This window comes from Enoplosus armatus, chromosome 6 (genome assembly GCF_043641665.1).
Source record: "Enoplosus armatus isolate fEnoArm2 chromosome 6, fEnoArm2.hap1, whole genome shotgun sequence".
Lineage (NCBI taxonomy): Eukaryota > Metazoa > Chordata > Actinopteri > Centrarchiformes > Enoplosidae > Enoplosus > Enoplosus armatus.
The window spans coordinates 3,260,691-3,384,278 of record NC_092185.1 but is presented as its reverse complement, the minus strand read 5'-3'; the positions used below and the strand labels follow the sequence as shown (position 1 = coordinate 3,384,278).

The 123,588-nt window shown below is 40.3% G+C and overlaps 5 protein-coding genes and 1 non-coding gene across 6 annotated transcripts; 1 reads left to right on the top strand and 5 right to left on the bottom strand.

The window, feature by feature from the left end:
* Positions 1 to 25,571: 25,571 nt before the first annotated feature.
* Positions 25,572 to 44,431, bottom strand: tmtc3 (transmembrane O-mannosyltransferase targeting cadherins 3). The gene is made up of 15 exons (XM_070907822.1): positions 44,369 to 44,431; positions 43,546 to 43,759; positions 42,980 to 43,198; positions 40,321 to 40,420; positions 38,379 to 38,494; positions 37,985 to 38,157; positions 33,374 to 33,626; positions 31,435 to 31,583; positions 30,910 to 31,030; positions 30,619 to 30,730; positions 29,190 to 29,293; positions 28,648 to 28,817; positions 28,268 to 28,494; positions 25,776 to 26,449; positions 25,572 to 25,685 (listed from the first exon to the last, which is right to left on the bottom strand). The coding sequence occupies exons 2-15, from the start codon at positions 43,732 to 43,734 to the stop codon at positions 25,572 to 25,574; spliced, it is 2,721 nt and encodes a 906-aa protein (XP_070763923.1). The 5' UTR covers positions 43,735 to 43,759; positions 44,369 to 44,431.
* Positions 44,432 to 45,190: 759 nt separating this feature from the next.
* cep290 (centrosomal protein 290) lies at positions 45,191 to 77,601 on the top strand. Its single transcript, XM_070907128.1, has 54 exons — positions 45,191 to 45,304; positions 45,739 to 45,816; positions 46,049 to 46,118; positions 46,225 to 46,271; positions 46,800 to 46,934; positions 47,357 to 47,410; positions 47,593 to 47,613; positions 48,489 to 48,635; positions 48,944 to 49,126; positions 49,359 to 49,448; positions 50,181 to 50,303; positions 51,510 to 51,530; positions 51,770 to 51,893; positions 53,067 to 53,239; positions 53,570 to 53,732; positions 53,859 to 53,959; positions 54,051 to 54,117; positions 54,607 to 54,716; positions 55,009 to 55,084; positions 55,285 to 55,418; positions 56,643 to 56,804; positions 57,717 to 57,866; positions 57,954 to 58,069; positions 58,155 to 58,257; positions 58,645 to 58,875; positions 59,369 to 59,542; positions 59,657 to 59,768; positions 59,966 to 60,171; positions 60,493 to 60,644; positions 60,995 to 61,106; positions 61,582 to 62,037; positions 62,139 to 62,303; positions 62,439 to 62,546; positions 62,702 to 62,836; positions 62,928 to 63,197; positions 63,488 to 63,595; positions 63,854 to 64,053; positions 65,935 to 66,148; positions 66,484 to 66,621; positions 67,434 to 67,655; positions 68,823 to 68,945; positions 69,064 to 69,206; positions 69,850 to 70,005; positions 71,484 to 71,610; positions 71,881 to 72,630; positions 72,952 to 73,086; positions 73,729 to 73,815; positions 74,055 to 74,219; positions 74,332 to 74,454; positions 74,745 to 74,914; positions 75,225 to 75,366; positions 75,971 to 76,044; positions 76,615 to 76,709; positions 76,968 to 77,601. The coding sequence occupies exons 1-54, from the start codon at positions 45,191 to 45,193 to the stop codon at positions 77,210 to 77,212; spliced, it is 8,100 nt and encodes a 2,699-aa protein (XP_070763229.1). The 3' UTR covers positions 77,213 to 77,601.
* A 285-nt stretch (positions 77,602 to 77,886) lies between these two features.
* rlig1 (RNA 5'-phosphate and 3'-OH ligase 1) lies at positions 77,887 to 82,402 on the bottom strand. Its single transcript, XM_070907995.1, has 7 exons — positions 82,313 to 82,402; positions 80,629 to 80,746; positions 80,259 to 80,354; positions 79,975 to 80,091; positions 79,324 to 79,521; positions 78,284 to 78,453; positions 77,887 to 78,072 (listed from the first exon to the last, which is right to left on the bottom strand). The coding sequence occupies exons 1-7, from the start codon at positions 82,400 to 82,402 to the stop codon at positions 77,887 to 77,889; spliced, it is 975 nt and encodes a 324-aa protein (XP_070764096.1).
* A 748-nt stretch (positions 82,403 to 83,150) lies between these two features.
* lyve1b (lymphatic vessel endothelial hyaluronic receptor 1b) lies at positions 83,151 to 87,957 on the bottom strand. Its single transcript, XM_070908163.1, has 6 exons — positions 87,873 to 87,957; positions 87,178 to 87,343; positions 85,033 to 85,172; positions 84,363 to 84,767; positions 83,573 to 83,651; positions 83,151 to 83,338 (listed from the first exon to the last, which is right to left on the bottom strand). The coding sequence occupies exons 1-6, from the start codon at positions 87,955 to 87,957 to the stop codon at positions 83,164 to 83,166; spliced, it is 1,050 nt and encodes a 349-aa protein (XP_070764264.1). The 3' UTR covers positions 83,151 to 83,163.
* An 11,917-nt stretch (positions 87,958 to 99,874) lies between these two features.
* eif4g2b (eukaryotic translation initiation factor 4, gamma 2b) lies at positions 99,875 to 112,592 on the bottom strand. Its single transcript, XM_070907629.1, has 20 exons — positions 112,492 to 112,592; positions 110,714 to 110,779; positions 109,904 to 110,029; positions 108,306 to 108,408; positions 108,018 to 108,149; positions 107,640 to 107,706; positions 107,388 to 107,539; positions 107,138 to 107,248; positions 106,582 to 106,764; positions 106,094 to 106,235; positions 105,634 to 105,797; positions 105,388 to 105,501; positions 104,818 to 104,946; positions 104,474 to 104,569; positions 103,858 to 104,073; positions 103,334 to 103,592; positions 103,028 to 103,232; positions 102,137 to 102,345; positions 101,670 to 101,791; positions 99,875 to 101,504 (listed from the first exon to the last, which is right to left on the bottom strand). The coding sequence occupies exons 7-20, from the start codon at positions 107,469 to 107,471 to the stop codon at positions 101,439 to 101,441; spliced, it is 2,100 nt and encodes a 699-aa protein (XP_070763730.1). The 5' UTR covers positions 107,472 to 107,539; positions 107,640 to 107,706; positions 108,018 to 108,149; positions 108,306 to 108,408; positions 109,904 to 110,029; positions 110,714 to 110,779; positions 112,492 to 112,592; the 3' UTR covers positions 99,875 to 101,438.
* LOC139287205 (small nucleolar RNA SNORD97) lies at positions 105,041 to 105,217 on the bottom strand. The gene has a single exon (XR_011597410.1). It is a non-coding gene; the product is annotated as a small nucleolar RNA SNORD97 (small nucleolar RNA).
* Positions 112,593 to 123,588: the final 10,996 nt, after the last annotated feature.

Sequence of the window (123,588 nt, the reverse complement as noted above, 5' to 3'; positions counted from 1 at the left end):
TTTAGGAACTCGTCCCGAAAGCAGAGGGAGACCACTGGAAAAAAACAACCTGTGACAGTGGCTACATGTTTCATATGGTTGGTTAAGTTATTGCTGAGAAACGATGGCTATTGGTGGTCAACATTGGATGGCTGAGATGGTTGAGAATGCGCGAGAACATTGTGCAAGCAAACCTCAAATGGCGCATTTGTGTTATGTGTGGAACCAAAATTCAACAGTCATTGCATGTGAATGTAAACAAATGACAAATCAATATTCAGTCTTTGGTAAAACTTAGAAACAGGACTTAAAAGACAAAAACGTCAACTGAGAAAATCTGCTCATTTTAACACAGTTCAGATGTTACATCCTCTCATTAGTCATTGGAAGATGAAACAACATTCATCAGTCATTCATCCCAGATTTTAGATGCAATGAAAATCAAACATGTGCTCCACTTTAAAATAATCTTGCTTTTGTTTTGTGTTATGAGACACGAAGAAAAAAAAAGTTTGGGATTGAGAAAGAGCCGTACTATCTTGTGCATCTTTTAAATCTTATCTGGGATTACGGGTAAATATCTATCCAGCAGATTACATGCCCTCGCCACCTGGACTATTTTTTTTTTCTTTTACTATTTTACTAACCATCCCAGTCTTCATCTGCTTATGCAAAGTAGAACTGAGTAGAAATTTAGGACATGCACAGTTACTGGCTGAAGGTTTCTCTGGCTTTAATAAAAACAGACCGAACATGTTGTTCCAGGCTTGTGATCATAAAATCATGATAATTTTATTTGTAAAGGTTTGTTCTATTTCCTTCCTCCCCAGGGCAGAGGGAGTTATAGTCACAGCTCAAAAATGAACAAATAAGTTTGATTTCTAAAATTCCAGAGACGATGGCGTACTTATACGTGTATCTGTAGACAGTTCAATCAGGAGAGACTTAAATGAATGAACAACTATTTATTGACACATGAATAATAAATTAGACCCCGATTAGACCCTATCGTGACGGCATCATACTTTAAGGGGGTAGTGAAGTTTTAGTATAGGAACAACCCCCCGATGGAGTCTTAACACTGGTGGTGGTGAAAGGATGCTGAAGATCTGGACGTGATGAGAAGTGGTCTTCTGATGAGACTCCAATAAATTGATCAAATGTGCTTCCATGTCTGGTAACAGTTGTAATAACTGCTTAACATGCAATGTACACTACGGACAAAACTATGTGGAAACCCCTCCACACATACTGTTTTTATAGTGTGGCCTTGGGCCCCCTTGTTCCAGTCAAGGAAAATCTTAATGCTACAATTATAATCTAGAAATAAAATGGGTTTCAAATTGTGTGCTAGTAGTTTGGATAAGGCCCTTTCCTGTCAGAAAATGGCAAGACCAGGTCCGTGAAGAAAAACATTTCCCAGTGTTCAAGTATCCTCGAAATTACTGTCACATTGGATGAATCAGCACTTCAAGATGTACGCCCAGTGCTAACAGTCAGTGCCAATGCAGGAAGCAGAGCGCCCGTCAGGTAGTTTGTGTCCTCTCAGAGATCTGCAATTAACGTTTTTTTTATTGCAGCCACGACATTACCCTGACCTTAACCAAGTGTTTTCTGAACCCTAACCACACCCTAACCATAGTTTGCTTGCCATAACCACAACATGTAATCCGATATTGGTAGTCTTGCCTGGCAAAAGAGTTGGTAAAAACTTGACTGGCCCGACCTCCACCCCATCCAGCATCTTTGGGATGATTCGTAATGCCGACACACCTTATCACCCAACATCATTGGCTGACCTCGTTGACTAAATGGTTCCAAACTCCTTTAGAAGACCCCCCTAGAAGGGTCTAGACCGTTAAAGCAGCAGATTTATGTTCATGGTTTGGGAATGAGATGTTAACAGTCACATATGGGTGTAATGTAGTGTGCGTTAACGCTAACAGTGGTCACAAATTTCTTTACGAGATGCTATTTATTACATTACTATGCCAAATAATTAATTTACTACTTTTCTAATTGGGGAATACAATTTATATAGTCCATAATTTGAGTTAATAATAAACCCCATTATTGACAGACTTCCCCTCTTGTTCCCACATTACTCTTCCATGTCACTGTTACAGCTGCCAACTCTCCTTAAGAACAAACGCAGTCTTAAATCGGCAGGTGGTGTTCACTTTGTGACCTGATTCTTAAAATAAAACTTTAGAATACGATTATTGTGTTTGGAGATGTATTTCTCCTCTCCAACAATATTAAGCTGTTTGCACCATCAGTATTAAAATACCCTGTGCCGTAGATGCCATGGAAATTTAGCCTAGAACGATCCCACTGCAGTCATGGTGTCCTGTTTGAAATTCCCACATGCCACAACACTGAAAATTCAAAAAACTGTTTGAATCTTGGATCCATCTTATTTTGACCCTTCATGCATTTTCAAAGCAACCACAGCTATGTGTGCTGTAAACCACTGGCATGGGGCCATTTTTCTGTTCCCTGAGGTCAGGTTTTAAGATTTTTACTTTCTGCCATATTTAATGAATACTAAATAATGCTTTGATGTTTTTTTTTTTACTCTGAATCAGCAACACAAGCAGCATTTTCGTGATGGAGATTCATCACCGTGCCAGCATCCTACCTCACACTGAATGCAGCACTTGATTCTTGTCATGTGAAATGACTTCAATGAATATTTTATCAAAGCTTAATGGAGTTAAGTCATGTGTCTCTGGAAAGGAACTGTTTTCATAATAATTGGATTAAATGTTCAGTTGATGGTTTACAAAACAACATAACTTCCCAATGAGAGGAATGAAATGATTGTCTGCGGTTGTCGGTCTTTAACTGGTTCACATCCTGCGAGGAGATATAGGAAAGGCCCACACATGCACACATACAGTGGGCTGAATGAATCTGTAAGAATGTTGAGGGTTCTGCACTTTGACTTTGAACTGTACTTGAGGTTCTTGTCCTACATTTGACCGCGTTACTATATTGTTTATAGATGAGGCCCCAAATCCCATAAAGACAAATTCCTGGATGATGGTCAATGAAGTGATTGTGATTATATGGTAATGAAGACAGGGTATAAATCAATCCGGTGACTGGGGAACAAACTTTGCTCTTTTCTTCTATTATCAGTATGTATTTACTCAAGTCGTGTGCTGAAGTACTCTTTTGAGGTACTTTACTTGACTATTTCTATTTTATGCTATTTTATATTTCCACTTCACTACATTTCATAGGAAAGTAATTACATTTCAGATTAAGAGTTTACATAAAAATCTTATGAAATATAATAAAATATCTACTCATAATGGAGTATTTTTACACTGTCGTATTCTTAACTGATGTTTTGGCAACACAGCATGACATATTATCACCTTGTTGATATGGAGAACTTATTGACACATCCAGCAGACATGGAGGAGCAACATTCGCGTCCATTTGGAGTCTTGTCTGTGCAGTTGGTTGGTGCTGAGTAAGTTGTGTACTGTGGATTTATTTGTTTGTTTTTTTCTTTTGAAAAGAGCTTCCTGCTGCTGCTGGAAACAAGGTGGATGAGAGAAGCTGAGGGGGGGGGGGGGTCTGATCATTCCCTCTGTGTTCATCATGAGTGACCCCATTTCACATAATATGTAGTCATTAGACCTATTGTTAAAATATGAATATTCATTGGAGCAGCTTTAAGTAAAAAAAATACTTTTACCATCTCTGTCTATTGTAATATCAAAAATTACATTCTGACATGAATCAATACTTTTTATATTACTTTATAAGTAGAACATTTTGCTTTGTCTTTCAATAGCACCAAGAGCATCCCAGCGGTACGCTGATGATAGTAAGGAATTTAATTGAATTTTGTATTAACTACATTTTAAATTGCATGAATAATTAAAGTCAGCCACACCAAATTGTATTTAGTTGGGAGTATACTGGCAGCCTGAGAACCCTCCATTACATGCAAACAGCTGTGTAGCGTTTGCTGCACCAACTATTCACACTCCTTCAGCCACTCCTGTTTTCTTGCTCCTTGGCAGTCAATTTTTTTTGCGCTCTTAGCAAACACATTTATCTTCTCCAGAAGATGCAGTTTATTGTTAACAATTTCAAACACGACTTCCTTCAATAGAGGAGGCCATGCATGGCCAAATAATCAGTCGTCTTTGCTTGAGGTGTTCATAGTTGGGGTGTTTGTAGTTTTTTTTAAGATTTTAGATCACAAGACTGATATGAATCTTGATTCTCTGGTGAGGTGCCTGGTCCTCCCATCTGTTGTGCAGAGATTACCGAGATTGAGATCTTCCATGTGAAACCAATGTTACACATTCTGATGCATTTTAATGACTGCAGTGTCCAGCACATACAGAAAGAGGCAAGAATGGAAACCCCCTTGTGCTCTGTGAGAAAAGTTATATTTAGCAGCGTGGTCACTGGCCTAGTCAGATTTTTTTTTAAAAACAAAAAAAACCACTGAGAGTCCAGACCAGGAAATTGTGGGAATTTAGTAAATAGATGTTGGAGCAGACTGGCAGCCAGAGGTCAACATATTTCAATGAGTGCTCAGAGTTCTTTTTTACACAAGCAAATCTGCACTTCAGCTATAAGTCAGTGTATATACAAAAAACCTCCTCAGCTGCTTTACTACAGAGCCAAATGCACGACTGAAATGATTGGTCGATTAATTAATTAGTGCATCGACAGAAAATGATGCTTTATATATTGTAAATTCAATATTTTTGGGTTTTGAACTGTTGGTCAGACAATCAGAAGAAGAAGACGAAGCCGTCATCTTGGGCTCTGGAAATGTGTGAAGGGCATTGTTCACCATTATCTGACATTTTATTGATAAGCAATTAATTGACTTGTTAAGGAAATAATCAACAGATTAAATTATAGCGAAAACACTTGTAAGTTGCAGCCGTAGCTACATGTATTTACCAGGGCTGTATTTTCTTTTTGTTATTCATTCGGATGCTGCAGTACATAAACCCCCCGGCTCTTCACTCCATTGTTGGCCAAATGTGGCACAAATGCTACGGCCAGCGCTCAAAGTCATTTTGCCTGTCCTGCCTAATCCTGTGTTTCATTGTACTCAGGCTCACCACTCTGCTCTGATCTCCATTTTTTCCGTTCGCTGAGTGGTTACTGAAGCTCAGTCAAGCAGTAACATTTCAAGTTACAGCATTACAAATATGAGGTAAAGCAGGCTCCCGCAATGCGTAAACTGTCAGATTAGGAGTGAATTGGATGTGGGTCAAGAAAAGTCAAAAAGGAGTGTGGCTGAGGAGGCCAAGCATAAAAGGGAACTCCGTCTTATTTGATCACTTGGTCAAATGGACAGTAAAGTGCAGAACTCAGTGGCCTCCCTTTCTGGCTTCACATCATCCATCTCTTCTCTTCACTCCCTATTTCACCCAGTTTATATGCCACACATGTGTATCCCATACCAACCTCTACGCAGCCTTTCGCTTTCCCTCTTGAACTGTCTTCCATGTTTCCTCAGTGAATCATATGACTGCTTCACTTCCTTAATTGAGTAGAGCTGCACAGTGACTTTGCATTAGAGCAGGAATGGGAATCAGCAAAACTACTGGCTGTGGTAAAAAGGATTTATAATGTGCCCTCTCATCTTGCTGAAGACAGCTCCCGACCGGGCTGCTGTGTGTTGAATTAGCTTTGACCTAGAAACTCTTTTATACTTGGATGTCTCTAAATCATACTGAAACCACTCAAAGCAAGACAGTCAGCCTTTGCTCATTCCCGAAGCCCATTATTGTGACCTCTTTTTCACTGACCCTGCCATTGAAAACTAATACAATACAGTAATAATGCAGTCAACGGCAGTTTGTGCAGCCCAAGTGATGAACCTGACTTTAAACATTTAAACACAGTACATTCTGTATAGGCCATGTTTAAAAACGTCAACACAGTACTGAAACACCTGTGTTTATTTCCTTTTTGGGAATGTAAATCATAACAAGACTCAGAGTCTACAGCCGTGCTAGCAGCTCGGTGAGGCTAAGCTGCCAGTGATAATGCTAGCATGTTGATGTTTAGCAGGTATAATGTTTACCAAGTTCATCATGTTAGTTTAGCATGTCAGCATGCTAACATTTGCTAATTATTGATGAGAGGGATCAAAGTTATTATTATTTATCCCCCGGAAACCGTGAATGTGTGTACCAAAGTGGCACTAGGGGGAAAGTCGGGGGATCACCAAAGTCACCATGAATATGATGTAATGCAGTAAAAGTTTCATGGCAATCCATCAAACAGTTGTTGAGATATTTGAGAGACAGACCGACTTTGCCATCACTACTATGTGCTTGCTTTAAAAATCTTAGATGATGTTGTGTATGGTGTCATTATCGTTTTTGTTTTTTGAGAAAGTTTTATTTTCCTACAGTAAGTTTTTGTTTTATTCGCTAAAGGCATGAAGCTCGCTCTCGTCTCTATTCTGCACTTTAAAACAAATGTCTTGCTGGTTACTTGGTGTGTGATGAATGGTGTAACCATTTTTATTCATGTTTATATCCATGACTGTATTCAGCAACCTTTAATTGTCATATAGCCTGTCATTGATCTTTAATATTAGTTAGTAAAACTGGGACAGGGACCAAAGGTGGGCAGCTTGTCCACAGTCTGTTGTGCTGACCGAATCCAATTGGAAGCTTCCTCATCAGACTAATCCAGTCTAAGAATAGGAAATGACACTGCAGGGTCATTATGACAAGACCGTGGTGGCTAGACTATTGTTGGCCCTCAGAGAAAGAAACTACTACTGCAAAATGCTCGTTGTCACTCTATTCTGTGGAGAGCTGAAGCTGTGTCCCCGTTTAAACCAGCCTCTGTTCCACTAATTATTCTTGTGTTAACATTCAACAACGTTTTGATAGCATACCTGTCTGCAGTGGCCATGACGCCATCCCTAATGCGACTACAGTGCATGTTCATCCTCGTGGTCAAAGAGCAAAGAAACTCTGTTCATGGCAACACAAACAGGAAATACCGCACTAGAAAGACAGTAACTTTGAAAGATACTCACTAGATTTGTCCAACTCAGACGTAACTCAGCTGAAGCCTCACATTAGCTTCAGTCAAATTTTAGAATGCATTTTTACACAGAACAAGGACTGTGGCTTTTGTCCCCTATCTTTTACAGTGTAGTTGCACTACAGGGATCACTATTATCTATCCGACAAACTCTCAACCTACTTACAGGCATGAGAGTGTTGTATTAAGATGAACTTGAGCAAATACAAACCTATCCTTTAAAAGGAGAGAAAACTAAATGTTTGACCACAAATTTAACACTTTATTTAGTTCTTTTGAAGATATTCCACGGGTTTTTCTCACCACTGCTTACATTTTTTTCTCCCAGCTCCTCATTTCCTGTTTACTTTACACTACAAAATGCTTTAACAAAGGGTTCTTACAGAACGAAAATAAACACTGTTCTTACAAGACAGCATGTGACTTCTGTCCATGTTTGTCAGTTCTTTAACAAAATCTTAATGATATGTTAGATGTGTGAATGGCTTAGTTCCTTCCTATCAGGCAACTCTTTGTGTAATACACAAATGAGTCTTTTCATTCACAAAGGCGGTATAGAATATTTTGTATATATTTAGAACTTGCAAAAAAACTGTGGTTATGCATGGTGCATAGCGTGGAATTTCAAAGATGGAACACAGGGATACCTATTTTTTAATATGGTTTGACGTAAAGAGTTTTGCAATGAAAGGAGAGAGACTCTTTCATTTTTGCAGGAAGTGAAGTGAGAACACATGCTTGTCTGTCTGTGGCCTAATTCCCGGGTTACGGTTTAGTTGTTTTTAGAACTACAGTACATAAAAAAAGTGTTTCTCCACTGCAGCACAGTTCAAACAATCTGTAATCCTTGAAGGACAGGTATGGCCTTTTCTCATGATAAGAATATCATGAGTCAGATGTTGACTTTGTGTTTCAAAAGACTTAAAGAGAGTCAAATAGTTTTGAAGTGACCAGCACACCACCAGTGCCCTGATTCCCTCATCTTAACGCTCTGATCTTTCTTCTGCAGGTTCAAACATAACAGGGAAAAAAAGTAACACACACAACAGTGTTTCTGAGTGAATCAAGGTCAGTCATGAGAGCCTGCACATGGTAAAAATGCACATAGTTACAATGGAAAACCCCTTATTTAATTCCATATGTAGCTTCCCGTGAGCCAGCGGGATATCACCGCATTTTCCTTTTCATTCTTGGAGACGCAAAACGTTTTGGCTGCCTTATTTTAGTTGCTCATGACTGTAATGTCAACAGGTCAAAAACTTAAACTGTGCTGCACTGTAGAAAAAGTTTTTACACAGACCGTGTTCATGCACCAAGCATATCTTGTCAAGGACGGTAACAGCTGTTTGAAATAGCTATTTAATCTAAGTTTGAATTTTAACCAGTAACAGATGCATGCAGAAGTGCATGGGTGGGATAACATAATGGCCAGCAATACATTATCAGTGATTTCACTGTGCAGAGGAGTCTGTGTTTTATCATCCGTCCCTCACAGGACCACATTATGACAAAGCTTCAAGTAATGATACTACGTCTCTCCACTGTACTCCAGCAGTTTCAAAACTATAGCTGGCTCACAGGGCTGAATTTACTGTCAACCATCCACCATATATAATGGGCTAACACACCACTAACATCCTCACAGAAGCTGGATCGGTATAAACAAGCGACAAAGTAATGCAAACGACCATTAAGCACTTTTGATCAGATGTTCTTATACAGCTATCCCTATGGTGCCCACTCACCACAGGTGTCGACTTGTTGGTGACTGGTCTCTGGCTACAGCTTCTACCTACGTTTGTTTTAGGTGTTACTCAAAAATGATTGAACATTGAACATTTCTAGACACACTATCGCAATATAGCAGTACCTGAGGCTACTTATCAAGTAACATTATCCAGCTTCCTCATGAGAGACTTTTATTTCACTTTACAGAGTAACTGTCCGCTCAGGCCTCAACGCTGTTAACACTGTGTGTTGCAAAGTTCACTGAGGTTGAACTTGACAGGCAGCTTCGCTCAGATTTACAGTCTCTTTACTCTGCCTTGAGGAACGAGTCGTGACTACTCAGAACTCTCACAGGTATGCCTCTCCTGAACTTTGTAACCAGTTTTTAACCCATTTCAAGGACAAAGTTGATTTCATCAGATCAACATTCAACAGCAATCAACCTCACGTGGGAACCCCTAAATCTAGGAGATTAGCAGCACCCACCCGAAGCCCATCTATTGGCTACCTCTCCTTCAACCAAATTTCCCTTGAAACTCTGCTGAAAATAATAAGTGACATGAAATCCTCTACCTGTCCCTTGGATATTTTACCAACTTCATTTTTGAAGGATGTTCTCCCCATCATTGGCTCTCACATTTTGTTCATTGTTAACAGCCTCCTGAACTTTTCCTAGCTTTTTTAAAACTGCTTTGGTCTCTCCCCTCCCTAAAAAACCGAACCTAGACCCCACAGCTCTTAACAACGACAGACCCAGCTCCAATGTCGTTGAAAAAGCCGTATTCCACCAGCTGATCGCTTATCTCAGCAGTAACAATCTCTTTGAAAGAGTTCAATCACTGACACCATTGACCACACTGTACTCTTAAACTGTCTGGAGGACCGCATAGGTATCTCTGGTGTAGCCCTTAAGTAGTTTACCTCCTACTGGTAGACACTGCTCTGTCAGTATAGGTGATTCTGTGCCCTCCCTGGCTCTTACCCACTATGGCATCCCCCAGGCTTCCCTCTGGGTGACATCATACAAAACCATGCGTTCCATTTCTACGCTGACGACATGCAACTCTACCTGCTGATCAAATCCAACTCCAACTGACAACTTTCTCCAGCTAAATTACACCAAATCAGAGGTCATCCTCTTTGCCCCCGCCCATGTTAGGGCTCAGATTGATAATGACCTCCTTGGTCCACTGGCTTCCAATCTAAAGCCCGATGCCATAAATCTTGGTATAATATTCGACTCTGACCTTAAACAAGACCTCCGCGTACTTGTCTCCCCATGTCTTTAATTGCTTTGCTCTGGCATCTTTGATGAACAGAACCGGGCTGTGGGGTGAAATAGCTGTTGCGAAGTGCTGAGAGCTGTTGGAAGCAAAAATGGCAACCAACTTGGAGCTCCTGAATTAATTTTATTTTCAAGTGATTGGAGGCGGAGACATAAAAAACATAACAGATAACTCTAAACTAACACTGATCATCCACTTTTGTTGTCTTGTTCCATGTATCATAAATTCAGCAATATGCTGAGATTATTATTTAACCTGGTCACAGTGACTGCTCACAGTTTGTCTTCTTTTTGCTGTGCTTGTAGGTTAGAAAGCAACTGTTCAGATGTGCTGGCAGAGACGGCCCTCTCTTTTCCCCATGTGAAGTACGCCATCATTCAATTACGTGTTGTTTGGCTGCAGAAATATATACCTCCCAGGGAAAGTGTCACTTTACCTCCTCTGCTGGTGTTAAATTGCTCACTTCGTCCTTGTTGTATTATTTTTTCTCCTTTATTTAAATTACATAATTACCTTCAGTAACATAGTTTCAGACATTGACTCCACATGTCTTGACTTGTTCCACTGTGTCTTCATTTCCATCACTGATGTCTTGAAGGTATTGTAGCTCGTGCAGGAACAGTTGGAGTGGGAAGTTTCTGATCTATGTGATCTATGAATAGACAGTTTTACAAAAGAATTTTTGTTACTATATGATACATTAAAAAGAAAGTTGGGTAAAATCACAAGGTGTAAATACTGAATGACAGAAATATCATACGTTGATATAAGATATATGGTGATGTTTAAAATAGGTCAAATATGTTTAGCCCATTGTAAAGTCACTAAATCATATCATATACTTTCTACATGCTTGTAGGAAAATTACAGAAACTGTAAAAGGAGACTCCAAAGTTTATTTTTTATGTTATCTAAAGAATGGAAAATAATGGAAAAGCACAGCTTTGATGGTCAGAATAATTACATTCTTCATGCAGTCCTGCTGCATAAAGAACCTGTGACTAATCATGCGCTTAATTATTATTTCTTATGGCGAAATTGATGAAATGAGAACCAGTGTTTCACCTCTGGTTACTGTCCAACAGCTATCTGCACAATTAAGTGTAATATGTTGTAATATGTCCATAAGATAATTCTTCCTCAGTATCTGAAATAATATGTTCAATTTTTCATGAGGATCATGATATCAGTGCAGTGGTTCATATGGCTGGTATATGGATAACTCCTTATTTTTTTAATGAAACTCCGTTAAAATTGCTGATTTACAACAACAAAAACCCACCCATAAATTTTAGAGCTATGCCTTTCACACCAAGGGCACAAGTCTCTCAAGTGACAAACATCGAGTTCACACAGTTTTAAGAGGGTCTGAAAATATGAGTCATATCCCGTCTCCTGGAGGGTCGGAGAAAGGCTTTGTTTATTGGGTGCAGGTGTAATTCTCCAACATCAGAGTAACAGAAATCCAACCAGCTCCAATTACAGAAGGAACTCATTACAAGTTATTGTGTGTTTGTTTGTTTTGTCGTCAAGAAACTCACTGCAGCTTCTCTCCATATTCCCTTCCTCTCTAAAGAACGACAGGCCTTCTTAAATCAGACAAAGACAGTTCAAAGATTTGTTCCAATTCTACGCAGAATAACATGCACTCCTTTCACCTACACTGGGTGCCCCCCTATTGAATCTTTCTTTTACCCCTGTGATTTAGTTGAGCTGCCGATTAAATAATAATAATTTTCTTAATTAATTCAATTTTGTTTTACAGAAGGTACCACCCTAAAGAGTGGTTTAACTTTTGACACTTCTTTAGTGGATTTAGACATGACTAAATGACGACCAGGGGAGCTGCTCACTCATTATTATTCATTTTTATTGACATTCACATTGAAGGCTCAATGTGGTATGTGCATCAAAAGTGGGGGGTATTTTCACGTGAAGTGTGTAATTCTTTCAATATATTTAAGGTTCTCTCACAGGTTTGTCCCTTAATTTCATGTTTATCCATTTCTCCATCAAGTTTGTCTTTACTTTTACAAAAATCCATGCATACCAGTCTGTGAACACAAACTACATAGAAGAATCAGAATCAGAAATACTTTATTGATCCCGGGGGGGGGGGGGGGGGGGACTATTTATGCTACATCTCCCTTTCAAGTATCCCTGTTGCAAGTATTTTGCAATGCTCGTCTCCCAAGATCTGTGGATCTGCCTTTTATCTTATTTTGGAAGGTAAAAAAAGTTTAAAAAGCAAAATTGTCGTCAGTCAAACAAATTCTGGACTGTCCCTTTTTTAAGTAGAGTCATTCTGTGTGTTGGAAGCTAAAAAAATAATTTGAAAAAAGTGTAAATATCAGTTTATTAATTTAGACATGAACAGCAGTAATCACACACACGTCCTTTGCACTGTTGTTTTACTGTCTACAAATGCTATTCTTGTTTTTATATGTATTTATATCTGTACAGTTTACCTTGTCAAGCTTGTTGTCCTTATTTTAAGCTGCACGTGTGTCTATTTCTGCGTATGTACATTGAGAACAACGACAAACCGGAGTCAAACACATACTGTACCTGCCAATGAAGCTGACTCTGATTCTGATGTCTGCGATCATTTGTACGTACGCGGCATGTCAAAACCTAATGGGCAAATGAAGTTTAAATGGAGACCCAGATGTCTTACGTATTATTTCCAAATCTGGCACTTGGCTCCCATATGTTACTAATCTTCTGCTTTGATGTTTCTCCATCGTAATTCTGCATTCTACACTCTTCCATGACATGTGGCCTCTGAGAACAGACTGCTGTGATGGTTTTTCATCCTACAGTGCTAAATCAACATGTACCAAGTGAATCAGGCTTGTTAAAAAAATAAAATCCAATTTTAACATTTTAATGATTAATAAACCAAATTCAGAAATGCAGACAGACAAATACTTGTCTCAAGAATCACTCTTGATGTCAAAGGAGCTGTTATTGGAGGGGTTGGGAACTTGATTAACGATAATTTGTGGATGCCAGTTACAAAACACTGTCATCTGCCAGTCTTTGAACACATCATTTTCCCTGTTTAGTTCTAGACTTTCTAGTTCCTATTTTTAAAGGACTGTAGAGATTTTTGCATTTGTTGCATAATAAAAACACATCTATTTCTCTTTCCAATAAAAGAATGTCGTGCATTTATTTTTTACTGCATCCAAAACTTGTTTCATGCCGCACAAATAAAAAGCATCAGGGAACTATGTTTAGCTGACTGTTTAACTCTGTATAATCCCAAACAGACTTTGTTTTTGTTTTGCTGTCTTTTCCTCAAGGCTGGTTGACATGAAAAGCAATAGAGGAAGCACTACTTGGATATATGACCATATGAAACACAAAGCAGGTTCTCCTAATGCTTAAGTGACTAGTTTTCACAACAGAAGGAATGTATTTCCCGGGCAGCCTGTGTGCAGTCTATGTGATTTAAAGACTTTTATACTTTTTGTATTTTTATAAACCAGCGTCTTGAATGTTGTTTGAAATGACTTGTGCAAATTAAATCTGGTAATATTTTAGGCTGTGACAATATTGAGCTTTGCTTGGAGTGAGCTGAGCTGTGTTAAAGGTTGAAGGGTCGGTTCACCCTAATAATGAAAAAAATATTTTTCTCACTTAGCCATTAGTATCTACTCATGCAGACAGTTTTGACTGACAGGTTTCTCTAGGATATCCAACTCAGAGATTTCTGCTGCTGCACCAATACAATAGAGGATCATTTTGCTAAGCAATGAATAAGCAATGAATAAAGGCATTTGGAAAAACAGACAATAAATTATGTCCCACATAATTCATAATTCATAATTCACTGGAACTACTTACTTTTGAAGAAACAGTTCCAATAAAACTCTTCACAGAAATGTTTCTTTCCTTTGGAAACAAAGTTTATATCAATTCTTTTCACATATCTTGAGAAACAAAATGAGATTTTGAGGCTTTTGAGATTTTTTTACAGTATAGAATCAAGAATTTGTCAAATTTCAGTGTAGGAAACTACAGATATCAGATGACTGTGTTAAGGTTATGTTAAGTTTGATATTTTTGTAGAAAGTAGAAAGTAGTTGTCGAGTGTCAGTGTGTTTTCTGTGTCGGAGCTGTGTATCAACCGTTGTTCACTGGTCCCATCCTCCTCCTGGATCTGTTATAAAATCTGCCCGGGGAACACACGCACTTCCTCTGTCAGTATGCGCTGCCATGTGGGAGCTCACTTAAAGTGGTACGGCGTGGTGAGATGTCATTATCTAAACAGTCAGTCTCTCATTTTGCCCAGTTGTAAACAAACGGGAAAAAGCACAAACATTTCATCTTTTTTAATTTCATGAACTCAAATTCAATTTCAGTCTTTTCACCAAGTCGTTTTCTTTTGTTAGTTTAATCCTAAGTGAAACACAGAACATCTTTTAACTGACTTTTAATGTGGTTTCTGTGCACTTTCGTGCGCTCCATATGAAAGTAATGTACAGGAGACAGTCTGAAATTATGTTGCTGCAGACCTGCTTCTTCACTCCTCATTCCAGTGATTAAATTAGCTGAAATATTTTGGTAACTTAAAGCAGTTGTACAATGCACTGACTTCACAGCCAGATTCTGCCAGAACCCTAAACAAAGTTAACATGTTGGAGAGATGCAAGGTTTTCACCCTAGAGCAAAATTCTTTAGGTAATTCTCTAAAAGAATTCCTCTAAACCAAGCCACACATGTAGCACTCGTGACACACTACTGTATATGCAAATCTTCACAGAACAGGTGAACACATGCAACAGTTTACAGGTCAGCGTGTGTCTCCGTCTGTAGCATGTAACATGTAACAAAACAATGGACATAATGGAGGAAATCCAGACCAAGTCATGACTTGAGACTGTTTAAATTGTCGTCCTGTTGAGTGTGTTTGCCGTCTAAGTTCGACTTCTTTGTCAGGTCGTGTTTTTACATATTTAAAAAGCATCTTAAAGACCCATTTCTTTTCTTTGACTTTTCCTTTTTTGTGGGTTATAAACTTAATGCTCATATATATATATATATTGTTTTCTCCCTCATTTGCTCCCTCTTTCCTCTTTCTTTCTTCCCGTTAAGCACTTTGTAATTTCTGTTTTGAAAAGACATAAAGTTTGCTACTTACTTCACTGCCAAAATTGTTGCTGGCATATAAATAAAATAAGTTGCTTAATATTTTGTAGTGTGGATTTGCATGAATCCCCTGAGCTGTATCAGTTGGACCCCTAAAATGCAGTGGAATTTTCTGTCATTTCTCGGGTGGGAAAAAAAGCTATCATTGTTATTTAATAAGATGATTTAATAATAAATTCCATTATCGCAGTATTGTATTGCCTTGACATGTCACAGCTATCTATTCCACAGTTTTAACTGACAGCTGCTGAGCGTCACTTAATCTGTGTGAAGGACAAAGTAAAGAGAGGCCAGGTGATGTTACATCCTCTCATTAAATAAATACTAATTAATGCCACAAGAAGACTCCAGGACGTTTGGAGGCAAGCCAGAGTAATCCGGTCTGACCTCAACAAAGAAACTTTAGCATTGTCGTAGAATTAAAACAACCCTGAGTTAGCTAACGTTAGTGTTTAGTTATAGTGCTTTTGTGAATTAGCTTGCTTGCAGCCATGGCAGGTGGAGACAACAAGTGCCCTGGGAGATTATGTGACATGGATACACACCAGGTAAGAACAATGGCCCCTTCAAATAGCGTGACCCAAGTCTGTCCGTCTGTCCGTCCATCTGTCTGTCTCTCTGCGTGGCTCCTGAGGATTTCCTGACGCTAAACGCCAGCTGCGTCTGCGTCTATTTACTGGCTGTGCAGTTGTGGATGTTAAAGATGTCGACGTCGTGTCCCTGGCTTGTCTTGTCTGTGCGCTGAAGCTGCTGTTTAATTGCCTGCTGTCTTCACATGTACAGACAGTCGGCGGGGACAGAGCGCGCTGGGGCTGTGAATTCATTTGGAGTGTCATTGTGTGCTTTGTGGTCGTGCTGTCACAGTCTAAACTGGACTGTATACTGAGTGGTGACTTTTAATAAGTAGCTAAGAAATGTAGGCATTTTCTTTTTTCTGTGTGACATGAATGAGAGCAGTGTGTGTAAACAACGAAACAGCTTTAGAGTTGTGTTCAACTATGGTCATTTCGGTGGCTGTGGTTTCATCCACATCATTTACATCAATGAGGGTAGACCAGATATTAGAATAAACTGGCAATTTGTGTATTTTTGTATGGCAGGACGACAGATAAGAGATGCACAGTATCTGTGATACATAATAGATTCTCCTCCTGAGGTTTACTAATTGAATGATATTTGGGTTGTTGTATTACACCCCCATGCAAAGGTACTACAAGTCTGAATATCACAAGTCTGTTAACCTAGTTGGTAAAATGACTCCAGCAGTGTCTTTATACGTTATGTTGTTAGATGACCGGCCCTCTCACTTGGCTTCCTATTACAGTTTTCAGAGACAAACTACTTTTAAAATGAACACTAACTATCAGGGTTCATTAAGCTGGCCCCTCTTAAAGGATAGCTGTCCCCGGTGGTTTGTTGGCTGTGGTCTGGCCCCTGTGGTTTAAATGGGGCCGACAAGCCTTCTTGTTGGCCCCAGTATGGCCTCTGTGGTTTCAATGGCCCTGACCGGCCTCCCTGTTAGCGAACATGAAGGCTTGTGGTAAACTTTAGACGGGGCTCACAACTCGGAATATGAAACTTTACCACTTTGTTGTTCATGGTAATTATGTTACTGCAATGCAGACGATTCTGCAACACACGACAAGGTGTTTTGATATATTTTCGACATATATTTCCATATATCAGGCTGCTTGCGACGGAAAAGAAGTAGATTGTGTTCGTGCAGTCACTCATTCTTCAAAGTGTTTGTGTAGTCAGGTTAACCCCTGGTTCATTTAAGGCAATGTGTCGTCATGTTGCTATGGTTACATGTTGTTTAACTTTCAAAGACAGAAGTACAATAACAGACACATATTGCTGAATAATTTACAGCAGAACGGTGCAGTTTGGTCTGTAGTAGAGGATTGCTGCGTCCATAGTAAATCAAATGCAAATTCAAATGAGCTTCATTGGCATGACGGATCAGAAGTCTATATTGCCAAAGCAGTACAGAAAATGATTAAAGTCATAGGAGACGAACTTACTTACTACTAGGATACAGATGTAATCATTCAGAAACCTTTACTGCAGAGCTTGTTTCTCTCACTGTGCGGCAACAGTCAACGTATTGTGCAGCTAATACAGCACACTAACCTTTATCTCCACATAGATCGGGCCGTTTCTGAGGATCGGGGAGATGGATAAACTCAGGGTATATATGATTTATTTTTTTCAAAGAAAAACCTCTCTCACATCTTTTATATTTCTGACAGTAAAGGAAGAAGTGAGATCTGATGACAGAGGGAAAGGCAGCCCGTCCTGCCTGCGATGGCCAGTTTCTATGGCCCGGCTCTGCGTCCACTGAGTCTGTACATTGTCTTTCTAGCATCCTATCTGTTGGTGCAGACGGCCTTCCCGTGCCTTGTTGGCATTTGGGTAAAAATAAATCTGCCTGAAATAATGGTGTGTCTCAGTTATGTTGATAACCGTTTCATGTGATTCAGTGGGACAGACTATTGGGCACCATGTGTAATCACTGACATTCCACTGTGTGACAGTTTTCTTAAGGACTTCAGACAGAAAGAAAAATCACATAGACCGAGAATGTTGTTTCACAGCTTTTCCACAGCTGAAATACTGGAGACCATCTTCATAATGTGACTGAGGAGGTAGCATTAGCAGAAAAGTCATCATATGTAACGATGGAAAAGCGAGAGAAAAACTTGGCCGACTCGTGTGCTTTGTCTAAAATAGACGTCATTAATATCTTCCAAAAACTCGAAGTGTGGCATTCTGCGTGTTACAAATAAAGCATCGCTCAGTGGGTGGCTCTGTTATCTGACATCTTTAGGCAATGTTACTCAGTCGATATTCTTTGAAGTCTCTCCTGTGGGATTACACCACGTGGTTTTCTTTGAAGCTGAAGACAAATATCCACGTGACTGGACAATAAAGATGTCTATTTTATTCTGCTATCATCTTCAAAGTGAGGCTTGAGCATCTTTCTTTGATGGTCATCATGTAAATCATGAACTGATTTCTTTGACAAGTGGTTGTAAATAATAGAAACAAAATACATAATGCATTTACATAAATGAATAAAGAATAAATAGCACAACATTTAAAACAAAGTGATTTTTAGTTTTACCTCTGGGAGCACTACTTATTAATTATTTACTTTATTCATTGAGCCATTTAATTGGATTTGCAAACCTGAATTATGTGTTTGGTGTGCGCTCTCCTGCCCCACACAGCATGTTCACGGACCTTTGTCTTTGCATTGCAGTGTGAAGTTTACCACCTAGGGTCAGACGGAGCCGAGCACCCAGGTGGCAAACTCGGCTTTAAAGAGGATAAGGTGAGGAGTCACATTTGCTCAAGGACTTAAAAGTCCTTTTGGTTAACGGGCGTCACTGACACTTGAATGATGTATTGTCTGCCGTCCCAAAATAAGCTTATCTGCCTTGTTTGCGCGCCCCTCATCAATGAGCTACAAATGTACCGGGGTCAAAGGTACCAGGCCGAGTAAATAAATAGGGGTGACAACAGTGGCCTTTCACCATACAAGCAAAACTACTGTGTGATGGTTGCTGGGAAACTGGACACCAGACCTCCAGCAGACACCCTAACACCTACTTTTAGTTTGATCCTCTAACCTACAGTGAAAAAGCACAATGGCCTTCATCTTTGGGCCAGCAGTCCTTGAGGGATTGTAGGAGGCTGCTGGTGGTAAAGAGACTGCAGGCGGATGAAGGACGCTCCTGTCTTTGATTAGACAACTTTTCAACCCTCCTAGCGTTTCCAGCGGTACTGTTGGCGTCGCTGTAGCAAACACAACTGGATCGCTTCTCGTTTTCCTCAGAGCCGAGCAACTACCAACAACACAGGACTCACTGCGTTTGTTTCCAAATTTCCGTGGAGAAACAATCACAACTCATGAAGCTCATGGTTTTTGTTGACGAAAGTTACACTGGGTTACACACAACGTCATTGTCTCTTTAATTACACACATTTGCTGTGTAGTAATTCTACACATCACTGTTACTGTGGATCTGAGTAATCCATTGAATTCTTGATCAGGATGAATCTTAATGTTCCAGGTTCCTGCAGCACCACCAGCAGGCTTTCTTTAAAAGATCTTTTTTGTTTTGAAACAATCACATGCCATATATCAGCGATTATTTGATCATTTTCTCACACTGTACATGGTGTCATTTCATCATGCTAATTTCTGTGGCATGTCTGCAATCCTTTCTTAGCATTCACCTGTCAATCATACACTGTGGGTGCTACTGTGATATTTTCTTCCTCACACTCCTCGTTGGTAATCCTGTAGGCAGTGCATCTTTTTCTTTCTTTAACAAAACATATGAAAAAGCTTTGAATACTTGTAATAATAACAATAGCACTTCTACTAATAATAGTGTTTATTTGTATAACCTTTATTTATTCAAAACTAAGTTGAAACTGCTTAAAAAAATAAGACTGAACTCATGCCAGGACAATAAAGTAACTTATAATAATTTAGACACACACAGAGATGTGGTTTGATCTGTAAAGACCACTTACTGCAGTGAAGCAAGTTTATAAAAATGACTTTCTATTAGTAGAAAGTTGAAATTCAAAAACAAGGTGACTGCACAATCATCTTTAGTGTAGTATGAGGACACATTCTGGTCTGGGGCTGTTTTTTGTTGTTTGGGCTCGGCCTCTTAGTTCCAGCATACAGATATTTTAGACAACGTGCTTCCAAACTGTGTGCCAACAGTTTTGGGAAGGCCATTTCCTATCGCAACATGACAATGCCCCCGTGCACAAAGCCAGGTTGGTGTGGAAGAACTTGACTGGCCTGCAGAGCCCTGACCTCAACCCCATCCAAAAACTTTTGGGATGAACTGAAACGCTGACTGCATGCCAGACCTTATCACCCAACATCAGAGGCCAACCTCACTAATGCTCTTGTGGCTGAAATGGGAGCAAATCCCTGCAGCCAGGTTACAAAATCATGAGGAAAGCCTTCCCAGAAGAGAGGAGGATGTTATAGCAGCAGATTAATGCCCATGGTTTTGGACGAATTGTTCAGGTGTCCACATACTGTGCTTTTGTCTATGTAGTGTAAATCTAAATAGCGAGTTTTGTTACAGGAGGTAAGGTTGAGTGCATGTATTTCTGGGCATAAAAGCTCACAAATGTACAGTATACAACAGCCAGACCACAGAGTACCTTAAAAGTAATGAGTAGACTTTTGAAGTCCATCCTAGAATCAACTGGAAGCCCAAAATGAAAAACGGGCTAAAATGCAAGTTATGTGATCTCTCTCGTTTGTTCTGGTTCGTTCTTTATTCAGCTGAATTCAGAGAATTACAGTAATTAATCCTGGGAAAGATGAAAGAAAAAGACTCAGAAAATTCTATAAAAAAAGACCACATTTGTAATGAAATAAAGACTACTTACTTGACTTGCTTGGCATAACAGATTTATACTGAAACAGTGCTCGAGTCGGTCCAGTGTTCTCTTGTACAGAGCAATGTTTGGCAAAATGGACCCGTTTCCTGCTCAAACGAGCTGCGAGAGGAGGCAAAAATGTGCAGCAGTGAAGATACAATATGTGCTGTGGTTCAGTCCGAAAGCTGCTGGATAAGAGCTTAGATTTCTGCTAAGCCTCCAAATTCTTCTGTCCTTAAATAGTCTTTCAGGTATCGGAGGCAAATTTATATATATGTGCACATGAATTAATGTCAGTATTTTGTCTTATAAAGTAGTCATTTGTGCACAATGTATGCCCCCAAATGCCGAAAGTGCATGCCGCACAGGCTGCTGGTTTAGAGTACTGGCGCCTTTTTTAATCCAGTTGAAGCGCTGTACTGATTTTATTTACCAATACTCCAAAATGAGTCGGAAACCAGTAAAGTCGTGTCAGAATTCTGTTTTACCTCCGTCTTCCATTTTGAGGCAAAGCAGAGTCGGTGACTTTGGAAAGACGCCAGCAACTGTCGGTGTTTGTTGAATAGCTCAAGGCTCACCATCAGACAGGCACGTACTCCAAAGCCATACCACCACTTATTATAGATAAACATCTTAGACAAATATTTCCCCCCAGTTAATAAAAAGTAGATAAACTACGCATATTTATTGTTCTCAGTAAATTCTGCCATCCACTCACACATTGATATTTGAGAGCTGCGTGGCGCAACCTCAGATGTAATCTCGGCTGCGTTGCGTTCTTCATCAAGGGCACGCAGAAAGTAATTACTCAGAGGAGGGTCGAGTGATCCTGCATTTCACTTGCACAGCTTCACTTGTCACCTGAGGTCTCAATCCAGCCTCCTTTGACTCACATCTTGTGTTTCTTTTACCGTGAAGTTACTCGTGTCCTCCAGACCTCGGTCATTTAATTCCAACAATTAAATAAAAACCTATCGAAAGCATACAGCTGAATTTGGATCGTCGGTAACTTTGCACGGTTGTAATACATTTTAGGGTTCCCATGACAGTTTACAAACTCCTTCTCTTATGTGGGGGTGCCTGGAGCAGAGCCTGCCAAGAATGTCATGTGCCTTAAATTGAATGCAACATTTCACACACTATCTCCTGGCAAGAAAGCCTCAGATGATAACCGCACAGCAGGTATGTATGACAGCAAAAGCCCTTAAGGAAAGTGTTCCGGCCAACAGCAAATCGCGCTGCATTGCAAGACATTGTGACTGACAGCTCGACAGTTACACTCTGCTCCAGTCAAGCTGACAGATCAGGCTCTGGCTCGGCTCACAGTGTTGACAAGTCCTCCCTTTGATTTCCTGTGATGCTTCACTCCCACACTGTTCAAAAGTAATGAGTTTTTATGCATTGAAATTTTGATGGACATTAAGTCCCAGGCGCTGTATTCAGATCGGCTCCTCCATTGTTATTCTTTGTCCAAACACAGGAGATTCCCCCAGTCACCAACTACTCAATACTGCAAACTATTCCATGGCAAAAGACGAGTGACAGGTGAAATGCATTTCATTTGTGGTGCTCACAGCATTAGAAAAAGTACAAATGTGTCTTTCCATCTTATACTCTGGATAATCCACACAGCTCACTGTGGACAGCTTTCACAACTGCTTTCAACTGAGAGAACAGACCCTACAGTGAAAAAAATAAAAAAATAAAATAAATGTTGCTGTTACATTTTCTTAATGTAATTTTTCACTGTTGCAAAAGCACCACAGACCAAATTCCATTCACCTTTATTGTATTGGATTGGAAGCAGAAATCTTTTTTTTATGTAGGTGAACTGACCTTGTAAAAGTCTCTATCGTAGAGCAATACTTTACTCCTTCTACATCTCCAGCTTTCTGTAATGTTGTAAATAGAGCATAGTAAACACATTGTTACAAACACAACCCTTTAACTTTCCGTATATTTCCTCACAGACACCACATCACTGCAGGAAGTCAAATAATGCCGAGGGATAGATAGTTGCATTAGTTGCCGTGCATTTGTAAATGACATTACATCGAAAATGTAATTGATCAGAGAGACTAACGACGGCATATCTTTGGAACATTGGATTTCAATTTGGAACTCAATTTGGGATTTCAAATTGGATTGGCACTGTCCTTAACATCCTGTGAGGGATGGCACAATGTGCCTGTGGCATGAAATGCCCTACAGTACATGATGAGTACATGTGCCTCACCACATAGACCTCTGGAGCAGACCAACAGTTGCAAACAGACACAGTAGAACAAAAGCGATGAGTTGTCATCTCACTTTATTTAATAACCTAGACCCCCACCACCAAGGGCTATTGCATAAAAAAAAATCTTAAATCGTACAAAAATCAGTCACTCAGCAAAATGAGGTGAAACAGAAAATGTTGCAAATGGGATGCTTCCTCTTTCAAAGCTGTGCCTACGTTTGGGGGGGGGGGGGCAGACAGTTGATTGAATGTTTCATACATGTTTCACACATGGCATGGGCTCTGCTGTTTAAAAAGTGAAAAACAAAACAATGCACCATCAATTTAACGCATACTGTCAGTGGTAAACAAAAACATCTACAGCATTTGCAGTGCATATAAAAATAATAAATAACACTGGATACAAGTACACTGTAAATATATGTACATAGAATATCAGGGCTAAACAAGGTCAATGCATAGCAAGGCTCCTTAGTACCACCTCAGTGCACCTAACGTACAGTAATTCTTGCCTGTAATTTCACAATCAAGAACTGCACTGAGCAGAGTCATCGCACTGAAACAAATTATTGCACTTGAAGCAAAAACGGGAACATCGTGGGAGCTGTGAAGACATCTGCTTCCGAGAAAAAACGCTGCTGACTTGCCTCACAGCTACAATCACAGGTTTGCTCATGTTAAAGTGAAATTCTGGTATTTTTAAAGCTGGGTCCTATGTCTACATGCTTTGATGTCTGGATGAGTAACGGTTACAAAGGTTTTGGCCGGCAACAGGCTGCATCGTAATATTTAAGAGCAACTGCGACCGTCAAAAGTGCCTCCACTGGAAGTGCTTGTTTTTGCCACCAACAGGCTCAGATTGTTATTCTAATGTCTGACAACATTATGGAAAGGATCCCTTCAGAGAGAGACCTTTTGTTAAAGAGTAAGATCCAGAAAACCAGAAACACCGTTGTCTACCTGCAACTACTGTCCTCTCGTGAGATTTCAGAGCAAGACTTCTACTTGAGCGAGACTTTTGTTTCTGGTTAAACAAAAAGGACACTTTGAATAACAATCTGAGCCTGTCAATGGCAAAAACAAGCACTTTCTGTGGACGTACTTTGACGGGCGCAGTTTCCCCCCCAAGGTTGACGTTGCAGCCCGTTAGGCTGCTGCCAGTTGAGGCGATCTACTGTATCAATTCCAAAACTTTAGGTAACTATTAGTCATTTAGACATCAACATTTTAAAAATGTTGGTTTGAAAGTACCGGAATTTCCTTTTAAGTTCATGACCATCAGAGCTCCCGTTGAGGCTGTGCTGTTGACCATTTGTTCAGTAACAAAAGTGTTTTTTGATGATCAGTTATTGGCCTCTTATTTCGTCAAGCACTCTCAATCAGAGCAGAGAATTGTTTATTATTTATTATCTATTATCAGACCTCTTGGAAAGCAGCCAATCAAGCGCTGGTGTAGTGATAGAAGAGAAAGGCCTGAGGAAACAGGAGCGGAAGAGATTTGTACGTTTCAGATTTCTTTTCGGGATGTTATTTGTGTTCTTGCCCACAGCAGCTTTAAATGTTGGTAGTAACAACGGAGAGGTGCAGAGTTTATATCTGAAACAGACTGATCACAGCTGTAAATGCTGAGGAAAGTGAATACAAAGGCTACTACAAAAACTTAAACATGTGGAACATCCCGATGACATTTTAGTGCCAGGAAGCTAAAACAGCATCATCGCTGTGGAGCAGGATGAAGGAAAAGATCTGTTTTCTGTAAATGTGCCGTGAAAAAAACTTTGGAAAATGAGGACCACATGATGAAGCCTAACGCTGAGGATGAGTGCGAGTTATAAAACGGGTGTTGCTCAGGTCGAAGCGATGTGTATGGGGTAGTTTATCAGGAAAAGCACGAAAAACATTCACCTCTAATGTGGCTGTAGTGTGTGAAGGATGGGAGACGGGCGTTGAAATGCGAGGGGGTAATGTGACAAAGGGAGTGAGATAATAGTCTGTAGATGGGATCACAATGAAATTTTGAGTTGAAGGCAGCTGTGAGCACAAAGGCTGATGATGTAGTGGCAGGAAGTGCCGAGTGAGATCAATAAAGGTTAGAAGACGTTGCTGCAGTGGAACATAAGCCTGGTGTTCATGTAGTGTGAAGGGTTATTTTGCTCTGTGTGATTTGGGTTATTTTGAGGCGCAAACTCTGCAGTTATCATCCTGCCTTGAGGAAATCGGGGGAACACGTCATTTCCTTTAATTGTCCATGATACAATCATTCTGTTTTTAAAAACAATAACACACAGGAGTGAGTCACATCTTAGTGAGAAAGAAAAATCCAGTGATAAGCGATGAGTACACATGGAAAAACAAAACAAATATTTATAACTACTGCAGATCTACGATATGTGAAATCACATTCAGATGAAGCACACACATCGGCATCTACATCTGCCATAAGCTTTAAATAGATTATCCCAAATTGGCTTTGTGCTTATTATTACATGACTTTCATGTGCAGACCAACATTTCCCTTCTTTACATGATTAGTGTTAAAACAACAGGACCATGCAGAGCGGCCTGCAAACACGTGAATAAATCAAAGGAATAAGATGACAATTGATTAAGAATACACATGTCTAAGGGGGAAAACGCAGTCTTATCCTGGAGCATTAAAGAGCTCTATAAAAGTAGTCCAGCTATAAATTACAACAATGTCAATCGCCACTTAATATGCGCTCAATCTCCTCTAGTCTCTTCAAGGCAGCTGCCCTTTTTTTCTCTATATCTTTAATCTCTTTAGTGGACTTACCCTTAGTCCGCTTGTCAGACTGGCTGCCGTCCAAAGACTCTGATTGGTCCACACCCACATCTCCGAGGCTTTCTGCAGAGGATTTCCGCACATTCTTCTCATCCCCAGCCCCCTTTCCAACAGCACCAGCACCCCTCCCTTCCTCCTCATCCTCTGCAACCTCTTCCGCCCCCTCCTGAACGCTCTTCGGCATTTCCTCCTTAGCCGACATGGTGGCTCCCTCTGCTGAAGTAAGCAGTTGCCCTGCTGCGCTCATGGCAGCCATTTTACCTCGTACAATACTCAAGTGACGCCGCACATACTCCTCATTTGGTGCCAGGGCCAATGTTTCCTCCAGGCAGCGCTCTGCCCGCGGCAGGTCGCGCTCCTCAAAGTAGACCACGCACAAGTTGTGCTTGCCTTGCACATTGGTGGGGTCCATGCGCAAAATGCGCTCAAAGCAGGCTTTAGCGCCATGTGTGTCCTTCTTGTGGTTCATGAGGATGTCTCCCTTCAGGATTAGGCCCTTGATGTGCTCTGGGTGGTGGCGCAGCAGTTCGTCCAACACAGGCAGTGCATCCATCTCACGTTTGGACTGAGAGTAAAGCAAGGCCAGGTTAAACAGGGCGCTGCGGAAGCCGGCCTGCAAACCAATGGCTTTACGCATCCACCGCTCAGCTGCTGCATTTTCATTGGCATCCATGGCCAGCATGCCGAGGTTGAAGTAGCCGTTGGCGTCTTCGGGCTCTTCCTCCACATAGGTTAGGAAACGACGGTTGGCCTCAGGCCAGAACTTTGGCTCACCTGCCACAGACAGCAGAGACATGACATTGTTTTTATAATCCACTACTGATATTCAGTAACATAGTCTACAGATATTTAAGGTCTGGTTTAGGATTATTGAAAGGAATCGGTGTTACAATAAAGATCAGAGTCAGGGCCTAAACATGTTCTCTGAGAACAGGGTCTGAGGATGCGTCACTGAAAAAGCAACAACAACAAAAAAACTAACTGTACATACTAAATAACCTAAAAGGGAAAAAATAAACGCAGTATTCACACGTAGCACACACAGCCTCATTTCCTGTCTGTTAAATACCAGCTCCACAACTGCGATTCAAAAACACAGAGTGGAGGTTTTTAGAGTCTGTCTATCAATGCATATCTGCCCCGCCTGTTGTTCAGAGCCCGAATCTGTTTTCAGTTGAAAAACGCATACTTCTCCAAAAGCAGAGCGCTTCTGTAATAGCTAGACGCAGTTGGTATGATTCAGAAAAGTGAACATAGACAGTAGAGGAAGTTGGAATTTGAGGAATGTGATTCATTTTCATTTCTCTTCAGGGATTAATAAACTCATCTATGCATCTATCTGTCTATAACAATTTGTGGCATGCATGGAGCTCTGCCCACTTTCACACCTGACCAGAAAATCCAAAATCCGAACAGTTTGACACAGAGGCCAGCTCTCCAAACATTCAAAAAGGGCTTTCACACTGTCTGCAAAGCATTTCTGAGAGCCTGCACTGACTGTCAGTTACACCGTCTGTCATGCTGCAGCATACCGTCAAGTGACCCTTTGTTGAACTTTATTTGTCATCTGCGATATAGTATAAACAATGGACTATACAAATAAAGAGCTACTGGAAAATATGTGAAAATGCAAAATGAATAATAATATCACATGTATGTTTAGCGTTCTGTGTGAGTTTATCCACATTTAAAATCTTATATCCATATAACCTCATACATGAAAACGCTGTCATTTCAGGACTCAAAGAAAAGGAAACAAAAAAGTTTATAGGACTGAAATGAAGACAATAATTTAAAGAATGTGATGTTAAAAAAACAAACTGCAGAATGGAGGAAGCAGGCTAATATGAGTTTGGCAAACATGGAGCATGTTGCGTAATATTATCTGGAGAGAGTTGTTATTATTCTTGTTATAAATCATAACATGATTGATGGAATAGCAATGGAAAACCTTTACACCTGTGCTGACATATCAAAGGTTGACTGGTCACAGAGTCAAGCTGAGGTGAGTGTGATGGAAAAGGAAAACACACTATTCATGACAAGAAATATTGCTACCTTAAAGACCCACCTCTTTGAATTTGTTCGAACTGCACTACATTAAATTGTGAAAAATATACATGTCATCCGTGATGTTTACAGCCTTAACAAAGTACTCTTCATATATGCATTAACCTGCAGCAGGAATGTGCTGGTAGTAGAGTGAATGAACACTGTGGCATGATTTACAAAAGCAAAGAAACATGGGTGGAAAAGCTAACATAACGCCTAAACTCCAGTCAAACCTGTTGTAAATATAACTGCTTATTAAATGTTTCTATTGTCACGGAGTTGATGAAGCATGACCCAACAGAAACTTGGCCATGAACCGGGTGCCAGTGCACGTAGGGTTCATTGCAACATAAGGAACCTGGTTACACCCTAAAGGTAATATCAGGTTATATTCTTTGTTCATACAAGTTGGCGTGAAAAGGCCTCAAATAAATGTCAAGTAATGTGTTCTATTAGCAACGGGAGTCCTACTTTTACTCCAGCTGGAGACTGGATTAGATTTAAACTAGACTTGTTGCAGACCTGGCAGACCTCACTCACCCGACTCCTGCATGAGAAGTGCTGAGTTGAAGAGTGCCAGCTTGTGGCGTGGGTTAAGCTCCAGGGCGTGGTTGAAGTTTTTCAGGGCTTCTGATGGGTCCTTCATCTCGATGTTGACGATGGCCAGGTTGTACCACAGGTCAGCGTTGGTGCGGTCAAGCTCCAAGGCTCGGAGGTAGGCGTCCCGGGCTTCTGTGGGCTTGTTCATCTTCAGCAGCAGCTCCCCTCTGAGTCAAATACATAATATATATAAAAACATAAAATGTTAGAACAGAGTAGAACACGTTGAAGTTATTGTATTCCTGTGTACGTGTGGAAAGAACGAAGGCAAGTGACTCAAAGATTGGTATCTGATGGGTTGAAAAAGATAAAAATCTTGCCTGCTGATGTAGGCTTGTTTGAAGTCTGGTCTCATGCTGATTGCTTGTCGGTAGAGCTGGTCAGCCTCCTCCAGCCTTGATTCGTTGGTCCGGATCAGATTGGCCAGGTTTATGTAAACGTTCAGATGATTAGGGGCCACACGTGTTGCATACTTCTTACCAGGAATAACCTGATGAGTGGTCAACAGAAGTCACGTTAGACACATTTTTCTGAGCTGTGTTTTTCTGAGACTAGATTATAATGTAGATTATATTTTTGGGCACTGACTTCATCTTGGCTCAATGTCCCAATTATGGGTAATGTGCCTTGTAACTGTAAGCCTCAAGAATAACACCGCTCTCATTCTAAATGCTGTCTTGGTGGTGGCTGCCTCTTAGACTTTAAAAATTTAAATTCCAACAGGTGCAGGCCAAAACTCAGCTCTTGATATTCAATTGCGGTGTGCTGTGGCATGTTCCAGTTGACCTGCTTCAACTTGGTGGCCAAGACCAACGATGACACACACACACGCAAAATATGTGTGTGTGACATGATGAGATACCTGTGGCATGAGAGATTTGGCAACCAAGTAGGCATCTTCTGCCTCTTTGGACTTGTTCAAGTTCTTGTAGGTTCTTCCAACATTCATGTGAGCACCAATGTCATCTGTAGAAACATTGTATGGAATATAAGAAAGGTAACAGGTAAACATTCAGCTCCATACGGAAATATGTTAGTCTCTGTGTTTAATTCAATTCAAAGGGGCTTTATTGGCATGGGAAACAGGCATCTACATTGCCAAAGCAAGTGTGAAATAAAAACATGTACAAAAGCAGAAGAATTAGAAATATATCTACAGATAAGTGCCTGTTCTTTTTAAGTCCATTTTTACCTCAACTGACCCTGTTTATTTCCAATGTATTTGAACACGTTTCTACAACTTTGCTTTGTTTTAACATTCCACAAATAAGCAAAACCAATGTTAACTATAAATAATGAGAAATAAAACCTAAATGTGTATTTAAGAGAAAAATGAAACTTTGTTCTGAGGAACCAAGAAGCAAAATAAATGAAGCACAGCATGCTTGATGATTAGCAAAACAGGAAATCCTCATCGTGTTAATGTGTTTACATTGATAATCTCGGGGAAACACTCTTGGGTGGTGAACCGGCGAAAGTGACGACAAGCTTCCTGAAACTAAGCTATGAAGCAAAACAGAAACGCTGGGAGAAGCGCAACTTACTCTTAAAGTTAAAGTTCAGTAACTTTCACTGAATGAATCTATAGTTAATGGATTCATCAAATAATTGGCTGTCTGTTAACCACATTTGGAGAGAAGTTTCTGGAATGAAATAACCATATAAAACAAATCCATGAAAACAAAGCAGAGGATTTTTTGGACACGGTCAAGTGTTACTATATAAGCATTTAAGTTTATTTCCAACAGTCATCCCTTTCATCACTTTTGAGATCTCATATCACACTCTTTCATGTTCATGTCTATATTCAATTTGTATTTTATGTCTTCCTTGGATATTGTAATATTTTGTATTTGTATATATATATATATATTGTAATAATTATGTCTTATTTCCTCTTATTTCAGATGCATTTCACACCTTTCCTGTCCACTTCCTTTTTGTTTCACTGTGGAAAACTAGCAACTGCATAAACAGAAGCTATTATTGATCCTATGAACGATACACTATAGCCGTTTCAAGTAGTCACTTTATACACAGTAAGATTCACAAGGGATCAAAGCCTTAACCAAAGGCCAATTGACCTGAAGCCAATGCAGACTATATACACACATATATACATATATATATATATACACACACACACACACATATACATATATACATATACACATATACACACACACACACATATATATATATGTATATATATACATACACATACATATACATACATAAACATATACATACGATGATGATGATGATTTACGAACGCCTGATTTGTTTCTTACCTGGCTGGACGCGAGTGGCCTGGAGAAAATACTGTAGAGCCTTTGCATAATTGTTTTGGTTCTCTAGAGCGTGGCCAACATTATTCCACAGCTTGGCATTGTTCTTGTTGACCTGGAGTGGCAGACAATTGAGAAACATGACATAATTTTCCATCCATCATTAGCATTAAGAGTCATCTGTTAGACAGTTTAATCGGGCCTTTTATCGCACAGTGATTAAAGATTTGTTCTAACATTGTAAAACAGCCAAGATACACTGGCAAGGCTGCCTTAATTGTCTTTCCTGCTTACCTTCAGGGCAGAGGTGAATAGAGTATATTCTGACTCCCAGTCCCAATTCCTGTTGAAAGTTTTCACTGCATGTGTAGTTAAAAGCACTCCAATTATCAACCAGGATATCTTCTTCAAGTGTCTACAAAGGAAGATTTAAAGAGTTTCAAATTATATTGATTTGGTAATACAATAGACCAAAGACTTCAAATTGATCACATTTATAATTTCAGAGAAGCTGCTAATACTTCTGAGTAGTATCAGGGTACACTGTGTTCTTTAATTCAATAGCTATGCCTGTACTAAGGTCTGCAGCTCATTTTGGAAAATAAAGGGAAAAATTGTAGCCACTCAAAATTGAGTAACCCTTAACATTGTAGTAACACTTGCCTGTAGTGAAAAAATGTGCTAACAGCACCAAAAATTGTTTGTTCTGTTATTAATTTTTCCCTGAAGCACAGGAGTGTGAGTAATTTATTTTAATAATAGACAGGTTACAGTTTTATTACATTCAAGGCAGTAACATCATTTCAGAAAAGTACTCACCCTTTATGTGAGACAATCTTGAATCCATGTGCAACAAGAACACAGAAGCCCATACTGGGCACATAAAGTACCCTCTCTGCCACGACAAAACCCACAGGGAAGAAGAGGTTGGACGCAGGAATAAAAGGCAGGACAATCAAAGACAGGGCCTGAAGGAGAAAGACAAAGACTGACTTCAGTCCATGTGAGCCGTCTTATTTCATTGCACTAAACATGTCTAACAAACATTCAGAAAACATTAAAATGATGCCCCTGGGGCTGAAACAATTACTCAATTTACCAATTACTCAAACGACAGGAAACTTAATTGGTAACCATTTTGAAAATCTAAAACGTAATTTTTGTGACAATCAGAATTATTGATTAATTGAACCAATTATCCGTAGATGAATGAATAATAAACGATCTTTAGCTGCAGTCCTAGATTGAGCTTATAAAAAGGTTACCTACAATAAGCGCCTACATGCAAAATCAACTGATGTTGTTTCAGTGGTTAAATTCGATATGAGCAGGCGCTACAGGCAGGCTAAAATCTAATGATTAATCAAAACAATAATTAGCAGATGAATTGCTAATGAAAATAATCGTTAGATGTAGCCCTAATGCACAGCCAGCAGCCACCAGCAGGTCTCCTCAGTAAACAACGGTTCTCTAAAATAATTGTCTTGTGCTCCATTCGAGACAGCTGGCAGCCTTGCAATAAAGTTAAGTAGCTTGATGTGGTATGATATTGTTATGCAACATATTCCAAAATGCGCTTAGCAAAGCAGAATAAACACTACAAAGGTCATAATTTAGTTTATTTTGTGGTGATTTGTGGTCCCCTTTTCTCAACTGAAGCAAAGAACAATACTGTGAGGAAGTTTACTGACCTTCAAGTAAGAGAGACATGGGCCTGTTGCGCAACAGATACTAATATGTTTGTATGCAACCATGAACAATCACCAATCATTCATTACTTCAAAGCTCAAGTAAAAGCTTTATGTTTTAGCTCTCTTCATTTGCGCTGGCCAATATTGCCTGTTTGTTATGTTATTTACTTGGTTTGCTAAATCAAAAAATAAATCTTAATTGATGTTTCATTGATAAAGCTGGTAAGAATGTTCTGAAATCCTGATTTTGTCTCAGCTAGTGGTTCAACAATGTAATGTAGCATAAATCAAAAGACATAAAATTAGTTTCTAGCAAATGATGATGTCAAATTTAGTAGGATAAAGTTCCATTGACTGCAGTTTCTGTTCAACAATGGATGTGGCTGGTGAACATGAGGAACCACTTAAGCTGATGGCTTTGGTAAAGCCAGTTTCTGGCCCTTACATGGCAACACAAAAAAACACAAAAGGAGTCCTTTCATTTCTGAACTATTTACATCCAATGAAGCCATTCAACACAGTCTGGGTAGTTCAGAGTGATTATACCCATGTTAGTAATGGAGGGGAAAAAAAGTTGTGAAAGTTCCTCAGGGTATTCCACAATAAAAAATGATTGGAGGCTCTTTGTTCATTTAAGAGAGACACTTTAAAACGTGTTTTAATGAGCTTGTTTACGGGTATCTAAAACGGAAAAGCTAAGCTGCAAGTCCATTATGACATTTTTAAAGAACACCTCACTATCCTCAAAAAGGCAACTAGAAATGACAAGCTAATTTCTCAATGGCTGCTTTCTAACAATCATAATAATCCCAGAATGCTTTTCTCAACTATTGAAAAGCCACTCTATCACATCAACATTTCAGAGACAAGATAAACATCTGGTTGGATCTAAAATATGCTATACACAAAGTACGTGAGCACGTCTTTGGACACTCTGCCTAAGACTGCTGTGAATGACATACTGACCAATGCAGCAGTCTGACCTCTGAATTTAGTTGAATTGTGACACGTACATATTATGTGTGCATTTGAGTGCATTTGAATAAACGGACTAAACTTCCTCTCACCATGATGACAGTCTTGGCAGAGCTGTGTCTATAGCGCAGGCTGTGGTAAGCTAGCAGGCCCAGAAAAGTGTAGAACACCAGGGTGGCCAGGTTACGAAGGTCTAGAAGTGACTCCACCAGAGGGATGGTGCCCATAGTCCAGTCGCAGCAGAGCTCAGAAGGATATAGCAGAAGCCATGCATTCACAGGAAGTAGGTAGTTGAAAGTGAGTTGTCTAGTGGGAGTGGGGCTGACTGCTGCCGGGTTATCAAATCTACAAGAAAGGACACAGAGAAGAAACGTTAATATGACAAATAAAGCATGGGATGGATAAGGCAGGAGACGGTAAAAATGTGTGTAATATGGTATAGAAAGAAAATTATAAAGACCTTTTAATTAAACTTGAATGAAATAAAACTCTCTCAACCAATATAATAATAATCTTGTGTCACACTATAAAAGACTCCAGATATCCAGATGATTTGCCCTATTTGTTTAAAATGCAAAAACAATGCTACAGAAAAGTACAAATGCGGCCTGGTAAAAACTTGGTGGCCATGGTAGAACAGAAAATCATGTAGGAAAAGCGCTCAATGCAAACAAAATTTAATTCGCTCACTTTGTGCACACAGTCCTGCCACGACGTATTAGGGCCACTGTGTGTAAAACAAATGAGGGGTGCAACATTTTGGAAAACCCCCCCCACAAATAACTAACTTCTTAAAGACATAAATTTGTGAGAAAACAACTCTGTAAAATTGTGTTGCTAGAATTAACGTTTCCAATTATTCAACACCAGACACCCACCGAACGCACAGTTAGGAAATAGCGGGCTAGCTAGCTAGTCTCATTTGTGGTCTGATAAACAGTAAATGCATCACATTCAGTGCCCCAAGACGCTATATATGACAGCTCCTGTAGCGGTCATATCTTTTCTGGAGCCGCATGACAGCGGTTTCCATGGGAACATCGAGGCTTTCGTCATACGGAAGTAAATCCAACTTTGCAAAGTGAAGCGATGTGGTTCCAGCATCAATTAGCTGTGCAGCTAGCGGTTCTATTAGCTTAGCTGACTCTGTCCGGACTGGGAGAAGGAGGTTATCAGGCCTAGGCTAGCCAACAGTAGCTACAGTTAGCAGTAGTTAGTGATTACTTTAGCAACAAGTAAAGCATCTGTCCATCAAGAAACTAACTTTCCTTCGCAACTGAAAAAGCACTTTCTGTAAGACATACTGAACAACCTCCAAAAACTTGAAGAGTAGTCTTAAACAAAACTTAAACAGAGTGAGTGGGTTGATGAGTGTGTCCCTGTACTTTCTGTCACTTAATAATAATAATAATAATAATAATAAAGTAGGAAACCTAGCACTCAAAGCAGTCTGAGGTCTGAGCTTTTTGCTCATAGGAATTACTTTTACATACGCTTACGTCATTATTTGAAACTTTGGCCACGTTTAATATGAAAATCCAACATTGTAGCATCATATATATGATAGAAAATAAGGGAAAGCATAATAGGTCCCCTTTAATGTAAATCATGCATAGTCGACTCTCCTCGCCGTTTAGAATGGCTTTTTCCCAAGGCCATGGCATAGTTCATGCAACTGTGATGTGGTAAAAAGAACATCTGTTTAGAAAGGTAAAATACTTTGGTCTTAAAAATAAAAGAACCATTGCTAACATATGAAATAGTAAGTGTATTCCATTTACATGGAAGTGGAATGTGATGAGGTACCGAATTCGATTAAACATGACTCAGTGATTTATGATCTACATAAATAACATGAGGTTTGACAAGCACACAGGTGTACAATATATATATAATATAGTACAGCACATTATATTTTATGTTTTGATTGATATCTTTTGCACAACCTGAACTGCATCACACTCATCCATCCCTATAAAGAAATATCGTAACATACCGCGTTTCATGCATTTGTTGATACACATCTGTATCTATATATCTGAATACATCTGTATGTGTCCATTCTATATCTAATAAATCAGGAGTGCAACAATGAAGAAAGACAGCAAACCACACTGCATGTGATATGCAGTGTATATAATGTATTTATGGACGTTTACACTTAGTGCGACCGATTGTTGCATCTTACCGTCTACATTTTTTATATTTAATCTGGTATGGGATCACCCTATCATTACGGTGAGCCCCCAAATCTCCCCTTAACAACCATAATCCTGACATCACTGGCAACATTCTGCCCTAATTTTTTGCGACACTTTGTCAAGGACTAAATTGCTGGCCAAGGGGAAAGTCTGACCTCATGGTGGTGCTACATGAAAGGTTAGGTGGTCTTCAAAGTCATTATGAACCACTGACTCGGGAAAAATGAATATCTGTTCTAAAACTCTGTGGCTGTCACTCTATACCAGCGTCAGATGGACCAACATTGCCATCCCCTTTGACCCTGGGCAAAAAACACATTTGACTATAAAAGCAACTGTAATCATGTAAATATACATAGAAATATATAACCCATCTTATGAAAGCTTACAACAGAAACATTTGATTTTAGAAAAGAAAGACAGCGCTCTAAAATGTGAATGAAGACCAGGTTTATCCTGCAGTCACAATGAACATGTTTTGTCTATATAGCTGCCAGTGACATCCCCACATCCTTAACTCACAATCTGTCTCTCTTTGGTGTTTAAGGTAAGCACCTCCAGTCTGTATCTAAACTGCTCTGGTACAGCAGGTAGTCTGTTTTAGAGGACCACTTTGGAAACTAATCACAACTGGGATATCTAAATATACAAGATTGTTATGACTTGAGCAGAGGAATTCTCTCAGACAATCCGGAGACACCTTTAGGATTACGGCTAGGGGATTAGCATATCTAGGCTAATTGTCTGGAATTTTATCTTTGCGATCAAATGCCATTAGGTTGAGTCGGTGTGAAATCCTGAACAAATAGTGTTAATCTAAATACTGAATTTCTACTTTTCTACATTTCTGCTACAAAAGACAGATTGAGCACAAAATTGAAGTGAAGTAAAAAAGCAGGAGCTTATCTACCTAAAACAAAAAATTGTGAAGAATAAAAAATGTCCTCATAAAGACAAAGTGCAAATGTCTGAACACCATAAACTCAAATTTACACACCTTCATGCAAAGGATTTTAGACTTTTGGAACAGGACAAGGACTTGTTTTAATCTTGCCACCATTTGTTTTGGCAGAAGTTGAGACCTCTGACAGTTCAGTAAGTTAATGGATTAATTAATTTTAAATTTAGTCTTCCATCCATTCCGTCCATTAAATTATTACCTACAGTACAAGTATTTGACAATTAAATTATTCTCAAATAGTGCAAACATGAGGATCTTATAGAATATGATGCATTGCTGTAGAAACTACCCAACAGTATATAAATTAGTTCAACTTTAGTTAAACAGTGAAAACTATATGGTCATTTGCTATATTGCACATAAATTTATAATCGAACATAACAAATATATCTGATATATCGCCCAGCCCTAATTAGTATGAGTACTTCATTACTAAACAATAGGCCAATACGTAATGCATGCACTTTTCAAAGACCGCTAAACCTGGTCTTCAATGTGAAGCTAGACTCTCTCGTGAATGCAAAGGGTCTGCGTGTGGAGCTACAGAAGTCGCACTGAGCTCCATGCTAAGTTCAGCAAATACTTGTCTAATGTCATTAGCAAAGGTGTCATGAGCAAGAGGAGATCCTGTGCTCTTCCCAAGCGCTATGCACCTATCATGCTTATCATAAAATTCCTCTGCAGTGGTGACAATCTCACCGTGAACTCCACCAACACCATAAATATCACAAAAAAACAGAAATTTGCTTCAGCATGTGTTAAGGGGGCACAGCATATCTGGTGTAGGATGCTCATAACTTAGCGGAAAGCATTTGAAGAGCAACATTTTAAAAACACACTAGTCTTTTTAAATTCACTGTCATGTAAGAGGATTACAGAGAATATTTTTACAGTTGTTTTCAGGTTACTGTGGCTTTGGCCTATCAACTCCTAACAACTGGTTGCTTTCAACAATTCAGATCAAGGAATTAGAGCTACACTGAATGAGAACTACAATGCAAATGTATGTATAAGTAATTTTTCATGCGAAGCTCTACACACTGCAAAATAGACAGTTAATCACATCAGCTGCAGGAAGTCAGAAGCCATGGGAAGATTTTCTACTTTAATCAAATAAATAAAGACATTATGTAAACTATTACATAATCTGAAATAAATAAAGAACCAGACTAGTATAATGTGTTTATATAATTCTGCAACCCATTTACATTCAAATCATGACTTTGACTGTATTCCACTGCCCTTTAGCTCCACAGCTGCTGTATCTTATCTGCACAAAAGGAAAAGACATTTGTAGATACTAAACTTTTTAAAAACTGGTCCAACTGGAAGACTTAACTACAACACATTCCAAACTAATTTAAATTTCCTAAAAATAATCACATCACGCTGTTCGGAGAAATACAAATTATTGTGAACAATTTGATTAGTAAAATCAATTCCAGATACACTAAACTGGCAGAAATAGCTTTAAAAGGTTGTACGACTGAAATGCAATTTAAGCAGCATTTCGTTGCAGCTAATGGGATAACGCTGCCTACCTGGTGAAGACAGGAAGCTGGGATTGGATGACTTGGACTCGGACGATAACGAGCAGCAAGGTGCTGATGACGAGGACAATGAGCTTCAGCAGAGTTTGCAGGACAGCGTAGGGGAAGCCATCTTTACCCTGCAGGACTTGCCGCAGTGTGTCCAACAGCAATGGCAAGGTAAACTGAGAAAGACAGGAAGGAAGGGTCAACGCAACATGATAGCATAACGGTAATCCTACACACTTTTAGATTTAAATGCAATTTATTGTTTATACTTTCAATGACTGTTCCATTGTGATTCAATTTATGCTTAACACGAAGTTGATAGCAAAATACCAGCCATGCTTCAATGTTGCCGGCATGACCAATAGGAGCAAAGAGTGACCAGGTTTTGGAGCCTTACCCCTTGTGCAACAAACACTTCATGGACACAGCAGATGCCGACGACAGTGATTCCCTGCTCCTTACACAGTGTTGCTGCAGCCACTAGAACCACTGTCAGAGCAATAGGGGCCCAAACTGAAAAAGAAAATACATAAATAACGAGTAATTATATTATTATATATTTACTATTTATATATCAACAATCCTTGGTCAATATTCTGCATATTCTTACGCAAAACTGTACAGCTCTTTCTGTTTAAACAGATATTGTACATACATTTTTTTTCATATTGTCATTGTCAATTTTTCTATTTTTTCTATTTATGTTCTTGACTTTTGCGGTACTTGCTTTTTATTGTTTTTATTTTCTCTTACTGTGTTTATTGTATGCACCACATACAAATACTTCAAATTCCTTATATGTGAAAACCTACTTGGCAATAAACCCTGTTCTGATTTTGGCTGATAAGCAACAAGAAACACAGTACAGAAACGTAAAAGATTTTGTATGCCTGAGGTAATTTAATAACAGTATCACCATCACATAGTTTGTACCAGAGAGCACTGACAAGTTTATTTTTTAATTGTAAAATGTTCCACTCTGTACGTCTTGGTCAAATTCTTCAATAACTTAATTTAAGGGATCCTTATCAAAAATATCCTGGTGTTCCAGTGGTTGTTCTAGCCAGCTGATTGAATTGGACAGGATGTTTTGATTTTAAAGCAGTGAGGAGCCGCCCCTCTCTCGATCCGACTGTCCGTGGAGGCAAGCATTAAAGAAAATACGGAATTACATTACTGTGCAGCTCGTGCTCCTCTACCCGGACTGTGTGCATTTCTCTATGGACTGAGTGTCTTCATACTTTCACAGTATTTATACAGCACCAAGACCTGCCTTATAATCAAAAAAGACATGGAAATCTCATTTTCTACAATATGGGACCTTTAAACTTTACAGCTAATAGGCCGCTAACTGCATAACTAACTGAGCTAATTAGTTAACAGCAGCTACAATTAGCGGTTACTTTAGCAACAAGAAAAGCTTTCTGTCCATCAGGAAACTCCATAAATCACAGAGAGTTGAGGCAGAGCAGCCGCAGGACATCAGAGGGAAAACAGAAAATAATTCCTCCATAAAACACGATTCATTTCACCAAAACCAGTGAATAAAGTTATAAAGTTGTGTTTTTGTACAGTAAGCAGTGAAGCACGGCCCTCGGAAACACTGTTTTTCCAACCTAATTCTTGTCTCATTTGGGGTCTGATAAACAGCAAATTCATCAAATTCAGGTTAAAAACATATTTGGTCTTTGCAAACAGAAATGATGCACGTGTTTATTTGCATATAGAGCGGGGAAGTGAGATCCGATCAAAAGGGGACACTCGAGACACATGTTAATGCCAGGTGTGCACAGAAGTACTTTGAGCTGTCCACTTATGATCGGACCACCCAGGACGCATGTTAATACCAGGTATGTAGAGGGCTTCACTGTGGTTCGTTGTCCCAGAGCCTTAGAAAAGGCTTTGTAACCCATTCCAGACTGATATTTCAATAACTCTCTTTTTCATCTCTTCTTGAATTTATTTTGATGGTTGCTTGTTGAAAACTTTCCATTGCTGGAAAGGTTCTAACTAAATGATGTTCGGATTCAACAGGACTGGCAGGTTAGATGATGATGGATAACTTTTTTTCCTTCAATACATGAAATGTCATTTAAAACTGTATTTTGTGTTTACTCGGGATGTCTTTGTCTTATGTTCAATTTTTTGAAGATATGAAACAACTAAGTAACAGTCACAAGTGGGAATTTTGGGTTTGGTTTTCTGCCCCCGTCTTGAATGTTTGCAATAATGTCTTAATGGAAGAGCACATGAACAAAAAGCATGTATGACAGGACCCCAGTACGTTTCTTATATGGGACGTAAATAAGTGAGAGACTCGTGAGATACATCAGACTTACCAATGGAGTGATCTGAACCTGTTGATTTTGTGTAGGCCAGAAAAGCTGCCAGAAGGAAGATTGAAGAAAGAAGTTCGGCTCTGCCAACCACACCTGTGACCTGATGATGAAAGTGACAGCAGTCAGTACTGTGGCCCATCCACACTGACTTGTATTTATCATTTGTTCATTTTAAGTCTCATTCAGGTGCAGATAACACTGTAAATTAATTTACAAAGTCTACCAAAATAGTGCATGTTCAATCATACAGATTGAATACATTACTTTCCTGATACTTTATGAATGCCATGCTATTTTGCCATGGACTCTCGGGTGTCAGAAATATCAGAGCCTTCCACCAGCACATGATTCTCTCTCCCTAGCGGTCAAGAACCACCATAAGAGAATCCTCAACCTGTGGGAAACTGTCAGTGTCAGAAGTGTAGTAACAGATCCCACAATAGGATATTCCTGATACACCTCAAGTTAAGAAATACACAGTGGTCTCTTTAAAATTAGCAGTCAGTGTCCACATGTTTAAGACCTTGAGTCCAACTGTGAAAACATATCTCTTCAGATAAATCAAGTCAGCAGATGGGAAGCAGATGTGCACCTCCATGAACCAGCCTCTCTGACAACATCTGACATTTGTGTAAATGATGACTGCCCTCATGTGGAAGAAATAACTTTCTCACTTCTACCATAACCAAACACCTGAGTTCTTAAAAAATAGACATACCCTAAAACTGCACACTCCACAAAGGGTTCTACAAAGCACTTTAGAGAAGAAGAATCTGTTGTGTCTAGTGGGTATCCAGTATCCCTTACGAGCACACTAAGCATTACAAGACGGTTACAACTTCATGCAAATAGGTATAAACATCTAAATTCAAAACAAGGATCACGCATCGTTCTCTGATTGGCCTACCATTTGTCATTTGGTGGCAGAGGAAATAATTCACTGGCTGCCCATTTAGCTACAACCAGCAACTAGTATGTATAAATATATACACATTTATGTAAATCTAGAAGAAAAGCCACTACAGAAACAGAGTCACAATACATACCTTATTTTAGCTTATTTAATAATGTGGCTAAACTTCTTATGCAGGAGCCCTTTTGCTACAAGGATACTAGGAGAGCATGTATGCCCCTGTGCTACATTCATTGTTTTAGTTTGATTACACCAATTGCTGTTAAAAAAAGACGGTAAAGAACTGCAATATCTGAATAAGTCAAGAACTACTACATGCTATCACGTGTCACTGTGGCCCTAATAAGTTAATACACTGATTTGGAAGCATACCATTTAGAAGACAGTTAAGTAACAAAGAAATCTAACAAACATGCAGTAAATCTTCTTACAACAGCCTTAATATTCACTTGTCAGTCCATCAAGCTAATTCAAGGGAATGTTATAAAGACTAACTACAGTTAGCTTAATTTGGCTGAATTACTCCAACTACAATTCCAATTTTCTGTGTGCATCTGTACTGTGTTGGGACACAGCGTTTCAGTGAGTGCTGCCATTTTAGAGCCTTAAGATACCGTTGTGGAGTACACTAAATAATTTGTATTTGAAGATACTTGGAGATACACAAAAAAAACACTGAAGGCTCCATTCAAAAAGACAGATAACCCCAAAACACAGTGGGAAAGACATGGGGACACACAGGGTCTCTTTGTATGCACTTATCCTGAAGGGACCTTCAGTGCTTGGAGCATAACTCAAAAACAAATGATCCGTTCAGAGAAAGATTCCAGACGGCGATAACATGAAGGGCATTTGCTGGACTAACTCTAAGGGCTCATTTGTGAGGCAAATTGTTTCCATTCAAGAAGTCTGAGAGACTCTGCATAGATTAGAGAACACCATGAGGAAGATTGGCGCAGTGGTGCATGCTGTGTAACAGTAGCACTCCACCCCAAGAAGCAGAATGTTTTCTTTGTTTTTCTACTCTGGTCAGGGCCTGTCTGGTCATCAGTTCAGCTATGTTGAATAGGATAAATTACAAGTCCTAATTGGGGAAGAGGCTTTTCAGACAGGCCCCATAGAAGAGAATGAGATCAAGTTCAAATGATAAACAATAAGCAGAAGGTTTTTGGTTTCCGATCAAGTTCAATAAACTTCGTGGTCCTGATAACATTCATGACAAACGGCTGTAAAAAAAAAAATAATTTAAAGTCAGAGGAAGAGGCCTGATAAGCATTATCTATAAGCAGAAGGGTTTAAATGAGAGTTGCAGTAGTTGGAGTTTCCTTAATCTTGTTATAGGTGAGTTAATAGCATGTACGTAAACACAGCCCACAACGGGGAAGGATGTGTTGGATGAGGTATGGTCACACCCTGAGCAGGCCATAAGGGTTTCTTTCCTCAAATCTACATTCGCTTTTCCTGTTAATAGGATACTTGAACTTAAACAAAAAATGCTACTTCCAAGAAAACAATGTCTCTTCAGTGGTGACTATATAATAATAATAATAGCTCATTAATTTACACTTACTCACTGATTGTTTCAATAGGACATACATCACATTAAGGAAGTAATGATACCATATCAGTGGACCTTTGGATGAGCAAAGATCCATCTTCAACTTTACAACAAAAGTCCAGTGGATCCATTTAACTGCCATAACATACATTACATAACTTGCTTTGACACAGTAAATGTACACTTACAGCTTCAGTGTGGATGGGGTGCACAGCAAACAGCAACGCTGCCACCAAGCTAGAAGTCTTGTCCAGGAACAGTCGGCACACTCGCAGGAAAAGCACACATACTACGCCGTGTAAAACAACATTAAGCAGATGGTAGGAAGCGGCGCTCAGCTCACTGAAGAGGTAGTTCAGTCGGAAGGTGAGTACGGTCAAGGGACGATAAGATTTATGGCTCCGCTCCTGTAGTTGGACAAACACAGCGTACATACTGTCAGATGCAGGTCAGTTGACTGATTGAAAGACATTAAAGGCTGACAAATATTTATTCAAGCTTTTGAGTAATTCTTTAAATTAACCTTAAAGTTAAGTTAATCGAAGGAGGTTGCAATTGAATTCCTTGTTTCATTGGACTATTATACATTTCATTGACCTGAATAAAACTGATAAATCACACCTGAAATTAAATGCAAATGCTTGAGAGACACTACTTCAGCTTTTATCAATAATGTAATTTTCTTAATTAAGTGTAAACTAAAGGTAAGCCTGTAGTGATAAAGCATAGAGGTGCGTCATGGACCATGACTTACCTCGGCCATGGGTGTTCCCCAGAAGTCATTGAGGAATAGGTTGCGGAGAGGGGTTGAGGGCCGCAGGTCCTTGTTGTCAAGGATTGCTGAGACATCATCAAACACAAAGCCACACGACAGACTGTTCCAGTAACATCCCACCACCAGTCCAGTCAAAAGTAAAATCTCCTTCCATGACACGACAGCCATGGCTAACCAAAGCCGTCATTGATCTCTGTCCAGGAAAACAAAGAGGTTTGACATACATCAAAATTAGATGACACCAGGATGTGTAAAACAGGTATCTTGTCATGTAGATGGATTTCCTGATTGGACTTACATTTTCAAAGCAACCATTCAATCATACCAACAATGCAATTCTCCAAAGGACTTGGTATGGTTTTTAAAACAACCTCAATACTCACACTCACTTAAATAAAACTACGGGTGGGGAATTTAGCTCACATGCTAGAAAATCAAATAGTCTGGCAGCCGGTACAATGACAGCTGGCTGCAAAAAAAAGCAAAAGCAATGGAGGGTGGACCCTAACAGCAATCTAAAACCATTGCAAGCTAACTTTACCCTCTTTAAATAGCTATCTCATGGCGGGCGCTGGTCAAATAAATACAATCAGCATTCCTGTCGCTCGATCGCGACAATATAAAAGTACAAAAAGCCCCAAACAACATGCTCTGACGATTTCAGACTGTCTGCTGCAACATAACGTTAGCTAATGGTAAAGCTAACTTAGCAGCTAATGCTAACTAGGTTGATACCAGTCTTTATGTCGGTTTAAGGTGGACGCAGATGTATTTTAAGGTATTTGGTGAATTTCCTACCTACCGTGTCTATAACAGGGCAGGCGGTGACTGCAGAGGTGACACCAAAACCTTGGAATAGTTATACACATACGGAGTGCACAATTCAGTAAGCGGTATTCCACTTTTGGAAGCTAGCTTCAACAGATCATCACTATCACTTCCGGTGCAGAGGTGACCGCGCAAGTTAAACGGGAAGCTAGGCTATGCTCGGTATGCTATGCTTGGTATGCTATGCTTTGACAAACTGACAAACCAATACCAAGTTGTTCAAATGCGATTTATAAGTAACTTACTATGTGATAATGTTATATCCGTCATGTGTCTACAGTTTGGTAAAGTTCCCTGCAAAGGTCCAGTCGCCGCTTTTTACTAGTTTTATTTTCTTGTGGACTAGCTTAATTAGTTAACCGCTGCTGTTGTTGTCAGCGGTAACCTAGCAGCAAAAGCATCACATCATGGAAACTTCAGGATTGCTGTTTGCTGTCATTTCAATTTACATGTAGCCTATATTCTCCATCTAGAATATTTAACGTAACGTATTCTTCCTGAGCGACGTTAAATAATAACATTTTGACATTTGGTTTTAACGTTTCACTTATAAATCACAGCGCCGAGCTAGCTAGTTCATGAAAACGAGTGGATTTGCTTTCTCTGAATTTCTTGTGGCAGTTCGTGGAGCTAGGTTTACGTGCCTAAACGCCTTCACATGTGTAGCAGTAAATTAGTGTAGCTAAAGTTTAGCCAAAGCCTCCTAACTACAATGAGCTAGCTAACCAGCTAACACTAACATTGTGTAACTAGTTATCACTACGCTGTCTGCTGGTTAAATCTTTACAAACACGCTATGGCCAAGATGTCTGCTGTTCTTGAGTGGGATAAAGTGACGAGAATTGACCCAGCGAGCCTCCATGAGTATGAAAAAAACCAAGTGGACGAGGTCGTCTGCATGCTCGTTTTGGTAATGTCCACACTTCACACCAATATTAACTGCACCTCAGATTTCTGCTCAGTTGCCCAGCAACCAACTGTTTTTTGTGGTTTTGAATAGATAACAAGTTGAGTGGTGCTCTGTATGTTTAGTCCTGGCTGTGGTTACTTGCACAGAGAAAGACTGCTGTCCTGCTGATCTGAGATTATTGTTCAAGGTATTACAGCTCCTTTGGTCAATAGCTTTGTCAGCAAAATGTACTTATCCGATTGTTTTGCTTCGACTGTCCGTTCCTTCTGTGGCCACTGTTAACCAGGATATTTCACATATCCGCCTTATATATACACACACATTTTGTTTTGGTTCAAGCTCTTTTGCTGTAGCAGAACATTATTGTTATTATTATGAGATTAAATGACTATGCATTTTACTGTTTTTCATATTAAACCATGTTTTCCATGCAGGCAGAAGAATGGGAGGTGAAGGATAAAACCGAGGAGAGCATTATTCAAGTCCTCAGAGTGTTTCAGGCCCTGTTGAAGGTGTTCAGTCAGTGTTATTGCTATATTCTTATCTCTCTTACACACATCCATCAACAACCCCTATAGCATATATAATGTATTTAAAGAAGCAAGAATATTTTGTATATAATTCACTTTATTTTTTTTTTACCTTGATGCTATTTGGGGGCATATGCTGCATGAAATATAGCAATTGAAATGATATAGGTTTTTCATTTGAGATGTAATTGTCTTCTCTCCCTTTGCCTGTTAGATGAAGGATCAGGATTACTCTGTTGCCTACAACTTCGTTGGGGAAATTGGTGTAAAGCATGCTAAAATCGGTTAGTGCACAGATAAAGTTTGGTAGTCTAAATGTTTCATATGTTTAAGTTTCAATTAACAAACAGCAAATTGTTTACATTGTTGATTATGTCTTCTATACTGTAGAAAAGGAACTCCTTGCCAAGGTGTCAAGGTTGGAACAAGAGCGCAAGGTAACACTTTTCAGCATCTGTCTGTCTATATACTGTATGTTACTCATTAATCTACTGAGGTGTACATTTTTATCACTGGGATGAATGCTAGTGCCAATGTAAATGTGAAAAAAGCGCATTCATGTGTCTGACTAGAAATCCCCTTTCATGCTGCTGTACTTCCGGCACCAGTGCCAGATCTTTTAGCCAATCATAGAGTGTAACCCTGGCTACAAAAGGATTGGTTCTGGTGACCACTGAATGACAGTAGCTAAGAAGATTACAGCTAATTCCTTGCATGCTCACAGCCGTTGCTTCTAGTTTGAACTTGATTATTATTTTCATTTTTTAAGTTTTGTATGTAATCAGAATTTGCACTCCCACAGTTTGCCTTGCAAAGAGAAAGCTAACCCTTGTCTAAGACTTGTTAATGACAGTGTCTGCGTATATTAGTGTTGCGAACAGATTGAGGTGATGCGAGACTAAGAGGTTTCTTGGTGGGGGTTGTTTGGGTGTTTGTATATCTTGTTTCCGGTCCATGCGGCTCAGCTCTCCGGCACAGGGCCAGACACCCGCTTTCTGAGAGATGAGATTCGGCAGCTCGAGACCCAGCTGGAGCAGAGGGAGAAGGAGTTGACCCAGTTAAAGAAAGAAATGGGCAAGGAAAAGAAAAACAACGAGGAGGTATTAGCACAGTACCCATAGTTCCCATACATAGCATAGAACTATGGAGTCAGTATTGAGTCCTTGGATGACCTACAAATGTTCATTAGTTAGCACACACTGTGTTGACATTGTGCTGATATGTCCTTTTATGTACATGCTGTTGAAGACACAGTTTTTTGTCCTTTCGTGTTGTCCATTGAAAGAGATTGTGCCGGTGGATTTTATGGAACTGCATATATTTATATAATTTCATGTTTTCACCAAGAATTTTAAACTAATTCCTTAAAAAAACAAAATCTAGACATTCATTATGAATAGTTAATATTTAATATAGTTAATAAGTTAATACACTGGAGCAACACTATTGCCAAGTACAAATGTAAAATATGTTTGTTGTGGATCTGGTGTGTTAAATTCGCAGTCTTTTTTTGTTTTCTTAGTTGGTTGTGCGAGCAGAGGAGGCTGAGGATGAGGTCAAGAAGCTGAAAAGAGAGGTATGTGGCAGCTGGCACTACGTCATACAGATCATAAAGATCTTTTCATTTATCACTTCATCCTCCATCTATTCTTACTTAATATAAAACTTGTGTAGTCTCGTGTGCTCTGCCATCATTTGTGTATGTGCCTTTTCAAAAGTCATCATTTCTTTTCATCTCTTTCTATTCCATTGTCATAGATAAAAAAACTTAAAAAGAAGGTAAGAAATATAGGTAGTGAAGTAAAATTAGTTGTCACTTATTCAAAATAAGTAAATAAATATGCGTTTGATAGTATTGTAGTTGTTTATAGGTACAAGTGAGCCAGTATATGTAGTACACGTTTTAAAAATTTCTCTATAAATGGTCACTTATTGTTCATGAATTACTGCTGTAGAATTGTTATTACATTATTTTGCTTCAGCTTTTTATAGAACTCCGTAAAAGGTTTGAGTGTAAGGTGTGAAAGTTTGAAAATAAGTACAAGATAAAGTAACAGAGAGGTAGGTAGGAACACGATACAAATAACAAATAAAATGACATTATACAGTCTACACAGTACTTCAGTACTTTACTCTAGACTCTAGTGTGCATAAATGAAGTGTGCTGTATGTATAAAACCAGTAGTGTTCAATTCAAGTTTTAACTAATATGGTATATTTTGTAGTAGTAGCAGTAGTAGTAGAGTGTATTTGAAATATATATTTAAATGAACCTGCCATAAAGAAATTTTCCCAGCATTTGGACATTGATGGAAAACTTGTGATATTTTTGTTATCTATTAATCTGGCTCGTGTTTTCTTAATTAAAAGGTTAATAGGCCTTTAACATGCCTATCACAAGTTCCCATAGCTCAAGGCGATGTCTTCAAAATAGCTTGTTTTTTCAAATGAACAGTCAGAAACCTCAAAATACTCAGTTTACCATCATATAAGACAAAACAATAGGTAATCCTCATTTTTGAGAAGCTGAAACCGGAGAATGTTTGCATTTTGGCATGAAAAATGGCTGAAAGAAGTATTAGATTAGCAAAACACAGAACACTGGATCCGGTTCCTTTTCTGAGACTAATTCTGTCCTTCCTGAACCACAACAGAATGAGCAGCTCCAGCAGGATGTGGACTTCTATCGAGGAGAGCTGGACCAGAAAGAGCCGGCCCCATCCAGAGACGAGAATGCTGAGACCCAGAGGAAGCTCAACTCGGCCAACCGCCAACTCTATCAGTGCTTGGAAGACCTTCAGGTGCTTTGAAATCTATTTGTCTACTATACCATCTGGTGAATGAAGTAACAGGCCATTATTTGGCAAGCCTGGCAATAGCACCATGCTTTAGTCTTTGAGAAATATAGAAAAACCCCTGGCGAAGGAAAAACACTAAGTTTGTGTACTGCCGAACACAAGATCAGTGTTGTTTTCAATTAATAATTTAACTTTTTACTACTTACTTTTATGGCTTTCATCTATTTTCATTACCTTCTCTTTTAATGGCTGATTTATAGCAAAGTATGCAACCACAAATCAAATTTATTATATTATTTTGGGTCCATTAGCGAGCGGAGGATGAAAACTTACACCTGAAGACACAGAACGAGCAGATGCAGAAAAGCCTGGAGGAGTCGGTGAAGGAGATGGAGAAGATGACAGATGAGTACAACAAAATGAAGATTGTTGTACAGCAGACGGACTCCATTATGGACCAGCTCAGGAAAGAGAGGGATCATGCAAAGCTCCAAGTAAAGACCCTCCTCAATTAACTACTTTTTTATTTTGTGTTCTGTTCCCACCCTAAATCTGTGGGTGGTCTGTAAAATATATTTTCATGCTGAGATGAGTTACCAGACACCATTTATCATTAGGTACTGAACTGGGTTATCATCAAAAAGACTTGAATGTTGAAGCTGTTTTTACTTTGTGATATTGTGTGCAAGATACTGAATCCTGCCTGTGTGTGTGTTTAATGTGCAGGTCAGAGAGTTGACAGATAAGATTCACAACATGACTGAAGAGGATGACCCAATTATGGCAGCAGTCAATGCCAAAGTGGAGGAGTGGAAGGTGGGTGTTAATCAAATGTCAGCAACTCTCAACAAGGCACCTCTTTTCTGTTTTTGTCTTTAAGCCAGATTTACTTCAAAGATATGTGCTATAGAGCAAGAGAGAAGAAATAAAAGTAACCACGTAGCAAATTATAACGCGTTATAGCCTTTTTTGACTCGTCGTGGAACCCAGACACGTTTTTTATGAACTCAGAAACATAACTTTTGTTCTGCAGGAACCGGAGTCAAAATTTAGTTCCTGAAACAAAAAGTCCCTGTTGTGGGGGGAGCACTTTCTGAAGGCCCAGGAACTATCTGGGTGAAGTTTGTCACGGATTACGTGAACCCGTGCACACGATTTACCAACTACTCGAACAAGAGAAGCAGGAGTACAATAGCATCATGTACTAAACCAAATATAAAACTATGAAACACTCAGCAGATTGTAGCTACTTTGGAGACAGGTATTTCGGCATTTTCAGTCTACTTTTCCACCTCTGCACACCTCCTTTACAATATCCATTAAAACATCACAGACACACAGTAAACTACAAAGACCAGCACTGTTTCTCTTGTTTCAAACAAAACCTCCATTTTTTTAGTCCGTTATTTGAATAGTAGGTAGGAGTGCAAATAGGAATATGTAGAAGGGACTTCTGGTGCTCATTATGCTTCTTTAGTCTTTGTTGAACTATTCTGCAGGACCATCATGAGCCTTCCATTGTGCTGACATGATCTTTTCTTCACGCAGAGAGTGCTCTCTGCGAAGGACGAAGACATTTTGGTGTACCAGCAGATGATCCGCGATCTGAGGGAAAAGCTGCGTTCAGCCCAGTTGGACTTGGACAAAAGCAACATTATTGCCTTGCAGCAGGTCTGTTCCAAAGCACAATTTAGATATTATTCAAAGTCACAATAATGGACAAGTTACATTTGCATTAGTTGCTTGAGCATTCAAAGTCAGGTTGGAAAAAGAAAGTTAACCCTTGGTTTTATTAACTGGTTAAACCTTTTTTTTTTTACGACAGTGACCTCAACTAAATGTTTCCTGCGTGTGTTGATCATATGTCCGCTGGCCAGGAAGAAGTTTGATTATATCGATATTTTTTGGAATTTCGTGAATGGCTCTCTTCAATTCATGTTACTGAATATTACTTTTATTATGTTTGTAATTAGTTTTCACTGTGTTTAGGGGCATTTTTGTGTTATATCTCCCAACTATTGGGATCTATTAAGCAAGAGATGACTGACAGCTGCCCCTGAAACGTATTATAAAAATGAAATTAGAAATATAAAAAATGTTTTTATGTATGTTCGTTTTGCTTTATTTGTAATATTATTCTGGCTTTTCTGCAACCAACTTTGTCTCAGTAACATAGTAGAACATTCAGGTTGCCAGTTTGAGATGTGCAATGTCCTCAATTTATTTTAAGGGAGAACCGCGCTTTCCTCCATGGTGCCCTTCCATGAGCATCATTATCGGCTTATATTTTATTTATTGGTGAGACATACATCGCGACCTCAGTGATGTTCAGATATTTAGACAGGTCTTAAACTGTAACCCAAGGGTTCTCTTCCACCTTTTTAAACCTTTTTTTGCCATTTACTCTGAAAGCACATGTGAATGAGAGGTGGTTCACATCAGTTTGTGAAGAGATTAGTGTCAGTAACCAATATTTGTCTCGTGTTAAGTACAGAACATAGCACATTTAACCATTCCAACTCACTGATGGGAAAATCTGACTTTTAGCTTTTTTAGAGGTCATTTGTGAAGGGGTTCACGCACTATTTCCTATTTGGATTTTTGATATTGAGATTATTTAATGAATCGGAAAACAATTATTTTAGTGTTATTAGTTTACATAGAGTGTATTTGTCTATTATAGTGACTTTGATAAGATCAGACCACATTTTATGCCTGAATTATGCATAAATGTTGGTAATTCCAAAGGGCTCACCTTCTTTTTCTTGGCACTTTTTTGTAGACTGTCGTTTTCCTACTTTCTGCTTTCTTTCTTTGCCTTGGCATGTTTTATCAATCTGTCCTCCCTTCCATCTCTCTATCGCTTCCCTGGGCCAGGTCATATATGAGCTCTGCACTGTAAGTTTCATCTGTCATGTGCCTCTTATCGTCCTGTTGCTTTGTCACACTTGGCCCATGCCAATTCTCTCCGTATTTATTCCAATATATCATATGTGCTGCCTGAGCATGCCTCTTATCCTCAGCCTCCCCTAGTTTTATTTTCATGAATTTCCTTAATGATGATTCAGTGTGCTATAGCTGTGTTTAATCTTACACATACATTTTTCTCTTTTAAACTGTTGGTGAATGCCCTAAAGGCCGTCCAAGACAGAGATAATCAAATCAAGTTGCTGAGTGAGCAGGTGGAGCAGTATACAGGGGAAATGGAAAGGCACACCCTGCTTATTGAGGAGCTAAAGACATCCACAAAGAAAGAACGAGGTGGGTGGATCACAGTTTAAGATTCCTAACTGAACACCTTCACACCAAAGACAATTGTGATGCACTTCTGTTCTGTCAACTGACTACAAAACACTTTCATCAGCCTTTCTTCTCTCACTCGTGGACTACATGCATTTGTAGTAATAATGTAAAGGCAAAGAAATTAGCCTCAGTCACCAGTTAAATGCTGCTGTCACACAAATGTCACACTCCAAAAAGAGAAAAAATATAGACAAACAGTTGAATTAGCCTCAGAAAATAATAAAGTGGTCGAAAGGTACAGAAATTACAAGCTTTGGACAGGTTACTTAAGGTAATCTGTATTTTCAATGAATGCACAGGGACATAAAGATGAGAAAAATCCCTCATTGTGGGTTGAGGACTTTTTGTTGTCCGTCTTCTTCAAGTGGCTATTTAAAGCTGCAAAAATCTGTGTTTTTATATTAACAGTGAATGATGATGTGATGTGAAAGGGATAACTTCTAGTGACAAGCCCACAGAGAATTATTGCCCAACTCTGTTGTTCCCCTGATTTTAGCGTCTTTCAGTTCATTGTTTTGGTTTTATGGCCAACAACTGAACTGTTTGGGTCAGTTGCGCGTCTCTAATTGGCCTGTTTTCGCCAGCAGCATGCAGCTGTTTTCAGCGAAAAAGCTTTTAAAAGCTTAAGAGCCAGATATTTCCCTAAGGGGTTGTTGGAAACCAAAACAGAGCAAAGATGAGAGTGAATACTAATGTTTCTCCGTGCCTGCTGGATGTGTACATAGGCAATTGTTTGCAAACTTATCAGGGTGATGTCAGTGTTGTGTTCGACAGCTTGTTCTCCTCCCTCCAAGTGGTCAAAACAAATGTAATAAAAGCTGCTTTAATAGATTTTAATAGTTTTGTTAAAGGTACAAGTTTAGCATTTGATAAAAGTTAGCAGTAGTACCACCCTAAAATTCTAGTTTAGCTATTACTCAACCCGCATGTCAGTGAATTCAATCTCAGCCTTCTGCCAAAATAAGTATAAATTATAGCTTATGAGCTATCTTCTGTCTTGTGGCTATTAAACGCAGGTGAACATGAGTCAAGTATGTAAGTCTGGTAGAGGAACTGGTAAATTCTGACTGCGATCACATGATGCTCACTTTTGTCTCCAGTTAAAGAAAGCGTTTCCTTTTCTTGTCCAAGGCCCACCATCGGCCACACAGCAGAGAAAGATGGAAGAGCTGAAGTCCAAGCTGGAAGCTGCAGAGACCAGAGCAGTGGAAGCAGAGCGGATGTTTAAACTTGCAGAAGCTCATGCTGAGGAAAAAGACAAAGCACTCATTGAGGCTTCAAACCGCTTGAGCCAGTACGAGTCTGTGAGTCTACAAATACCCTCTCTTTCCCCTTGTTTTTTTTTTACTTTCGGCTTACATCAAAGAACTTTTAAATCCAAATCAAATGAATCGAGACTTCAATTCCCAGAAGCAAAGCTTATGTTTTTTTTCCTGTCCATCCTCACTTTTAATAGAGACATTGAAATGACTGTGACTGTGGTGTGATCAACATGCTTTTTGGGTCTACAAGCTAAGTGCTTGTCTTTCACCATGTCTAATCACATCCTGATTTCCCCAAAAGGCGTACAAGTTGAAAAACAAGGAAACAAAAAGTGAGACAGTAACTACAGCAGTTCTTCTTCTGCATTACAGGGCACTTATGGCCTGGAAGCAGCCATTGTGGAGATCAAAGAGTGTAAAAATCAAATTAGAGTGAGAGATCGTGAGGCAGAGGCCATGACCAAAGAGATCAACCAGCTTGAGATGAGAATCAATGACCTCATGGACGAAAATGAGGATTTCCGAGAAAAACTAGGTCCGATTTTTTTCTTTCAATTTTTACTGTTCCCATCTGTCAGTCTATTTAGACAACACTGACTGACCTGGAGTTGTGAAATTAATTTTACTTTTGTTTATTTCTGTCTTTTTCATGACTCCCAAGGTCTGGGACCAAAGCAGGAAGTGAATCTGACAGAGTTCAGGCGAGCCAAAGATTTCAGACAACGGCAGTACAAAGCAGAAAACCAAGTTCTCACCAAAGAGGTAAAGTGCAATTACAAAGGTTATAACCACTGCTTTTATAACCACTATGTTGTCTGAGCACCTCTCAACTCACTGCTTGATTTCGTTCTAGATTGAACGACTTGAAGAGGAGAGATTGGAGCTAAAGAAACAAATTAGACGCATGGTGAAGGAAAGAGGTGACACAAAAATCCTGGAATTAAGTAACAGCAATTATTGTAGTGACATTCTTTTGCCATTTTATCCCCCAAGAGGTGTTTGATATTGTATCTCTGTATATCTCAGACAAAACTTCTACCGCCTGATGAGGGCACATTGAAGGACATCATTTGTAACTCAAAACGTTGTTTCTGATTTTGTCTGAGCTTCGAGGGGTTAATGCCTATCACTGATTTGTACAACTGCCACCTATTTTCTTAACTTGTATTCATATGCACTGTTGTTTGACAAATGTCTGCAATGCAGTACATTGATTCACCCAAATTACACAAAAGCATTTTCTTTCAATTATATCTGGTGGTATCTAATCATGTTAATATTTGTGGCTTTTGAGATATTAACCTTAGAACTTTGGCCTCCACCTCAATAAAATGGAGTGCAAAAGAATTTTGTTTGTTTTCGCATTGAGCTGTTTCTTAAATCTTAGTAACAATTAGCTGTGTTTACAGGGATCCCACAGTCAAGCTTGCTGCTGGAGGAGGATGTCAGGCCCAGCAGAACTGTACAGCTGCCAATTAAACAAAGCAGCACTTACGCAGATGAAGAGATCCGATGCAAAGTAAGCTCCTGGCTAATGACGTCATTCCATAAACCACAGAATTAATTACATTTTAGAGCTGATTGCAATTGCTATCCACAGTACAGTGGTTTTTAGTTTTATAACCAATAATATTCACCCCAAAGTACGTGTCATTCAGAGTATCGGTACAAATGAATTTGAGATTGCCAAATACAAGTACTAAAGAGCTGTATCTGGTTTGGTGGCCGGATAGTTGACGTCATACATCTTGCACCTGTAGCTAAAAGGTTTTCATTGTGACCTTTTCAGTGACATAAACTTTTCTTTGCAGAATGAGTACCTAGAGAAAGAGTTGAGAAATAAGGAGAGAGAGCTGGAACGTCACAAGACCCAGTTTCATGTCAAATGTAAGTACAGCCCCGCTGTCCATCTGGTTTCCATTCAAAGTACATGGACCTTTTGACAGTCAGTACCATGAGCCGTAGACGGTATGAGAACGTGCATATGAATCGTTGTTGTGTTTCACAGACTTTCTATGTGAATGAAATACATCAGAGACCACAGCTTCACTGATATTGTTCCCCCCCCCCCGTGTATTAACTCATAGTGGATGAACTGTCAAAAGTGAAAAGAGACCTGGAGGCTGCACTGAGAGATGTCCTCCAAGCCATGAGGATTAATCAAGAGACCACTCCATCTGACACTGCCATCAATATTCCCAGTCTGGAAAAGTGGGCTAATGTAAGTGTCTCCCATGCACCAAATGTGATGTTAAATGCTCATTAGTTTTTAAAGGTAGGCTAAAGTGTATCTATAGCCACAGTGGGGTTTTTTTTGTCCGTTTTAGTCCTTTTCCTTGGGACTTTCCATTTTGCAGAAGAAATCTGTCTGTTCTATTATGTTTCCTAAGACACCTAGTAAATTATCAGATATTTACTTAGACTTTGGCATTGCATCATAACATATTTATACTTGTTTTTGATTCAATAACAATGTAAACCATTGTTTAGTTTGGCTGTCAAGGCAGTAAATGTGTTTCACAATCTCTCATAAACTGTCCTGGCCTTGGTACTTTACCTGTGTCAGTTTTTGTGACGTCTTGTCTGTCTTCTGTCCTCTTGGCACTGATCAAATCTGCGTCCCCTGTGACATTTCCTTGGCTACATGAAGCTGACTGAAAAAAAAGCCTTTTTTGTTGTCTCATCCTCTGATATCGGATCTGTAATATAATAAAGTGCCAGTTGAGGACATAAATGCATTTAACGTAACTGCATTTTAATACAATATAGGATCCAACTGAGATGGTACTTTTCCTGACAGAGATGAGTGTAATGAGATGAGCATTAGTGGAAGTGGTACTAGTAGCAGATGTAGCAGTGGCAGTATTAGATATTAGCAGTTAATGGTAGTTTTAGATTGAATTTAGATCATATTTTTGTAGTCAGATTACTGTTTCATTACATTAACAGATGCAGTTTATATAGTTTATATTTATGCTTTTAGACTGTTTTTACAGTTAGATTTGCTGTTCTGAAAACACTGGGCATGCCCCCCCCCACCGCGGTATGTCAGTGTTTTTTGTCAGTTGAGGAAGCAGACAGCTTAGCAACCTAATATGCAACAAATGCGTTGAACCAGTGAGAAAGTCAAGAGTGGTCAAACTTTTGGTGGATCGTGCTGTGCAGTCACTCAGCATAAGACAATCCAATAGCAATATTTGTCATTATTTGTATTATATGTGATCTGTAGTGTCAGCAGTGTGCTGCACATTTATGTTTATGTACAACAAGTGTTAGTGAATGTTAAATCTGGGCAGTGAATATGATAGTGGTGGACCTGTTACACTGACAGGCAGCACATGAAATGATCTTTTCTATTCCACAGACTGGGTCTATTGTATATCATCAAATGTTCTTTGGGTTTGTTTTAACAGCATTCTTGCTGTGCTCATCCCCCATTTCACAGGCTGTCGATGTCAACATGAGCGGGCAGTCTGAGTCAGCCCTGTACCTGAAGTCCCAAATACATCAGTTGGTGGGGAGAAATGAAGAACTGAGGCAGGAATTGAAATCGGCCCGGGAGGAAGCAACCAGCAGCTTCAGTCATCTTGCCAGAGCCAAAGAAAAGGTACGTCCAGATTTTGTTGTGTTAAGATAAAGAGATGATGCTGTTGACTGATGATGACAGACAACGCGTTGTTTTTTCAAATCACGATATAAATTTTTCTATCGAGTCCTTTCTTGGCTATATCCCGTCCTTTGGCAAGAAAACAAAGCAGTGCTGTTCACCTTGTCAGTTTTTTTTGGCTACACATTTAAATGTGATTTGTCAAGTTGTCCAAATTTGAGCAGTTATTAAACTCAGGTTATTCAAGGCCAACTCCAAATGCTTACAGCTGTGTGTCGCAACACCTTTTTCCAAATCAACACAATAAATATCTTACATGAAAGTAGGTAACCAGGCAAACTTTTGGAAGATTTATAGAGAGAGTGGCAATGCCTGACATGCTCTTTGTCTCTGAGAGTAATTAGAGTGGAACATTTCTTTGAACAATGGGTGTCCTCTGTTTTCAACATGTGTTGCTTGTTTCATATAACCGGAGAAAGGAGGTAAACAAACTTGTGTCTCAACGTTTCAGCTTACATTCACTGTCAATATTTAAACCAATGCAACATCTCTAACAAATTATTTTGAATAGAAACCGTTTCCCAGAGCACACCCAGCAAACTGTTTGTTGGATCCCTGTTGGCTTGTTTTATATCAAAGCCTTTCCTAAAAGCGGCTGTCTTAACTCATCTCTCTCTTTTTTATTCCCTTATTAGTTTGTCTGTCTTTGGTGGACTATGTTTCACATTATCTTTATTTGAATGACACTGGTATTGAAGTGAATCACCTGATCATAATCTCCCTACAATGGCTTTTGTCCTTGCGTGAAGGACAGACTCATTGACATTTTTAGTGATACTGAAGTTGTTATCATCAAAACAAAGGTTCGACTGCCAGACACTGCTTTATATTTTATTTATCTGTGCTTGTCAGGTGAGCCAACTGGAAGGTGAAGTGGAGCTGATAAGGAAGTCAGGCAGCAGTGGAATCGTCCTGCGACCTCTGACCCTCCCAGAGGGCCTGGGGCCCAGCAGCACTGAGGTCATCAGTTCTTTGAATGAGTATGCTGTTCGACTTCTTCAGGTCAGTGTCACTGTGTTCCTAAGACCTGAATGGAAAAGCTGTAAATGAACAATATGTCTCAACATTTATAATACTTATGTTAATTAGGAGCTCAAAAACCAGGAGGAAAAAAGCAAGAAACTCGTAGGAACACTGGAGGAATACAAAGAGAAGTTTTCTGTTATTACCCACCAACAGGGACTGCTCTATAAAGAATACCTAAGGTTGGTCAACAAGAATGTTTCTTGCTGGTTTTCTAACCTCAATTGCAAAATTCAGTAAAACTGCTTTTATTGTGCTTTTGCTCAGTGATAAAGCGGAGTGGGAAAAGAAGAAAGAGACATTTACGGAGATGAAGAACAAGCTGGAGGAGCAAAAGCAGGTGGACGCTGTTAAAATCCAAGAGTTCAACGTAAGTCAGACATATAAATTTTTGAGAGGTTTATGGTACTTAAATACTGCAAAATGGACCTTCATTTATGTAGCACTTTTACCAGAAGCACTTTACAAATGTGCCTCTTGTTAACCCCCCCCCCTTGAGAGTCTAGGAGGGCCCAGATTGACTCACAGCAAGAAAGCCCCCCCCCCCACACACACACACATATGTATATGTTGAAATACATAAATGAATACATTAAATGAACATGGATGAGTCAACGAATATGAGATACATTTTGTAGAATTGTTACGGATATCCCTCTTTGCTTCACTGTACTTATCCAACCTTCTAGATTGTTTTTCCCCAAAACCTTCATGAACGATCAGTTTTATTTGAGCCCTTATCCATTTCACCCATAAGGAGCTGCTTGACACCCTTCAGAATGACCCAGAGGAAATCAGGAGACAGTTGAGCGAAGCCTTGCGCACGTTGACTGTGCTGAAGGTTAATGAGAAGAAACTGACGCGACGCTACGTCACCCTGCTGGAGCAGGAACAGCACCTCCGCAAGGAGAACAGCAAGCTGAGGGATGAGAGCAGCCACATGCAGGCCTCTGTCACCCAGAGGATGGGCTACCTGCAGAGATACAAGGTAGAGAAACAAATTTCCTCCAAAAGTTAAGATAAAATGCATAAAACTGTAAAACTGGTGCTGCTTTTCTTAAATCATTTGAATGGGAAAACACCAGATACCTCACTATCAGCTGAGGGTATACTACTTTACACTTATCTGGATAAATAGTGGCAGAAGCTGGCATATTCTTTCAGAGGTAGAGAAGATTTACCAACTGTAACTATTGGGCACGATAACATTTTAGTCACCACCTTGGTTGTAGAGACTTGGGAAATGCGCACTCAGAAATTATTTTCTTGACTCGTCTTTGACAACCAAAAGTGAACACATGAAAATCCCTTTAGCTATTGTAGTAAACATCAACCAAAATGTGAGAGTAACACCCAGATTGCCAAATACCAAGTAATTTCCTTTTATAAAAGGAAAAAAAAGGAAAAGCTGCATTTGGATTCAGCCATTATTACCACCATACAATGGCCTCTTACGGCTCTGTCATTTGTTTTGTCTGTAGGAAATGGCTGCATATAAGATAGCAGCACTGCAGAAGGCCTTGGATGATAGTGTGCCCTCATCAGACCTGGAGAGGGCTAACAAACAGTACACAGAGCTAACAGTCAAATACAGAGACATGCTACAGAGGGACAGCCGCCTGATACAGAGAACCACCAACCTTGAACATTTGGAGGTATTAAAACACATTTTCATTACACCTGCAATACTCACACCTTTATTATTTTTGGCTGTTCACTGTTTGCCTGACCATACCATATTTTTATCTTTGTTTTTTTCCATCTGTCAGAGTGAGAATGAGTCTCTTCGGGAGCAAATCTCTGCCTTGAATAAAGAATTGGAGATCACAAAGGAGAAACTGAATACTTTAGAGCAAGCATGGGACAACATCAGTTCAGTTGGTAAATTTTGATGGGAACAATCACTGCTACATGCTTAAACAGTTAATTCTGTATTATACAAAATTAATTAGTAAATTAGTATGAGACTATATGAGTTTCAACACAATTTTATAGCTTTGATTCAACACAATAAACCATTTAACTCAAGAGTTAATACCAAATTCTCATCCCAAATTGTGTTTTTTCCTTAATATCAGGAGGTGAAAATAGCATGGACAAGGCGGACAAGGCGTTGGCCAACAATGAGATGGTATCTGCCGCCAGGCGGATCACCACTCTCGAGATGAAGGAGCTGAACGAGAGGCAGAGAGCTGAGCATGCCCACAAAATGTATGAACAACTGAGAAACTCCCTTAGGCAGGTGGAAGAACGTAACTTAGAACTTGAGTCCAAGTTTGCAGAGGTAAGAGGCCAAGGAAAAGTTTTTTCACGCACTTGAGACTTGCTGTTGCTCAGGGCGTCTTGGTGACTGATTTGTAATAAATTGTGCTATGTGTAAAAGGCCATTTGGTTCACCTGGCAGACATGCAGTCTTACAGTAAAGGAGTAAATGCTTTTTTAATTTCTCTATCTCAACATTATGGTTCGTGACCCCTAGAAACAGCAATACAACTCAGCTACGTGACTCTTTTATCGCTTGTCTGTCCGTGCCAGACTCTCACCCATTTAGGCAATTTTTATTTAAAGAATCTTATGAAGTAGCGTTGCCTCGGTTTTTCCTCAGTTGACCAAGATGAATGTAGAGGCCCAGAGGGTGGAGCGGGAGCTGAGAGATGAGCTGGCAGACAGCATCAGCAAAGCTGTTAGCGATGCTGACAGAGCCAGGATTGCAGAGTTGGAGAAGGCTGAGGCTGAGCTTCGCGTCGAGGTTTCTAAGTATGTTTGACTTTGAATGTACAGGCCTGAGATTGATCATATATGCTCTCATCATGAGATTTTGTTAAAGATTACATTTGCAGTCCTCAAATGACTTTGGAAATAAATGGTTTTTAGGTCATAGCAGTGTAATGGAAAGAAAACTGTCAAATGGTTGTGAAAGATAAACCTCCTGGAAACATTTAACATTCCTTAAAAATACTTCTGTCATGCATGAGCTGACACTCACCCTTGCACTGTTGTTTATAATGCTTGTAATAAAGGAATTTAGGATCATTCTACTATCTAAATGTCAAGGTAAAGAATTAAATCTAAGTTGTTGGGGTTTTTTTGTTTGTTCTTTTGTACAGGCTTCAAGAGGTGTCTGATGTGGCCATGATGCAGGTGTCTGCTCTACAGGCCAGAAAACAGTCCAAAGAGAAAGAAGTAGAAGCTTTGAGGAGACAAATACTGGACTACCAGGTAATTTGGTGTTAAGTGTATTTTATTTTCTTAAACTTTATTGAACATAGGATGGGTTAATCATGAACTTTTCCTGTTACATTAAAATATAAAATATTATACTGGCTGACTGCTTGATAAACAGTAAATCTCTGATTCACAACTTGAGCATCTTAGATACTTCACCAAATCAGATACACTTATCTATTCACAGGCGACTTGATATTTGTCATTGTTTGTAGTATTTTGCACTGATTCATGAACGTTTTCAGGCTTTCAAATAAAAATATGGTGGAGATGTGATATGCTGCAGACAAACTGAAGTTGAACATTTGTATAATAGCTCTGCCTCTCAATATTGGAGCAGTAGAAAGTATATTGAAATGTATGAATCAAAACACAAACAACCCTGGTTGTGTAGCAGTCTGTTGCGTACATTAGTGAGTTGATTTTGATTTTAGCTGTGTGTCTTCACAATGTCATCTCTTTCCCTCAGTCACAGTCAGATGAGAAGGCCCTCATTGCAAAGCTCCACCAGCACATTGTGGCTCTGCAGCTCAGTGAGTCATCTGCTTTGGCCAAGCTGGAGGCCGCCACCTCTCACATCCAACAGCTGGAGGCCTACAAGCTGCGTGCTGAACAGCGGCTGGATGCCAGTGAGTGCACTCTGTTCCTCGCTCGCCAGGAGAGCAGAAACCGCTCCAAGCACCTACGGCAGACCATCCAGTCACTACGTCGGCAGTTTGCCGGAGCGCTGCCTCTTTCCCAGCAGGAAAAGTTCTCCGTGACCATGGTGAGCCTGCAGGAGGACAGAGCAAAAGCCCAGGAGGAGAAGAGGAAGGCCGAGGAGGAGAGGAGGAGAGCAGAGGGCAGGGCGGAAGAACTGGAACTGAGACTTCGAAGCCTGGAGGAGCTCATCGCAACACTGAAGGATGTGAAAGGGGCCCAAAAGGTCATTCTGGTTGTTTGATACAATTTGTTACCACAACTGTTTAAAAATAGTAGGATAACAACTCACAACTCAAAACCACTCCACTGTAAAACTTCAAACAGGTGACTGAGTGGCACAAGAAGATGGAAGAAGCTCGTCTGCAGGAAATGAGGAAAGGCAGGGAGCTGGTGGTCCAGAAGGAGGAGATCAGGTACCTGAGGAACCTGGTGGAAGAGCAGGAGCGAACCGTCCGCTTGCTTGAAGAGGATATTGTGCAGCAAAACATGGTGAGAGACAAACTCTTGGGACCATCTATACAAATGCTCAAAGAATTGCTGAATGCAGACAAATTTGTGCGCCACTGTGTTCAAAAGGTAAATATCATGGTAATGCAGAAAACTTCTCTCTTTACAAATGGAAAGCTTCAAGAAGAACGGCAGCTTGCTTGGGATCAGAGAGAGGTGGAGCTGGAGCGCCAACTGGACCAGTACGAGAAGCACCAGAATGAAATTCTAAGCAGTGCGGAGAAGGTGAACTATTGCTTACAGCTGCTGATGATGAAATAGCTCAAATTAACAGCAAGTGAAACATGATTATTCAGAAACAGGCTGGTTTTCTAGCTCTCTTTTAAATTCATCAAGTATAGAACTGAGCTTAGTATTACTATATTTTTGGTTGTTTTCAGTATGAGGATGGTACAGGATCCCTACCAGACCCGAGTCTACCGCTTGCTCATCAGTTAGAGTTTGCTTTGGGTAAAATCAGAGAGCATGTCCGCAGCATCTTGGACACACAGGCCACCTGCAAAAGTTTGGATGAGGTATAGTATTCAGGCCCTGTTCGTACATTGAGTATTCCTCATAAATAAAATGCATAGCGTATTGTTTGACTTCTAATTCATTCATATGCAGAAGTTGAAAGAGAAAGAAGCAGCTCTGTGGAAGGCAGAACAGAACATCGTGTCCAGGGATAAAGTGATCAATGAGCTGCGTCTTCGGCTCCCAGCTTCTGCCAACAGAGAACGCCTGCTAGCTGACCTTGCCAAGCATGAAGAGGGCCAGTCAGACAATCAGCCTGCCCTCAAGCTGGCTCAACAGACCATCAAAGACCTGCAGGGTCGACTTGACAAAAAAGAGGACGCGCTAAAGAAATACCAGAACCAGTTGGCTCAAGCCAGACAGGTACAGTGATACAAGGGAAAATACTGTAGCTTATTATATCTCTTATATTATGTCTGTTGGAGTTAGGGTTAGGGTTAGGGTTATCTCCAATGGGTTGACTTAGATTAGATATTCATTAGCAATCTCCGCAGAACTATTCAGGCCATTATGTACTACTAAGGAGTAAAAGTGTTCCTCTTCCATTTAGAAACTTGGCTTGACCGATAGAGTGAAAGCAATTACGTTTTTAGAACGTACACTTTATATACAGTGTTTCTTTGTTTCATTGAACTACACCTTGTTGATCCCAGGATCAAGAGGAGATGATAAAGAGACACCAGGAGGAGCTGAGGATGCTGCATGAGAAGTTGGACTTGCACTCGGACACCTCCCTGGACCGCTTCAAACAGACAGCGATGGTACGCATGTATCCATGTCTCTCATGACTCACAACAACATTGGTTTCAAGTCTAGTTCATGACATCAGATTCACATTAATATCCATTTCTCCTTTGAATACACAAGTCCCATGTTGTATTTCTAAGCATGCTGTACGTTACCTAACATTTCACCCATAATCATCCAATGTTTCATGGGAAAACATCCCATAGAAGATGTTCCTCTTTGAGCGCTATTTGTTTGTTTTGTTTAATGCTCCTTCCTGTTTTTTTGTCCAGGAACTGATGAAGAAGCCCACTATCAGGGTGCCGACCACCAAGCATCTGGAGCGTCTGGCTGAGTTGGAGCAGACAGTGGCTGAACAGGACATCTCGCTCTCCTCCGTCACAGAGAAGCTGAATCTGACCACCGCTGAGCTGGAGCGACAGAGGGCCGCCATGGAAACACAGGCTAAGAAACATGCTGACAAGATGTCAAAGTGATTATACCTATTAAACCAGATTCCCTGACATTTTTTCTGAATTTGACCCTGTGGTCATCTGTGAAGATTATATTAAAGCAGAATCAGAAACCTTTATGTTTCCTTTATCTCTAGCGTAGTTGTTTAAGTGAGTATATTAACGTAGCATTGATGCAAATATTATCAGCAATGAATATAATTTTAATATTTTTTTTTGGACCTAAATCTAAACCTTGTTTTTACAAATTTTCCAAAGTATCTTTATAACTTGGGGCTCACATTAAGTCCACCGTTAACTTCCTTGGAACACTGACAGCATGAAACATGTTGAGAATTGATTAGACTAATATGATTGCATTGCTTTCTTTCTAACCTCGATTCACACTGATGATCTTTGTGGTATTTTGGTAAATTTAGTGAACCCCAGAGGAATAATCGCATATTCAAGCTGTAAGTGTGAAATGCACTAGCAGTAACGCAACTTTAGGCACTTTGCTAATTGGGATCTCAGCCAGGATTATGTGTGAAAAGCTTTATAGTAATGTAGAGGACATGAAGTACAAGAACAACAGGTCAACGTCTGGGCCAGGGCACAGCTCAGCGTAGGTACCCTGAAAAAGTCCCTAAATAAATGTTCTAAATTGAAGGCCTTTAATGATTTAAAATATCTCAAAAAGCATCATTCAAGGGTTTTCTAAATGAACTGCACCTGAAATGCACATACTATAGAACAGGTTTCATAATAGGTTCCACATTCTCTGCTTTTTGTTGTGGATTATGGAGTATTGGGATTGATTATTTCACTCAGTGTAAACACCAACAAAGAGATAGAACAAGCTGATACTGTCGGAATACGTGGAATAAGATTTTTAACACCTTAAAGCCACTTAAGGGGAAATTCAAGGTACTGGATGTTAAGGGGTTAAACGTTGAATAAAAAGCAGCTACAGTAAAGCAGATTAAAGAAGGCTCTCAAGAGTTCAGTAGTTCATGGGGACATAGGCATTTCAGCCACACGAGAACCCATTGACATGACTGAGGGTAGGCAAAGTATTATGAATACTTATTTAACACCATTACAAACGACAGCCTCTCAAAGGATAAGTTGGTTTAACATCTCTCAAGCCTCTTACATTAGGTTTGACTTGGTAGGAAGGTGTGCCTATTAAACTGGCAACTCAGTGCTCAGAAATCCGGTGGCCATAATTGATTTATGCAAGAAAGAAGCAGTAGAATTAGTCATTGGTGTTTTGTAGCCAACCTGGTTGAAGTGCTTACTGAAATAGAAGTACATAAATGTTAAAACAAACTGATAACTAAGCTTAATTTCCCCGTGTGACACAACTTTCACTATGTGTGTCAAATATCTCCCTGCTTGGTAGAAACGTTGTATTACGTGTGGTTAAAATGACAACCAGGGGTAATTGCCCAGCCTGTTTGGAACCAACACTGCCCTATCTGTCAGTGAATGAAAGTTAATGTAAAGAGTGACTTACCAAAATGTCAGAATGTGTGCATGAAAGTAGCAGTGTTTCACATGAGGCAGGAACATTATTTCCCCTGTCAGAAAGTGATTAACCTTTGAGTATGATGATGATCTGCTACACATGTCACAACTGCCCCCCTACCTCTACTTACAATGTCAATCATTTCAGAAACCCTGGATGTATTTCCAAGTGGTAAAGCTTTATATCAGTTTAGCTCATCTCTTGTTGTAAACTTGACCTTGGTGTCTATGTTCATCAGTGATATAAAGCATACAGATTTTTGTGATGTGATGCCTAGAGCAAGTTAAAAAAAACAACAACTTTCCTACGCCCCTGTCAGATAGAAATCAAAAAAGTAAATCCAAAGAAAATCTGTATGTTATAAAACAAACTAACAGGAGATTTGTTTCAGGCTGGAGGAGTGTCATGCTGCCCAGGTGAAAGCTCTGACTGGCGAGACTGAGGATCAGAGGAGCCAGATGGCCCAGATGGAGAAGGAGATTAACTACCTCCAAAGTGAGCTGGCAGCCCTGAAGGAGGCCAACGTCCGCTCCCCCAGTAACACCATGAAACACCTGGTGGAACGACTGAAAGCGCAGCTCACCCAGAAGGAGAAACAGCTCAAGGTTGTTCTTTTATCACATAAGTTAACTTGTACTTTGTTCGTTGTTGGTGAGCAACATAGACTGGTTAGTCCTGTTGCCAGTTGATCTGGATATCTGTTTCAGGATTAAGTCTTTTGTAAAGATAACATTTTTATTTGTCCAAACTACAGCCAAGTTCTGTAATTTTTCACCACACAGAAAAAAAATCAAGTTCATCAAGTTTATACAAAGAATGAGTGTGGGAGAGAGGAAGTAGTCCATGCAGAATGTTGGTGTATTAACTGTAAAATGAGGCCTGACCACTGCACTCATCATATTTATCATAGCTGGCATCTCTTTGCTCCCTGTTTTCTCAGGCTCTCAGTAAGGCTCTGTTGGAGCTGCGGGCAGAGATGACATCTGCTGCAGAGCAGCAAGTCATAGCCAGCGCTGCACAGAAACAGGAGAGTCTCAATGTACAGATGTTGGTTGACAGACACACCAAAGACCTAAAGGTGGGACCCCTTTATCATCATAACGCACTTGTTTTTCATGCATGTTGTTTTTCATTACTGACATTTATAGATAGCTGTTGATTAACTGACACAAAGAAAGTAATTCAGATTACACAAACAAAAATATTTAAATAAAAATATGAATATCTGTCTCCAGTGTCTCTGAATAGAAGCTAACCATAAGTTGGTGAACATGTGCCAGCCTCCTTGCACAGACAGCATGTTTGACATCTGACTCCAACTGGCCCTTATTCCTTTCATTAATCACCATTTACAGCTAATTAGAGGCTCAGTCAGGTGGAAAGTCAGTGGATTTAAAAGGTTATGATGATTTATTTATGTAGCATAACTTGGCAGCTATTTATACACTGTACACTGGTTACAGCAAATAAAGTGAAATGATACTGACTGGAGATACTGGTATTTACAGAATGCCTTCAGCTAATTATGTTCCATGGGTGTAATTAAGTATAATTAGCAACTAGTCATGACAAAATTAAAGTTTTCCTAAAACAACTGGGCACTGTAGTTTTTAGCAAAGTTTGTAGTTACAGAAACAGGAGTAAGTAGGGCATTTGCAGGGGACTATTTTCAGCTGGAGACTAATACACATCTGGGGCACCAGTGAATATTTATGGCAGCAGGACGATGTGACTCAAAATAAACTACATTGGCCGTGCTTGTGGTATGAAGGAACATGTCAGTCAGTGTAACTGTGTTTTGGACTTTTCATGGGGATTCCTTGTCAATAAGAAAACTGTAGAATATCACCAGACCTATCCTTTAACTTGGAAAATCCCTCTTCTCCAAAGGCGCGGGTGCAAGAACTTAATGAAGACCTTCAAGCTGCAAAGGAGTCTGCCAAAGCAGCCAGAAGCCGGGAGAACTCCCTGAAAGAGGAAGTGGACGGTCTTAACCAGGACCTACAGAGGAGTCAAAAAACTCAGAGACGCCTGCAGGCTGAAAGGGAGGAGAGAGAGCATGAAATCCAGGAGCTCAAGCAGCAAATCAAGAGGCTCAGCAGTGTCCTTCAGGTTAGTATCTCTTAAGGAGTGAGGAATAACATACCAAGTTACTGATTTGTAAGGAAGCAAGCAGCTTGATTGTTGTTGCCATTACATCAGCTTTGGAGTGATACGCTCAACAACAGCCACATGACAGTACCACTATCAGCATAACATCATGTGTGCAAATGACCAGAATCCCCTGACTCAGGCAAGACATTCAGACCCTGAAATATGATAAAACACTGAAATGTAAGACATGCAAACCCTGCTAGGCTCTTGCGCAACAAATTAAAAGAAAATGAGGAATGCATCAAAAATGGCATCTCACATTCTTCTAAGATTTCAGATAAACTCCTCCAGTGGATATCAGAGATGATTTAATTATTCAGGTATTCTGTTGGACCAGTGCCACCTAGCGTGTAAGTTAATGCCTCCATGCCGACGGCAGCCAGAGGCGTTATGTTTTCGGATTGTCCAAGTTGACAAACATGTTTTTGGCCATAACTCAAGAATGGATGCAGTAATTGACAAAATGACAACATTTCACACAGATGTTGGGATACGACGATGAAGTGAGGACAAAGGTCAACTTCACTGTGACATCATAATGTCTTGGCCATTATTCAATCCCATAACTCAGGAACAGAAGGAGAGATTGTGACCATATCTTACAGTCGGTCAGACACTTCGGACTCGGAGGTCATTGTGACCTCAAAATGGGTTTTTAGCCATAATTTAAGAATGAATTGGGCGATTCCAGATTTCACAATAATAAACAATAACTAGCACAGCACAGGCTTTCCTCCATCTCGTCCATTCTGCCTTTCACTTCCCGCCTCATTCTGAATTTCGTCATTGGAATCACGTGACTGCAAACAACGCACTGGAGTGCGCCTAGCCAATCACGATCCTGTGAGTGAGTTTCACCTTCTTTATACCTTTTTATTCAAGTCCTTCCAAGTATTCGCTACATATATTATATAAGTCTGGACAGACAGTGATGTAATCTGCAACTTTGACTGGTTGGTGGAGGCATACAACCGGGGGCGATAACTCTAGCTTCAAATTTGCTCACGACTTTGGCTGCATCTTACTTTTCTCATTAACTCCTGAACTCCTGTCAGTCTCCACTGTACACTGTCTGAGAAAAGTGAGGTGCTATGAAAATCTTTTTTTTCTGCATTTGCCAATTAGAATCAACCAGAACCAGATGGGAAGGGGCCAGCCATCGAGAATCTGCAGAAGAAGATCAGGAGGCTGGAGTCTGACTTGGAGAAAAGAGCAGAAATGAAAAGTGTGAGGGATGATCATGGAAAGGTTTGAACATCAAGTCAATCAACGTTAAACATTTTATATTACAGCAATTTTACTGTATTATTATTGTTATTCGCATTAGTTGCACGTTCACTTGATGTACGACTTGTTTGTCTGACAGCCCAAAGACGAAATAGTGCGTTGGGAGGAGGGTAAGAAATGGCAGGTGAAGATGGAAAAGGTGAAGAATTCACTGAAGGAGAAGGAACGAGAGAATGAATCCCTGTCGAAACAGCTTAGCACTCTTAAAGACCTCTATGCCAGGTCAGTGTACACATCCTTTTTATACAGCATTCTTTATTCTTGCCTTTTGTGAACATGACAGAATGACTTCATTTTAAAGCTGCATTAAGCAACTTGGAACATTTGGCTCCGAATGACAGCACAAGGGACTGAGGTCAACAATAATAATAATTAGTGCTGCAAGTAATAATTATTGATTAATCTACATATTATTATGTCTTTAGATTCTTTGTTTTATCCCACAGTTGAAAACCCAAAGATATTCAATTTACTATTATATTAAACAAAGAAAAGTTGCAAATCTCATACTTGAGAAGCTGAAATATTTTAGCATTTCTGCTTGAAAAAAAGCAAAATAGTGTAGATTAAATACATTTTCTGTCAGTTGACTAAGCAATTAATCGATTAATCTACTAATCAATTCCACTCTAATAATAACAAGAGGATATAGTTGTCAAGGGGGGAAGGTGGATGGTTTGCTTTTACAACTATATACATGTTATCTGTCAATTCCCAAGTATCCCACCCAAACTTCATTAAAGTCAGTTATTTTCAACTATTTTGTAAAATAAAACGCGCCCGCTAGCTCACTCACTTGAAATCATACATGTGGTGACAGAAGGCAGCGCTTCTATTTCCATTCTGTGTTTTATTGCGCATGCAGACTGGAGCAAGAGAAGAGTGCACTGCAGAAGAAGCTGAAGGCTCGAGGTGTGACCGCTGATCAGGTGGTGGGGGTGCGATCCACTGAAATGGAGAAGGAGATGGAGGATCTGAAGAAGAAGAACTCAGACCTGGAGACACAGATCCTCACCATAAAGTGACTAGCAGTCTTTAAAGATCAAAAATATTGCTGATAAAATATATTGTTCTTGTTCAAAATACCTTGTTTTGATTTATTTTAAAGATATTACAAGTGCACAATTTATATTTTTCATTTATTTAACCAGGAAAATTTTAAAAATCTCCTTTACAAGAGTGTCTTGGCCATGACTGGCAGCTGCTGCCATGACAGGCAGCTGCACATTAACCCCCCCCCCCCTCAAGAGCCAAATCATACATGGCCTTAAGGGCCTCTCAATGCCTTCATGCGTTAGATAATGTCTACTATGGAGCATCGAGGTTCATTACTAATCTTAATTTCTGAACGCATGAAGGCATTGAGATGCATGCATGTATATAAAATTGCCATAGTCAATTACAGACATAAAAATAGCAGCTGCAAGTTTCTTTTTCACATCAAAAGAAAAGCAAGACTAAAAACGAAGATTCAGTATACTTGTATATAGTTGTGTACTTAGAACATATTTTCCATTGTAATGTATATAACCTTTATTTGCACTTTAAAAACACATTGATGAACAGGAGGCCCCTTTTACAATGATAATAATCAAATTTGATTTATGTAGCATTTCATAAAAAAAGATGCAATACGTTCAACTTCTTGTATTTATACATAAGAAGCTTAAGTTTGTAAAAGCTGAGTCATCAATCGAGACTCCCAGTCTCCCAGTGTTCACAGACCTGCTCCGTTCAGGATCCATTGAGAGTGACAGTTTTAAAGTTAGGGTTGTCAGTCCGTCTCTTTTCAGAAAACAAAAGTAAGGCTTTGTGACTGTTGTGTGTGGCTGATTACAACCCTGAGGCCAAACTGAAAGCCCTACAGAATTATCCAAGTAACTGCATATCGCTCCAATCTGGTCTACAACATCAATAATAATGACCGAAACATTTTCATCTTATGTCCAAATTTCATGGAATTCTGCTATGTAATTGTTTGCAATATATTACATAATCTTAATGACATTATTGGATGCACATGATGATTTTATGGACTGAGAAATTGTTACATTACAGTATTTAGGCAGGAAGTTTACATCATGTGTCTCGTAAAGAATAACTGATACTGGATGTTTTTAGGCCAATGGTGGTACCAGTATTTGAAAGTAAAAAAAAAAAAAGTCAATATATTCCTTTTATATAATAATATCATTAAATATCTAATAATAATACAATAAACATATAATATCAACTTGAATTATGTAAAATAACTGTCACATATAGTATAGAAAATGCACATATCAATAACAAATTTACTGAAGTTTTGTTTTGTCCACCCCACGGTACCTGCCAGTACTGGTCACAAGTGTATTTGTGATAAGCTAACATTAGCCAATAGTGTCAACCTCCTGCTATGTCATTCTCTGATCTCTTGTACTCAACCCGAGTCTCTTTATAAATGTAAAACTAAAAATCAATGAAATATGACGTTAAGTTATTTTCTTGTTGAACTCGCAGACAGCACCAGGCTTTACCTCGAGATGTCGCCGTGGAGAATCTGACCCTGAGGAATCGTTACCTGGAGGAGAGACTCCACTCCTTGGAGAGCCAGATATCCACCAAAGAGCCTCCATCAAGACCCTCTGTAAGTGCTCATCAACATGCAGAGCATGATGATTGTAATAAATGTGTGGGATTTTGTCAGAAATATCCAGATAATTCACATAGTAACATAAATACACGCTGGAACGATAAGTTTATTTCAATAAACTGGTTAATCGTGTATGAAGATCATCAAGCATTCTTTGGTTTCAGCTTATCAAAGACATGTCCTTTTATCTGTGTTCATTCTTTACTCTCTGTCTTTACGTTTCTCCTTCTTCACTGGATTTAATCTGATTCACTGCCTGTGAAGGGAAAGCGCTCCTCCCCCCGTGCTTTGAGAGGGATTTGCTCTGTCACTTTTGATGTTGCGGATGGGTCATGCAAAGGGAATGCAGCACTCCGTCGCGCTGCACCCTACTGCCGCTCTGTTAGCTCTGAAGCTGTGGAAGACCCCGCTGACCAACAGAGGGAGCCAAAGCGAAGCCAGATACATAGAGACACTCAAACCAGCTTTGCGGGAGCAGAGGATGTTCGCACTGAACGAGAGCGATCGAATCCTGGTGTGGCAGCAGACAAAACAGATGTAAGCAGAGATCATGTTAAAGAAGATGAGACAGAGACCGATGTTTTACAAAGTACACAAGACATCCCAGGTGGTTCTGAAGTTGATGTGGTTGTAGAAAACGAAGAGCCACAGACCACCAGAGGAAGTGAGCCGGAGCCTGGTGATCCGCCAGAAAGACCAGGATCAGTAATGGCATTAACTGGCTATAAAACACAGAATAAAGAGGATGTTGGTGAACTAGATGATCGAGATACAGATGATGATGATGATGATGTGGGAATCAGGAAAGAAAAGCCAGAACAGGTTGAGGTGAAAGATGAAGTGGTCGAGACTACAAAGGAGGCAACAGAGGAAGATAATCCAGGGCAACCCTGCTCAGCAGAACCAGATGTGGACTCCAGCTCCATACTGAGCAAACCCCTACAGAGGTTTATCAGCAAAAAAAGGGGTGATGGTGTGCGAAAACGAGAAAGCAGATCTCTTAGAAATCTGAAGGTACTCTAGGCTTCTGTAGTCACGCAGTTGAAGTGGTAGTGACGTGCGGTAGCCTTGTGGTAGATGTGGCAGAGCAGAACTCAAGGCATTAAAAGAGAGTAGTGAGTGGCTTGTTAGTGTGTTGGTGTTTTCCTCCTCTGTTATGGATTAAAGGTTTCCGTGGTCGTGTGTACGTAGAGACAGTTTCATGACCCCAAGAACAAGACTTTTTTCTATTCAAATAAAGTTTTCCTACACTCCCTTAGAGCAGTGTTATGTCCATCATGCCTTTTAATTCATTTCCCGTGGCTGATTTTGTACTGTACTGATTACTTCCTGCAGACTTCAGGACGAGGCACTGGCACTCCCTCACAAAGAGATCAGGACCTCCAAAAAGAAAACCTCAAGCTGGCCTCTGAGAACCTGGAGCTGAGCTTTCAGCTGGAGCAGACCAACAAAGACTTGCCAAGACTCAAGGTACGCATGTCCTTAAGTGAGAAGTAGTTCTGTGCACTGCCATTGTTTCATGTCGGTGCTGATTGTAAGAAATGTTAAAGGAACAGTTTGATATTTTGGGGGAAAAATTCTTATTTACGTTCTTGCCAAGAGTTAGATGAGAACATTGATACCACTCTCATGTCTGTACAGTACATGATGGTGGAGCTAGGTGATGATTAGCTTAGCATAAATTGGCGTCCCCGTTTCCAGCCCCCCTGTGAACTTGGTGTGTTAATTAGTGAACATTTAGAGGTGTTGGTATACCAATTTTATCACCTCTGGACAGAGCCAGGCTAGCTGTTTCCCTCTGTTTCATGTCTTTGTGCTGACGTGAAACAGACATCGGGTGCAGGCTGAAGTTTCTTGGCAAGAAAGCGTATTTCCCAAAATATCAAACTATTCCTTTAAAATGAGAGCTGGAGTTTTGCTCTTGATTTTCTCTTTGGAGAGTTAACTTAATTCACTGTGTCAAAAAGTCTTCTTTGTGTACATTTCTCTCAGTATCATAACCTCACAAACTTTGAAACAATTCCACAGAACTGTGTACAAGCCCAACCAGACATGTTTTTGGCAAATAGTGTTTTATAGGATTTTATCCAGTTTCTTTGTTTTTTTCCACAGAATCAAGTTGCAGACCTAAAGGAGATGTGCAGCGCTCTGAAAAAGGCAAAGGCAGAGGTGGAGAAAAAGCTGGCACATACACGAGGAGTATGTTAACCTAAAGTCGCCTTTGTTCTTCCTAGTAGTTCCTAGTATTTTCTCAGAAAACAATTATATGTCATGTCTCTATAGGAGGTAAAAAACATCTAATCTAATAAGAAACAAATAGCAAAGAAACTGAATCGGACAGCAGCAACTCCACTGAGGTTCTCCGTTGAAATTTAATTCACCAACCTCCTGTTCCAACTGTATGTCATGAAAATGATTTGTAATGTGTTCCTCATCAGGCTGGTCACAGTGGTAAAACAGTACCTGAACTTGAGAAGACCATTGGGTTGATGAAGAAGGTGGTGGAGAGGGTGCAGAGGGAAAATGAGTCACTAAAGAAGTCCAGCGCACCTTCAAATCAAGACAAGGTTGCTGCCTTGGAGCAAGAAAATGAAAAACTAAAGGTTGTTGATCACATCGTGTCTTACGTGTCGTATACGTTCTGTTGGAAAAGTTTATTCTTTCCCTGTTCTGTTACGACAGCTGACATGAAATATTGTTTTTCTGTTTTTCTAGGCTGACTATGAGAAACTGAAGAGTCAAAGTGAAGCTGAGCTGAGTTCCAGACTTGAATCTAAAACTAAAGGACTGGAGAAAATAGTCATGGAAAACGAACGTCTACGCAAGGAGATCAAAAGGGTAACCACATTCAAATAAAAATAAACATTGCAATGTTTGATCATTTAAATTTAAAAGCTGGTGTCTTAGTATTCACTAGATTCAGAAAACAGATGATCAGAAATCATATATATATATATATATATATATATATATATAATCATATTTCATGCAAAGCTTCACGGCCTGTTTCTAATGTAAACAGCAGTTTTTCTTTTCTGAAGAGGTTTGTACTGGTCATTTTATATGGGCAAGTTGGAATGAGTGATTATTATAGTGATATTTAATACAGAGTTTCACTATTGTCACAGGAAATGGAAGCTGCAGAAAGACTGAGAGTGACCAAGACGAGTCTGGAAGTGACCATCGAGAAGCTCGAGGCAGAGCTGGAAGAAACCAAGCACAGGCTGCGGGCCGCTCTATCCAGACCCATCACAGAAGGAGTGGACAGCAAGACCTGGAAGGCATCTGTGGTAACAAGGTCAGCAAATAGGTTTTTTATCCAATCCATTAGTCTTTTATTTTTGTGGGTTTTCAGAACAAATGAATGAACTGTATAGTAGGATAAATCACTATCGAACTGCGTCAGTCGGCAGTATAAAGAAGCTCTATTCGGGACGAGCATTGACAGATCCCAGTCTCTGTTACCTCCTTCCTACTCAGGCTTTCCCAGATGGCTGGGGAATTCAAAAGCTTGACCTTATGTCCTCCACTTGTAGAAGCTCCAGGCTACAAGTACAGTATGTACAGCGTGTGAGCCAGTGGTTGTTCCACATGTTTTATATCTGCAGAATGTTTGAGAACAAGATGAAGGAGCTGGAGAATGAGCTTTCCCAGAAGACCTCCAGTCTGTCTGAAGTCAAACAACAGCTGAAAGAGGTGAACGAGCGCGAGGAGAGAGCTCAGATAAGCATCCGGCAACTTGAAGATCAGGTACTATTATATTATAATTTAATAAGCCCAGTCAGGTACAGGCTAAGTGCTGTTTTCTATCTCAGCTCCTGAGGGACTGGACCACATTTTCACATATGTGATTTGGCCTCAGGCTTGTGTCAAATATGGAATCAACTATGGAACTGATACTTATATTCAGTTGTAGTAGTTTAATTATTGTACTATTCTTGTTACGTTTTGCTAAACATTTTACAAAGTGTTGTATTTCTGCACTTTCATGAAGTTGAGGGACTTCAAGAGACAGATAATGTTCAAAGTCGATGCAACACATTTCCTGACTTTTAGTCCCTATAAGTTGAGCTCCAAAGCTCCCTGGATCCTATACTTGCTATGATCTTTCAAACTCCCCGCCCCCAGTTTGTAACACCAAGCCAAGCTGAGAGATAACCCTGATGCTATCGTGAAGGGTAGTTTTTTCAGACTTTAGAAAGACATTATACAGTTAGTTTCCACAGGCTGAGTAGTCAGATGTGTCAAATTCTTTTCTGTTGTATATACTGTGCAGCTTGTGTTTGTGACAAAAGAAGTTGTCAATATTTAGAAAATGTATTTAAATAGTTATTATGGCGTTCTCTTCTCTTAGGTTGACATGTTGAAAAGCTTTCCTACCACAGCAAAGACAGGAGGAGGATTCAGCAAAGAGTTCCAGGCAACGAGGTTCGTTAAACTATGTGCACCGTCGTTAACAAGTAATAGTGAAAATATGGTCATATTAGGGCTGGGCAATATGGTTAATAAGACCATTATTCTGATATTCATATATATCACAATATGGCAAATAAATGCACAATCACATGCAGGATAATCAGATATTAAATGCACTGTTTTATGTAACATACACTGTTACAAGCAAACCTTTGTAAATGTGTAAAACAACTTGTCAGCTTTAAGCTGCAGTTTGCTTGGAATCATTAATTAAGACAATGAATAATAATATTGATTTATCGCCAGGCCAATCATAACATACTGCAAGATCTCAAGAAGAAATGAAACTTAAGTTCTCTGCACCCCACAGTTGTTAGTAAATCACAATGACTTAACTGTTTATCAAGCAAACACTTCACTCATACAAGATTCAGACCTCTGAACAATGCTGGTCTGAGCAAGAAAACTCAGAGTTTAGCGGTGCTTAGATGGTGGATTGCAATCATTTCCCATCTTGATCTTGTACGCTTTGTCTGGATTGTGTAACTTGTGTAACTGAAATGTTGTTTATCTTGTCTTAAGATTGGTTAGCGCTGAGCTGGAGAAGGAGAACGCAGAACTGAAACAAAGGCTGAGCGAGTACAGTGAGCGTTACGGTGAGACATCTTCTAAACTAGGTGAGACTTCCAATTTATTATTTATCATATTTTAGTTTGAGAACATTTATCTTTTGTTATCAAGTAAAAAAAGAAAAGTACAGTCAGTTGAAAGTTGCTGTGAAGAGAAACAGAGCAAAAACATACACGCATACTTCTGATGGTAACAATGACTTTATATTTATTTTAACATCATAATGAGCTACATGCTTTCTGTACTAACAGTTATGAAGAGCAATAGTAATTTCACTTGTCTCTCTCTCTTCTTGTACTCTTAAGACTACGGGAAGCTCAAAAACCTTCTGCAGGCAGCCGAAACGGAGAAAACTAAACTTCAAACGGAAGTTAAAAAGCTGAAGAAAGAACTGGAGAGCTTTGACCCGACGTTTTTTGAAGAGATAGAAGACCTAAAATATAACTACAATTTAGAGGTGAAGAAGAACATTCTGCTGGAGGAGCAGCTGAAGAAGGTGTGTGATCAGTTTGGTGTTAAGGTTGAAATGGCCGGTGTGTCCGTCGGCTAACTCCGGGTTACCGTTAAAACTACACCCGAATGTACTTTTACGGTCGTCTTTAAAAGTCGATCGTAAACTTTTCAGGTCATTTTCACTTTAGATCTCCAGGGCTGGATATCCACCCTCAATATAATTTTAGAACTATCGAGATAGAGTATCGAGAACTGTCAGGCACCAAACGTTGCCATCGAATTACAATTTGAAATTGTAGGAAAAAATAAGAGCCTCAAAGTAAAGCTTTTAACGGTAAAGTGATGTAGTTTCTTCCATAAGGCAGCTGTTTTTTTTAACACTAAGGTCTTGACGTGGTGATGTAACTCATTACGAAGCATATTTATTTCTTTATACATATATTTGTACAGTCCTGACTTATTGTGCTTCAATGTATTTGTCAACAAAGCAGCTTTCTTACTAATCAGACTGTCGCATTATAATAAATCTGTTAAATACAAAGGTTCACTTGTCATTTGTTCTTCACTTCACAATGAAGGAGCTGTGACGTACACTATTTACAGGACAATAATGGAACATTTATAACTACTTGAGTTGCTAAAAGTGTCCACTTGGTCATTTTTACACTAAAGCTGTACACATTTCTGCAAAGCAAATGTCAAACTGTCTTCAGGCTTTAATACGCTCCCCTGTACTCATCTGGAAATACTGGTGATCTTCTCCGACTGCATCTACAAGTCAAACTGGATGTCCTGCAGTCGGCTTAAACAGCGTCCGTTTAGTCTGGAGAAGGATGTGAACAAGTCCTTGCTGTTGTTGCATTCATCAACCGTCCCACCAACATGAATGACCACAGACCTGTCGCCAAGGCAGGTCTCCCCATCTGGCCACCGCAGTCCCAGGTGGTGACGATGAACCTGCCGACACAACAGCCAATAACATTTCATGTGTTAAATACAATATTTGAATTCTAAAATATGTTTTTTTTTAAATACCTGCCTTTGGTGTAATGTATGTAAAACATCCTCACTCGTGTGACAAATTCAATTTTTTATTTAATCAGTCATCAAGTAGAATTTCCCTCCCAGATGGACATCACTGTGGACGTTGTGTGTTAACTTTTCCTACCTTAATGAGTGTGCCGTCGTTGCAGTGCCAGACGATGCCCTCTACTCGGCCCTCTGGACTCTCCTGGAACCAGGAGCTCAGCTGCTGGAAGTCCACTGGTGGAGGGTTTCTGATTCGAACACTCCCGTGTGACACCAGGCAGTGGACAGGCTGCTTCTTACTCCCCAACCCTGTTCGGACAATAAAAAAAATATTTTTAATTCAGTATATATTCGTACATGCTTCCATTGCCGTTTCCCTAAAAAGGTTGAAATGTCTCCATTAAACATTTAACACACTAGTAGAGCTGTGGAGCAACGTTTCACTGCGTGGGTCCCCGTTTTGTTTCTAAGCAATCACACTATTCTGTTTGTCGACAGTTGGTGGCAGTAACATTTTAGCATTTTAGATGGTAAACATGGATGTAAACAATGCAGGATTTTAAATGTTCAAAAAGATCATCTTTGAAAATGTGTTATGAGGAAGGAAATGCATTTGACACATTTGTTAGGCCTCAGTGATACACACAGTGTGGTTTGGCCTGAAACACTGTATGTAAACAGGTATTTTGTTTGTTAAGACTCCACAGGACACCTCTAATTCTTGTTTTAGAAAATACACAGTTTGACTAATGAACACTGGCAGTGAAATCAGCTCAGGCTCTCTACTGTTCCCACTGAACTCTATTTACACACAGGAGAAGATAAACTATTCAGAAAGAAGGCATCACACATTAAATCTGGGCATTTTGAAATGGGTAAATATTTGTAAGAACTTATCAAAACCTTCTTTTAAATATAACCTAAATGCGACAGATTTGGGGCGTTTCAGACACCCCAATCACTCGCCTTTGTGTTTTATACATTATTACATGAACATCTGCGCGGTATAGAGCAGAAGAATTAAACCCACTGAAGGCACAGAGGCCTTTGGGCACTGCTGGACTCCTTCCTTCCACTGCCAAAGAGGATCCTTTCCAGTTTGAGAAGCATTTTTTTAAGCACGAGCTACCCAAGGCACCGGAACAAAATTAAACAAAGGAAAATTCTGTATCACGTTACCATAAGGGTTTCCGTTGACATTGGTTCCAATCAGCTCCAGTGTTTGTTCCAGGAGGTCGGCCAACGGCACTGCTGCAATTTCTAGCATGTCGTCATCGTCAGCGCTGGGCCTGAGAACAAGAGCCGCCCCGACTTCACAATCCACCACGGAGGAGTGCCAGCAGTACTGTTTGTTGTCCTTCTCCACAGGAACCCAGCCTGAACAGTCACAAGGACCAAATCACTACTTCATCCACAATGTACAACTGTGTTTACTCTGATCACACTGCAAACCCAGAACTTGTCATAACTCTTAAAATAGATTTATTTAAAATCCAAATTCTAGTTAAACAGATGCAATTATTGTCCCTTACCCTACTGTTCTGGGCTGCAGGGTGAGGTCATTGTGTTTTATGAACATTAAACACGGCTGTTGTCTTTAATGCACCATAACAGTCACTTCAGGTTCAATCTTCCAAGAAACTGGCTGCCCCATTAGTTTAACTTTGCATTGTGAAGGTACCAGTCTGACATCGCAAGAGCAAATATAACATGAGCTCGGAGATTCGTCTGGTTCCAAGGCTGTGAAGTCACACTAACCACTGGCTACATCTAAATGATTTCAAATATTATCTTTATTTGACTTGATGAGTAATGGTTGAACTCCAGGACCTGGTATGTGTCCGTGCTCATCAGGCACTGGATGGCCATTGTGGTGTTTGACTCTGTGGGCTGGGATCCACGTCTCTGGCACAGTCTTAAAATCTTCCTCTACGTTCCACGAGAATCCTGAAAAAGAACACAAAGACAATGAACCAAGTCCTCCCTCCCTGTAGAAACAGAGCAACCCGTTTTGACATGCAATGTCCAAAGGTATTGGACAAAAAACTTGGTTAAAGATTAAAGCTTTTATGACACGTTTTACCCACAATCATAATTACATGTAGCTAAAATACCTTTACAGCTCCTGTGGGAATGCTGATACTTCTTGAACCTCTTCTCTGCCTGTTTGTTGGGTTTCCTGTCGAGCCGAGCCCAGAGGTACGGCTGCCCTACAGAAAAAAAGATAAACCATCATTCAGTTCAGTCCGCTGCGAGAAAATGAACAAAATGAACAATAAAGGTGACTTGTAGAAGTTAGAAGATACCAATATCAATGCTACAGAACTTACGTATTCAATCTACAAGATATTCACAATATGGAGCAGAAAAGGCAACAAATCCTCACATCTGTCAAACTTAAAACAGTAAACCTTTTCGTTTTTTCACATGACAAAACATGCAGCACACTGCACCTCCAGTGCCTTGCTCAAGAGGGATACTCGCCTTTATAAACTGTAACATAACAGCAGGTGCCATCTAGTTTCTCTGTGGCGAGTGCACAATCAATGTTCGCCTCCAGAGCAGCAGGGTTCACTTTCTCAGTGGCAACAACCTGAAATGGCTGAAGAGAGACACAGATGTTCAATCATTCAAGAAGTTCAAAGGTAAAACTACATTACAAGTGTTATTCCTCAACCTCATTAACAACATTAGTGCCATAGGGGTCAAATACATTTAAAAAGGCACAATTATGCACGTTATTTACAAACACATCACCCATATATTATACATGACCTGATTGTATTATCAGTCCCCCCTCAATAACATATCTTTAAAGCTCAGATTACTTTTATATCAAGCAGGGGAGAAGATGTTTTACTGTCTTGATAGCTTTTAGCCCTGTGTGGTAACTAATAACACTAGTTCTTTATTTTTGTGCTTATAACAAAAGACAACATAAGAAAATGCACAGATGGGATGATAAAAACATTGATAGGATACAATTTCCAAACAAGAAATACTGAAGATAAATAGGAAGAAAGGAAGAAATAGAAATAAAGATCACAATAAATGAAGAGGGGCTGTGAAGTGAAGCAGCTGTTCTGTGTAACTAGGCCTCTGGCTAGTTCTGCAGAATACAGACGATCAACTGATCTGATCTGAGAACAGTGGATCTGAGTTAAATAGAAACTGTTCAAGGAAATGGGAAGTGAATTCTTAAGAAACTGAAAAACAAAAGTACCTGTCTGAAGTTTATTGAGGTGTAATATGTTTAGCAACTCCAGGGTTTGAAATAATGGGTCACTTGTTATGAGCGTGACCATTGTAGCCATTTATGTCTGTAATAAAAAGACGGGACGGAGGCTGGTTTTCTGTGTGCTGGACATAACACTGACACAGGGCCAGCACTGCACGTTTTACTGGCTGGACGGTTGTATTTTCAGTTATCATCATTTTGACGCATTACTCAATCAAGAGAAGAGCCAACAATTTCAATCTATTCATTGTTTACGTCAGTTCTGAAGCAAAATAACAAATATTTACTGTGTCCAGCTTCTCAAATGTGAGGCTTTGCTGCTTTTATATAACTGTGAATTGAATATCTTTGGACTATTACAGGTCAGTCGGAATAAGTCACCATTACATAGTTACTAATTACATACAGTTTAGTCCTCATTCATATTTATTTTTCTCTTGTAAATTACAATATTTCATTCTGCTTTTGTATGTAATTTATTATGTAATGTCCTGTCGTTTATCTGGGCCCTGAGTCTGAAGTAAAGATTGATTGACTGTTTGATTGATTTATTGATTGATTGAGTACATATTTTGTACTTTTTTATTTCTTGATATAATCTCCTTATCAAATATGCTGAGTGCAAATGTCATCTGCTTCAGTAAAGGAGATGAATACCAGCAGATAGATTAGTGCTGACTGATGTCTCTTAACTCTGAGACATGGAGGAGGAGGAGGAAGAGGAGGATGAGGAGGAGGATGACCACATGCTTCATTACTGACGGAGGGGGGGGGGGCGTCAACGTTAAATCCATCAGTGCAAGTGTATGAAAACATTAGCGCCATGTCTATTAGGATAAAAAAGGGCGGCCAGCGCACTCTGTGCTAGCTGTTGCTCCATGCTAGCAGCAGCATTGTTTATGAATCAATGGCTGCAGCTGCTGCACTCACCTGACAGTCTCGTTTTCTGGACTGTTCTTCCTTCACCTCCGTCACAAAAACACACGGTATCTTCTGCTGAACGGAGCCCAGACGTCGCATCTTTGTGTATTTGATATAATATCCAGCCGAAGCCCCCCCCCTCCCGCCGTTTATCTTTAACGCCGAGCAGAGGACAGATTTGAGCGCTGCTTCAGTTTCAGCATGGATGTGGAGAAGACTGCTGGTCACGTGACGCGCTACTTCTTCTTCTTCTTCTCTACTTTTGGCCGGTTGTCAAACAATAAAATGGCTCATTAGCGCCACTTTGCTGTGTGGCTGTTTACAAACACAGCAGGAAAACAGCAAACTTTCAACTATTATATTATGTGACATATACATGCTATTTTATGGTTAAATTACTGGCTGACCGCTGAGCCTCTTTTTTAAACGTTCATATTTTATTTCTCATATTTGGACAAAGTTGAATTACAAGTTACAATGTCCAATTTCTGATCGCTATAGCCACATTTTCCAGTCGTCTTAGGTTATGTTCTATTTATTTATCGCAGTACTTTCAAATCACAGCCTTTATATTGTTTTTTCAATATAGGCAAAAGAGTAATAAGCAATAAAGTAACAAAAAGTCAAATAAAAAGGTTTTATCCATGGTTTGTAATTTAATTAAACACTTTATAAGGTGTTTTCTAAAAGACAGTAAGCTTGAAGAAAAATGCCATGAAATGTGTGTGTATATTTACAATTTTACTTTGAAAAGTACAATAAACCAATCACAGTATTTATAAAGTAAACCGTCACATTTACTGACATTTATCCTGCAACACTGTGGCTGTAATTCATTCAATCAAATCCCAACAGAAATATCATAAATCTGGATTCACACACAGCGTGATATCACTGGAGTACTTCCTGTCTGAATCTTCTTCTTCTTCTCCTTCATGTTGACTGTGCAGGTCCATCTCACTGTCGGTGTGCTTCCACATCTCAGTCTCTATGTCGTCCTTCTGCTGCCCCTGGGACCAAGAGGTGAAAATGTTCCTTTTCCAAAAGGAGAGAAAAACATCATATTAGAAACACATTATACACAGAATACTAAAAGCATATTCATTTCAGTAACATTTATGAGGCTCTGACGTTCCACTTTGTTAAACTGCCTCTTGCTACAAAGCACATACATGTTTTACACATACAAAGAAAACAGAGTATGAAGCTCTGTGTGTGCTTTAGACAGTGTTTTAAGCAACGCGGGACATCCTACATCCTACGACTCACAGCTTGTAGTACCACACAACGCCTGCTGCTGTTAGGAGCAGAAGGATGATGCCAAGAATGATGAGTGCTGTAGGTACATCTGGAAAACACACAAAGATTTGATGAATGATTACCACAAACTCTATCTGATTTGTATTGTATAGCTACATGCACCAAACGGGCACTAATGATGGTAAACTATGATCACTTCATAGCTTCATAGCTATGAAGTGATCATAGTTTACCATAATAGTCCCACTACCTACTATCTACAGTGATCCATCTATTGTGATAGTATAAAACCGTAACACTTTGTTTTGTTCAGTTTTTTTGTGTTTTTTACATTAATTGATCATTTGCAATAATTAGTAATGGCCTGTATCCAATTTTGACAAAAGTAATTAAATGATTTTAAAGATTTACACTTTGCATTTGTGCATCTATCAGCTTGTTGTGGTGTTTGTGGCCCCCTAGTGGCCAAAATCAGATTAATGCAGCTTTAAGTTTGGCATTTCATTCAGGTAAAGGATAGATATGAACACAAAATTTACCAAACTATTTACTGTGTCGTTGCTGGAAATCCAACTTCCGTTTCACTAAATTTGTCCTGTAAAAATATCACAGGTTACAGTGCTTTATAATCAACTAGGATCTTCTCAACCTCTGGAATTCCCTTGGCTGTAAATCAGATCTTCAAGACACCACGGAGTAAGTAATTCGCTAATTAGAGAAGATAATTTTTCCTCTGACTGAAGAGAACATCAAAACCACAAAAAAAAGAATCTATAAATGAAAGAAGACAAGGACGTACCTCCTAGAGAAGGTTTTGCAGGGCTTCCCAAGTGCGGCATCACTGACTCAGAGGAATCTGACAAATCGGAGACATAAACTGAAGTAGAAAAGGCTAAACTGACGTGAGTGGGTTTAGAGGTGATAAGGTGAGACAGAGAGGTAGGAATATGGGTGGAGAAAGGATTAAGAGTGGTGGAGATGGAGGAAGTTGAACGTGTTGTCTTGACTCGGAGAGTAGAAGCTGAAGTGAGAGATGTCTGCTCAGGGGCTTTCGTTGTGATTGGCTTCCTTGAAGGTGGAGACTTGGTAGTTGAACTGAGCGGAGGTGTGACAGATGTGGAGGTTTGGGTCAGTGTTGTCGGTGTGGTGGGGAATGTGGAGCTTTGTGGGCTGGATGTTGATCTGTTGGGAGTTCCCTCTAAATCTGGAAAAACAGGTTTACATTCACATTTTAGCTATTCAGCTGATGCTCAGAATACACCTCAGTACCTTCTGTTGATTATCAACATTACGACTCGCAAGGAGGCCAATGCACAGGCAATATTGTCACGACTGTATGATGATCATGTAGCAGAGGGAAGAGTTTCTATTGTTCATTTTTATGTTAAAAATGTTTTAGCATGTTCACATGGAACATTGTTGAGTATATGTGGGAATATACAGGACGCAGAGCAGTAAATAAACAGTACCTGATGCATTGAAGCAGAATGCTCCAAACTGTTTATCTGCACTTGCGAACCACAGCACCACCCCGGTTTTAGCCTTTCCACAGTTTTTGTCAGCTGTAAGTCGAGGGACGACTGCGATCTGTTCAGCCGTCCAGCCAAATCTGTCAAAATAGCAAATGAAGTGCAGGTGATAAAAGCTTGTCCGTGTGGTCCGTTACTTTACAGGTCTTGGTGTGACAAACGTCGCATAAAGCCTTATGTGGCTTCAGAGGAAATCTGATAAATTAGCATAGCATTAGCATTAGCATCAGAGCTGAGGACTACAAATTGGAAAATTAAAAAAAGAAAGAACAAATCTGGGGGTGTGAAGTTAGAGAGAAGTGAGATTACCAGACCTCTGTAGCCTAGTGGCTAGCTAGTGGCTTGAGGTTAAGGTAGAACACACCAAAATCTCTGTTGTCTGTTGAGTTGCATTGTGGATAATGTAGGAGCCAGCTTTTGACAAGGAAGAAGAATGCATGGAGTAAAAAAAGATGATGTCTCTGGTTCTGCTGCATCAATTTTTATCCCTTTTCTATCCCTCATGAGTCTAACAGTGTTTATAGGAGTGCAACATTGTGAAACTCCACTCAAGCAAGGCTTGATGGTGTCAGCCCCAGATTGCTTTAAACCTGTGCCCCCCAGCTATGTGGAGTACCACTATGTCTTCAGCATGAGCCTGAGTCTTCAGAGGGTCCCCGTGCTGTGGAAGACGTCCTGCCTCGTTCCTGTGACGCAGCGTCCCAGTGGCTCCAAGGACTACAGACCTGTGGCACTGACCTCCCACATCATGAAGACCCTGGAGAGACTCGTCCTGGAGCAGCTCCGGGCCTTGGTCAAGCCACACTTGAAGCTGAGGATGCCATCATCTACCTGCTCAACCGCGTCTACGCCCACCTGGATAAGCCGGCGAGCGCCGTGAGAGTCATGTTTTTTGACTTCACTCCAGTGCGTTCGACACCATCCGCCCGGCTCTACTGGGTGAGAAGCTGACGGAGATGCAGGTGGATGCCCCCCTCATGTCCTGGGGCCCCGTAGGGGACTGTCCTCTCTCCCTACCTCTTCACCATCTACACCACAGACTTCAGCTACTGCACAGAGACCTGCCATCTTCAGAAGGTTTCTGATGACTCAGCAATAGTTGGATGTATCAGTGAGGGTGATGAAGAGGAGTACAGGGCTGCTGTGGACAACTTTGTCACATGGTGCGAGCAGAACCACCTACAGCTCAACGTGACAAAGACAAGACTGTGGATCTGAGGAGGACCAAGGCGCCGATGACCCCTGTTTCCATCCAGGGGGTCAGTGTGGACATTGTAGAGGATTACAAGTACCTGGGAGTCCACATTGACAATAAACTGGACTGGGTAAAGAACACTAACGCCCTCTACAAGAAGGGCCAGAGCCGTCTCTATTTTCTGAGGCGGCTGAGGTCCTTCAACATCTGCCGGACTATGCTGAGGATGTTCTATGAGTCTGTGGTGGCCAGTGCTATCCTCTATGCTTGTTGCATGCTGGGGCAGCAGGCTGAGGGTGGCGGACTCCAACAGACTCAACAAACTGATCCGCAAGGCCAGCTGGACTCTCTGACGGTGGTGACAGAGAGGAGGATGCTGTCCAAACTGCGGGTCATCTCGGACAATGTCTCACATCCTCTCCATGACGTACTGGTCGGACACAAGAGCAGCTTCAGTGGGAGACTCGTTCCTCCCAAATGTCCAACTGAGCGACACAGGAAATCATTCCTGCCTGTGTCCATCAGACTGTTCAATGTCACTGACATGAAATCTTCTACATATACTACCTCAATATTACTTATTCTTAAATGACAGTGCAATACATACACATATATATATATATATATATATATATATATATAGACATACATATACATTGCTGTTGTATATATTTTTTACTTTTATTTTTCACTTAAATATTATTAATGTGTATATTTTCTTTATTTTTTTTCAATAAAGTATTTCTCATTCTGATTCTTTTTTCTAAAGCAGGTATCAGCTGGTGTTGGTGAGCCTGCATGATCAGATGCACTTGGTTCAACAACATTTATAACATAAGTATAACTGATTAATATTAAAGCAGAGCTGTCACCACATGCTTTCAGCCTACTTGCACATCTCCAGTCCGTGTTGCACTGCTCGCTCCATCTGGGCTACGGTCGCTATGGTGACGTTCAGAAATAGGCAGGCAGCTCTGGCAGCAGTGAAGTTGAAGGTGTATTTCCCTCCTTCAATAAGCATGAAGACTCCAGCAGCTCGGTGACTTCGAGGGACAGCTGACGTTTGGAGAAATACACTAATTTAAAAAGCATGCATGAAAAGCACGACTTCAGCATGTCATACTGTCAGCTTATCAAGAGTTCTGTTACTAAGAACAACATGAATTCTGGACTAAATATGAAGCGTACCTTTATATCTGTGTAAACGTATCATTTACATCTTGTAAAAAGGTTACTCTCCTGTTAAAAGCATCATGATTTGTCACTGCGGGTACAACAAAACATAATAATTAACGTTTTACACATTCAACTCGGGATAATATTCAGTGATTTTTACATTTTACATTTACTCTTGATGCTTTTATCTGACTGTGATCATAAGAATGAACTTTTGACGGTCACATGAGAAGCAACCAAGAAGAGTCAGAAGAAGTTAGAGCCAAAGCGTCCTGAAAATATTCCTTTAAAAACGACTTTATGCATTCAAATTCATTTCACATCAGAAAAATAAACAATCAATATAGAAAATGTTCAGGAGTTTGGTCTTAGTGTGGTGCTCCACCTACGACAGAAAGAAACAACTTACCTCTGACTAGATTGGAGTCGGCGGACAGCAAAAAGGCTGCAAAAGACAAAAGTAAGAAGTGAGTAAAAAAACAGAATCGTGCCATGTTTTCTACAGAGTGCATATAACTGAAGGGGTCGAAGGTAAAGAACCAAATAAAGTGAACGACTCAGAACAAATGTGGTGTGAATGGCACGAGGAAACAGGAAGCAGAGGGTAAATCTGCTTGATGCCCTTTTAAGAGATAACACACACATCCACAGGAGAAAGACCTGGAAGTTAACTCTGCGTGTTTGATCCAAACATTGCTGTTTTGGTTATCAAATCACGGATATATGACATACAGAGCATATATAACTGTAAAGTAGTTAAAAACAAAAAGTGATTGAGGATTTCCTGGAAATATTAAAGCAGGATGACAGGAAACATTAGCTTTAACTGGTGTTCTGTAGAAGAATAAATCACAGGAAATAATCCTCTCGGCATCATTAAAGAGCTGATCAGTCACGTGGGCCGGTTGCTTCAGGCTCCTGGTGCCTTCTCAGCCAAATACACATGAAGCAATATACTTGCAAACTGTTTTTTTAAGGATTTCAGTGGTTTGGAGTTTTTCTGCTTTGCCAGCATCTATCTTCCAGAGGTATGTTTGCTCCGACAGGCTGGTCGGAAAGGGAACTTCCTCCACATTGTCCCCCTGCATGTGTGTTTTCTTTCTCTGTTTCTCTTTTATTCACTTCTACTATTACTACTACTTCTCTGTAATCATTCCCAGCTCTCCTGTTCTCTGCTAAACGGTGGTATTTTGCTATCATGTTTCTGCTGCACCACACCGCTCTGTGTTCAGTCCTCTTCGTTTAGTTTCTAACCAACACAGAGGAATCTGTTAGTGAAGTTAGTGCCACGGCACGCATCAAAGAAACAACCAGAAACAACATGCACACTGTCAGTGATCTGTTTGCATGTTCAGAGTGGGTGGCACGGTGGGGGATCAAACCTCAAACCCTAACAGTACTTCATACAACATTACAATCACTTTAACCCTTGAGCTTTGTTGACGTTGCCTTTACTTCCTCATTCGGAGACCAGTTTTTTTCCTTCACCCTTGACTTTGCCACAAACTGAGCTTGCACATTTGATAAAAGGTGATAAAATACAGAATCACCATAAAACATTGGCATTACACTAAATAAGGAAGTATTATATGTTGTATGAGCTATGGATGAACAAATATATATTCATTTTGTTGAACAAAAAGTCTTATAAAACTCCAAATTCTGGAAATCCAAGTCTTTTATTTGGGTTTTGGGGGGGAAATACTATTAAAAGTACTATCAACTCCAATGACAGGTACAGAGCTCCATTGTATTTAATCATGTTTTACAGCAGAGGTCTCTGAGAACTCAAACAGGGGTACTGCATAATGTTCTGTAGTGCAAACATGACATTTATAATAAACATTCTTCAATAAACAAAGCCATAAAGTATCAAGGTGATAAAACAACGTCAGGAGTCTTACAACATTTTGTGTTTCTAACCAACTGTTCCACTTTAGATTAACGAAACTAACTGAACTGGGTTTATCCTTAAATACCTTCAGTTATTTCTTCATGTGTTCCTTCCCGTGTCGTAGCAACACCTGAGAATGTAAATTACAGCACAGAGTGCAAACAGTCCTGTCATGCTTAGCTAAAGTTACACAGTGAAATCAGATGTGTTCTGACTCCTCCAGCCTAGATAACCAACCCAGCTCCAAGGGCCCCAGGTCTACTGTCTGGTTTGTTAGAGTCTGACTCATTTTAATTCAGTTTGGTAATCTGCACCACTATATTATGTAAACTGAACAGATCTGAAGGAGTTTCCTCCACTTTTCCCTCATTTTGAAACCCCATCTTACCATCTTCAAATCTAGTTTTAAAGCAAAAGTTTGACATTTTGGAAAATATGCTTATTTGCTTTCTTGCCCAAAGTTAGACGAGAAGCTCGACACCACTCTCGTATCTGTTGGTTGAATATAAAACTAGCAACCAGTTAGCTTAGCTTAGCATAAAGACTGGAAACGCCTACCAGCACCTCTAAAGCTCACAAATCAACATGTCACATCTCGTTTATTTAATCTGTACAAAAACAAAAGCTGTACAAAGTTTTATGAGCTGGCTTTTGAAGCTTTTGCTGCATAAAATTAGCAACGTTAACTGCGTCAGAACTTTGATGGCTTAATGTTTGAAGTTATATTCCAGGGATTCAAACCAACAACTTTTCGATCAAAAGCCTACACGCTTCTCTAAGCAGTGGAACCCACCGTTGGGGAAACCTGAACGCGGGAGTGATAGAGGCCTGTTAGCATGAGGAGTGATCGTCTCTGTTGGGCCAGTGTATTTACAGTCACTTGCTGACAGCGAGGATGTTTTGATGTACGGTGGTGCAGAAGGCGAGACAGGTCAACACGTCCTACTTTCATGACTCACTGAATATCGTGTGAATAATGGGGCTTATTGTCCTCTTCAGGCTGCAGCACGGTCGGCTGGCGCCGGGCTGTAAGGGATACAGCGCTGTAACACAGATAGGGGGCTGGAGGAGAAGCTAATTGGTCACACTTCCCCGGTCAGGAAGAGTCTCACTTCATCCACCGGGAGAGGAAAGCGTAATGCAGTGATAAAAGTGTGACAATTTCCTTCACGCAACTTCATTACAGGAAGTCGTCCTCGGGGACAAGAGGAGATTGTAATTGAAACAGTTTTTTTTCTGAGGCCACTGATCCAAAGCCAGAACAATTTTTATTTCCTCAGACAGAATTGTCAAATAATTTTTTATTTTCTTTAACAGTGGCATTCCCAGTCTGGGAAGACCAGAGACCAGACAGTTTTGTATTAAATAAGTATGTTGTTTCTATGGAGGGCCGTAGATGCCATATATCTAATTCTTTCTATATGTTGTTTCTTTCTGATCTTGGAAAAATAATGTAACGACTTCCTTATAGCGATGACAGCATAACAAATCTTTTTATGATCATAAGAAAACTTCTTCAGTCAAGACCACAAAATACCAAGAAGTGTTTGACGTTGCCTTTAAAAACAACCCGTGCAAGCATTTTCTGATCTGGTGCTCCAACAGACAAAATCATTACATATGACCATTACAAAAATCGCTATGGTTAAGATTTGTTCAGGCTCAGGCTCTTTAGAGAAAGATTGCGGTCATGGTTGAAAAGAAAACCATCGCTGACGGTAGACAGGATGTGAGAAGTGGTCCTTCATGTCAAAGTCAAACGACTAAATAATGACACCTTTCCGTACTCGTTGCCTGTATCTATTATCTGACTTAAAAAGAAGAACCACTAATACAATTTTTTATGATAAAGGCACAATAAAGTACATCCTGTTCTCACTACCTGAGATCGGCTATGAAGTTCGGGGATGTGTCCCCTTCAAAATGTTCTTGCCCCCGTTGCTGAAAATGTCTGTGCTCATCAATGTTGAGTGGTGTGAAGATTTCATGTGGAAATGTCACACTTTAAAAGAGAAAAGGTCCTCTCGTACAAAACACGGAGACTGTTTGCCTCTGCCCCACGCAGGTTTGTCCTATTATGTTACCTTATGAATAATGAATGCTGCTCAGTTGGTGATAGGATCCACCCAGTGAACTCGGCGTGAAACTGAGAACTTCATTCACATCACACGCCGACATTCTGAACACAAACGAGGAGCCCCGCTCGCTCTCAGAGCATCATCACAATTGCGGTGAAGTGACATTTTGACCAAACTGCGCTGATCTGGCTTTGAAATGTCGCTCCGAGCCAAATCCCACACAGACCTGCAGACGGTTGGGACGTCCTCGTTAGACGACAGCCTGTACAAGTCTTTCTCCATGAGCAGCAGTAACGTTAACAGAGGCAGACGGTTCGGGAACGGGACAGCGGAAGAGGTCAAAGGTCTCTCCAGGCCGTCCAGGAGGCCTGTGCGGGTGGTCAGGCCGGTCAGCGCCATCAGCTCCAACGGCTCCTTCCTCCAGATCAACCATCTGCAAGGAGAGCTGGTCAGAAAGAGGAAGGTAAGGAGGTAGAGAGGGGGAGTGGAGGTGTGTTGGATCAAGCATCCTCAGAGATGGTTTCACTAATGACCCGAAGGAAAAATATTGTATTCCCAGAGTCATTTCAGAGGGCTGATAATACAACAAAACTCTATCCGTCATGAACGCTACAGGAATATTCAATACCGCAGAACCAATAGAAGAGAAAAGAACTGGAACTAATTAACCAGTTAAACGGATTACAAGGAGAACATCGTTACAGTAAACAAAAAAGGCCTTCCTCTATATGTTTTCAATCAAATACAGCAATATTTCCAGATCTTAGTTGATGGAAATAATGTGAGCACAAGCAGAAACAACAGAGCTTTTAGTTACCGTTGCTTGCTTTGAAAAGTAACATCAGTAACATCAGTGTAGATGTCCTTAAATATGGTGAGAAAAAATAGAAATTTGAACACCTACACTTGACAACTGGACAGCTGATGAAGATCATGCGATCGAGCTCCAGAACAACTACTTTCTCACTTAACTAAATCACTTAAAATGCCCAACTTTGAGCCTCAGCTTAGTGAATTTAGGTCCCAGGTTTAAATCAAAAGATGACATTATCTGAAATGGTAAAAGTGATCAATTATTTGCTGTGATAAGCGTGAAAAAATGTACATTGACGGTTGGAATGAGGAATTTCTTACCGGCACCAGTCTGTCTCCTGAAGTCCACGTTTTTTTGTTTTTTTTGTGTAATCCATCACTGAGTCATTGTCCTCAGGAATGCGAGGATCTGAGAAAAGAAAACAAGTACTTATCAAATGAAATCCACATGGAGCGGATTATGATGCGCACAGAGAGCGAGCTGACCATGAGGAATCTCCGGAACCTGAACCAGGAGCTGCAGGGTCAAGTCAAAGAGGTACACTCCGACACTGGCATCACTCAAGAGATAAGGAAGCTGCTCCTGAGCACTAATGAAAAGAAGACATACTGTAGGTCTTCATGAATAAAAATGTATTTGACTTTTAGGAAAGAATTGATTGACCTTTTTAAAACTCATCAAGTTTGGCACTTGATGCAATGAAAGCAACATATATACATAAATAAATAAATATATATAAAAGCTATATGAGACGTTTGACAGCCTTTAATATCAACTGAACAACTGAGTTTTGGGGATTTTACCTTCTCTGCCCTGCTGATATTTCTCTCACCATGTTCCCATTCTGCACCAGATAAATTATTTTACGACACATGACCAACCTGCAATATTTGAATTATCAATACAGCCCTGCCACATAAAGACGGAGGCAATAGTGTAATTGCTGTAAACAAATGAGACTATTACCACGGCAGCTGCTTCTGCATTTTATATTGTGTGAAAGCAGAACAGATTTCACCAAAAAATCTGCCCTCACTATGCGTGTAGATGCACAGCTATCTCTTATAAATGTGTAGCCCGAGGTGAGATAACCCTGATGACGTCACTGTGACATCCACAGAAGACATATACAGCTGTTTTCACAGGTACAGAATAGTACATGACTAGTAAACTGACTTTAATACCTTTAATTTTTTGAGTTATTAGCAAGATTTTCAATTTATACATAGTCTCATTTGATGGTAGTAATCTTACATACATGTAGTAGGAGTTTCATGTAGTACCATTAACCTATATCCATTCATGTCACATAGTAGCTCACTGCGGACCCTGATCCTGACTCTGAGTGGTTGGACTCGTGTTACATCTAGAAACAAAGCCAGGCCTCTTCTGTTTCCTGACCAAGTCACTACAGTGTACTCCCACCTCTCTCTCTGACCCCCATCAGCTGAAGCTGAAGCTGTATCAGAGCCAGCAGAGGGCGACGTTGTGCTCGCGAGCAGCCGGTGAGGCGGAGGAGTCCAGAGGGGATGCGGAGAAGAGCAGGGCCCTGGCTGAGGCCCGGGCCCTCGGGTGTCAGAGGGAGAGGCAGGCGGCGGAGGCTGACAGGAGCCGCCTGAGTGAAGAACTGCAGCAGCTTAAAAAAGAGGTACACACACAGGTTGACACAGGTGTTGTCAGCTGATCTGCACACTCACCTATAAACCACTCAGAGACACAGAGATAATTAGAGGCAGCAATTAGCATCACTATAGTACAACATGTAATGTATACGCTCCATCAGGGTGGGGTGTTGCACCGAATGTAACTTCATCCCAAATTTCAGCAGTTAGTGTTTCTCTTTTACCAGCAAGTTATACAGTAGTTGTAGAACTGAGGCATGGTGGGTTAACTTATCCACTGCAAGGACAGCATGTGCTTCTGTGTCTTCATAGCATGAAAGAGTATATACAGAACTTCTGAAAATCTAAATGTTGCATTAGAATTAATTCTGGTTTTTGTACTATGAATATGTGTTGAAACAAAATACATTATATCTAACACACTGTGAATATCACCATAAAGTGCATTTAAAGGGTTCTATATTTTTCTTATTGTCAACAAATCGGATGAAAACACCAAACACAACAATTAACTGATGCTGCCAACAAGTATTATCTGTATATCCAAAGCCTGATATGTCTTATTCTGTGCCATAGTGCTCTATTTGTTGTCCTAAAACTATTAAAAACACATCAATGAGCCACACTGTGGCACTAATATTCCTTCAGTTGGGCACAGTTTTTGGGTCTGTCCCACATGCTGCTGGAAATACTCACTAGAGTACCAAATGTGTATTAATCTGCCACTGAAAATAGTCCCAAACAAACGCACTATTTCCTGCTGTTTGAGAAGCGTTTTCTAAAAACTACAGTGCCCAGCTCTCTCAGGAACTTACTTTGCCTATTCCAAAACTTTTATCTTTATTTTTAACTTTGTGCTCCATTTTATTGAGATTCATGTCTTCAGTTGGAACAAATCGGCTCGGGGTTGAGTGCAACAGACAGGGTAGGAAAGTTTGGAAAGTCTTTTCATGGGGTTTGTAGACAAGAAGAAAAATATAGAATGATGCCAGCCTTATCCTTCCAAAACAACACAAGTTGACCAAAGCGCTGTATAATTTTCAAAGAGGCACAAGTGTAAGAACAAGCAACAGAGATATAGAACACACACAAGGACATAGCAGGTAAGATCCTAAAGCTAAAAAAAGGCCTTTAAGGTGGGATTCAAAGGTTTCAATTGTGGGGGCACGAATAATAATAAGCTGGAGAGAGTTCACAGTCAAGGGGCCACAACTGCGAAGGGGGTTCCCCTTTGCATTTCAGAAGTGTAACAGCCAACAGCTTTGGGCCAGAGGACCTCACAGACCCAGATGAGACCTGAGGGTTTAAATGGTCTGAAATGTAACACAGGATGCTGCATGCCAACTTTCTGCATGGGATGAGAGGAAAGACTTAACAAATACTGAAATAAATGATGGTAAATCATTATCATTTGTATAAATATATGTTGATGAGCAGAGCGATGAACTTCAGATGACATCTCTTTAACCAGAATGAATGTGGATCATTTTAGTGCAGTTTTCCAATAGAGTTCCCTCTCTCTGTCACCAGCATCAATATCCCTGAATCAGCCAGGGCATAAACAGGATATGACTGAATTGATTCAATTATGACCTGTGACATTCATTTTGGCGTCCGCCTGTTCTTTCTGTAGCACACTGATCTGCAGCTTTTACAAGCACAAACAGAGACGAGCGTCTTTGAAACCAAGCTGAAGCTGGACCGGGTGTCTGGGGAGAAACAGGCCCTGCTGCAGGAGAACAGGAGCCTGGAGGGAGACAGGGATGACCTCCGACACAAGCTGAGACAGATCACAGAGGAAAATGTCCAAATTAAAGAGAGGTGGGTATGTTTCATGGGCACCTGGCTGTGTACCAAAAGGACATTTTGGGACGTTAAAGCTGCAATAAGCAAGAATTTTATAAAAACATACAATTTAACAGGATACAATATCCCACACCCACTCACTGAGATGTTTCAGATGCACCTTATTTCTCTAATTCTGCCTTCAGGTATGGTCATTCATAAAGAATAAGTGAGTCAGGCAGCAGAAATTTGGACCAATTTGAGCCTTGATATTGCAGAAAAACAAAGGATGATTAAAAGGCATTAAAACGGTCAAGGAGAGAAGAAACTAAAACATGAATGAATTGTTTGCAGAGTAAGAAAAATCTTTCAATTAGCAGCCAACTTCATAACATGGGCTTATAAAGTTGTTATGGCTAACTTGCTAGTTAGCAAACAATTTCCTAATTACACATCAAGAAGACACAACGCAACATTACCACTCATTTGCAGTCACATATTGCCTGTTTAACAGTCACAAAGAGTGTGCTGAGGTTTGAAAGAAAGATACAACGGTGTGTTATCTGCATAACAATGATAAGAAATATCCCTGGAGTGACTAAATAGGCCCAAGGATAGAGCCCTGGTGTACACCAAACCTCAGCTGGACATGTGAGGTTTCAAACTCTTTGCTATAGCAATGTATTTACCTGAAAATAAAGAGGAGAAGTCAGTTATACTAATAAATAATAACACTTACAGTTTCATCTGTGCTTTACAAACAAGTGTTTATTTTGTAAATTATAATGCTTAAATGATGTAAATCATCATTGATAGTAGTGTGAAATCCTGCTGTTGCATTACAGCAGCACCACAACACATTATTCAGCTGTGTCAGCTTGAATTAGAATTTAAAACCCTTAAAAATGTCATTTCAGTGTGCATGTACTCTATTATTAGAGAAGGTCAAGGTTTTTGACTAAATCATATCTTTTGGAAACTAATCAGGCCTCAGTCAGAACAATGTGAACTGCTGACATGTGACAGTCGACTTCAGGGCCAAACATGCTGAAGGGAAGTGGCAACAATGTCGAGGAGGGATATTTTAGGTTCACATAAAGCAAGGTTGAATGTCAAACCTGATTTTCTTATCAACAAAGAATAGTGTGGGAATGTACTCCGCCTATAGGACGCAGTAAATCAACACATAGCAAAGAACTATGTAACTGTATGACAAACCACCATGAGAAGAACTCACTTTAACAAGAAGAAGAAGAAGGTCATTTCTTATGTTTTGAGGTCTTTCGGACAATTTGGTTGAAATACATCTTGTGCTTCCATTCTGGGTCACCCAGCGCTGCATCATGCATCAACTGCAACAGTGCTTGAGCTCTATTTAACCTCTCATTTTTTACAATAATGAGAAAGGACATATTTTCTTCTGCTGGGTGTAAAACTGGGAGCATAAATTGTAACATTAGAAGAAGATCAGATCAGATGAACGGCTGCACACCTAATCTAAACAGTGTTCGCCACAAAGCAGATGGCACTGCTAAAAACAAGAGGAAGAAGATCAGGAGCACCAAGACTTATCATCTTGGCCATTGCTAGATAAAAAGGGGTGAGGGAAGCGGAAGTGAAGAAGAAGAATTAAAAGGAGAAGACGAAGATGGATGCCGGAGAAGAGAAGGGCTGTTTGGTTCTAAGACATATGGTGGATTTTTAAAAGGCTGCACAAAGTAAAACCCAGTTAAATCACACTTCTTCACCATCCTTTGGACGTGAGTATAGGTGGTCTCTGTGCAGTGTCTGGTGATTCTTCAAAGCACAAATGAGGGGGGTTACTCAGTCCAGATGTGCTTAGTCAGTAAATCCAAACACACTTTGTGACTGGGTGGTAAAGGTACACCAAAGAGGCTTAAATTTCCTTCTTAATTAGCTTATCACTTTGATTTTCTGGCTGATATTTCGTTTGTTTTTGTATCCACATGGAAGTTAAATGACTGATTTTCATTTTCATTTCAGGCAAGCAAGTGTGGTAAAGACGTACATATCACTTTAAAAACACAAGACGAGTTTGCACTGAAGTTCTTTGCAAAGTAGAAGTCACAAGATTAGAAAAAAAAGAGGAGATAAAAATGGAAAGGAAATGAGTACGTTTAAGCACAAATATAACAGCAAAAAAAATAAGAGTGAGTTTGTCAAACTACGTGGAAATGGACAATTTCTCTGCAGTCCGGCTGTAAAAGTGGGATATTTTGGGATGTAATTTCAGTCTTGCGTTCACAGTGAGATGAATTCGAGGCGCAGAGCGATGGCGGCGGAGGAGGAGAGCAAAAAGGCCAATCAGGCTCAGCGGGAGGCCGAGGCCGAGAGGCGTCTGGCAGAGAAGGAGAGGCAGGAGAGGACGGCTGAGTGTCTCAGCTGGAGGGAGAAGCACCAGGAGTTAGCCGACAGGTTCAGAGCTGAGGAGGACATGAGGGCTCTGAGGCAGAACAAAGCAGTAAGAAAGCATCCATGTTCATCACCCCACGTTACCATTGAACAGGTAGAAAACACCGTACGCCGGTGCCCTCTGAAGGAGACAAGACACCAAAGTCTTGTATGTACAATGACGTTGTTGCACTGTGATATAAACATCAGCAAATAGCAGAAGTTAAAAGTTGAAAATAAGATAAAATAATCTGCTTGCAAAGACTACCACGCAACAAGGGCGAATGACGTGCTTCCATTAAAACAACAAATTAAAAATATGTGTGTGTTTCTTCCATACTTTTTTGTATTTTTAAAACTGATTCCAAGTCTGTGGTACGTTTGTTTTCCAACAGTGTCAAGCCAACATCAAGAGTTATCTCCTCTGCATGACAGAGAGCGATCAGAGGGTTAAAATTCTCAAAAACCAAGACGGCGCCCCAAGAAACTTTACGGTGAGATGACTCTACAGCCGTGTTCATGAAGATATCTAATAACGTATGATGCTGCACATGCATTTGTTCTTGAGGTAGATCTTTGAGTGTTTAAGACAACATCAGTGGACGTTTGAAGGAAAGCAACCAGCTCTCTCGTGTCATATGATTTTGTTCAGGAGGGAGACCCCGTGTACATCTCCACCCCCGAGTCCAGTCCTGAGGAGCCTGAAAGGAGTTCATCCAGGTAACGCTGCTGCCACCAGGGGGCCATAAAAACATGAGGGATATGAGGTTTTCATCTGACAAAATATGAGGTCCTTTTATCGTTAGTCTCATCCTGTTTTGCACAGGATAAATACACTATAAAAAGTACAGTATGTGCTTATCATCTCATCCTTGAAATGACTCTGATGTCTTGTTTGTAGAAAAATGAGAGAAGAAAAAACATTATTACAAAGACAAAACGGTGAAAGGTCAATTTAACTTAAAGGATTTTCCACCAAACTCTTTCTGTTGCAGTTTAAATGAACAATAACTCATTTCTTAATCAATCTTCGACCAATCAAGGACCATGTTGAGGGTCTCTGCCCCACACACGGGGAGGGATCTGGGCCCGAGTCACTTTGACGAGCTGCCGGCCTTCGGAGGGGAGCGACCTGACTCTGCCCCCCAACGCAGAAGCAGGAAGGTGGTGGAATACTTCTGGATCCCCACAGACCAGGAGTAGACGACAGTTAACAGAGAAGAGTGAAACCTGCCTTGCTTTGGTCATGACAGCAGGCAGAGGAGACTCCCTCCAGACCCGGGTCCACCCTCCCAACATGCCAGCCTGCAACCTATCCACCAGCAGTCGGACATCTTTCCCAGTTTCCATACTGAGCTGGGATCCATCTCAAAAACTAACCTCCTACTTCTTCTTTACATTTTACTCGTCTCAATAGTTCACATTTTGAGTTTTAATATCAAGTGCTTTTAAACTACTTTCATGGTTTTGTTTGAGGACATTCAAGGACTCATAACGGCATGTTTGTAGGTGTTTGAATGTTTTGCTCAACATTAAAAAGGTAACATCTGTATTCCAGACTCAGCTCTTGGTTTTCACTTACAGTTCAATGAAAAGGTTTTGCGATACATTAATAAATGCTCGTTCCTATCTCCACTACTTCCCACATGCTCTTCAGCAAGGCATCACAGGTCCAGGTGCTTCAGTGGAGCTGCAGAAGAAGAATCGGATTGTGTTCATCTCGTATGTGAAAGTGTGTAACAAAGCATTTCGATGCCGAGTTACACAAATGTCAAGACCATCAGTGTAAATAAAGGTGAGAAATCGTTTTGGTGCTCATGTACTGGACTTTATTGACATTAAAGCAATAGAGGCGCACAATAATTTTGAATACCTTTACAATATGATCCAAATCCATTGCCTTATACATAAACATGGCTCTTGTAAGCATAATTCTTGGATAAAAGTTGATGTTTTTCCATCATTTCTTTTTCATTAAGCGGTTACTTATTTCGGTCATCTAAAAAGGGCTTGCTTATATTTTGTGAATTAAAAATAAAAATTAAAAAAAATCAGGCCATGTATCATTTTCCATGTTGAGCAATCAAAATAAAAACAGGCCACATTCACGCTGTCACTCCGAAGTCTGGGCGAGACGGGACTTTGAAAGCCCACCTTTTAACAGGTACATTTCTCGAGGACGCGGAGCAGTCAAATTAATAAAAACAAGCTCTTTCGTTCTTAAATATTAATACTTGTAAACCATGTGAAGCTTTGTAGGAAAAGTCTGCTTCAAGAAATTTATTGTGCAATTAGGCCAGGACTAAATCAAATACTTCAGCATGTGCTCGGGCTCTAGGTTCTTCATAGATTTCATTATCCCAGCACAAAAACTACTAACAAAAGCCCATCTAACTAAGAGGTAGAAACACAGGCAACTTTGAAACGTTACGGCGGCACACCAATGATTACAACTTTTTTTTAAAATATTGTAACATTTGGAGGATTATGAGTATTGCAACCACTCATGTCATAAAAGTCAACAAAGAGGGGCCGATAACAGAGAGGGGAATCTCCTGATGGGGAGAAACAAATAAAAGGTTGGCTTTTAGGTCGACTAAACACGCACTTTAATTCATTTTTAATGTTTATTTGCTGACTTTGCTTCGCACTCACTTCAGTGGGCCCTCTCGCCACTCATCACACTTTCTGCAAACAGAGGCTGAATGTCACATATTGTCTTTGATTTTCACTGTGTGGACAAATCTGCAGCCTGCCTGGTGATTTTAAATCCCCTCTGCTAATAAGGATCACATGAGCGTGATGAAAGGACGTCCAGGCTGGGCCCTTGCAGAAGATCACAACGCAGGCCAACAAGAGCTTTTGTTAACGGCCTTATGCTTTTGGCTAGCATTAACGGAGAGGACCACTAATTTGACTAATTTAGGGGGAAATCCTACACGTTCTTTAAATAAAGCAGTTTCCTAGTAGGGAAGGTTCAAATCAGTAAAAATTAAGTGGAAATGAAAAACATGCAATACAGTGAAAAAAAAAATGTTACAAACTTAATACAGTCAGAGCAAAAAGAAGGAAAAAAAAACACCACATGATTGAGCCACTCCAGAATTCATGTAGTTGATCAGGACACAGATCCAAAATCAAACATCCATTAGGCAACAGATCAAATAATGCTTCTCAGCCTATCGTCACGGTACAGGTGGTAACACATGAGGCGCTACAGGTACAAGCTTTCGGTTTATATTCGCAAGACAGAAGCAGCTGAGTGCCACGTGGTAGTGGTTAAATTAAGCATGGAGTTTAATAAAGGAAAGGCGACTGTAATGATAAGATAAGGTCGATCTTCTACACCATGATGCTTCTGCTTGGTTTCTCAATCTGCTTCGTCCTCCGACTCCTCCTCCTCCGCCGTCTCCAGCCAGGTGAGCCACTGGTTGACCTGTAAAACAAAGTGACGGACTCAAGTCAATACAATCACTCAATGTTAATGAATAGCGGAGGATATTCAGTCACTCAAATTAAAAGGCCATTTCTTTTCTTGAGATCGATCCCGTTGCTGCAGACGTGCGAGAACTGCAAACGGACTGCGATGGCATTACTGTACCTGGAACAAAGCTTTTCCTTTTCCAGGGAATTCTTGGGTAATGTCTTCTTTCCATGCAAGGAAGGCTTCTTCTTCAATGATCTCCATGTCGTAGAAGTTGACAAAGTAGCGCAGCAGCATGCCTTCGTGGAAAGATTTAAAAAAAAAAAAAAAAAGCGTTAATTACTGATTCCACTAAAAAAACACAACACAAGCAGATTTTGTTCTACTAGCTATGTATGATCCAAACCATGACTCGTTGCTTCAGTAACAAACGTGCCTATCAAAGAAAATGTGTATTTTTGTCATAGTTTTAGCCACGGCTGCCGTACTTGTAACTGCAGACAGCACAGCCCAACAGATACTCCAGGAGAGTACCAGTATCGGAGTTTTTAAAATGTCGATAATGACGTACTGCAAAGTCTTGCGATTTATTGGCTGACGTGTGCACCGATACCGATATATTTGCAATAGGTTAATAACTGTACCTTTAGGGAACCCGCTGGCGTTGCAGTGCACCTGCAGGGCGTAGAGAGCGCTGACCTGCAGCTCGGTATGGTCGTGCAGGAACTTCTGCATGACGGGCTTGAAGGCCAGCAGCAGCTGTTTCTCCTGCTCCAGCTGCTCTTTGGAGGGGGCCGCCAGCTGCTCGTCGCACTCCACCATGCACAGCTCCTGGGAGATGTACTGGAGGAAACTGGGAAAAGACCAGGAGACAACGGTCAATTACATTAAAGGCTCTCTCATACGAAGTCAGGTCATTTCCAATATGCGGTGCATTTTTTTGAATTTATACACCTTTGCAGTAAATAAACCAGCACCATGACGTCAGCCTCCTCCTGTATACCTTTGTGTGCCAAAAAACAGAACTGTCTGATTTGCCTAATCTGAGAGCTACAATGATTTAGCGATTATTCAACAGTTAGAAAATTAACTGCCATTTATTCTGAAAATCAATTAATCATTGAAGAAATGTCTCAAACAAAAATGTTTTATATCACTGTAAACTGAGTATCTTTGAGTTTTGAACTGTTTGTCAAATACAACACAAAATGACATTTTACAGATGGAACGATTAATCAATGAAATAATGGGCAGATGAATCGATAAGAAAAATAGTTTGTTGCAGCCCTAAGCAGAGGGAATGCAAATGATGCACTGCAGGTTCAGTTCCTGGGGCTATTATAAAAAAAACACAAGCCAGTTTTCTTTTCATGTTTTTATGCTTAAATGTTTATCAATTAAGTGATCAAACATTCTAAGAAAATATAAAATCTTCCAAATAAAAAGTATCTAAACATTGGACTTAAATTAAGAAGGCTGGAGGTTTCATGCACGTAACTGTAGAAACGTCTACAGAATATGTGCTGTATATGTACCTGGTCATGAGGATGTTGACGAAGCCTTTGTCAGTGTGAAGCTTGGGAGAGATGTTGTCTTTAATCCACTTGTAGATGGACTGTGGAGAGGGGTCTGCCTTGATCTGCTTCAGCAGCTCCTTCTCAAGCTTCAGCAGCGGGAACAGGAAGCTCAGGCCCTTCCCCTCCAGGATCTCCAGCATGCGGTCTTTGTTCTGATCGATTTCTGCCAAGAAGAACAAGTCAGTTATTCAGGGGGGGGGTCACAGTGGTAACACCTGTTGCTATTTGGGCAGAGGGGTGGGATGTTTCTGCCTGTAGAAATACCTGGGAGCATCTTCTGCATGTTGACCTTGCTCTGCTGGAAGAGGTCGGTGAGCCACTCTCGGTCCTTCAGCTTGGCCGTCTGTTGCAGGCAGAGCAGGAAGAGGGGGAAGTGGGTGCCGTTCTCCAGGGGGTGAGCCAGCTCCGCCACACTCACCAGCTCTGCGATGATGGCCCGAGCCGCAAACTGGGCCAGGTAGGACTTCACCAGGGGCACGTCCAGCTCGATCTTAGGGCACTGGTCCAGGACGTTGAGGAAAGCCTGCAAACGTGGGAAGAAAAGCCAGAGCGTGAATAACGCTGCAGCCCTCTTCTGGGATCCTCAGTGACAAATGTGTTAGGATCAATTACAGCAACCTCTGTTTGTTTCCTCCCCTTTTAAGCAAATCCCTGAGATATTTTGCTGGATTTAACAGAATCAACTATTTCTAGTAGAGGCCAGTAACTGTTACTGTAACCCGGTGCCATTATGTCTTTGTAATTCATAAACTTTAACTGTTTACTCGTGATAGAAAATGAACGTGTACCTGCATGAAGTTCTCTCCAGTGATGAGGCCCTCGGTGCGGAGTGTGTGGATCAGAGTGCTGGCGTGCTCCTTGTCCTCATCAGGTCGGTCCAGGGAACACACGATGATCTTACTCAGCATCTCTGGCAGGAAGTGCTTAGGAGCCCTCATCTCTCGCACGCCGCTCACAGCCTCAGTCAGGTTCTTACTGTTCAAGTACTCAGTCATGATCGCCTCCTGAAGTGGAAGTGGAAGATTTAAGAGCAGAGAAACAAGCTGTGCCCAGTTTGATCAACAAATATCAAACACGAAAGGTGAGCTGTACTCTCCACTGCTGCGGCCACTCAGATATGGAGGTTATGTTTCTGGTTCCAGTTGTTTTGGTTAGCAGAATGCTAATCTGCTGTTCGTGGACCAATCGCAACTCAGAAGAGCAACTTTTAAAAGATAAGCTGCCAATAATTCTCTACTGATCTGACTTTCTTGTGGTTTTCAAAGAAAAAACTCATTACTCCCATTTTAATTGCATTATTAAACTTTTGGCACACAGTACCTTCTTCAGGATGGGTTTGGGGAGGTTTTTTCAATGTTGGTGCAGCAGTGAAAACTGAATAATATACCATTTCGTTTTGCCTACCGTCATTTTAAGCAGTTCCTCCCTGGCAGGAGGTGGTTTCTTGTTTGTCTTCTGAGGTTTCTCTTGGATGGGCGGAGGGTTGGTCTTCAGGCCAAGCTGTGGAGGCTGAGACAAAACGTCATGTGAGTATCACACAGATATAGAAACCATAACATATTACGATGACTGGGTTTGGACAGGCTTCTTCCCCCCTTTCATGTGCTAGTTGTCATAAAATCATTGTTTTCCCTCAAACCTTACATCTTTAACACAGATCTGTATTCTGTAACTGTTCCAGCTCTTATCTATGTTTATGTTTGTTAAAATAATTTAGTGGCTAACTGTGAGAAGAGATTGCCTCTTACCTGTCCCAGAGGGGGGGTTTGAGTGCGAGGGGGCTGGGCGCTGGGAGGCATCATGGTGGGGATCTGGGGCTGGAGCTTGGGTACCTGGTTCTTGTTGAGGAGGAATGACTGAGCAGGCCTGAGGCTGATCTGTGGGACCATGAAGCGTCATGAACACAGAACATACAATAGGATCAGTCATGTTCTTTAAAGAAATCAAGAAATCTGCATATCAGCTAAATCCATGCCCTCATATCTCATAATCGCAGTCAGCGGACCGGCTACCAGTTTGAAGAAAAGAGGAGAGGAGCGGAGAAGGGACAGGAAAGACGGAGATCAAAGGCAGAGTAAGAGGTAGAAGACAGACTGGTAGCAGGTTGTGTTCCTCAGAATAACGCGTCTTTTTATAATCACCGGGCATTACAGGTAGGACTGCACGATACAGCCAATAATGCTAGTGTGAAGATACCTTGTGCAGTATGTTATCTGGCTCTCTGCACCACGGAGCCCGATATTTCCACTTTATTAAATGTAATCATAATGCTATGATGTTTCCATATCCTGCAACCGAGCTACAACTAGTTTAGTTACCTCATCTGCATTGAGCTGTCCTTTCTTGCTGAATCGTGGAGGCATGTCCTTGGACTGGACCTGCTGCTGGGCCATATGGTTCTGGTTCTGGTTGAGGAAATGCTGGTTCTGAACCTGTTGAAAGTCACATGGGAATAGAGGATCACTTTTTTTTTTTTTTTTTTAACTTTGACCTCAGGATTTGTAGAGAGACATCAACCACTGTGAGCCTGACTAATATCTGTTTCCAATGTTTAAAAGGATTACCTGGTTGGACTTAACAAAAGACTTTGGCCCCATGTCAAACTGTGACTGTGGTGGAGGGGCGATGTGACCACCGTGGCCGTTGAAGAGCGGGTTGGTGCGATGGCGTCCCATAGTGGGCGAGTACCTATCCTGAATAACCCCCGGGCCAGTTCCAATCCCACTGCCTGTGAAAACAAAGTCCAGAGATGATGTTGGTACATAGAGGAGTGGGTCCAAGTGACAGAAACATTGGATTATTATATGAAATGGCCCCCTCAAGATGGTAAAAAAAAAATGAAACAACCATTTTGAATCACTTTTAGCTCATCATTTTGTGCATTTGTGCATATTCTAAGGTAAATTAAATGTTTATGGAGCTTTATAATGCCAACTGAGTCCAGTTTTAACACTGACAACATGAAAATGAAACCATGATGAGATGTGGCTACACAGCTCATTTACCACCTTCTAAAACCCATACCTGGCATCTGTCCAAACATGTCGGCCAATCCCCCGAGTGTCTCCCTGTCCAGTTTCACTCTGTTGGGCATGAAGGGGCTTTCCAGAAAGAAGTCCATCCTCATCCCCTGAGACATGGGTGCTGGTATGAAAACACCCAAATCCTACAGGAACACAGAACAGAGCTGGTGTCATTAAATTGTCCAATAACGCGGCTACAAGTCTAACCCAGAACTCAACTTGAATTTCTAACATTAACTTTTAAGGGCTCCATACTAAACTACATTATTGCTATCATGTTACATCCTGTGCATTCTTTGCCAGGACTCAGTCCTGCTGACTCACTCCTCGTTGCTTGCTGACGAGCAGTAAGTGCTTTGTAAGGGAACAAGGGTTATAATTTAACAAGTTTATTTATGGAGCCCTTTAACTGATGTTGGACATTAATTACAATTCATCCCAAAATGTGGGCTATCTAAACAATGAGCACCGTAATTTCACCTGACTCACTTTCACTGCATCCTGACGGATCTGGTTAATCGTCTTTGGTCCGTTGTCGATGAAAGCCTTGCGGGGGACCCAGTTGTTTTCTCGCAGTTCCACTGTGTCTTGCAGCAGGAAGCGGATCCTAGCGGGCAACTCCTTGTTGTTCATTAAGGATCGCATACGGCCAAAGTACTGATCCATTAAAGACTGGAGAAAGGATGGGGAGAGGAGGGAGAGAGTGAGGACAGGCAGAGCTGGTACATACAGCTTTACGTGGACCTGAAATGACCAGACCGGACCACAAAAAAAGGAACAGAGAAAACAGGCCGGTCGAGTTTAAAAAAAACAAAAAAAAAAACAACCTTCCAAGCTAAACCCAAAATGAAAGGAGTCTGGTTTCCATTTAACCCCCTGGTAATCGAAGAGAAATTGTGAGGTCTTTACTAAAGCTTTTAGGGTTTTACTTCTGCATGCAACAGCATAAGAATAAGAATGAATATGACGTGTTGTTCCACAACACACAAAGCCATATACAGCCTCTCCATATGGTTATGGTGCCATGAAAGGCCGGTGCAGTTACCTTTGCTTTCTCATGGTCGAGTCTCGGCCCCACTGTCCTCATTATCTGACAGAGGCACTCCAGATCCTCCCCCATATCCTTGAGCTGGACTCTCTTCTTCTTTTCCAGAAGCTTCAGAGAAGATTAAGCAGAGGGGGAGTTATTCAAAGTACTGGTTTCATGAAAGTATGCAGTACTTCTTTTGATTCAAAAAAAAGTCAAAGGAGGTGAATTTCAAACACACAAACAAAACAAGAGAGAGTGCACGCACTGTTTTGATGCACTTATGAAGGATAGATTCGTGGATGAGGTCGAGTTTGCCAAGTTCCCCGATGAATTTAATGTTGCCAAGCATCTTGATCTTGGCAATGGAACGCTGCTCCTCCTCTTCAGAAGTAAGAGGGTTGTCATGCTTGTCATAGACTGATGTGAAAGGAGGAACAGAAGTTAGCAGTGCACAGGGTATGGTGAAATGAGCTACAGATACTGCACCTCTTACAAGACACACAAAGATAGAACTTACTTTCAACATTTCTGGTGCGGTTTTCAAATTCATCTTGAAGTTTGGAAATCAGCAGTCTTCTGAAGGTCTACAATAAAAAAAAAACCACATTGATTAGATGTAGCTCAACAAGAAATATCAAAGCAAAGAAAGTCAATAGAAGCATAGAGTACAAAAACTTGGCTGATGAATGATTTTCATTTTACAATTGAGTTGGAGGAGGTGTTAACAGCGACAACAAAATAATCATTAACAGAGAAGAGTGGTACTGATGGCTTTGTTATGGCCTGCTCGGCAGAATGGAAATGGCACTGGTGATATAAAAAGGAGGGGAACGTATAAAGTCAAGGCTTGAAAATGTATTGAACTCTCTAGCAGAATGTGAACAGCCACACTTACTGTGCTCTGCTTTTGGGATGTTTGGATCTCAGATGAAGGGCCATCAAAGTTTGGTGCGTCCTCTGCCAAGCGCAGACATAGCTGAGCATAGAGCGAGCTATACTTCGGCTCTTCTAGGGCTTTGTCTACAATCTAAACCACAGTGAGGGAGGAGAGGAGGGAGAAACCAGAGGGGGGCCACTCGGGTCATTAAAACGTGTAGTGTATGAGTCACCCAGAGCAGCCTGCCAAGACTGGATGAATAAATTTCCATTTAGCAGAGTACTAAAGAATGAAATGTATGCTTACCAGCAAGATGATTCCTTTAAGGACGAGTTTTGAATCTACGCCCACATTCAGGAGCTCAAGGCATAGCTTGTCAAACTTCTCAGGCGTGAGTTTGTTGAGTATGCTAGAAAAATAAAAACAAGAGGGGAAGGGAGAGGCAGCCAGATAAGGAAGTCAGTATGATTATGATAGGTTAACACATTGGCATGACATGATGTTATCAAAAACAAAAACAAATCCCATCCCAGCACTAGATTTGTGTGCTCTACTTAAAGTCAATACAAACACCTATTTTCTACACCCATGATCACCTTTATCTGACATTTAAAAAAGCATCTGTAAATGCCAAAATTAGGCGTAGGTAATTCTATAGTACTGATTATATAGAAATCTTATATTTGTCAGAAAAGAAATCTCCCCTAAAAAGCTGAACAGTGTCAGACCCATCAGAAAAACACAGGTTTATTCAGGGTTGCTGTGTCATTCAGACAGGGGTCTTAAAGTCACCAAGTAGCAAGACTACTGGTTTGAAGCTCAGTGTTTATTTCAAGTTAATGTTAAGTCAGACTCACTCAATCATTGTTTTATACGGCATTATGCAGGTTAGGTTAATCTTTCAAAATGTTTCCATCGACCATTGTATAATTCTACGCTGCCTGAGCAGTCATTCACACTTCTGGACGAAACTGAAGCATCCCTCAAGTTGTGCAGTGCAACACAGCCAATTAATAATGATTTATAAATCCACAGGCTTTGTTTACTAAATCTCATTATCCACATTGGCTTTCTCACTCTTTACTGCCGTTGTTTTTATTAAGAGCATAGCATTCTGCCAGTGTGTGAGTTCATTTTAGACACCTTGATTTTCTGATCATGAATTTAGAAAAGCATGTCCAGGATGATGAGGAGGGAGATCCAGAGGTTGCAGTTCAGCATAGAACATACTGGTTTCTGTAGGACTTTACCTTGATTTGATATATAATTTTAAAAAATGAGAAAACAGCAAAAATGTGATCTAAATCTTGCTTCATTGCTATACATTAAATAAACATGTACAGTCGTTTACTTCATTTCTCTGAACTCAGACTGCAGAGCCTAATGTGCGCCTCCTGCGGTAGCCACCAGCTAGCCAACATTCCTGAGGGAAACTCTGCCGTCTCTTCATCTTTTGTACTTGTAAACATCACTTGACATGGAGGGGAGCAGAGCTTAACTGCCTTTAGCAAAGCACATGCTATCTTAATGAACACTGTCTCTACTGAACACACAAAATCATCAACAATGCTGGAGCAGCAAAAAATCACGACACAATTGATAAACTTCCAAAATCCTGATCCAAAAGAGCATTTCAGGGAAGCTGAAATTTGATATTTCCTTTAAATGAACCCGTAACCTTTGTCCAAGACACTGTACCAAATTTCACCATAATTGTTCAAACATTCATTTAAATGTTGTAAGCCAAACCCCACACACTGTTGATATGATGCGTTTTGTAAATTTTGCAAGAATTGGACTCAACACAAGCCAAGGATAAAAAGAGGAGGTAGCAAAAATGAGGCCTTTTGTCTCTGGGGATGGATAATTAACTCTTCAAATATGCATACGGGCTTGAACCTTACCCCCTCACTTTCCTGAAGATTGCATCGTGTCGCTCTTTTTCGTTGCTGGAGTTGACATCTCGTCTAGTGCTTCGTGAAGGAACCCATCTCTGAACGCTTTGCCCTGGGGTTTTCCCCAGGAACTCGCTGTAGTACAGAGAGAGAGAGAGAGAGAGAGAGAGAGAGAGAGAGAGAGAGAGAGAGAGAGAGAGAGAGAGAGAGAGAGAGAGAGAGAGAGAGAGAGAGAGAGACTGAGTACCACAGAGTCTGATGACACCGTGGCTGGTACAGAAAGATACACAACTGCCCTTGCAATACAGTTTTTGTTCTAGCACAAAACCTAACTGCTTACATTACTTATTTTACAAGTGACTGCACACTCACACTACAAACGCTGCACTACCAGGCCTATCTATCTTACCAGTCCAACTCACACAGTAGGGCTGCAATAAGAAAAGAACCTCCTTTTGCCTCATCTTATTTCCTTCAAATAAAACTCAGGTGTTGGGTGGAAATAATAATCACCACAAGCAGTCAAAACTATTATTTTTGCACTAGTGTGAGTGCTTTGTTGCCAATGTAAGGCTCCTACACACTTTCCTCCTTTTTTACCCTTTGTTTTAAAAATTATCCCAGACTGCCTGGTTGGTAAACCTGCGTGCACTGACTGCAGTTGACTGACATCATGTAACAGGACTTCTGGGTATTCAAATCAAAAACTTCCTGGAATTTGGGCCCTCTTATCAAAAAAGCTGTCTATATATAGTCACTGGTGCCATAGCATTAATAATTAAGTCACTATACATTAAGTGTAAATGCCATATGACAAACCTGTTGCCGACAGTCTTGGGATAGTGCTGAGGTGCACCCCTACCACCTCCTCCCCCCGAAGAAGCACTGTAGAAGCAAACACAAGGAGGGGGAACACATTAGGTACATGCAACATTGCACAAGATAGGAATGAGTCTGCGTCTTTACCGCACAGGAAACAAGATTAATTGTACTGCTTATTCATTCAACCTTTATCTACGCTGATGACATTGAGGAACAAGTGAGATGAATTTACATTTTAAAATCCCCAATAATAATCTATAAGAATACAATAGAATCAGCCATAAAGATATAGAATGTCTTTATTAAATGTGTTATGAATTGAAATACTAACTAGGAGTATCCTTTGGTTTAGGACAACAATTTAAGTTTTATAACTGCAGGAAAAACAAGGTAAAATCTCTGTCAGTTATCAGAAAACCAATAAATCAGTAGAAAGTAGAAACTAAGTGGAAATAATGGCTTGGCCTTGCCAACACTTCATGACAAACATTGCATGATGGGTTTTCAATTGACTGTCACAATCAGTTGTTTGAGAGGCAGAGATGCAGCCTCAAGAAACAAAATACTCACATTTAGGAAAAGCAAAGCCAAAAGCAGTACATCTAAGGTGATGGTGTGTGCATTAGTGCACCATTCAGTCAACTGAGTGGAACAAAGCGCAGGAAAGTCTACCAGGAGCCTACCAAATAAATCCATTATTTGATAAGCATTCATTTGGTTTTCTGTTTTGTCACTTACAAGTTTTGCTGCGTCCACCTTTCATTAAGTAGAGGGGCAGTTTATTTTTTATTTTTCAACACGTTCAAATAAATCTTTTTGCTACACCTTTGTATTTTGCCACAGCTCTACAGTAGTTAGGGCTTTGTAACTGGCCTCTGTTTGATTCTTTTGAAAAATGTATTATTGATTAACCTAAGTTTGTGAGTTACTTTCATGATATTATTGCCAATTTCAATCAGCTTAATGTTACTTAACCTTCCCCTAAAAGGCTGTGCTGTAAGTCTAAATCATCAAAAACAACTTACACAGTGATCAGTAATGAAAATCACCATTCGTTTTCAGACATAATGCATAAAAGCTAGAGCAACATGCATGGTTTCATGTGCAGTGGAAAAGCAGAACAGGTCATTCTTCACAATGTCTGCTCTGCTGCAGCTGTTTGATCACAGACATGGTCTACTAATGCTAACATTGAAAACAACCATATGTGGAACCGCAAGTCAGTGGCTGGTGAGAGGGACTGATTATTTGTATATTCAGGACATCTGCAAGCCTTGTGAAGTTATATTCAAGGTATTTTTGATGATCAACACAACCAATCTGCCAACTGCCGAACACCATGTGAAAACAGAAATTTCTGGAACCCTCTGTAAAGGTGCATCCTAAAACTGCAACCATATAACCCCCAAACTGCCCTTTACATTGAACATACAGTATACCAGAGCATTTGAAGGCTCAATTTAGATACTTTAAACTTAATTCAGGATGCGAGACATCCTGTTTGCGGTGACTCTCAATACTGGGTGCGTGCTGCCACCACCAATATACAACCAACAGGACAGAAATCCTCTTAAGGCTCATTATGTCTACCCAACCCCCCTTTTCAAAAGGTTTTACAAAGAGAAGTGTCTGACAGCCATTTTGAGCCTTCCCACATCCTGCTTTGTTCTTAAGGCCGGAAGTCCCTGCCCAAAATGCTAGCAGAGGGCTAACCATGGAAAAAAAATAAAAGGATTCCCATGTTGGTATTTCCTGTTGAGGCTTTGCTTTATTACCTGAAACGAGAAGCACCCCCTTCTGCAATCACACTCTCCACTTTGGCGGCTTGACAATGAAGAATACTCAAAAGAATAAGAATAATAGGAAGGGATGGGGAAAACGGTGCTGAGGAAGAGAAAAGGGAGTGCAATTAGTAACTGCATGGGGGTTGGGGAAAACAAGGTTTACTCAGACATCATCATTAGCAATAACGTTCTTAACCAGACATTACACAGGGCAGATTATAGCGAACATTATCTATGGACAACGTCAGTTAGCCAACTTAGCTTGATAAACAGTTCAGTAGCAAGGTCTTTGTTATACAGGCCTTGCCACAAACGAAAAATCTAGTTATCAAAACAACCCTGTTTCAAACGTTGAAGCAAATTATAAACACGACACCTTACACACTACAAATGTATTAGCTGACTGTTGATGTGCGTGCACGGCACAATGACATCAAATGCCAAAGCGTAGAAATGTGTGCTCGTCTTTTGCTCTGCTACAACAAAGCAAAGGTGCGTCAGCTAACCGGCTAACGCTAACGTTATACGCTAACGTTTACTAATTAGCTAGCTAGGTTGCTAAATCCATAAGTTAGCTAGCTACGTCACGATGTTAGGGAGATGTTTGACGATACCACGTTAGAGTATCATTGTTTTGTACAATTTACAAAAGCTTCAATAGGTCGTGCAACCTAATGTGAAAAGAAATGTTTGCAGTTACGTTGGAATAGTGTTGCTGACTGATCCGAAATGCTTTGTGTTGGTTTGCTGTTCAGATTGAAAACAGAAAGAGTCTGCAGACCCAATGTTAACAGCACACCGTGATGCAGTGAAATTGGGCAGGGCAGCGTGGTTAGCCGCTAATGTTTCCAGTCGGCTGTGCTTGTATCGCCATCCCATCATGGCTTAACAGAAGGACTTAACTCAAGGATGTAAGGCCAGCTTTGAAGTGATCCTGGCCCGAATCCCATGTAATGGAACACTTGTCACAATCACATGACATTTAAACGATGCATTGCTATGTTTATTTTCGTGTAAATACTAGTTAAGAGTAGCTAGGCGACGACGCCATTTTCTACTTGAATGTAAATCAGCTGAGCCATCGGCAAGCTAGCCTATCTGCCGGCTCCTAAACTAATATGCTATAGTTAGCTTAAACAAGCTGATGTTAGACGCTAGTATCTTAGCTTGCTAGCTAGCAGAAGCCATTTTGGATGAGCCGGTGCAGTTTTGTAAGGGAGAAAAATCTGCCTTACCTTTACCAAAGCAACTTCAGTTTTATATTGTTGTGTGACTACCAAAGAAGAAATAAGACAGTTGTAAAAGAAATGCGGGTTATGCGACGGATATCAGGAGAGCTAAAAGCAGAAAGATGACCGCACAAACACACACATCAATCCCCTGCTTGCAGCCTGGCTTGTTTCCGTTAGCTAGCTGGTAGGGATCTCAACGGCTTGATGGGGACAGAAAAGTCACCGATTTGCATTGGTCACGTATTTTGTTGCCGTGTCAATCCTGGCCAATCACAAGAAAGATATGTTTTTAAGGCGTTTCCAGTAACACAAGTCATCCAATGAGAAGCATCTTGAACCAAAACAGGGCGCCTCCTTTAGTTGATTGACACACAGTTTAACATCTGCAGCGCATGAAAGGATATTGGTTATTTGTTCAAATTAATGGAGATAAAGGCATTAAATTATTAAGTACGAAATCAGTTATTAATTTTACTATCATTAAAAGTACAGGAAAATTCTTAATAAAGAAGTATGAACATTACATAAACATAATGAATTCAGAATGTATCACAAAAATTAAAGTGAAGATTCTTGAAACAGGTGTATATTTATTGATACAGGTGAAATAGTTTTTAAATAAAGATTATTGACCAAAGAACACTAACACATATAAATACCATGTTAACCATATATATAAATATATATGTCTCAGGGTTCAGGTTGCCAGAGGCTGCAAGTGACACATTTACTTATTTTTATATATCGTTTTTTAAATCAATGTACACAAACTCAACTTTAATATAATAACAGGATTATGACTTCTGATGGATGCAGCGTCACATGACCTTCTGTTCAGGAACTCAACCACCCTGCTACCTCAGTGCTGAGAATCTACTGTCCACTTCCAATCCCAGTCCAGTCTTGAACAGTTATAACTGACTTCATTTTTACTTCATCCACAACTGTCAGGTTTGGAGTCCCGTCAGCCCAAGCCAAGGGCAAACTGCAGCACATCACTCAGTCTGCTGAGAAGGGCATGGGTCATGATCTGCTCTTCTCCGTGCAGCCAGGAAAATAATTGGGGACCTGCATCACCTCGGCACACCAAAACTCTCCCTGGCACTTCCAGCTAATCAACCCGCCACCTCTCCACCTTTCCTGCTGCACTGTTGCCAAGAAAACACAAAAGGTTCCCACAAAAGGACAAGAAGCAAGAAATAAAATGGTTTTGTGGAATCAGCTGAACATAATATTTAATCCTTAAAATTTGATTAACTGTCATTTAGTGTAAATCTTTCTTATTTTTCAGATCTGGGTCTAATGTCTCTACAACGGCAGTGTATCATTGTAGTGGGGTCTTTAGAAAATTGATCTAAATGCAAATTTTAACAAACATAATTGCTGGGATTCATATAAGATGGCGTGCTGAAGTTTCAAAAGAATTATCATGTTCATTTAAAACCATGGATCTGTAGCAGTCTCTTTTTCCACTCAGAGTGTATGAAGGTTTCTCATTCCAAACCAACAGTACAGCATCTGATTTCAGTAATTAGCTTCCCCCTCTCTTGTTCAAGGTGAAATGAGCTGGTGTAACGTTTGGTTGAAGGAAACCCTGCAGTTATGTTTTCAGCAGGTTAATAGAAGGGTGGAGAGAAAAACAACCACTAAGATGAACATGACTAAGGAAGGTGACTTGTGACAGTGAACACGTGGGGCGACCAAATAGAGCAATAACAATATTTATAATAGACAGTGAGAAGACACAAAGAAAAAAATAAGTGAAGTAAAACAAAAATGGCTGAACATCTTGTTGTAGCATCTATAAAATAACGCAGAACACCAGAACTGTTCTGGCACTGAACTGTAACATAATATGGATAACCTAAAAAATCAGACTTGCAGGTATGCGCACGACAGCGAGGAAACAACCCGCCCACAGCAACAGCTAAACTCACTCACTCACACATACACAAACAGTGTGGCATGGGGGTTCGATCCCGGTCATGTCTAAGTGTCCTTGAGCAAGTTGCTCCAGATGGAGACCAGCACCTTTCATGGCAGCATGGTCGCCACTGGTGTGTGAAACGCTATATAAGTGAGACCATTTACCATTTTTTTAGTGTTTCCATCACTTCAGAGGACATTACATTGACTTACATTCATTTCCTGGAGACTTATCCCCAAAAGGAAGGCGAGTCCCCACAACGTGACTGTGTAAACAGATTTATGTCCCCACAACATGAGTAATACAAGGCCACACACACACACACATGCACACTAAATGACGGTAAAGAGAGTAACCCTTTTTCTTGCATAAAGGATCCCAGATTTATGAGCCAATCAGGTTAGATCTGGAGGGAAAGCTGTTTCAATTCGTTCAAAATACAATCAGTACAAATGCTCTGCAGCCAATACTAAATTTGTGAGTAAACTATATCAACTGAAGACCATAAGAGTTGGTTAAAAGCTCTGTCAAAGGTTAGTAGCTACCTTTACCTTTTTTCGCTTCAGAGAGCAGGATTTGACTCAACTCTATGGTCATTTAAGCTCATAGTTAGTGGTGTGTAAGTGTTATTATGTCCACTCGTTCCCATTATTTTGTCCACCCACTGGGTATAAGCCTCACAAAGGTGGCAACAATACGGAAAAAAATATGGAGGTCAAGGAAATTGAGGGTAGGGTGCGGATGTTCAGGGTCCGCTCCTTTCTTTCCTTTAGTTTTTGTCATTTGAGAATGTATATGCATTATATAAAATGTACAAAAGAGCATTTTTTCCCACCCTAAATGAATTGCATCTTGATGGTCATACAGTATTTACAGAGGACGTGACCTTGGGGTCTTCAGTGGTAGTTGTAGTAGTAGTGGTGGTGGTATTATGTCCACCCTCTTTAGATTGATACACAGCTGAACAAGAAAAGCAATTAATTTGATTTTTGAGATAAATGGATGGAACAGAACACAATTTGCTTTAAACTGTACCAGTAGTCGATAGCAGTACAGGGGTGTCGTGTTGCACTTAAACACAGTTCAGTCAACTTTCCACTAGAGGGCAGAATGAGCCCTTCAGTTGAGATGAAAGACTTCAAATAGGTTCAATGACTTCTGCTGCTCTGTCGCTAGGATGCATTAGGATGCACTCTCAGTCCAGATCTCTCCTAAATCCTTTTACCTTCCCCTATCATAACCACTGACTTCAAACCCCGCAGACAAAATAAAACACCTGTGTGCCGTACCCTTGACAACACTATCACGTTGTTCTCTCTAACCTCTTTATATCTCTCTCTCTCTCTCTTCATTGTTCTCCACACTTCCTCCAGGAAAACTTTCATCTTGCAGGTCTGCAGTAACCCTTCTTATTGCTTTATGAGGATAAAGATCTCTGACCCAATTAGCTGTCTTTATTAAATAACAGCCCACTGGCCCCCATTTAAACCACCAGCCAACTCTCACACCAGCCTCAACTCCTCCTTTTGTGTTTTTAAAGTACAAAGTGATTACAGATTTAATTAGCTGAGGACCTTGCTTCCATATCCGTGATGATATTTGTGCAGTGTTTGGAGATAGAGGCCTCAGCTGTGTGATGATAACTTGCAGGGGAAATGAAAAAAAAAAAGGTTGGGCTGTAGTTGTCAGAGACTAAATCCACACTTTCAGGTAATTTTCATAAAAATCACCATCCACACTGAATCACCCATCAATAGGAGAACCGCTAAATCTCTTAGTTCTCTTTCAGTCAGCAAACTACTAATCTGTGAATCTCTGCTGAAAACAGCGGACATGCACATAGCTCCGTTTATACTACATTGGGTGTCTGCATGCGCAGGAGTATCCATATGGTCCATGCGGTCACAACCTTTGGGCCGCACAGAGGTCCTTCGCAGATGTCATGCACATGGAAATAGGGACGGGAACTACGGCTCTTTGAAGGAAGCCAGATCTTTAGGCCCCATTTCTTTCCGAGAGTCATTAAAAAAAAAAACAGCTCACAATATGATTCTTTTTTTTTTAGGGGGTGGGGGTTAGGAGCTTCATCTGCAAAATAATCACTAGGATAAGGGTAAGATTTGGATCAGATTCAAATGTAGACATCCCACCAATAAACTTCAATTTCGCATGTGTGGACGAGGTTTAGCAGCACAAAATGACTTGTATTGCCAGACCTAATGTCAATGATCTGCATTGTAAACATTACACAAGGTGACACCATATCTGTCTACTACTTTGAATTTACCCTCTGTATGAAATGTGTTATTTAAATAAAGTTGCCTTGCTTTGAATGCAATTCTGGCTGCTTCTCACTGTTCACATTAAGGGGTAGAATAGTTTATTCTCCTTAAAGCAACATTATGGAACTATTTTACCTTAGAGTAACAATAAATGGTGCACTGACTTATAATAGGGAGAATGGCGCCTCTTTCAAATCCCATTTCACACCCTGAACGACTGTTCTTGCACTAACTTGGGTTTAGCAGGTACGACCTCCCACGAGAAGCACACCACCAACTATGGGTCTTCAACATGGATGTATTGAGAAGAAGGACGACGACGGAGGAAGCTAAGAAGAGAAAAAGAGAGTGACCAAGAGGCCGGAGAAGAGTAAATCTGAGACTGTCTTTTGGTCGTTGGCGAGCTGCTTCGCAAAATAAAACACTGCAAGACAGCTGCTGAGCTGGCGTTCTTCCTGTTAAAGTAGTTATAATAGATGGCTTGCTATGTCTTATGTTGTGGCACTTGCTTGTTTTGTAGCTGTGTTAGTAAAGTTGTCGAGTCGCTAGGTTTCCATCATAAGACAGTGGTGTGAAAGTGAATTACGCCGCAAGTTGCAAAAAATACCAATTCTTGCACAATAGGGCTTTAAGAAACAGTTTCTGTCATTATAGAAAGGGCTCTGCTGCCATAAGTAAAGGCTACTGACTGAGCTAATGATTTACAAGAAAGTAAAATATGCATGTACAGTAAAAGCAGACGAATGGGGTTATCTCTTAAGTCTAAACTCTGAGCAAAGCTGTCACACACTGTAAACGTCAAACTTTACTTTCATTTGTGTTTCCCTTAACAGGATTTAAGAGGAACCTTTGAAAGAACCAGGTACTGTCAAAGCCCTTCTGAAGGGGGCTGGTGCTTGAAAAAAAGAACCAGCGTGACCTTTTCCAAAGACGCATTTATCGCTCAGTGACAGCCACATAAGTTTTTTTTTTTCCCAATTTTTGTTGGAAACCAGCTTGAGTGAGTCTGTCTGTGCTGCAAAGGTGAATGAGGGGTAAGGCTGATCTGAAGGTTTAAAAGAGAGAAAAGTGAAACACAAACCACTTTTATAGTAGGTTTTTTTCTGTGCACGGAGAAGCAAGTTATGGATTTTGTTGTAATTCCTTTATCATTTCTTGTAGCTGTATGCCAAAATGTCTTCTTAAACTGAACTGTGTTCACTGAAAGCCATTAATAATCTGATAAAAGACAGCCAATAACTGAAGCTGTATCACAGCAGTTTAATTATCTTTTGCTACAGTAGCATAAACATCTTGAGGCTGACAAGGTCATGTTTTGCACCTTGCCACTCTGCACTCTGGCTATTTATACCCGGTTCACCTTTAACCCGCTCCTATGTGCATTCATCCATGACTTTCAGAGAACATAGAAAATATGAATGAAACACCCCTTTGCTTTCCCCTGAGATGTGGGTGACCTTTCTCATACATTTCAGAGCCTCTATTTATCCAGGGAAAGGTTCTCTCAGCATGCCGCATGCTGTTTTTTCAGCTCCACAAGCTCTGCATTTATACAAAATTCACACCTGAGAGATGCCCAGTACAGCCAAAGTCTTCTACTGTCAGCCAATGAGCAGCAGCACCAGCAGAAAAACAAAATCCACACTTTACATAGAAAATACTAAAACACATACTGGCAATGTACATTTCATTTTTTTCATTTGCGGTGTATTCTAATCTCTGAGCAATCACATACAAAAAAAAGACATCCAGCAGCACAATAGCAGAAAAAGGTTTCGCAATGACATTCAATCATCGTACAAGGAGAAACCATCATAGCGGAGGAGGAAGCATCAGCAGACCTTCTGCAATACAAGCATGTAACATGTATTTAGAGTGAAGGGCATGACTCATGTGTTGTTTATAGGGAAAAAATGTGTCTCTGTTATTTCCCACACCACCTAGACAACTTCACACCACATATCTGCAGTGGGATGAAGGGCATTCTGGGAAATGGTTAACTGGAGCAGAAGCACACTTAGCAGATTCAGGAAAAACAGTGGGCAAAAAATTCATCCAAAAATAACTCATTATAGATTGATGGTATCTAACATTAGAAGATCTAAAAGGTGTACTTTTTTTATTCTTGTTTGCTGCGTGGCTCTAAGGACGGCAGTGTTGATCAGTTGGTCGGTCCACTGCTTTTGTCCAGTGTAAGGACTCAAATGCACGACACAGACTCAGGTAGGCTGGAAGCAAAAACACAGTCTTTACTTTACACAGGTAAGTGTACGTAGGCAGACTAGCCAGAGGCTTAGTCAAACCAATGGTGATCAAAATCCCCAAAAAACAAACACACGAGACACCAGGAATAACGCTGGAACGCTTATCATGGAGGACAAAGACGAACTAGCACAGAAGGAGGGGAGAACACAGACTAAATACACCCAGGTGAGTAACTAATGAGGGACAGGTGAAACAAATCAGGGCGGGGCAGGACATCGTGCCGATGGCAAACACACAAGGGCAGGAAATGTCTTTTTTCGTGAAATGCCTTAAAACTACTGGATGGATTGACACGAAACTTGTTTGGGACATTCATTTCCTCCTTAGGATGAATTGTAATAACTGGTAATCCCTTAACCTTAACACCCAGCACCATCAATAGGTCCACTTTCTATTTGTCCAATACTTTGGTGTCTGACCAAATACCTGCTAATGACATTCCCATCAGCCTCAGCTGTACTTTGTGTTCAGTACTAATTAGCAAACGTTGGCATGCTAACTTGCTAAGCTAAGATGGCGATCGTTATTCCCTCTAAACATCCGCATGTTAGCATTGTCATTGTGAGAATGTTATTACACTGACGTTGGCATTCAGCTCGAAGCACTCCTGTGATTAAGCACAGCCCAACAAAGCTGCTCGGATGGCTCTGGAGTATTATTTTTCTTTGAGTACCTTGCTGAGTGGCATCATGATGGGTCATTTTGGGATTCAAGTTGGCAACCTTCCACCCACAAGCCCTCTTATGTAAATTTGAAGCCACCACCACCTTCATCTTCTCCTCTTTACTGTTATTTATGTTGAGAAGTGTCTGATGTATTATGTTAGACATCATTTTTCAATATAGGTTCAGTAATGGTAGGTATGAGAATGGCAATAGGCTCTAGTCGTGAAAACAATTGACTGTTTGCAACCCTTTAATCTGTCTCCCTTGTCCATGGAGGGTTTTATAAAAAGTCTCCCATTCCCAGGCTGTCTGCCGAGGTGCTGATAAACTGTGGTACATGTGACCCTCTTCACATGCGAATCAATAATGCACTGTGATATCTTCTTTTTAATCTCCCCAGTCAATTACATTGCACCTGACAGGCTAATCTAAAACAACGCATTACTGTTTGAGCGGCCCGTGGCAAAGGGTATCGCTCTCCGTATGAGAAAGGGGTTTCTGGCTGCTTGTATGAATTAGAGTGCAGAAAGCAAAATGACTTCATATCAAAGTTCAGACTCTACAAGAGGTGCGGGAGAAATAATTCACTCTTCATGTGAAAATCAATATGAGTCCATGTTTGCAAACTTGCAGTCAATTTCTGGTTCATCACAAGATGGTGATTTGTTTGGCAGACTTTTCCATAAAGTTCTCTAAGTGGAACAATTGATCACTTGTCAGCTACACGTCAGAGTCAAGAATGACCTATTAAGACTTGGAGAGAGTGAGTGCATTTCCTGGATAAAGTGCCAGAGAATTACTCCACTATACTGCACAGGTGGGGGTACGTTTTCTCTGTGGAAATATAAATGTGCCATCTGCTATTTTTTATGAAAAACTTTTCTGCTACTTATTTTTCTTATGAAAGAAACAAAATCTAGTTTGTTTTTCTCTTCGTTGAGTATTTCTCCATCTTGGGAATGCAGGATTAAAATATTAGCACTTCCTATTCAAACTCTTCCCTCTAGTTCAAAACAAAAATCAATACGAGCTCCATTATGTAAAAATGTTCAAAGAAACCTGGTCCCAAGGGAAGGGTCGCTCTCTGTGAGTATTCTGGTGTAGACTTGGGGATATATACCCCTCTGATAGAACCAGAGACTGCCTTTGGATTGAAATCTTAAAGAAGTTCACTTAAAGCCTTTTTGGTTGGTCGAGATTGTTCTCTGAAGAAAGTGTGGGATGATCCATGTTTATAGTTATATGTTAAGTATTCATGACGCATGTGTTTATGTGTGAATGTTAAAGAGGGACTCGTGGCCCCTGGGATGTCGCTTTCCATACAGTAGACGCTGAGGGACTCAAGTGGTCCGTTCCCTTTATGCTGGCAGTGGAACATACAGAGAAGTATATTATTAACAGCCCACAGTGGGACTGATCTCAGAAACAAAGAATCCAAAACAGTAAATCAGATAAAGCTGGCCAGGTACAGCTTTGAAATTGAGTGCAGAGCACCAATATATTCATGGGAAGCTTTTTCCTTAAGTGAACAAAATGAAGATTTGTGTTCTTTCTTGCTGTGCCTTTACAACGGTTACTCCCTGCTGACATTAAAAACTGAGCCTAAATATGAATACACTGAACGTACAATAAATCTTCTTCTATCTCTCAACTTGTGCACAAAATGGCACTCAAACACACCATTACTCTGGACCTCTGTGGTAATTTTGCACCATGCCAATTAAATTACCACGCCCCGTCATTTGTGCCATCCCAACAGTAATGGGCAGCCTAACATACGAGAGCAAAAGCATCCGTAAATAATTTCTTGCCATGGAAATGGAGAAGACCACTGAGCGGGAAAGTGGCCTTGCTGCTAATTAAAAAGCTACTGCTGCTCATTAAGGCCTGCAGTCCTTCCAGGCTCGGAGAAACGCTATGTTCCTGGACCGAGTGGGCAACAAGAGAAGTAGCAGTGAGAAGTCAGGACTAAGAAAAACCGAGGCGGCTTTGTGAAGGATGACATCCAAACCCAAATTAAGTTAATTTGAGGTTCTGCAGCGGGCCTGTCAAGTCCTCACAGCGTCAGGACTCAGGCAGACATATGGCTAATAGGCAGGAGAGCTCTGTGAAAGAAGCACTGTGAGCTGCAGAGTTAGTGTCATACTCTATCTGTGCCTCAGCTCCCCCCCCCCCCCCCCCCCCCCCCTTTCACTGACGCTGAACCTACCTGACATTTTAGGGAAGCAAATTATAGTTCATTTGTGTGAGGTGCATTTGGTTTGCATTTTCTAGGGTTTCTGTAAATGCTTTGATTGACAAGTTGTGGCAGTTGCGGGTTGCACAAGAAAATAAATTGATTCATTGAATTTTGGTTGGACAATTGCCACAGCACAATGGATGATGTGCAAGAGGCAGACATCAACATGCCTTCCTTTGATTTATATTCAAATGAGCCATACTCAAGAAATTGGATTTCATGTTATCTCCCAAAGGATTTTTTATGTTAATATACCAACACGTAAATTAGAGGCGATTCCTCATTTTGCAGTGCCATCTGAGAAAGGTACATCAACAATGGAGCACAAGCAGAAATTAACATCGACTCCACCGTCTACGTGGAAGCCCGTCTTCCCTTTTTGTTTGTGATTTTCTAAACTACCAAATTACCACCTGGCCCTTTTTCAAATTTACATTTGAAAGTGTAAATGGTGTAGATGTTTTTTTTCCTCCTTTTT

What these genes read in the sequence shown, in the direction of transcription:
- tmtc3 (XM_070907822.1), bottom strand. Translation starts at nt 43,734, where the DNA reads ATGGCTGTCGTGTCATGGAAGGAGATTTTACTTTTGACTGGACTGGTG. An exon ending in GGGGAACACCCATGGCCGAG is followed by an intron (nt 43,199 to 43,545) that starts GTAAGTCATGGT and finishes GTCCAACTACAG; the next exon opens with GAGCGGAGCCATAAATCTTA. An exon ending in CTGGTGCTGTTGGAAAGGGG is followed by an intron (nt 25,686 to 25,775) that starts GCTGGGGATGAG and finishes GACGGCAGCCAG; the next exon opens with TCTGACAAGCGGACTAAGGG.
- cep290 (XM_070907128.1), top strand. Translation starts at nt 45,191, where the DNA reads ATGGCCAAGATGTCTGCTGTTCTTGAGTGGGATAAAGTGACGAGAATT. An exon ending in GCTTGAGCCAGTACGAGTCT is followed by an intron (nt 53,240 to 53,569) that starts GTGAGTCTACAA and finishes TCTGCATTACAG; the next exon opens with GGCACTTATGGCCTGGAAGC. An exon ending in AGAAGGAGAAACAGCTCAAG is followed by an intron (nt 66,149 to 66,483) that starts GTTGTTCTTTTA and finishes CTGTTTTCTCAG; the next exon opens with GCTCTCAGTAAGGCTCTGTT.
- rlig1 (XM_070907995.1), bottom strand. Translation starts at nt 82,402, where the DNA reads ATGCGACGTCTGGGCTCCGTTCAGCAGAAGATACCGTGTGTTTTTGTG. An exon ending in CCAGAAAACGAGACTGTCAG is followed by an intron (nt 80,747 to 82,312) that starts GTGAGTGCAGCA and finishes GTCTCTCTTCAG; the next exon opens with CCATTTCAGGTTGTTGCCAC. An exon ending in TGTCAACGGAAACCCTTATG is followed by an intron (nt 78,454 to 79,323) that starts GTAACGTGATAC and finishes TTGTCCGAACAG; the next exon opens with GGTTGGGGAGTAAGAAGCAG.
- lyve1b (XM_070908163.1), bottom strand. Translation starts at nt 87,957, where the DNA reads ATGGCACGATTCTGTTTTTTTACTCACTTCTTACTTTTGTCTTTTGCA. An exon ending in TGCAAAACCTTCTCTAGGAG is followed by an intron (nt 83,652 to 84,362) that starts GTACGTCCTTGT and finishes TGTGTTTTCCAG; the next exon opens with ATGTACCTACAGCACTCATC. An exon ending in GTTGTGTGGTACTACAAGCT is followed by an intron (nt 83,339 to 83,572) that starts GTGAGTCGTAGG and finishes CTTTTGGAAAAG; the next exon opens with GAACATTTTCACCTCTTGGT.
- eif4g2b (XM_070907629.1), bottom strand. Translation starts at nt 107,471, where the DNA reads ATGCTTGGCAACATTAAATTCATCGGGGAACTTGGCAAACTCGACCTC. An exon ending in TTCATAAGTGCATCAAAACA is followed by an intron (nt 107,249 to 107,387) that starts GTGCGTGCACTC and finishes TCTTCTCTGAAG; the next exon opens with CTTCTGGAAAAGAAGAAGAG. An exon ending in CGCCAGCGGGTTCCCTAAAG is followed by an intron (nt 101,792 to 102,136) that starts GTACAGTTATTA and finishes CTTTCCACGAAG; the next exon opens with GCATGCTGCTGCGCTACTTT.